The 144,179-nt window shown below is 38.2% G+C and overlaps 1 protein-coding gene across 2 annotated transcripts; it reads left to right on the forward strand.

The window, feature by feature from the left end:
* The first annotated feature begins 5,302 nt into the window (after nucleotides 1-5,302).
* On the forward strand, nucleotides 5,303-119,929 carry nectin1b (nectin cell adhesion molecule 1b). 2 transcript variants are annotated; one of them, XM_028464251.1, is made up of 6 exons: nucleotides 5,303-6,053; nucleotides 79,892-80,263; nucleotides 83,915-84,214; nucleotides 86,156-86,273; nucleotides 94,218-94,369; nucleotides 116,047-119,929. In XM_028464251.1, exons 1-6 carry the CDS (start codon nucleotides 6,002-6,004, stop codon nucleotides 116,547-116,549), a joined length of 1,497 nt encoding a protein of 498 aa, XP_028320052.1. In that variant the 5' UTR covers nucleotides 5,303-6,001; the 3' UTR covers nucleotides 116,550-119,929. The 2 variants fall into 2 exon arrangements, with proteins under 2 accessions (XP_028320052.1, XP_028320053.1); XM_028464252.1 differs by lacking the exon at nucleotides 5,303-6,053 and adding an exon at nucleotides 32,214-32,257.
* The last annotated feature ends 24,250 nt before the right edge of the window (nucleotides 119,930-144,179 follow it).

Raw genomic sequence — 144,179 nt, forward strand, 5'->3', positions numbered from 1 at the left:
TCAATGCAATAGCAATGAAGTGTCGGCCCAAATATAAAGCACTGTAACCAAAGTTTTAACAACTTATTTGAATTGTTTAGCCTTGTGTAGGGAAACAAGTCATAACTCCTCCTCCTACACTTGTAATGCCATTAGACAACAATGTGCTAAATGCATCATTACTATTTAATGGAACCTGAAATGTAAACCATTTGTTAAATCTGAAATATTTATTAGCTTACACTTGTTTTTGGGGGTTCTTATTGAAATGCTTTCCTATGCTGGACAGTGACTAAATCGCCACTGTAGCTCAGGCATTGCCTCAGGCTTCCACACAAGCAGTAATTCAGAGAAAGTGTATCAAATTTCATCAGCTTGCCTGTAAATCAATCACCTCGGCCACTCAATGAAAGGGCACCGGAGTTAATGCACCGCAGGCAAGGGCCAAATCCACAGTTATTTTTTTAGTCATTATCTGTCACAGCAAGTTTAGCCAAAGCAGGAAGCTTTTCGTCAGCATAGCTTAAACTCATGCATTGACACAATACATGTAAGCTCCTGCCTCGTGGATCCAAGAGTAACACAAATGCCTTGCTGAAGGGCACACTTAACATTGTTGTTCAAGAAATAGTTTTGTTGCCTACCAATATTCCCAAACTGGATTTAAACAGCTTTCCTTCACATGGCACCTCAAGGCTGCTGTTGTTGTGCTGACGTTTCAAGGTTTGGGGCAAAATGTCACTAGCTGCACTTTTTTCTAAGACGTGGAAAATTAAGATTTTGAAATCATGACGAGTATTTTATTTGAAAAGAATGCTGTTCTGTAAGAGGAATTCCAGGGATCTTCAGTGTGTACAGAAAGTACTCACAGAAAGCTACAAAATATAACGGTTGACATTGATTTCAGGTATTGCAGCAGTTTTAAAAACTTAATATGTGCTGTTGTTTGAGACATTAGAAACAAATATGGCACTTTTTTTCATGGTATGGTTTTTATTTAGACAGGGACAGTGCACAGTTTAATATTGACCTAATGCTAATTTCCACCATTACGGAAGTTTAAAGTTTGCACAAATAATGTGTATTTGTGGAATACATTAGAAGTAGGTTTAACATGTTATTTCCATGGAGATTTATTAGATAGCATTAGTTGGACCGGGTGGTGGGGTGGGGTAGGGGTGGATTGGTTAATATTGGAAATCCAAAATTTTGTATTGGACAATAGCTGCAAAAGGCCAATAACGAACATCCCTAATTCAATACAATGAAGCTTGAAATCTAGAACATGTCAGAATTACTTTCAAGTTATTATCTGTCAGTCTAGCTTAGACACATTCCACACGACTAATGGGTAACTTTAATGAAGATATATGCAAGCTTTGTTAAAAAAAGGTGGTTAAAAGTCTTTGTAAAGGTGCCACGAGTACATTTCAGCGCTCCGTCGGTCATTAACGTGTTGGGGACATACTTGAGTCTTGATTGAGAAGAACATACCTGTTTGTCAGGTGCTGGTTCTTGAAATTACCAGTGGTGGATTATCGTCACATCTGGCCACCAATGGATGTTACCGATTAGTTCCAGCCCAAGGAATAATAATATTCAGAAAATTACTTTTAAGGTGTATTTTGAATAAACGTTTACATCTTTTGTTAATTGGTAACTCATGAAGCACAATTAATCTTGACTGCCATGCTGTAATCATGACTAGTACAAGTATCCCTTAACAACATGTCTGTTTATCAAGAGTGTTGAGCGATATTTTCCTATTAAAAAACCTTCAAATGTATCAGAACTGCTTTCCAATAGTTATTCTTCCATTATTCAAACCATTTGTTGTCATTAATGACACTTTTAATTCTGAGTCGTGATTTCAGTTTGTGTTCATGTAAGATAATAAACTTCTGTTTTACGTTTAGACTTCACAAAGTTCTTAAACCACAGATAAGGTTTGGGTAATAAAGCAGAAAAACCACAAGCCCTATAATCTGTTGACTATGATTAAAACCATTGCAAGCAGAACCATGAATTTGCCAAATCAAACAGAACCCCAGGGATCCATTTTAATTAGCTGAAGAAGCAATGTCCACAAGAGGGAAGTGTTAACGCACTCATGCTCCCTGTCATTGACGCAATCAATAGCTCCACAGGTTGGATCCTGTTTGGTTGCAGCTGGAGAGAAAAAATGAGGAATCCAATGAGGAAAAACTGGGAAAATAGGAAGGGGTGAGAGATGGAATGTTTATTTTGCTCCGTCGGCTCTCCTCACATGGAAACACAGTCACTGTTGGAAATCTGTTCCATCGCTGTCAACAACTGAAAAATAACTAATGCTGCCTTCTATTTACACACCATTAACTCCCAGTGAGAACATATACAATTATCTATTAGGATTTCAATTTAGGTTTTGCTTTTTGATTAATTTCTTGGGCTTTTGTTCACGGTAGCTATGGCATTGTTTATGCTCAGCATCAATGATCATTACAGTACACCCTTTATGAATTAGTTTAATCATTGCTGAGTTCATGGTAGGGCAGTGTTGTTGATAGGGTTTACAGCGTGCACCCAAACTGACTTTAATGTGAGAGTTTCAACCTGTATTTTACATCAATAGTTTTTGTTTAGACAAAACCCCTATATATGAACTACAGTACATCCTACTGTACTTATCACTACTGTTTACACTGGATGCATCAACATGTTTCTGCATTCATTCAGATGATTACCCATTCTTGATCGTAATTGCAGCACATTATTGTGATTTTTTTTTTTTTTTCTTCGAATAAAGATTTTATGGTATTGAATAATGAATATTCATTTTGAGTATCAAAGTGGGAAAATAGGCTAACTTTAGCAACTTTAACCTTGGTTGTTGCCTCATCTTACTGTTCGGTGGTGGAAGGATGAATTAATTACCTTTGAAGTAATTGGTCAAATTTCTGGTCAAATCTAAGATTCACGGCTCTGACACTATTGGCTTGTTAGATATTATATGAAGGATTTATCATTATTAGGGCCTGAGCACCAGGACCCTATTGTAATGCAAGTCTTTTATTATTATTATTACAAAAAAGTGATCACATTTTTGAAGGCCTAAACACGTGAAACCCATATTAGGACTGGTGAAAAAATTTATATTTTGGGAGAATTGCACATGTGAATGGCAAAATTACTCAATAGTGCCCCCTTGAAAATTGGCCTTTAGTGGAGTTAATACAATTAGATCCATGACATCATCACTGTGGAGGTAGAACTGATTTTAACTGCCATTCATAAATATATGTCTTGCATCCAACACTGCACTGTTAAAATACTTCCCACATTCATATTTTTATTTTAAACCTACAGTACATGGTTATTTGGTTGTGTTATAAAACAATCTTGACAAATAAGTTGGATCTTTATAGATTGAAATATTCCTCTTAGCAGCAAGCTCACTTGGATGATGTGTTTCACTTATGGAAGTTATTAAGAGTTTGTAGAGCTAAGTAGATACTAATTAACTATAGCAGCTTTGATTTTTATGCCAAAAAAAGTGCACAGAACATTGCAGGAAAGTTTGTGATATAATCCTTGAAAATGGTCATCTACTTCTCAACACCTTAAAATTTCTGCCACACCCCGACATGCAACACACCTCAATGTGTGCCAGGTCTCGACATGCGTGTGGTGGGCTCTGGTGGGCTGGATCATGGTCCACGGGTTCCCATACTGGGGGGCGTGTGATTCAATGACAGTGGGTATACAAAAATGGCCTTGCTCAACATCAAAAATCATCAATGGAAAAATATTGTTTCATTGCACTGAAATAAGTTTATTTTTACTGTTAGAATTATGTAAATGCACATTTTGTTATTTTTTTTAAGAAGATGAGTCACAATTTTTTTTTAATTTTACCTTTTTATTTAACATTACATTCACAATTGTTTATTTTTTCTACCTTTTGAAGAAACATAACACACTTTTTAAATATGTTTTGTTGAAATTGTGTTGGGATACAGTATCAACACCCCAATCTTTAAAAGTTCTAATGTCGTGCAGATGCAGTCTTTTATTCCAAGCTCAGCGGGACAATCCAGGCTCCGCCTCCTCAGATGACATCATCTCAGCCGAAGTCAATGCTCTGGCGGGCGGGATCAGGCCCACGGACCTTGAGTTTGACACTTGTTATTTAACGGATAAGTCAGTGGTTCACAAAGATGCTATGACAGGGGGTGGGCAACATTGTCAACTTCCATAGATTTGACTTTATTAGCAGACCTTCAACCTATATCATTATTTTGTATTAGTTTATATTCAAAATTTGAACTTTAATCTAGACATTCGAATTTATTCTTGATTTGCCCAAAATATTTTTTTCCACCAAAATTGGCCCTAATCTGCTTCTGCACTTTTAAAATAAATGTTGTTGTAGTGGTTCCCAAACAGGGGGCATATCCGTTGCCGGGTCGAGGGGGCAGCATCCTTTGCAGGGAGGCCCAGACTTCCCTTTCCTCGGCCACTTCTTCCTGCTCACCTTTCTAATTAGGTTCCCAAGCCACCTCATCTGGCTCTTCTCAATGTGGAGGAGCAGTGGCTCTACTCAGAGCCCCTCCCGGATGACTACGCTTGTATTAGCTGACCTTCGACTTTTATCATTATTTTGTATAAGCTCATTTTTGAAATTTGGATTTTATTCTTGACATTATATTACAACTTTATTTTCGAAATTTCAACTTTAATCTGGACTAGAGATTTTCAACTGGTGGGTCAGGACCCAAAAGTGGGTCGTGGACCTGTACTGGGTGGGTCGTGGACAGTTGGTCGGGAAAAAAAATAAATACTTAATGTCTCTCATGATGGTCTTTTATTTTGATAGAAACCTTTTTTTGGCATGCATGCTGTGAAATGCATGTTGCTCAAGATAATATATAGATTTATGTTTTTAAAAAGATTATATATGTGTGTTTTCAACAGCAATTTTTGAAAAACTAAGGTTGGTTGAATTCTAAAAAAGAAAAAGTGAGTTGCGATTTAATGACCGTGGCAAAATGTGGGTCCCAGGGTGAGACCAGTTGAGAACCCCTGGTCTAGACATTTCTACTTTATTCTTGAAATTTTGACTTTATTTTCGATTTGCCCAAAATTATATTCTCTTCCAAAATTGACCCTACTCTGCTTCTGTACATTTGAATACATTTAAAAAAAAAAAAAAAAAAAAAAAAAAAAGTGTTGATACCCCATTCTTTAAAAGTTGTAAAGTCGTGCAGCTGCAGTCTTTTATTCCAAGCTCAGCGGGACAATCCAGGCTCCGCCTCCCTCGGCCGACGTCACATGATCCCGATCTCTCCCGAAGCGTCAGAGACAGACAGCGGCTCACACGGCGGAGCAGAGCAGCGGGACTGAGCGAACACACGCTCTCTCACACGCATTGTATTATCTATATATTTTTTAAAAAAGAACATAACCTAAAAAGGTTCGCGTTCCATCGACCGTTCCCAGTTCCGACAACTTCCACCCACAGTCGTCCTGACTCGTGCGGGTCCTCCAGCGGGAAGAGAAGAGGCTGCGGACGGGAAAGAAGAAAAAGAGCAGCAGCAGCAGCAGCAGCAGCAGCTAGGGGAACTTACGGAACTAACAAAACAAAACAAACACAAAAATCACCTCCATTCTGCAAAACCTGAGGAAAAGAAGTGTTGGAAACTTCTCAGTTTACGTGTGTGGACGGAGAGAGAGCGGGCTTTGCTGCCTGCGGTGGATGGAGCAACAAAGGCTGGATGTGTGGATGAACGCGGTGTGAAGCACTTGAGTTTAGTTTGAGCTCTGGTACACAGGCTTTGGGAGGAGAAGCAGCTGCAGAGGTAGATGCTTGTGGACTGGAGAGGAGCAGTGGTGACCCTGTAGTTTGGCTCAGAAGTGTGCAGTAGCAGTAACAGCAGCAGTAGAAGAAGAAGAGCGGAGATCGTTGGATTTTTGTTGTTGCAGAAGTTGCATGTTTTACGGTGCAGTGACGCACTGATCGAGCTCTGTCTGTCCTTCAGCTGCCATGGCGATGCGTGTGGGGCTATGGGCGCTCCTGATGGCGCTGCACATCCATGGTAGGTCTATCAAATAATAATAATAATTAAAAAAAAAACAAAAACAAACAATCAACACTTATCGTCTTTTCTCTCTGCATAATGCACGCATGTGATTGCATTGGTTTTACTTGTTTGCAAACAAAATTTCACATTTTTATAAAATTATTATTATTATTATTATTATTATTATTATTATTTATTTTTTCTAATTTAAAGCGCTCTTCTATTCTATTTAAGCCCTTTACTCCCAAACGGATGCAGAGTTATTTCATTTGGCTGACAAGTAAATGAATTTACCCAGTCAGCAGGCAGATGGCGACAAGTGCGAGCCATGCAGGCCATCCATCCAACCCCTCAGGATTTACTCCACTACACTATAATTTAATATCACAACAACTGGGATACAGACTCATCTGCAATTTCTAACAAAAATCCCACGCCTTTGTTATCTAACTTTAGCAAATCACATCAAATAAACTGTATAATCTGTTGTTATTGTCTCCAAACCACATCCATGCAGGGTGTGATGGGTGAGATGCTCAGAATGAGGAGGATACATGAAAACACATTGAATATATTCAAATATACTTTAATATTTTATTTGACACTAGTGTCTATGGATCAGTGGCGATCCATGAGCTTTGAAGGTTACGAGTCTGTAATTACTATGTATTAGAGTTGTGGCATAGGCTGATATTAACAAGTGGGCAATAATAAAATAATCTCAGCATAAAATATGCAATACTTGTGCATAACGGAATAATGTTCCCAAGTCCCCCCAACCATTAAGCCCGTATAGAATAAATAGAGTAAAATAATAGTAGTATAAAAAAGAATAGAAAAACCACTAAAATAGAAATCTGTTAAATTCAACACTCACAGTCCAAAATGCAATACGTTTGGCAGACAATCCATTACTGTCAATTTGCCTAATACTCATTTTGCATGGGGCATATTCATTATTCATCGCAATATTTGCCAACATGCTCATGTAATGTGAAAGCTCTCCACAAGTGGAAGTGTTCCATTCTAGTTTATATTAACATTTCTTTAATGCAATCAATGGTTCATAAAACTTATTTTTCAGATTGTGGCCCCATTTTTATATCAAGAATTTCTGGTGACCATAAAGACATTTTTTTTTTCTAGAATTAGTTTTTGATCACGTTTTTTTATACTGTGTAACGACTCAGATATTTTTACACTGCATTATTTATTATTAAATATATCTATATTTGACAATGCAAAAATATAGAATACAGTTGTTTTTTGTGTTTTAATTTCTAAAGGAACAATAATTTAAAAATTTGATAAATAAAGATTTAATCAGTATTTTAATCCATTTTTTTTTAAGTAATTACTATCAATTTCAGGTGACCCCACATGGTGTCCTGACCTGAAGGTTGAAAAACACTGCTTCAAAGCTAATTTTCCTGAAGTAGGTCAAAAGATGACGTTTTTTTCTTAAACATGTAGATAATCCTTGATGGATTAAGGCGTGCAGATGGCGATACATGTATTGGAATTAATGTGAGGATTATAAAGAGGCCAAATTTCCCATTTTCTTGTGTAAGATGGATCCCTTAATGGTTTGAGAAACTTCTCTCTTTCTTTGTGTATGTGTGTGTGCTTTGTGGGTGTGTGCTTTGTGGGTGTATGTTTGCGTTTCGGGTGAAATCACCATTGATCATTGGCTAAATGGAGTGATACTTTGACATCGATTGTCCAGACTTTACAGCTCTCCAAAATGGGTCTAATTGTTTCAACACGTGGCCGATAAACGTATTTGACGCTCATTGGAAGAACTTGAAGCGTTGGGATTGTGCTTGTATTGACTTCTAATTGGGGAAGATAAACAAGCCAACAGCAGAACACTATGTACGTATTTATTTATACACTGGGGTGTGTGTGATTAGGGAGTGGGAGTTATTCCTTCTTACTGGTGTGGTTTTATCTGAAACTGGTAAACTTCATGCATTTTTCCTTTGTTTTGTGATAGATCAATGATTCTCCAACTTTTTTGTAGCCAGTACCCCCTTTCTCTTATTTCTGAATCCCTGTACAACCTTTGGCCGACTACAACATTTTGCTCAGAACACTATGAATAAACAACTATAAACCACAATGCTGGAATGAATGAATGAGTGATGATAACACACATTTTAAAGAATCTAATTTTGTAAGCAAGTGGGATGAAACAGTATTTAGTGCCTCCTGAATATATGTATTTCTATAGTATTTATCATGTCCTGTCACTCCCTCCTGATGTGGGAACAAGACTGACCCTTGTATTTTTATTTCATGTTCTATCCAAGATAATTTCTATCATAATTTTGTGTATTTATGGTGCCATTTTGTGTATTTTGTTGTTGTTTGTCTGTTTTTTTTAATTATTCAGTATATTTTTGTCTCTTATTTTGTGTGTTTGTTGTCATTTTGCGAGTTGCTGGTAATATTTTGGTATGATTATAATTAACTAAAAACAAACATCATAAAACCCATATTTTTTTTATTTTTTCAGTTGTTAATCCCCCCCCCCCCCCCCCCCCCCTCTCTCTCTCTCTCTCTCAGATACCCTCTGTAGTGCCATTTCTTAACCCTAAGGGTACACATACCCCCATTTGAGAAACACTGATAAATCATTGTGTCCTCATTCAGTCTACAGATTATAAATGTTTACTGGATGTGTGTTAGGAAAGTTTGAGTGAAATGGTCTTGAGTTTATCCACACTGACCTCTATTCTGGTGGCGTTTTAATGCTTGAGAACAACCACACCGTTGACCTTGTTCACGTCGTTGAGGCCTTGGTTGGTTAAGACTGGTTGAATACTTTGATCAAAAAGCACCTGTCTGATTTATATTGAGATGATCCCTTTGGTTGTGGAGAAGATCAGGATTAACTGGTTTCCCTTGGGATTCATAGTGGAAAGCGTTTGAAGCTGTTTAATCAAGGGAGGGTAAAATGTCTCAAAAATTGCGCTGAAACCATCAAGGACGAACCCAACTTTGGGAAAGCGCAGTCTTTTTTTGCACCTCTTTCTTTTCATTGCACAAGTGTAGTTAAAACCAAGGTGATCTCTGACATGTTCACGAGGAAACATTTGTTGGAAGTCATTGCCTTTGACATGCAAAAACAAGAATGTGATCTTTCACCCTGAGGTTAAAAGGTGCCACCATAAATGCCCCCCACTCTTTGATGGCCTTAATTGATTTACAGCATGTCCCATACTCTACCCCCCATTAAATAAGCCCAAGCAAGTGGGAAACATCTCAGAAAGTACAAAAAGAAGCCAATGATGGAAGCCAGAGCGCTGAAATAACTGTTGGTGGAATACGTTGAAAAGTATTTGTTTGTATCAGATTTGGGAGCTTGGAAATCTTATTGCAAAATGTACCACACGTTTGTTATGGTAATGACCATTTGTTGGCCACTGAGATATTCTATTGTGTTCATCACCATATGGATTAGACAGGGGCCACATGTGGCCCCCAAAGTAAAAACACATAAACATATAAAGTGAAAGAAAAATACACTAAATGACAAAAACTACAAATGTACAGAAAAATGACTCCAAAAAACACCAAGTGATGAAAATTATAAAATACAAAATGACTCAAAACACCAAAAAAGACTGAAAACAAATTCACAAAATGACTTCAATAACAAATATGACAAAAAAATACATAAAAATGCATGAAAAGAGAGAAAAATACACAAAACCAGCACAAAAACTTCCAAATTGACAACATCAACACAAAAAATGACAAGGAAACACAAATTGACCTCAAAAATAGGCACATCCCTTCATTGCTGGTCATTATTTTGATTGCTAAAATGAGTGTTAATATTGTAGCTCATGGATTAAGCTTGGGCAATATATCGAGATTCAAGATATATTGAGATTTCTATTTTGGTAATATAGAAAACTAAATGATATGTTTTCATTTCATAGCTTGTTTTGTATTGAAATACTCATTTTATGAGTCACTGCCTTTGCTACTTCTCAGAGCATTATTATGAAAAGCACAGTTAAATGGATTACTGAGTGCTTTCTAACCCAGACCTTCCCCTAAACAAACCACACTACAGAACTCACTCATAATGTGCCTGTGTGACATTTTGCAGCAGCAAATTTAACTCAGAATCATTTTGAGAATAATAGTGAGATATGAGTTTTGGTCCAGCTCTATTATGGATCAGATAACAGTAGCCCACCTCTGATTGAAGGAAGATATTCAATGAGAGTGATGACTCTGTAAATTATGCCTCTATTCCTACATTCCCATATTCACACTGCTTCTCTGCGGACTGGTATTTAATTAGGTAGAAATTGAGTTAGCGACCAGGTGGTTGTTTATGGCTTGGGTCCATCCTGAAGTCCCGGAGCTGTACAAGCCCCCTATAGATAACCCCCTGAGCAGGAGGATAAGGAGATATTCTGGCTCTCACTCCTCAATGTGGTTGGAGAGAAACAAACTTTGGATTGCAGACGAGCCCTGACTTTGGAAACTGTGTTGGTGCATGATAATCTTTGAAGTAACTTGGCAGTGTGTGAGCTCATTGTGTTGTTAGTGCCAGTTGTTCATTTCTGTCTTCGATGTTTAGGAACACTAAGCTTCTCCAGTGAATTTTAAACAAAGCTGCTGCCTCCTTATTATGTGAACGAACCCTTCAGTATTGGCTCTTCTTAGAGCTAAACTAGGGTTACAAAGGGCCGGCACATTTCCAGTTAGTTCCCACTGGAAGTTAAGCTTTGTAATTTTGGTAATATTAAAAAATGAACACTTTTTATTGGTATTAACCAAACGAAATTGAAAGTCATTTTAAGCAACGGTATCATATCCATTCATAATAAGAATAAAACATAACATTTCAACTAGAGTTGCAAAATTCTGGAAAGTTTTTATGGGAATTATCGGGACATTTTCAAAATAGAAAGTTGGTGCTTAACTTGGATGTTAAATGTAGTTGAGGAAAATAGTAAATACTGTACATTTTAGCCTGATCTAAAATACCAGCGTCAGTTATATAAAAGTTACCTTAATATCCCAGTCTGAATATTCCCATTAGAAATTAAGTGGACATTTTCCGCCTGTTTGCAATATTTCTATTGAAACACTCTACTTCCACAGGAATCTTCATTGTTTTCTATTATGTCACCAAAGACTGTGCACAACTTCTTACAAGTGGTCACACGCTGTCGTGTAGCTTTAGTTTTGCACACTCATTTGAAGCCCACTGCCTTTTGTGTTTGAAATGTCATGCACTAGAGCTGGGTCGACTGATTGATTGACTACATAGGGGGTCAGCGGACAAACTCACATTCATGAATAGCGTACAAGTACAGGTGTGATCAGGAAATGGGTTTCTTTAGACTTGTAATCAAAGGCTCACTGCTGATTTTTGAAGCATTTAATTCGCAGTTTGATGTCCTAATTCAGATAGCAGAAACTCAGATTGCCATTAAATGATATTTTCCTTTTAGTTGCGCTGTAATGAAAATGAAAGTGTCACAGTGGGATTGTTGGGTCTTAATGGTTCAAGCGAGAATGCAAATAGCAGCTTTGATCCTTAGGGGAGTTTCCCTCCCGGTCCCCGCTGAGGTGATGGATGGAGGCGAGCCCTACGAGTCCTGGGAGACTTGCTGCAGAAGAGCTGACAGGAGATTAAGCTTCGCTGTTTGCCGTACGATCTAGTGGAGGCACCCGGCCACTCGCTCAGCATTTAGCTTATTGTGGTTTTGCTGTCAGCTTTTTAACAAATCCTTTTTTAAATGCTGCGTTTATTTTTCTGGCTGTGGTGTACGTGGAAGTGGAGCTGCCCTTAAATAAGTCCTGCATCACAGCAACAACTTCTTTTTGGCATTGTATCTACAGTATGTGTTGCTCAATTGGTGTGTATGAAGTCACAATAAATGACAATGAACCTTGAGCTTCACTCGAGGAAAGTTTTAGCCCAAACGGTTGTGTCTCCATAGTTGCTAGTCAACCTAGAATAGAACTACAGATTGATGGGTTTATTTGTGGGATTATAGCTTCAATAGACAATGAGGGAAGCGTCAAGGCCTCAAGACAGAAGCTTGCAGCTTTTGTGTATCTCCATGATTATTTAAATGCCATGGAATCACTCCTTGCTCGATGAAGCTACTTTAAATGGTAAATGAACTTGATTTATCTAGCGCTTTATAACCACAGAGGTAGCTTCACAATATCAGCTCATTCACCCATTCACACTCACATTCAACAACCAATGGGACTGAGAGACCATGGAAGGTGCTAGTTGACCAACGGGAGCAACTCAGGGTTTGGTGGCTTGCACTTCGACATACAGACAGGTTTTGTCTCAGGATCGAACCCCTCCCTTTTGATCAGAAGACAACTCCTCTACCACCTGAGCCACAGTCACCCGTGCTTTAAAGAAACAAGATACCTGTAGTTTGGTCAAGTATCACAAGTAATGTTAGTCTCAGACTCTGACTGTCTTTGACTATAGGATATATTCTTCTGTAAGAACACACAGCTTGATGCAATATGCAGTGTTTGTTGTGTATATTCTGGAGCGTGGAGTCTTCTCCTGCTCTCGTGCTGTCATCACTGCCGACAGTGACCATGTTGAAGGATGGAAAACACATTTATCAGCACCATGCAGCTGCTGCAATGCTATGCTTTCAAATGTTAAACATTTTATTCAGTTTCAAGTTACCCAAATCATGGTATCAGCAAGGCGAAGGGAAAGGAAATCAATAAATGGGATCAAATCTAGCCCCAAGCTCCTCTGGTTTGGCATTAATCTGTCAAGTCATTTTCTTTCTGTTTAGCCCATCCTTGTCATAAGTTTAAATGGTTAAGTTCCTCTTGTGCTCTTCAGAATGAGAATGGATTTGACTTCACTCGTTTGAAGTTTTCTTGTCGTTTTGTCATATTGCTTTTTTTTTTAGTACATGCGCTCCCATATTGAAGATTTTCCTAGTTTTTGTTGACTTGTGATTAAGTGTGGGAACCTCTGGGTACCTCACAATACGATACGCGATACAAAGCCCACGATAACGATTATCTCATGATATGACGATACTGCGATTATCGATAAATTGGTCAGAAATCAATCTGCGATAATCTATGACGTAAAAAGAAAAAAAAAAGATTTAGTGAAAAATCCAATATTTATTTTATATCTCTGAAAGACAATACATTGAAAAAGTGTCTTATGAACAGTGACACCATTATAGTGCAATATTCCAGTAAACAATATATTGGTTCCGTCAACAAACAGTGACACAATTTAGTGAAAAAGCAGAAAAGGTTTTGAAAAAAAAAATAAACAAAAAAAAAAATCGATACTTAGCGCGAGCATAATGATAATCGATCGTGTGAAAAAATATTGCGATATATTGCCGTATCGAGATATTGTCACACACCTACTTGTGATCATTTTGAAGAGTTTTTCATAATTATTCTACCCTCAGTGTTCTGATACTTTTTAGTAGTGATCAGTTATTTCAGGCACAAAAACAATGTTGTGTCCATATGAGCAGTTTCTATGTGTGTATATTAGGCTCAGGTGGACACGCGATACAGCCTCTGTACATCTTATGTAATTGTTTTTACTTTGCTGTCACATCACATTTCCTGCTTCACTGGTTTACAAGAGGAAGCCATATGGATTTACCATCCTTAGCTCATTGTCTCAGGGTTTGCAACTAGGGCATTTACTCACAGTCTTATCTGGGATTGAGAGGGTGGATAAAGCCTGGTCTTCTCACCAAAGTCTTGTGCCTTTGGAGTAAAGCACATCTCATCTGTGTACAAGTGCATTTACAGCACATAGCTAGGCGGATTTGCCTTCAGTAGAGGATAAACCCTGGAATCTAGTCTTGACTATACAGTGGAACACATATACTCTATGGTCATGGCGTATATCCCCACAGAAACGCCCCCTACATTTGAAAATGTTCTGGGGGAGAGAAACACTGCATGTGTTAATCAGTTCTTAAGGTTTTGTTCTGTTTTCGGTGTTCCCATGTTCAACAACTCCTCCAAGCCAAACCCTTCAGCGTATCTCTCACGACGTTACATTGGGAAATTATTTTTGGCTCCCATTTCAAAACTCGATGGACTTGTTGATGATGTTGCCATGTCTTCTCTTGTTTGACTCTGTTGAAGTTAGTGCTGACTTGTGCAGTTTGTTGACAAAGAGCAAGCTCTGCAGCTTGGCCTCTCACTGTCTCAGGTTAACTAATGTATCGGCTGGTTGGTAGTTGGACAAGTGTCCATTCATATTAATTGTGAACTCAAAAACATCCTGAGCTCATATTTTGAATAGTTTTTTCATTAATTTTGGTTATGTAATAGTTTTTAAACGTCATTAGTTTGTAGCTGCCTGCCCACCCATTATTGTTTAGTTATATTTTTGGGGGAATTTAAGATATCTTCTCGCTTTTGAAATAACTTAAGTGCACAAAAAGCTTTGCAGCGCCACTCTTTTGCTAAGTAAATGTTTTTCTTTTATGGTGGGTGCCACTTAACTCAACACATTTAACTTGAGTGCTTGAACAACATGTTTCCAACTTTAAAATTCAGGAAACTGCCTCGACAAATATATCTGAGGCTTGAGAGTTTCACAATTTTATATCAGACGAAATCAAGACGATTACTTATCTTGAGATTCTGTGTTAGTTTTGACTTTTCAGTTTGTTTGGTGCACTTGCTTGACAATTAAACTACATGTTTTATGGGCAAAAATATGGTGCAAATGCTTGATATTGTCCCAAAACTCTTAGGCAAGGGTTTAGTTTGTGTCATATGGTTAATTTCATTTAAGGAAGTTAATTCTGTGATTCTGCAAAACAGATTTGTGAGATTTTGCACAAGATTTTTTTTATTTCTGTCTCTTTGCTAGGCACTGTGTAAATGTGTGATATTGTCCCAAAACATACACGTGGAGGTGTTTTCTTGGTAATATCACCATTTCTGTGTTATTTTGTTTGGATTAATTCAAAACATAACATTTTCGTTTGTGAATTCCACGATTTACGTTAATTTTCCTTAATCACCTAACGTAGGAGGCCCAAGATGAGATTGATACCATTATCATAGATTGTGCCTTTATCCGTTGGACAAATGGGCCAATGTTATGATAGCTATATGTTCTTTATCATATTTAGAAGACAACATATAATTTCTGTCTATGTGTATTTGTAACTTTACAATAGTTTTCTGCTGCTCCCTGTATCACCTTCAATAGGCACTCCACCTACACACACACACTGTGCTTGTAGGCTGTTTACTGAATCTAATGCATGCATACAACTACCCCTCGCCCATTCCACCTATCTAAAAATAACCGTTCAACCTTCAATATCTTCAAAAATCTTTACGTTTTTCTCATCCTGAGTGAATAGTTTAATTTTTCTTCAACTTTCTTGGATGTTCCTTTTTCACCCCCCTTCTTCTCATGTCTCCCGCCCTCCCTCTGTCTCTGTTCCATTTGAGGAGACTGGGTGGCTTGGGTTAGTGCTTAATACAAAAGGGGTTTGTTTCATGAAACGTTCTCTTTTTTAATGAGCGATGGTGTTTTCTCATTTAATATTCTGAACTGATATCGCTCAGGGAGCTGACGGTGCTTCAAAGCAGCAGCATGATTGTAAATCAGAACAGGGAAACGTAGCGGGGGAAGGGGGGTTGGATCGCAGCAGCAACAGTGATGTTGGTATGATGGAGGGCGGGGGTGGCGGGGTGCGACGAAAAGCCAAACACAGGTTTTATTTATTCTCCCTGACATGGAGTTAAGCTCCCTAAGTGCTGCAACTCGCTGCAAAGCTTCTTAGTGGCCCTGTCCTGTGCAGTCAGAATTTCCAAATATGACCAATAACTGGTCAGCACACGTTTATGTTGTCACATATGCCCTCTTATGCTACAATTCATAGATAGCTGCCTGAATTTGAAAGGATTTAGTTTTGTGTTTCAGGCGATATGTTATTTCAACATTGAATTGAGGTTAACCTGACAAGTAGGACAGAAACTTCCCATTGGCCATTTACAGCATGCAGTTCGGCGGTTTTGGCATTAATCTTTTTTTTATATCCTAGCCTGAATGTTGTTTTTTCTGGGTAGGTGGGTAAGGTGATTAATTGAAACAGAACCACTGATTAAGATAAAGGTTTCTCCTTATCTCTAGCTGGAGCTAATCTAGTGTTTGAAACATTGACTGCAGATGTTTTGGCTCAGTTCTATCTAAACCAATAGCACTGTCTCCTGTCGTAAATAAATGGCAGAAAGAAGAGAAAACACAGGTGTAGTGATAAGAGATATTAAGCCAGGGGTGCCCAACCCTGGTCCTCAAGGGCCCCTATCTAGCATGTTTTAGATGTTTCCCTCTTCCAACACACCTGATTGAAATGATCGGGATTGTTATCAGGCTTCTGCAGAGCTTGATGATGAGTTCATCATTTGAATCAGGTGTTTTGGAAGAGGGAAACATCTAAAACATGCTGGATAGGGGCCCTTGAAGACCAGGATTGGGCACCCCTGTATTAAGCCAAATGTAATACACATAACAAACAGATAAAGAGAAATGCCCATTGTACTAAGTACCTGTACTGCTTACCTGGATATCTAGCATTTTTTGGTTGTAATTATCAACTTAAAGTTGTGATTACTTTATTTAACTGTTAACACATTTCCAGATCCTCTTATTTCAATTTATCTCCAATTCCAATTTACAGTATAAAAATTTCTAATTTGTTTCCTTTTCATAAGCTTTCCCTCATTAGAGGCCATTACTGGCTATTACATTTCTGTAAATCATGCTTAATAGGATTAATAAGGTTAATTGACTTGCTTGAACTTAGGGTTACTAATTTCATATTTCTATGCCTCAGATGTGCAAAGGGAACATCCGGCTGAAATCATCAGATTTTTGTGCATTTACAACAGTTACACGATAGTTAGCCACCTGTCCTACAGTGGAAAGGTGGTATCATTCCAAAACATGTCGCTTAAGGGTTAGTGTGTCATTAAAGCTACAGTATTTCTATTTCAGGTGTTGAAGTCTAGTATTAGAAATGATTTAGTATGGTGAGATATTGTGCAAAGTTTGACAATTTGTCTCTTTTGCTCTGCATTCAACAACCGGTTTATGAGATAAACTTGTGTGAAAATGCAAAATATTGCCCCAAAACATGTCTATAAGGGTAAATCTTTTGGGTCATATCACCATTTCTCCCTGATTTAGTTTTTTTAGATAAATGAAAGAAAATTAAATTAAGTGGATGAAAATAAATTGCCATTTGTGTTTTCCGAAGTTCACTCTTTGTTTCCTGTCGGCTTTTTCTATTCTAAAAAATTTGAAGGCATTTCCAGTCTTTTTTTCTTGATGCTAAAAAATTTAGGTCAAATTTAGTCACAAGGTTGAGGTGAAAAGATTTCCAACATTCTTGACTAAACTTTCTAAAAACAGAAATATGAGTCACTCTTCGAGAACTCATTGTCGAGCTCGATCTGACTGGGATTTGGATGAGACATTTTTGTCACTTTTACTTTCACTATTTTGCCTCGAGGTAGATGTTTCTAATGCAGAGTAGCTGATATAAAAAGGATGCCCCAGCTCTCACCCACCTCCATTCTCTCTCTCTCCCTATATATAAATTTGCCAGCAGTTTCTGCGTGAGAGCTCCCACCAGTTAAGAAATCATGCGGAGATATTAAGCAGTTGACAGCAGTTGTCAGCTGAGCCGTGCACGTGCCAAATCAAATGCCGGGCTAGCTAAACCTCAACGGAAAGTTGAAGTGGGCTCACGCGTCCAGTACTTATAAGATGATACGTTATGCTGGAACAAGTTGCCACAAAGACCACCCACTCATTGACTCGGCACCCACGCAGGTTAAAGCCAAACACTGGATTTTCTAGTTTTCATCCGAGTTTAATTTATCAACTCAATATTTGCTTTAGATTCAGGCTTGCAGTTGTTCTGGAAGCTAAAGAGAGGAACTGATATTGCAGTGAAAAGCTGATAAAGAGGCTGTTCGACGAATACCTTGCCCTTCACAGCTTGTTGAGTCTTAACCATTATATTGCTGGGTTATAAATTGTTTTGAAGAATAGGCTCAAGGACGTTTTTGCAAGTGTTGTGGCAAAATGGATGGAGAATGTCTCTTAGTTAAAGACGAAACATTGAGATTTATATGCAAACTCTGTGGGATGGCACTTTTCCCACACTTGTGCTGTTTTGAAGACGTTCTGGGGAGGATTTTCATATGAAATACCGTTCTTGGCAGAATTTGGGTTTTAGCACATTGGTGCTTCTCGCTGTTAAACACAGAACTGTGCACATAAAAGTTCATTGATCCTTTGTGGCTCCGTGCAGGAAGCCATAGGGACCCCCCTTCTGAAAAACTGCAACTCTTACTCTCAATTAAAGCTATCTTCAAACAAATGCCTCATTACATAAGACGACACTTAATGTGAATTCAATTATAAGCCTTAATAATGTGCTAAAGATGATATTGTGCGGTTGATTAGTTAAATTAAAGCCCTCCTTAATTTGGGTAATGAGTAATTCAGTAACTGAATCAGATCTTTCATAACAAGTAGTTCCAAGTCAAGATGAAACACAAATCCATGTTTCAATGTGCGATAAGTAGTCAGAGGATGAAACTGATTGGATTTGCCCCACATTGCCAAGGGCGCGTTTCATCTCCGCTGCTTGTTAAATTTGGTTGACATCGGTAAAAAAAATTAAAAAATTCTCAGAAAAGGTTTTGCCCAACAAAAAGCAAGCTCTGCTGGATGTTATTATTGGACGTGAAAGGGTTAATCCTGTTGATGAGGTTCTGGGATTTGCTCATGTGATTGTGGAGGAAGTTTTCCTGGCCAGATTCAGGGGCGCTGACTGCATTGTAAAGCTCATGCTTAGTGAGTAACGCTGGGGTGGATATTTGTTTTTCCTGCAAATACCCGGAAAGGGATGCACCGATGCATGAACGCACACAGGCACGCGTGTGCAAACGCACGCTGCTGACTGCGCAAACGCATCCACCCGTGCGCAGGCCCGAGGCGTAGGCAGCTCCATGTTGGTCGGCCTTGCTCCCTCCTGATCCTGACCCACTTTTCTGTTCCCCCATGCTCGTTGCTCCCTCTGTAATTGCCACACACGGCAAACTGTGGCCATCTGCTTAACTGAGGCCCGTCTCCATGGCAATGCAGTGGGGCTTTTCGGATTTGCTGCGGGACTGACCGACGGGGAAATGGAGGTCAGGGAATGGGGGTAGGGTGTAGGACTGTCATGGGGCACCACAGCTGTACAGGAGTACCTGTGTCAAACAGCTCAAACTGTTGCACAAAACAAGCCTTTCATTGCTGTGCTTTGCATTTGGAGTGCTACAAATTCTTTTTAAAATGGAGCTTTAAGCTTCCCCAAGTTATCTTGAGACACAAAAAGAAAAGATCAAAATGCATTTTAAATCTTGGAGATTTTAAAGAAGACCGAGAATAGGCTGGAAATTGCACGTTTAACTTTGCTGCAAGGGCGTTTTAAACAAAAGGTTGTTTGTCTGAATTAAGATGATGTGTTGCCTCAGTGAGATGTATATTTAGCGTTGTATTGAGCCAGGTTTTTTAATCCTCACAGCGCTTTTGTTATGTATTTATTTTTTTTCTTAAATTCTTTGCTTATTTCCCTTCCAATGACACAGCTCAGCGAGGAAGGATTTGTGCTGTTTCCAATTAACTCTCAAACGGACTTAATTCAGAGTGCTGGTTTGTACTCGCTCTTCAGGCGACTCGCTGCACTTGCAACAACTTGCTCCTGGTTCAAACATTCAAATATTCAACAACCATTCCCCAAGATCAAGCAGCCAACAACTGATTTTGGATTTTTTTTTTTTTCTGGGAGAATGTTTACATTACCTTAAATACTTCTAATGCAGTCTATAAGTATTGGACTGTTTAAAGCTATGAGTAATACTCTTTATTAACTCCTTCTTTAAAGGTCAAAATTAATTGGTCATCCCAGCAATAGGTCAATCTAGTGGATTTTGACTCAGATATGGAGGTTGTGTCACTGCACTTATCTCAACATAACTTGAAAATACTCAAATTTGTTGTGTTGTGGGTGTTTATGAGCTTTTATCAAGCATTTGTTGAAACATGTAGGGCCTGTGATTTTCCACTTCAAATTTGACAGAATTGCCTTTTTCCCCCCTTAATCAATGACTGAATTAATTAATTACTGACGAACTAGATGTTCAAACAATTTGACCAAAATACTGAATAGGGACGAATTAGGTTCAGTTTTGGTTTTACTTCAGAAGTCGAAACAGTACGCCTAATTCCTGTCAGATCTCGCAACTTCAATTTAGATTTCTTTTTTGAACACATCCAATCACCTGTTAAAAAAAAAAAAAAAAAAAAAATATGTGTGAAATGCAATATACAAATATATTTGCCTTGTCTTGCCTATTAAAGATATGGTTAAAATGCATGATATTAATCCTAAGTAAGGTATATTTCAGCAATTTCCACTTTGATTTCTGCCTGTTTTCCATAATTACACCAAACTACATTTGAAAATTGACTTTCATGAGGTTTCATTTGATGAAGTTTTTCCAGTTCTTCAATGTTGAGAAGAACGACATAGGGCTGATGTCGATACCGGTATCAGGGTTTTTTGAAAAACAGACATCCGATGTATTTGCTGATAATCGGTTTATGAAACAAGAACATTGATATACACAGGATATATACTGCACATGAAATCAATTCTTACAATAACCAAAGTATGATTCAAGACAAAGAGGCAAAACACAAGTAAATTAAAATGGGGAACTTAGTAACACTTTCAAAATAAACGTGACTTCAGCGGCTATAGTTCCTTCAATCACCGGTGATGAGTTGCTTAACATAGTCGCTTCATCTACCCTAGTCACGCGACGACCGTAGGAGTGACGGAGGGATGAACTTATTGCCGATTGGATGTCGCGATATAGCGTTACTTGAACTTTTCAACTTCGAGCAATTTCCAGTGACTCAAATCTCATGAGTTGCGTTGCTTGAAGGAAGGTTATTTGACCTTGTGAGTTCATTTGTTCTCTAAAGGAATAATAAGGTATTCACCCCTGTTTAATAAGAAAGATAACCTTAATGGATGTCTGTTGTGACCTGGCTTTCATATAATGGCATTCAATGAATCTAATTGGCCCTCCTGGGTGGCTGCTGCATGGACTACCTCATAACAAAGTAAGGGAAGCATTCATTACAATCTAAACATTAAGTTCCCCCTTCGACTGCAATTACCGAGGGCTAATGTAGTCAACATGTCGTTGTCTGTCAGACTGTAAACGGCTACACCTTTTCCATGGCGTTATTACTCAATTAGAGTGACTGTTTCTACTCGAATGCAGATCGCCCGCAAAGAACTTTGATGCTGTCAGTTTTTGCATGAATATGTGAGACAGCTTATTTTTCCACCTCCATCACACGTCAGGTGACACTGGCACATAGGAGGCTGTGACAGCAAGAAAAAAAAAAGGTAGCTGTGTCAAATTAGACTCCAGTGAGTGCTTGATCCCCGAGCTGCCCAAATGTACAGTCAGAGCTGAAGTTAACAAGACAATGTAACCAGCGTGAGCCTTCGGAACAGACAATTCACCAGTGTGAAGAGATAGAAAGACTCTCAGCTTTCTCTTCCATCAAGGTCACGACGTTGAGGGCTGACTGTGTTGTATTTTCGGCCGTAACCTTCGTCCTATCGCGGCTTATCCAGCTGCTGCTGTGCAGAGGTGGGGTGAGAACGCCGTGCTCCGTGGGCATTGCACTAGATTATCAGCTCAGAGAAGATTAATCAAATCATTTTGATGTTATGCATTGAAAGAAGGTCCAAGTAAAATGTCATCCAGCTCGTCTCGTCCCACAGAACTTCCTCATGCTCGTTCAAAAAGTAGATGTTTGTGTCCTTGCGGTTGTTTGAGAGAGGGTCAACGCTTTCATAACAGGAACTGACCCAGTAGACGCAAATAAAAGAAACTATCTGAAGGAATTTTATCAAAGTTTAGCTTCCTCCATGTCTTTGTCATGCTGAAATGATTATTGTTTTGTAGGCTGCCCGTCACAAAGGAACACACTTTGGTTTCTTGCGGAGGATTTTCGAATAAACTGCTGCTTCAAGGCCGACTTAAGTGTTGTTCAAAAGAGAATGTTATTCCCTGTTTATGAACAGCATGTGGAAGAACGGTTGTTCACAATTCAACTAAAAGCAAGCCATTTCCTCATCTTAAAGAATTATTTATTTGTCTGCTGCCATTTCAGGCTCGCAGAATCCCTGGAGAGAGAGAAATGCATTAAGCCACTCACTGTATTTACTTGTGTTGGATTGATGCTGATGTGTGAGGTCAGGCCAGGGGATGGAAGACGGGGGGAAATTGATCATTGGTGAATGAGCGTCCGGGGAATCTTGACATCCACAACTGCCTTTCACATGTCGGGAATAAATCAAGCAGAGGCGCCGCCATGAGAATACGACTTACCACGGAGATTAGGAGGCTCGGATGTCACAGGGAAGAACCTCCTCAATGATGGGCTTCATTTGGTGGTGAAATCCTCAGTTTAAGTGTTTTTTAAAGAACTCATAAAGAAACATCAAAGCAATCAGCAGACACCTCTGAGGAAGACTGACAGTTGGCAGTCGAAATATGACAGGAGATCAAAGTAAATTTCCTGAAATTAGTTGTATAAAATGAAACCGTGACATATTCAAAAAAGAAGGCAGAATTATTATTATTATTTACTAGAATTATTAAGTGTTTCTGCTTTTTAATAGTGTCATAGTTGTTATTTTTCCATTTAGGACCCTCAGTGTTTAAATCAGAATCAGGGGTCACCAACTATGCATAACAAGGTCTAAAACCAGATCACAATAATCATTCTTCGTCTCTGTATGGTGTGCTTAAATTTAAAAAACACCAACAACAAATACTTTTTTGAAAAAAAATAACTTGCTTTTCCGAGGTCTTTTAATTTGTTTGAAGACAATCTATTTCACCCTTTTAACATTATAGACAAAAAATTATCTTTTCAGCGTTAACTACAATCAAGATTAATATACTCTTATTGATCAAGTTTAAAAAAAATAATATTATAGTTTACTTTTTTTTGTCAGAGTGTGGGTTGAGATTGTGCCATACATTGAGTCTCTGGTTTCCCGCTTTATATATTCCCATATTCTGTTTATTTTTATTTGCATTTTTGTTTTATTTTCCTTATTCAAATGTAAATACTAACAAATTAAAATTCACAAAAAAAACATGTCCCAAAAATGCCTTTTGGAATTAATTAGGCTAAATTTAGTAAATAGTTTTCTTTTGTTTGGCTTTTGACGTGCAGTACGAAACGGTACGCTTTAATCTCGCCAAATCTTGAGAAATCAAGCTCGACTGAGAGGTCTTGTGCAACGTCATGAGATTCGGAAAATTTTAAGAACACAATACATAAGAAAGACACACAAAACAATTACACAAATACACAAAAATAAAAATACAAGAAAAATAAAAAAAATGTAATTAAAAAAACAACAAAACAACACTCAAACATTGTGGTCCCTACTGTGATTAAAGTTGCTTATATACAGTATGAGGTTTTCCCAGGCTCCTGATCTAAAACAAGTCACTCACATGTGCTGTCCCTAATGAGAGACAAAGCTGAACCAGTTTTGAATCAGTGACTTTAAACTAGAAAAAAATAAATACTGATGAAATGCTACTTCTTTAATCACACATGGAATACTGTACGTGTCCAAAGTTATATTTACTATAACACCTACAGTAAGAAGGAGGATAAAATATTCATCTGATGTGATGTGTGGGTTATACAATATCAAGGTTGTCTTTGTTTTAAAGGCACAGTTATTCCACATGAACACGGTATATCACCTAAAGAAAATGCACCAATAGTGCGCTGTGTAAAAGTACAACAATACCCTCCTCACCTCTGGGCTATGCAAGAGTCAGCCATCAGACATTTGTCGGTGTGACTTTGAAGCTTGCCCACACACACTGAATTTTCTCGTCAAATGTCTGTGGTTTAAGAGGAGGAGAAAGGAAAATTACCATTTGAAAATCCTATTTACTTTTTGAGATAAACGCACACTTTGGGTGCGTCTTTGGATTTAACCAGGTATGAATAAACCCTTTGTTACGACTCATTGCTGATTTTTTTTTTGCGTTGGAAACCAAAATATACAAAATAATAAGAGGGCTCCATCCATGCATTTTCATTTCTCCATCAATTTTAATCGTGAGACACATAATTGTCAAGCTGTATTTACAGGGTTGGAAACTTGCCTCTGCGTGTTTGCCGTGTCGAGTCATTGTTGTTTTTTGACTTCTTCTTTTCACATGAAAACAGCCTTTAGAAGAAATTACAGAGGGGTGTTGAACATTTTGTGCTCTTGTTACTTTTATCTCATCAATTAAAAGTTATTATTATGTTTAGTGCGTCTGAGTCTGACATCGAAGCCTTACGAGAAAAAGACCAGCGAAATTAGATGATTAATTAATTTGAGCTGATGAACACTCTTAACTGGTTTGGTCTTGTAGGATATGATTGAAACTTTGCTCAATTTATTAATGTTTTATTAGACCGAGTGAAGTTGTCAGCTTTGAGAATACCAAGGAAAGTTACTCAAAACCAAGAGCCAGTTGATGTAGAATAAATGAAAAAGGTAAAAAAAAAAAAAATCCCACAAATATAATGAAAAATAATCCAATTCAAAATATTTATAACCTTTAAGTTAGTGAGTGCCCATTTGAATTATTAATAAGTTTCCCTGTGTTGTGTGACATTGGTTGGTGAGTATTTATTAGTTTTTCCTTTGCAATATGTCAGGTTAATGTAGTGGTTTCCAACCTTTTTTTTAGATTTTGACCCAATTTTGATATCAAGAATTTATGGTGGACCCTAAAAACATTTTTTTTTCTAGAATTCGTTTTTTTTTTTTTTTTTTTTTTTTTTTTTTTTTTTTTTTTTTTTTTTTTTTTTTTTTTACCTTGTCTGCACATGCTTTCGAAGGTTAACACTACAAGAAGTGCAATCTTTTGACAGCAATGCATATTTTATTATTGCAATTAAATAAATTTATTTATTTCATTGCATAATTGTGACCGTCACCAGCCCTCCCTAGGGAAGGGTAAGAAATACTTTATTAAAGGGAGGATGTAAAAAAGAGAGGGCAGTGTTACACCAAGGTGAGGGGTTGGAGGGGGGTGGGGAAGTTAGCAGGGAAGAGGGATACAAGATAGGATATGGAATGGGTGAGGAATAGTTTTAAGTGATGCGATGTGAAATTGTGGTTGTGTATATTGTGTTTATTGTTGTGTTGTCAAGCCAGTTTGGTGACCAGTGTGTGGTTTAGGAATAATGGTGGTGGCTGTGAACAGAGGAAGAGGTGAGTGGAAATTCCATAAAACAGGTATTTGGGAACAACGTGTCTAAGGTTGAGCCCAGTATGAGTGTTTTTGATCAAGTTTGTTATACTGTATATTTTTATACTGCATTTTATCATTATTAATATTATTAGTAATAACTAGATTTATATTTGGCAAAGTGAAAGTAGAATACAGATGTTTTTTTTTTGTGTTTTAATTTGTAAAAGAACAATTATTTAAAAATGTCAGAAATAAACATTTAATCAGTAATTTATTTAATAATTCTATCAAATATTAGACATTTTAGGTCACCCCATTTAAGCTTCAGGTGACCCCACCTGGGATCCCGACCCAAAGGTTGAAAAACACCGTGTTAAGGATTCAGTCAGATGGTCCTTAACGCTTTGCCCGGAGCGCCGCAGAGGGGCTGTGTTTGTCGCCAGCTCTAGGAGGGAGGGGGTGCGGGTGTGGGTGAGGGGGGGTGGTCACGTGCTGACCTGATTGTGTACACGAGCACGTAGTCGTTTGTGCGTTCTGCAGCATCAGATTGCAGCTTTCCCTTCACATGACGCCGCTTATAGCTAATTGATTGCTATATCATATACTGCAGAAACATAGAAATTATTTTTTTATCCTGTGGTTGGGGGGGGGGGGTACCCAGTGAGAAATAAATAGTAGATGCTTGCTTTCTTTGAGTAGAGAGATGTAATATATTTATCCCTCAGAAAGGACCTGACACTTTATTACCCTTCGCCTCAGCGACCCCGCCCGTCTCCAAAGCGCTTAAACTCTGCAATGAAAAAAGCAGTTAGGCACTTGGTAAACACAGGGGTTCATTTCCTTTTTGCGAGTGGCTTGCCCCCTTTCGGTTGATACGTAAGCACAAATGTCGACACGCAGTCTTTTCCGACTCTAATGCCTGAGCAGATTCATCTTCTGCTGTTGTATACAAAGCCGTGTCAACCTCATGGAAGTCACATAAAACCCTGGTAGACCTTCAAAGATTGCAGCTGTTCACCGGTACATTAACTCCTGCAGGAGCAGATGCAGTCAGGAGAATACAAAGCAGCGAGGCCAGGGGGTTAATCACACTCATCTAGAGGTCTGTGTCACCATCACCAGGTGTGTCACACTCAAAGTGCGCTTGGATTCCTTGTGTTAAGACCCTTTGACCTCTTGCCTTTCACACCAACTGCAGTTTGTGTGCAATCAAAGGAAAAAACCATTCAATGGTTGAGGAAAAATGTGACATTTCATTACAAGTCCTCTATGAGAGCAATGTAAACGGAAGCACAACTACTTGTGTTGAGAGGACGGGAAGTATTTTGTGGTCAAAACAATGGCCACATTTACATGGGAGCTTTAATTCCTCTTTAAAGCAGAATAAAAGCTAATTCCTCTTTAAACAGACCTTGTAAACACTTCGTTCTGAATACAAATATAATTCCGAATTAAACTTAAATCCAAATTAGGTGGCTGGTTTATTCAAAATTTGTCAACACTTGATTCCGCTTTAAGTTTAAGTCGTTCTGCGCTTGCTCAACTTGTCGCGATGCCGCGCTTGCGATGATGCAATGAAACAGGACATTAAGGAAAATACCAAGTTAGTTTATAATAGTTAGGCTAGTTAAAAATATAGTTTGTATGGTTACATTCTCATTACCAAAACACAAGTTCTCTCTGCTGCAACTGGACTTAAATTGTAGCGGTAAGTGAGAATGGTGTTTCGGAGGATGAGTAGCCATAGCATGTTTTGCTAACAATAGCAAAGCCACAATGACGATGCAAATATTTAGTCAATGAACAAAATTTAAAAACTAACTTAGTATATTTTCAAAGAACATTTTAAAACTAACATTTTTCTTATTGTAGAAATAACGATATCGGTAATGAGAATCAATACTGTGGAATTGCATTGTGACAACAGAATGTTTAACTTTTAAATGGAGAAATATAAGGAGTTTTATTTACCTTGTCGCCATCTTAAACGTACTAGAAGATGTGTTGCTTCATTCAAAATCAAACTTCATTAAAATTATTTGTGTTTGTAAACAGTCCTTCAAAACTGTTGCGGAGGATGAGAACATCAGTCAGAGACACTTATATTTTCCATAATATTTAAATAATTAATATACATAAATATTCAGTTGATACTTTTTTTGTCATTGGGAAACATCTAGATTACATTATTTTTTTCCAGATAATCTGTTTAAATTACAACATAACATGCATTCAGTCAGCTCTGGACAAGTTGCGGTAATGAGAATTTAAGTAGAAAATGCAATAAAATTCAAAAATAATGTATTCTTATTTGGAAATTAATCTTTGTGCAAGATAGAGAAAATTCTTGTCTTTATTATAGTATTAAGTCATATAACTACATTTCACATTCTATATTTACAATCATTACGGACATGGTATTGTATTGGTTTCGTGAGAATGACCCTATTACGCACACGGACATCGGAAAACGGAACTGGCTTCATCGGACGTGTGATACTAAGACCCGGGGGTGGGGAGAGTAAATGCGCGTCCCCGTACTGCATTCACAGGCTGTAATATCAACAAGTTTATCATTGTACCAGTTGTTAGAGCTACTATTTATTACTGGTTATTGTTTTCTGGAGATTTACTGGGCTTTATTTACCAGTGATTTGTTTCTATCTCCCTTCCGCTCCATGGACCAAAGTGTGTTATTGTCACACATTGTTACTGCTGCTTCAAAACTACAATCAAAATAAAGATGAAAACAGTTCTCATGTGTGGTCTTCTATGTTGGAAATAAAAATAAAAGGTTTGTTGTGTGTTTTTCCAGATAGACGTGAATACGTCACATTCGCCTTCCCAACCCCGAGTTGTACAATTTCTCATATCCTCGCATAGAAGCCGTAGCTGACACAAAGTACTTTAAACAATAGAGAAAAACAACAGGACAACAAAATAAGCAAACGTGTTGTTTCATTTTTTCAGATTACTTTTTCCATGAATTTTAGTTTGAAATTTAAAAGTAAGTTTTAAAGTAAATTTCCTGAAACAAGTTATAAATGAAACCTGAACATATTATTTCAAAAAGAAGACAAAATGAACTTGCTGGAATTAATAAAATAAGCAAAGTAAAACAAGAATAAACACACAAAGCAACTATTTTGCAAAACAGTGACTAAAGACAGACCATATCACACTAAAACAAGAGCAGAGTCTCAAAGCTAAGGAATGTAAGGGTTTTAAGACAAGTTTTAAAAATGGACAGTGATGAGTGATAACTAATTATTTGTACAATTTTCTGTAATTAATTGCAATTAATCACATTTTTCTACTTAAGACTGAAGCTTGTAATAGATATTATTTAGTTTTGGTACTATTAATACATAGACAGTATATTTAAATTAAGTCTTTCAACTTTGAATGAACTCAATTTTCAAGCTTAGCAAAAAAAAAAAAAACATGTAAAAACATGTAAAAAGCCATTCAACCATTTATAATGTAATTGTGGAGCTAGGCTTCACAAACTGTGTTTTAAATTTCTGTGTTCAGGATTTAATGGGCGGGTCAGAAATCATAGCTGCGTTACGTAAAGGAGCCATTATTAGCATAAACCCAAACCTGCTGCTGAAGCACACCCAACTTTCGCGGCCTCCAGCGGGCACAATTCGGCCCCCAGCCGAAAACAAACCACATATTCGTACTCAGGAATAAAACGTGTCCACTGGTGCCATATTTTGCATGAAATTAGCACTTTTTATGTTTCGCCTCTAGCGGGCGCATTTCTGACTCTACCCGGAACTTTTCCATTGACACCTTGTTTGGCCCGGTCCGAGCACTTTTGGAAAACCAATGGGAGAAGCACTATCGATGCTGGAGCCGCTTTCAAACTGCTCTCTCCCATAGACGCAGTACACAGAGGCGCCGCTCTTCCCGTGCTGCTAACTGACATGCCCCCAGTGTCCATGGTTTTGAGACCTAATTTTATATACTTTGCAATTTTTTACATCTTTTAAATTTTGCTCAGTGTTCAATGACACATGTTTCTGTGACGTGATAACACAAATTTATTTCTGCTTGACTTGGACTTTAAATGAAAGACAGAGTGACCTATACCACTGCAAATTTGAGTGTGGCTGTAACTTTGACAAGGGTACCAATAACATGCCAACTGTTGAAGATAATAGTGAATATGTACATGATTTTGTAAGAGAGAACAAAGCAAATGTTCCTCAATGCTATAGTGTTGTTGCTTATTGTGTGGCACACTGCCCCCTATTGTAAAGGTCACTACTGCTCTGTTCAGTCATCATTAAACCAAAGCCTCTGTCCCTTTACTCTGTCCACTATCCTGTATCTAAGATGGAAACTTTATTTGTGTTGTCTCCTGGGAGTATTTAGCTGGGGTACAGTGTTTTGCACTTGTCTGAAGAGAAGACATTTTTTCTCCGTGTCTGACAAATGAAAATGAAATCTTCTAAAAAAAAATAATTTGATTTGATACACAGTGAGAAGTATCATCAGTGTTATCTCTGGCCCTTGCATTGTCCCCAAACACAATGAGCGGCATAACAAGCCGCTGTTGCTGAAGTTAAGTTCCTGTTCAGTCTGTTATTCACTCATCACCTTTCTCACTTCTCCGTTATGCATTTTGTGCGACTAAAGTGCCAATTCCCTCCGTTTGAAAGCCTCTCTTAAGATGCGGCTGCCTACTCAGACAGCTAATGCTCGTGTTTGTAAGTGCGCCATGATGGCGTTTGTTCTGTTCACCGTGGGCCTGATCTGTCATAGTGTATAAGGCCAGCTAGTGGCCATGACTCACACACACAATCCCTTTGGGTGCTGAAGCTCACCGACAAGGCACAGTTGTTCAACATTCAGCGCACTGTGCATACAGAGTGGGGGTAAGTGATGGTTGTGGTGTGGAGGAGTGTCGCAGGGCACAAAGTGCTGATTCTAAAGTGCTCCCGACTCATTTCTCATCACGTAAGCAGAAGCTGTGCTGCAGAGCTATTTATACATTAGCAAAACACTTTTTTTTCTTTGTTATTTTCTTTGGTGAACATCACTGAGAAGATTCCGTTTAAAAGTCTATTCCACATTTGCTGTGTGAGTAAACAGAACGTCACATCTGCTGTCCACAACTCTTCTGTGGATGGTGTCGCTGTGGCTGAGCGATGGTCTTTTCTACTTTGTGATCTCAGCCAGAGTGGCTCGAGATATTATTCAGTTCAATTTAGATTAAGTCTTTTCTACTTTTTTAAAATTAAACTGTATGGCTTTACTACAGGGTTGTTTTTGGCAGCCATCTTAGCTTTAGTCTTAGGCTGTGTTGGAAATGGCACACTCCGTACTATACATTACAAACCCAATGAGTATATACTGTCGTTATATACTATATGACTGTTCCCACTGAAGTATATTTCCAAGTTTCTCAAAATACATTTTGAATCTACAACAAAAACCTGAACCACACTGAGGCTAAATATCTCCGTTGATTTGCCATCTTTGAAAGTTCTGAAAGCATTTTAAGCGAGAAACTGACCAAGTAGAATATCAACATGTGCTCATTTAATTCTTAAAACTCGCACAAACACATTTCATGCTGACATTTCGGAGATTTTCGGAGACCAACCACTGGTTAACTTCAAAACAAGAGCTCTATTTACAAAAGCGTTAAAAAAAAAAGTAATGGAAGACAAGAAGAGATGCTTTTGTGTTGAAAAGGGCATGTTTGATTTTTAGCTTGAAGCTGGTCCCAGGACGATTTTACATTACGCTCGCAATGCATCACGGGGCAGTTGAGTATGACTAGTGTGCCTACTGCGCATATTTAAAAAATCTCCTGATATAGTATACATCCGGGTATTTATCGATCTTTTCATACTATCTAATGTGAACGCACTACATACTCATTTTGACCTTAAACTTAGTATGAGTTTTACTCTGACAAGCCACCTACTAATGTCGTTGTCTAGTCTTGCAGTGTCAACGAAAACTGACTCATTTATCATCATGTTTTAGCCATAAAAGAGGCATGTTTAGCTTGTCACTGTCTTGTTACCGTCATGAAAGAAAGGGCGTCACAGTGGTATAATTTTGTCGTCGTCATTCTTGACAAAAACATGAATGCTTTCCTATATGCAAGGCACAGGAGAAGAGCATCAAATATGGCCAATAAAGAGTCCTAAGGACTTGGATTGGGGTGATTTTTAAAGTTAAAAATGTAATTCATAGATTTCGTCCTATTTTTCTTTGATTTTCATCCTTGCTCCTACTCTTGGGCCTTTGCTCTAGAAGCCCTTTTTCAGAATCATATCTGTCAACCGATGTCAGCCGTGACATCTCGCCGTATCCGCTATCTGACGAAAACAGTGGTCGTTGTATAACATCATCTATCATCCTGCAGGGCCTTTGTTCAGCATCCTGTCTCCATCTGAGGGCTAGCAGCCAGTGCGAGGGTGGCATTCTCTCTGACAGGCCAGTGGAGACGCTAAATGACAGTGACACAAAGAGGGTGGAGGGGGCTTCCCACAGGTCCTGACGGGGCTGTTTTCCATAGACAACAAGGCTTGACTTGGTTGAAAGGCCCATCCCCAAATCAGATTACAACACAGTCCTTCACACCTCTTAGGCCCGAGGTTTAACAATCGTAAGTCACCTCCGAAGGAAACAATACTGCTTTGAAATGCTCAGAAAACCCCACAGACTAAAGTTATGTAAAGTTGTGCTTCTAACGATTTATGCCCTCAGTTCTGTTTTTAATTCATGCAGGTGTGAACCTGACTTTGTGGCTTTCCTTTGATCAGTGAAAATAGATCTGAACAGTAAGTAAGATATCTTTTACAGTTCTGCTTCAGTTTACTTGTTTTCTTTTCCTTCCGATGCCCCGAAGCTGAGCTGCAGTTAAAACTCCTTTTAAATAAGACGTGCTTTCATTTCATATCTCTGCTCGTGTCAGTTTTCGGAACATGGATTCTGGGAAAAGTTATCACATTGCACAACTTTTGTCATTAGCAAAAGTTGCATTTCCGGCTCGGTGTGCCTGGGCTGTTCTTTGGCTCTGTATCAGCTGTGTGTTTATGTAAAAACTGTCAGTGCAGGTGAACACAGTCATCTTATTGGATTAGGCATTGTGTTCTCTATGATTGAGGCCAACATTTTCTCACGTTGATTAAAGTTTTACACACATCCCAAACTATTCAGTTGAGTTTACTTTTTTAGCACAAAAGAACCTTGTGCTCATTTATGGTGATCACGAATATGAATTAACTGTCACTGATACGTATCCAGCAGGAAATGAAAAAGAATTACGTGAATTCTTTTCAAAGCCCCCTTTTCTTTGAACCTTTGACGTCCGGTCAGTCTCATTGTGTCGGATCCATTAACGGGAGGAGAAACTTGTCTTGATTTGCCTCTAGTGAAAGAAACATGTGGTATAAATAGATCTGAGGTGGCTTTAAGATATACCTCTTTGAACAGTGATTAGAATACAGATAAAAGCAGAGAGACCCTTGGAAAAAAAGAGTTACGCTCCAGCAAGTAACAAAATGTTTACCTGGAGCCAACACGCTGATACACGTGTGGAGATCTAAAGATGTGGAGTGGCTTTGTTTGTCTGCGAGAAGGTTGTGGTCAAATGATCTTATCATTCTTATCTTTGACTGCTGATACTAAACCTATTAGTTACGTTTACATTTATTTAGTTTCGTCAATATGACTTTCATGTACTTAAAGCTGCTAGGGACTATATATATATACATCCATTTTCATACCCGCTTATTCCCATTTATCAGGGTCGCGGGGGTCTGCCGGCTCTCATAGGGCGCTGGGCGGGGGTACACCCTGGACAGGGCGCCAGTCCTTCACAGGGCAACACAGACAGACAACCAACCAGCATTTTATATATATATATATATATATATATATATATATATTTTAATCGGAAAACTTTGGTGCAGATTCACAAAAGTGTTTTACCTTCATTCCTATTGATTCCAGAAAATTCATTTTGTCTTTTTTTTTAATTAATATTTTAAGGTTATTTTTCTCCGATGATATCTTCTCCAGAGACCCATCGGGCAACAGGGGGCGTGGCGAGCCTGACAGAACTGTCAAGTCGGCCACGCCCAGAAATAACTGACAAGGACACATCAAAGCGATCAGCAAGTACATTTCCTGCAAAACATTGTCTCAATCAATGAAACCTTAACATATTAATCAATTCTTATCAACCCTAGCAGCTTTAATGTAACACGATTGCGTTGTTGAGAAAAATTTTTTTTTATAATTTATGCAAAACATACAAGTATTTGAGCTTTTTCACAAGTTTTTTTTAAATTTTTACAGCAGTTTTCCTCCACAAATGTATGAGTCATGACGTTAGCAAAGATATGGACCTATTTAGCAGCCTTGGCTTTTAAAGTGCTAAAAGAAGGAGCTTCTGTATTACACATATTGCAACAGTGGCTGCCAGATTTATGGCGTATTTGATTGTGGGACTAATGCACAATAGAACTGAGAGTCACAGATGCTGCTACAGAAATGTGAGAAGACTGTTTATTTACAGCTTTTTTAGAGAAAAGTTGACTCATCAAAATCTGACTCAGCTTCCTCCGTAAAGTACAAGGTGTTTTTTGTCTCCCATCTCTGCTTTTTATTTATAGATATAACCCAAGGAGCATAAGTCGCCTCATATTTTGTCAGAAAGTATCACCTGATCCTTTAACTGTAACATCAACCCTCGCTCCGACTCACCATTCTTTGCTGCAGAAAAATACGTAGGAAAATACGCCTTGGTTAACTTATTATTTCACCTGAAAGAAACCCTGAGCAAGCGTAAACTGTGTTTAGAGTAGGGCTGGACAGTATATTGTGATTCAAGATATATCAAGTTTTTCATTTTGGCGATATAGAAAATGACAATATTGCCTAGATTTTAAACTTGTTTTTATTTATACAATCACATCATACAAGTATTAATTATTATTCATAGAGTACAGTCAAACAGTGTCTTTCTTTACAAGTTTTCCAGATTTTTTAGATATACAGTATATCTTATAGCTTATTTTGTATTAAAATACTTGTTTTAGGAGTCACTGCTTTTGTTTCTTCACATAATAACATGAAAATCACAGTTAGGTGATCACTGAGTTTGTCCTAACCCAGACCTTCATCTAATCAAGCCACATTACAGAACTCACTCACACATGCTGTCCCTCAGAGGAGAAAATGCCAAAAGTGGAACATAGTAAAATATCAAGATTTATATCGTATATCGCCAATTTGGGAAAAAAAAATTGAGATATGAGTTTTGGTCCATATCGCACAGCCCTAATTTAGAGAACTAAACCATCTGTGATCCCTAGATAAAACCCTGCACAATGTGTCTGTAAATGAGGATTGTTCTTAATTCCTGGAATAGAGATTTAATGGGCAACAGGTGAGATGCATTGAAAACGCCTGCTGCTGATTGCAAGCTGCTCCCTGTGACAGCTTCATCTGTGAAAACATATTCTCAAAGGTCTCAAAGCCTGCCCAGCGATCACTGGGGCCATTTAAGATTACATGTCTGCTGGCAGAGAGCAGCAGGAAGGTGGAAATAATTGGCTTCGTCCACCCTTAAACCTCCGTCCCCACCTATTTTTACTCCTCGAGATGGCGACAAACCGAATGACAAGGGGTAAGAGGAGCCCCCAACCTCTCAATAACCACCTGAGCTACTCATTCCATCTGCAACAGCTCCTGTGGCATATAATCAAGAGACAGCGCCCCTGTGCCCCCCCCACTGATTGGGTGTAAAAGAGGTTGCAGACCTAGATTCATGCAATTAGTGGTGGAATGCCATGCGCTAATGGAGCACAGAAGTGTTGGCAAAGCATTATGTTGGGATTGTTGAGGCCTTTGTATGTGGAAAACAGAAGACAGGAAGAGTAGCACAGTGCATTGTGTTTAGGGCGAGGGTTTATTAAGGTGTGGGAACGTAAACCTCCTCAGCATAAAATGATAAATAATATTGAAGTAATGCAGATGGTGAGGCACGGGGGAAGGTGTGGGGGGAAGACTATCGTGAATGGGTGTTTCTGTAGCAATTATGATCTAATTTGTGTTGACAGCAGTTGCGACGTTGATGATTTCTCAAGACTCTGGGCCAAATTTGATTGGTGACAGCAGAGGGGAGGAGACCGCTGGTGTTTACAACAAAATAACTGAGTAAGAAAATTGAAAAGTGAAAGTACGGAAAAAACGTAGAGAGAATGAGAAAAAGAAAAGGCCTGAGCACATTTCTAACATGAGTGCAGAAGTGAGAGCAGGCGGGGGAAAATTAGTGCCGATACACTCACATGCAAGTAATTAGTTTTATGTACTTTACATTTTAACAAGGCACCCTGATGAGTGCTCTAGGTAAATGTTCTGGTATCCATTAACCGGATTTGGGTTAATGATAAATGGAAATTGAAAAAAAAAACTGCAGCAATTATTTAGTTCATTAGCATTTTTTTGTGTGTTTAATTGTATTTTCAATCATATATTCATTTTCTCCCAACAATTCAGAGAGTAACTGAACTCCAGGGTAAATGAAACTTAAATGAAGAGCAATGATGAGTTTCTACCTCTAACGGAATAGATTGTACCCTAAAAAATGACACAAACCAATGTTTTTAGATAATTTGTATTCATATTTTGCATTATACATCTTAGTCTAGGGTCCTCAACCACCAGGTTCATGGTCAATTTAGTCCCGGTGTCATGGATTGAGTGTGCATTGTACTGAGATTATATATGCGCATTCAATTCCGCTTTTACGTTCACGTCTCCTTTAGAATAGAATAGAATACAATTTACTTTTATTGTCTTTACACAGTGATGCAATTAAATTGGGTGCAATAAAATGTAAATAATAACGTTAAATAATTACAGATGAGGTTTAAAAACTAAGCGCTATTTACAGAAAAATAAAGACGTACATAAGATAAAGGAACTTAGAGATAAAATTGCAATGTAAGTAGTCAGTTTGTCCATATGTGTGTGAAGAAATCCTTTACTTTACACACGAAAAACAACCCACACACCCAAAAACTTGGTGGGCTATGAAAGTGGTCCGCGGCACACAAAAGGATGGGACCTCCGTCTTACTCTACATTTGAGGTATAAACAAGCCTGCCACGTGCTGGAATTGGTGATGTTTTATTAAAGTGGGGTTCACCTGCAGGAAGTCATCCAATGAGCAGGTGTTACAAGAACAAACAACCGTGCCCCGGGAAAGAATTGGAACACTGCTGGTTCAGCAGCAGTTGGGTTGAGAAATACGACTTGAGCGCTCAGTGGCATTCCTGTTAGCGGACCAATTAGGAGACACATACCACAGATCATATGAAAGTGGCACAGATAAATGTGGAGGTTTTCTCTAAGTGCAGCTTATAATTGTGCTCCGGGAATTGTAATGTCACCAACACGCTGTGAATTTGTAGCGATGAGGGGATCTGAACAATTTCTCCTGCAGCCTGTGCTGTATTCTCCGGCTTTGTTTGCCCTTCCCCCTTCGAGAACGCTAGCCTGCCAAAGTGTAACTGGGGGTTTTAAATAAATAATCACACAATGCATTTATCAGATGACAGCTCTGGCTTCTTTTCAACCAGCTCTATTGCTTGCACTCCTTTTTGAGAGGTTCAGGCTGGAACTCTGACAGGAAGGGCAAGTTTCAGCCTGCGACTACAACGACAAACCAACTGTCTCTTTGCCGCTGATGAAACAATAACCTCTAATACCACAGGCTCAACCCTCTGAATGGGGCTGTTGTTTAGCTGTTGCCATGCAAATCTTCCATGCCTGAGTAGATTCTTGATATCCCTCAGCCTGCACTGTTTACACAGACTTTGCCATTGTAAAGTTACAGGTGATCTCATTGTAGCTGCTGAATTCTTGATCACATGTCTTGATATGTGGTGCAAGAAAAAAGAAAGCCATAAAAAGGTCATAAGCGTCAACAAAACAAACAAAGCAGATGACTGAGTGATAAACATGGAAGGCCTCGTTATCGCCAGTTTTCCTCCCGAGGCTCAGTGTCCTTGATGCAGATATTTAGATTTAATGTGTGGTTATCGAGGCTTTGGAACAAACAACTACATATGGTGAATCAGTACAAGTTGGGCACAAAGTGGCTGTCAAACTGTAAAGCGTGTTTGCACAAAGAAGGCGCGGCTGTCCTTGTACCGTCTGGTTACAAACGTCTCATCTTGGCCATGTCGTGGTTAGTGAAACGTGTAGAAATTACATATGACTCCGGCCAGAGAGTAAGCTGCGGCACAGTCGGCCACACCCAACTCACCCACATGTCTGCACCAAACCAAAAAGAGAGGGAGGAAGAGGAAAACAGAGCGACATCTGTGACATCAACTCTGGACTAAGCTGCTGAACCAGTTGAAGATCACGTTCTAGAAAAAAGCTGTTAAAGTCCCCCTGAGGTGGTTTGGACCAGTTTTCTACATGTGGATAGCTGTTAAAGAGGGAGTGTTTGTATAGTATCTATTGCCATTAAGAATGTGTTTGTTTTTGGGAGGAGTTTATCGAATGCTGTTTCAGCACTGTGGTTACACCTAAACATAGTCCTATTCTTCAGGTGTCTCGCAAAGGCTAATGACCATTTAATAGGGTCATTTTTCAACTGCTTAGCACTATAAAAATGTTTCCTTTTCCCTGTTTGCAAAGTCACCATTTAGAGATCTCTCCCTCCATTTCCTATTTTTTGCATCATGAATGCAAACTAATGCTACGTTCACACTGCATGCCTTATTGCTCCATTCCAATTTTTTGCTCGATTCAATTTTTTGTTTGTCCGTTCACATTACCATTGAAAATGTGACCTGTATCAGACTCCAGTGTGAAATGTTTGCAGCTCCAAACTGACCTGCATGCACACTGTTGCGTTTGTCTCAAAGTTTTTGTGCAGTGGGAGTCAGAGAATGAATGAGCAGGTAGAGGAGGACGGGGAGAAAGAAGAAGAGAGGCAAATATTTTGTTTTGGCTTTTTGTGGTGCCGTTTTGCCTTTAAACACAGACCATTTATGATACGAACCTTCAAGCTTTGAAACAAACCTGACAGAGCAAAACGAAACCAACAGGTTGGACAGACGTTAGGTATTTATATTCGTGCCCGACCCGAAACTGACAATTGAAACCAAATTTTTCTTCATACAAACTACATTACTGTCAACATCAGATCAGTGCACATCAAACACACACAGGTGCGCAGTGCGCGCATGAGACAGTGGATCTATTTACATAATCCAGGTATCAAATATAAGGAGAATCCATGTTCTTGTGCAGAAAAAGGATTGATTCAACAGTGGATACGTCAAGCCTGTCCCAGCTCCAGCTGTTAATAATGACGTCAACGTATCAAACACGCATTAAATCCGCCTTGGCCGAGGTTGCATTGAAAAAGCCCAATCTGTATCTGATTCAGGACCACATATGAAAGAAATCTGATATGGGTCAGATTTAAGTGTTCACACTGCTTTTAAAAAATCAGATCTGGTCACTTAACCCCCCAAAAAATGTCATTTGGTGTGAACGCAGCCTAAAACTGCTTTGTCATTTGGGTCATGTTGATTCTGGTAGCTTAGTTGTGGATTTGAAGTCATTTCCCTCTGAGTACAGACTAGTCAGGAGTCTAGGTTGCATGATGTATTTAGCCCAAATTATACCCTCCCAACTAGTCCGTTTCAGAATTGAAGAAACTTCTTGTCTTGTATGAGAGGAAAGCGAAACTCAAAGGAATGTTGCCTCAATTAAGCACATCGCCCTGCAACTTCCACACCAGTATCAAAGTTAATGTCAACAATGTAAAATTAATATTTCCACTCTAGTGCCTCTTCTACACATCTGTCTAAACTATTTATATTAAGATTCTTGTTCATTACTCACCAACAGCTCAACCTTAGCTGTGAATGTTGTCATTTCTAATCCACTTTATCTTTGCCACACCTGCTCAGCTTCTCAAACTACTCTACCTTGTGCACATAGATCATTATCATTAAAGGTTTTTTTTTTTTTTTGGTCACAGTTTTCATTATTACTGTTTTATTACCAAACATAAACTAACCTGATGATGGCTAGCGTAATGGCTAACTTTGGTTAACAATTTAAAAACATAGCAAAAATTGCTTTTAAAGACTCTTCACATCTAACAATCAAATGCTTATTTTGCAGTTGGTCAATTCAATATTTAAAGGCGGGAGATGCAATTTTGACTAAAACTGAAAATTGGTTCTCACTTTGGTCAACAAATTAAAAAAGAGACAAAAATGCTTTTAGAGACACTTCACATCTTAACTTGTCCAATTGAATGCTTATTTTGTAATTGGGCAATTTTACATTTAAAGAGAACTTTAAACTAAAAATTGCTTTCCCCAAACAGCCTAGAAACTCACCACATTTGTTCAATGCTTTACACCCCAGGGAAAGAATGACCATTTTTTCTTTGTCCATCCATTCCATTAGTGTTTATTGTTGCACATTGCTACCCTAAAGATGTTCCTGCTTTTCAAGCTTCAAAAGTGTAGCTGTATTGTCTTAACCCTAAACAAAAGCCTGTCCCGTGTGGACTATTAAAAAAAAGACAAACTCTCCGGCAAGTAAACAAGTGTAGGTGCTTTCCTTGTCACTCTTGGCCGTAAGAGTTATAGAACAGGGTTATGTAAGCAGCCTGAATGCCATTCAATACATGTGATGTATTTTCTGCCTGTGGATATTGTATTCCTGTCGGTCCATTTGCTTGAGCTTTATTTTGCGACACTCACTTTGCAGTGCTGTTCTCTTCTGCGGTACATCTGCTAAACTGCATCTTTGAAACAGGTGCCAAGACTGGATAGCAGGTGTGCTGGGGAACATGACCCTAGTATTACACAGAAAGCCCTCTGTTGTTGGCTTGCCGTTGACTGTAAACACGTTTTTTTTGTTTGTGCCTGCTTTGTTAATCAACATTATTTTTTATAAAGCAACATATTTTGTAAAAGTCCTTGCCATTGTGGGCATCCAAATGCCTCAATTACTTTTGCACAGCCCTAACAATAAAAGCAGCCCTGAAAGTTGTAGCACTGGGGCACATTTTGAGCATTGCACAGTTATGTTTTATATAGATGCTTTGTATTGTGGCTTCGTCTGTGACAGCCTAGTCACAACAGGCTCAGCGTGATCAAACTCGAGGCCAATTCCGTATCTCAGCGTGTGTTTTTACACAGATAACAAAGACAAAACCAAACCCTGGTCTCTTCTTTATGGAATATATGGCGATGAAAGCAAGTTTTGTTTAAAGCGAATGGCCCTCACAGTCCGTACACAATGGTTTGTTTTTGGAGATGTTTGAAGAATCCGTAACCAGTGCCTGATCTACACTGTAGAAGAGCTCTCAGCTCAAACTTAGCACTCTTCATCAAGGGCATAATCATTAAGCTTCACGCTCATTCATTCCTAATACACATACGTACACGAGAAAGCTGTAGGTGTAAATTGCAAAGAATACTGTGGCACCTTATAGATAAATGGCGTATCATTTTTTAAAAATAAATACACGTTTTGCCTGATGGTCCTTCACTATCCTTTAATTAGCTTAATTCAATCATTCAAATTTGCTCTCTTCGCAGTCTATAAATAAGCCGCGTTTGTATTCAGCTGCTCCTCAAGGATATTTTCCGCAGCTTTGGTTCCGTAATGCAGTTCTAAGCTGTGCACTGATGCTCGTATGAAAATTTCATGCGCTACATGCTCGGTTCTCCTCTATTGCTGCGCAGGAGCCAAACAAGCTTCTCCCTCCTCTATTTCCCATTTGATCCAGCTTTCTCCTCACTCTCCATCAACCTCATTCGTAGGCTCTATTTTGTTCTTTTCTGCCGCAAATATCATTAATATCAGGTTTATTGGTGCATCTCTAACACACTCAGTCAACAAAAAGAGCAAGTGAGAAGTTTCAGTCTCGTTTTTATGAAAAATTCACCCGAGAATGACCTTTTCGGTTGTAGGGCTCACACAAGCACTGGAGCATCAATTCATGCAGCTTTTAGGAAAGCACCGGGGAAATCTGCCTGCCTCGCTGCCCGGCATGCACTTAGCGTGCCATTGTAGTCATATTTTAAAAATTGTTTTTTAGCCGAAAATTGAAAAAATAACAGATAGTATTGCACTGAATATAATCCTGCTAAGGCATGTTCTGGGGATGCTTTATCTGAAAGCTGTTTTAAAGCTTCAAAAGTTTCCCTCTCGCTTTTTTTAAAAAAAAAAAGAAAAAATCATTTAGCAGCTATTTTTTTCATCCCAGTGTGCACTGTTTGTCAGCGTTGGTGTAGCACTCACACTGCAGAGAGCCACATCTGGCTAAAAATACACACAGAAGCACGGCAAATGGTATTATGTTATAGAACAATCCTCGGAGGGACGGGGGAGTACTCATCTGTCTCTCTCTCTCACCTCGCTGTCTCATAATCGAGTAAATGCCCAAGTTCATGCCACTGCAGCATCGCTTTAATGGAAAATAGCAATTGGCTGCTTTTACCACGCGGTTCTCAAAGCGGGGAGCTTAGTCCAGTTGATTTAATTTTGAATCTAAAGCATTTAAATAAAATTTAAATAAAGAGTTGACGTATTGAGATAGTGATACGAAGTGAAGAAATTAAATTTTCTTTGAGGGTAGTGAGGAAACAAGTATGGGATGTAAGAGAAAACGAGAACAAGCAGAAAAACATTAAATATAACATTGTAGGTGACACTAATTAAGCTATTTTGCCTGGAGTTTGTGGGCGTGGCTTAGCAGAAGGCATGAATTGTGCTGTAATTGTGAACTAATGATATTTTTAAAATGGGCTCTTCTTTCAACATGGTTGATGAAATGCGTGTTTTCTGATTATCTCTGCTAACTCTATCAGATGTTACTGGATCACTGAGACCGGGGACCCCCACTGTACCTGAAGGTGGTTGAACACAGACATGAACACTGAAGAACAGTCATGTGGAGATAGGGTCTATAAGGTGGGATAAAGGGGAAAGCTTTTTGGGGTCCGTCCATAAAGTCAGCAAAATGATAGTTCATCACTCAATTAATCTGTGATAACCACATTTATTTATTGATCTGAATAATATTCAAATTACAGTGGACAAAAACAGAAAGTGTTAAAAAAAAAAAAAAAGGTTCAAAGTGTCAATATTGGCCTAAAAGTGGCAGAAATGAGGAGTTGGGTAATGTAATTTAAAAATTAGGAACACTTACTTTAAACCGGCTAAATTGAATGGTGAAAAGAGGTTAAAATATGCGACATTGGGTGGGGACAGTGATAGAAATGGTTTCAAAGTGCCTAAAATGCCTTAAAAGTGGGAAAAATGCATTGAAATTTGATGGAGAAGTGGCAAAATGGGAGTATTGTAGCAAAAGTGCATTAAAAGGAGCAAAAATATGGTAAGAAAAAAGTATGTTCTATCAGACTCTCATACCAGTAGTTCCAGTAAGGGTTGAGTTTTAGTTAAAGTGAGTTAGCTAACATTTAGCATAAGCTACACTTACCTCCAGCTATTACGTAGGCACATAATTTGTCCAAAGATATAAAACAGACCTGCTCTGCTCAGTCAGGGTTTAAAAGGCTTTCTTTCTTTCCATATTTATTCCACTACCTACAGTATTTGCACGGTTTTCTACCTCTCTGGCTCCTCAGAGGATCTGCAACACAACTCCCCGAACCACCCAAAGCGGGGTATATGCACTCAGGGTAAACATGTCAGTGGAAATGGCTCGGGGGTGATTACCTCAGCAAGGTCAGTCAAGGACAACACGGTCCCAAGGACGTCGTCCACACACACACCTGATGAAATCCTGCTGAGCTGCGGTTTTACCCGCTTCCAAACCTTATCGAACGCTAAGATATGATGATGAGATGTTAATGAGGTTGTTTTTATTCATCGGGATCAGATCGTGTTAAAACGGGGTCAGGGAAATTTGAAACAATGAGGCTTTTATTTTTTTTTAATTTACATTTTTAAATGGAATCTATCTGGACTCTTGTTTATATTTGTGTGTTTTCCAAAAGTCTGGAGTTATATTATATTCCGCTGAAACCTAAGGGTGTTCAATCATCTAAACTGGATTCAAGCAGAGTCAGTCGAGGCCGTCTCTGTTCTGTTCTCCATAAAAACAAAGATCACAGTTCACAGTTTGTGGCACTCACTGCGATGGTGGGAGACGCATTCTGTAGCGTTGAGTGAGTGCTCGACAGCAACTTGTCTAATTACTTTAACTGTCAGCCTTCCTAAAATAAAAATGTCAGCTTAGTCTGTGTCAATTTGTTTCCTCAGATTTAGGGGTAAGCGCGCCAAACACTGAAGCTTTATGTAATTGATAGCACCGTCTGAGGGTTTGTGATTACTTAAAGTGACATCCATGGAGCTGAGCTGAGCCCAATGCTGCACGGAATATCCCAGAGTTCACTTGTTAGATCGCTCAAGTGCTTCGACTTTAAAAATCTCCTCACGCTTGTCTCCATAGCTGAATGTTCCTCAAAGTCAGGGACAGGAACAAGGCCTGATTGAGCAGATAGAACTGTTACTATCATTGCCATTGTATTAAACCACATTTGGAAAAATTCCATAGTCTACCATTTTGGAATGTACATCATCAACCATGCATTGGCACCAGGGTTGGGGTCAAATATAATTGTAATCGCGTAATTGATGATTAATTACAACTAGAATATTTGCATTTCCTGAAGAAAATGCAATTAAGGAGGCAGGTGCTGCCCCGCCCGCATTGCATTAGCTTTGCATTAATCTAACGTTAGCATTAACCTAGCGTTAACATTAGCTTAATGTTAATGTTAGCATTAGCCTAGCATTAGCCTAGCGCTAGCAATAGCCTAGCAATAGCATTAGCCTAGTATTAGTAATAGCCTAGCATTGGTGTTACCCTAGCATTAGCACTAACCTAGCAATAGCTGAACATTTGCATTAAGCATGAAAGAGGTGGAATTGGGTTTAAAAAAGTTGAAATGGGTAGCAGATAGAACCGTCGCTATCATTGGAATTACAGTCAATTCAGAAATATTCCACAGTCGACCATTTTGGAATATAAATCATCAGCCATGCATTGGCACCAGGGTTGAGTTCAATTATAATTGTAATCGTGTAATTGATAATTAATTAGAATTATGGCATAATTATAATTGTAACTGTAATTTAAAAAAAAATCTGTTACTGTCATAATCATAATTAAATTTTAATTGAGTTTATATAATTAACTTTGTAATTGTAATTGCCATGAAAATTCTATAAAAAATGTCAGTTATAATTTAACACTAAACTGGGGAACGATATTACAGTTCTATTGTGCAGTTCTACACATATGTAGGTAACAGTTATTAAGATGTGTTTCAAATCAAGCTTTCCCACATTTTACCATTTAGAAAAGTGTATAAATGGAGGGCTCTACTGACACAAATAAGACTCAGACACCCACAGCAAGAATATTAAAACCTATATTTGTTTTTAGTGTATTTTACAGTAATTAGTGTATTTACTGATTTAGGAGCCATTATAATAAGAAAGCTAACACAAGAGGAAGGTTACATTTTATTAGGTTATTTATTTCAGGCTCAGTAATTGTGATTAATTGTAACTGAACTTTAGTAATTGAGAACGTAAATGTAGTTAACTTGTAGAGTAAAAATAATTGTAATTTGAAAAAATGTGGGTCACTGTAATTGTAATTGGATAGTAATTGAACATGGGTAATTGTAAACGTAATTGTAACTGAAAACGCTGATTGGCATGACTGCTTTGGTTTCTTGTTTTATTTTTTGTAATATAGAAAAACTGACAATCAAAAACTTCACAACCTCACACATTTTTAGTTGATTTTGATCAACAACAGGCATTTTCTAACAATTAGGCGTGATAACAGCATTTACAGATGAGGCCGTGATTGGCTAATTAGAGCACTGTTGTGTTTTACGTTGATAAGCAGAGCACAGCTGAAGCCAGCTGTTTGTTACAAAGCTAAGATGCAATAAAAGAAAAATAAAGAGCACTTGTTTTATCTTGTTCACACTAATGTGGCTCTTGACATTTGACTCTCGGGGCAGATTTAAACAAAGGGGGGTAAATTGTGTGTTCATGTAAATAGAAATTTGTAAATTGGTCACCTGTTGCGTGTTATTAAGTATTGGAGGTATTAGTAGAAGACGAGCATTAACATGTGTCTGTGAGAAAGTCAATGCTGTGGGGAAAACAAGGAGAACAGCAGCTACAGTCAAGAAAAGTTGAATGGATGATATTTTTCTATTTATTTTGATTCATTCCTACCAGAAATGTTGACTCAGTCCGTCTCGTGTGCGTTTGTCAACGTCTCCCAATAAACAATAACTGCAGCCATCTGTGAGTAAAGCTGTGGCAGTTTGCACCTGCCAGTGAAATGTGCTAAATAAATGTGGAATAACCAACTGCAATCAGCTCCATATTTGTTACATCACATTGCGTCTGCTAAATTGATCTATTTGTATCTTCTTCTTCCTCCAATATCTTGCACATTTATTATATATTATGGGGCAAACACACTAAATAGTTGGTGGTTTAAATTTGGCCGTTTGACAGAAGCAATTCTCTTAAAAAAATTTCATTATGAACGCTAAGGCAATGTAGAAAATGTTTTCTTGCATTTTTGTGATGCTGTGGTGGTTTTTAAAGAATGACACAAAAAACCCACTACATTTTTTTAATATAGTCACAAAAAAGTACAAGATGGACAAAATGTAATTAAATACGTATTGCATTCAGAATTTTTTATTACAAATATGGGTGTTATGGCGTTACAGTATTAAGAAACACATTTATTGCAATTGATCAAGTATTGCATTATTATACAGACATTGTGGGTTACTGAGTCACCTTGGATATGCTCCAATGATTCCTGCAACCTCATCCAGGACGAGCCCCCACTGTCCCCCCACAGAGGTGTATTTTTCTGTGTTTTTACATCGATGGCGTCAGCCCAACTGTTTCCCAATCCAGTTAAAGTGTCATCCCCCGTGCAGCTAATCAAAGATTTGATTCTTTTATGGTGCCTCATCCTGTAATTGGTTTATAAAGTCGAATCAACAAACACATTTTGAGCAGTAATCCTCTGAAAGCCACAAACACACAAACGCACACAAAGCCTGCCAAACCTTCCCCCAACAAGTGGAACATTTTTTAAGAAATCTAACTTTTCAAGAAGATAAAATTAACAGATTAAGACCTGTTGTACAGTGTTTCAAGAGAGTTAGCTTAAACAGAAGGATGATGTGGAGACAAGCAGTAAATTATGTAGAATTGTGCAAAGGATTTTGCTATCCTACAGGAAAACAGTCGCTCTTTCTGTCCTTTTGTGTAAACATATGGGAGATAAACTGATAAACCGTCGTCAGCCGAGTCTCCGTGAACTACATTTAACCCTTGAAACACCTTCGGAGACACCTTCCAGTGTTTGAGTTTGGCCTGTTTTACTGTGTAATTAGTGTGTAGGCGTGAACCAGGTGTAAGTACAAGGTGTTTTAAATTTGAATTAGCACAACAAAGGTATTTTAAGGCTTTTATTGTTCTTGGACAAAACATTCTGAGACAGGATAGAACACTTCTATGCATCCGTCTAAGTGACTCCACATCCCGCAATGCAATGCACAAAACCTTTCCACCAATGTCAATACACACTTGTTCAGGGTGAAGAACACAAACTTTCCGGTGGCAATCTCAACTTTTTTTGACCTTTATTTGTGCAAATAATCTCTGATTTCTTGAACTATGTGGCCTACGCTTTGTCATTATCTGATCAAATATTTTCATCTCTCGTTGTGTAATAAATGTTCACCCATTTTCTGCAGATCTTTAAATATGGCTCTTGGATTCTACCTGAACAATGAGTCTCTGGACTTTCTTTGACTTGTACTCTTCTGCGAGAGTCGCACAAACTAACAACCTGGGCGATACACAGGGTTGTTTGTAATGCCTCTCGGAGGAGATGGGAGAATTATCACAAACCTCGAAGCAGAAGGCGGCACGACAAGCTTTGGGACCCTTAAATGGTGGAGTCTCTCTAGCTGAGATAGAAATAGCGAGAAGTGATCTGAATAGTGATTTGAAAGCAGTGACGGTTTTCTCCCCATACAGATCTGTCTTACTCAGAAGTCCCAGATTAGATTGATTTGTGGGCAAAGTGTAATGAGCGTGACTGCATCATTGTCTTAGCACAGGCTATAGAAGGTAAAAATCCAACTAACCCCCCCCCAAAAAAATAAAAAAACCTTTTCTGCCAAAAACTAATGTATTTGGGTATGAAATAGAGTTGTTGATTGTTTCTTGTCCAACTCTTGACATTTTAGTCCAAGTATTTTAATTTGACACATTTTGTTGTGAAGATGTAAGAGTGACTGCCCTCTATGGGCTGAAACTAGGCTATTAAAATCTAGTTTTGCTATTGGCTGAGAATGATGGCTTATGACGTTTTGTTGGCTTTTTACATCACAAACCAGCACTGTTGGCCTCGCCCCTTATATAAAAACTATAATCTGTAGATAAGTACTGTTCTATACTAAGTACTAGAAGTATGGACTATAAGATGATAACCGTTCCCACTGAAGTATACTTCCAAGTTTTCCAAGATGCATTCAAACCTACAACGACAAAAAACGGAATCACGCTGAGGCTAAATATCTTGATTCTCCACCTTTGAAAGTTCTGAAAACATTTTAAGTGTGAAAGTGACCAAGTAGAATATCAACATGTGGTCATTTGAGCCATAAAACTCAAAGACACACATTTCATGCCGGCATTTCATAGATTTTTGGGGACCCGCCATTGTGCTACTGACAAAACTTTTGGTTGACTTCAAAACAAGAGCCCTATTTACAAAAGTGTTTAAAAACTAATGGAAGACACAAAGAGATGCTTTTGTTTTGAAAAGGGGATGTTTGATTTTTAGCTTGAAACCGGTCCCAGAAGGATTTAGCGTTCCGCTCTCAATGCATCATGGGGCGGTTGAGTATGACTAATGTGCCCAATGTGCATACTTCAAAAATGTCCCGATATAGTATACACCTGTGTATTTCTTGCATACTCAATCTTATCATACTGTCTAATGTGAACGTACTACATACTAATTTTGACGCTAGACTTATATTTCGAATACACCCTAGCACTGGTTGACTGCAATCTGTGGCGAAGAAGCTCAGATCAAGAGAATTGTCAATAGTGGAAGTATACTGAGTATTGAGTGGGTAGTTAACATAGTATAGATTGTTCTTTGGAGATTTATTGTATCAACTAGGCGTGATTTAACTGCTCCTTGAGCCACGCCCATAATCAAGGCATTTTTTTTGAATTTCCAGTCAAAACTTGGTGGTTTAGTTACTCTTTAACTCATGGCAGGTTCTAAAGATGTTTTCACTGCTCTTTTTGTATGGAAACAAAGCAGCTGGCTGTAAGTGCTGCTGTTCTTGCATCTTGACAGCAGGGATGCTTTACATGTTCACTGGAGTGTGTCGGATGCACAGCCCGGGCCAGATGATATGAAGGTTGAGAACCATCAGCCAATCCCCGACTCCTTCTGACCAGCTTGTCTGTTTGGAGAAAAAAAAAACAAAAAAACGTCTCAAACAACCTTGAAGTTGTGTCTCGTCACAGTTCAGCAGCCAAGCAAAGTCAGGCAGGCTGAGCTGGGAAAGAGGGGAGCGTCACCTCAGCCTGTCACGGCTTGTTCACCCTTCAGGGATGTGGCAGCGCATTAACAGAAAAAGCGCCCACGTCTTGGGCCTCCTGAGCCGGAGTCGGCCGGCCTTCGTCCTTCAGCCACCTAATCAGCCTAGGAGGACATGGACCGGGCTGGCCTTGGCTGGGTGCAAACAAACTGTCAATAAAGGCGCCTTGTGCAGAATATCATGCTAGATGGGGCTCGTTCTGCATGGCTGGTCTCAGGAATAGTGGGCGGGCGTGGCCTTGTCATGTGGCATTTTTCCTAACTAGGTCACAACAAGTTCCATTTTAGTGCAGCCGAGCGAGATCTGCTCGTAACCAGGAAATAATCATATAAATATTTAACAGTTTTGTTTTTTTCTTACTTGAGCTTTTTCATCCCATAACAACAGGGATTAAAGAAGGACACATTTTTGTATTTATATACTAAATTGTGTTTCATAACTAACCCAACAGTGCAGGGTGTGATAATTGCTGAATAAGTTAATGTTTGGGGAATATGAAGACAATGCAGTGTTTAATTGCTGCACGCCCAGCGATGTTGTTACCTCTCAGGGAACACATGTCTTTGATCACTGCCAGGATAAAAAACATCTAAATGCATCAGCTATTAACTAGTTTGTTGGTTAATCTGCTTTCATTAACAACAATAGGATGATACATGGATAAACACATGTTGGTGTGCCCCCAAGTGCAAATGAAAGTGTCGGCTTATTTTTTATTTATTTATTTTTTTGTTGCACTTGGCATTTCTGCTTCAAACGGCCGATTCATCTAATAAACACCGTGAAAGTCTATTCAAATAAATATGCTTTTGAAATGGCGTTAATATCTGAATAAATCAACAAATAATGAATGGGGGAAAAAAAATACTTTTAAAAAAAATAATGATCTTTTTCTTTTGTTGCTGACTTTACCATTCCATTTGGAAAATAAATTAAAAAAGAATTAAAAACCTATTTTTCTGCTAATAATGGGCAAACCAATAATCTAATAAAACCTGAGCCTATTCAAATAAATGTTTTTTGCGGTGTGGTATTCAAAAAAAAATATTAATAAGTTGAGTATATTTTTCTTTTTTTTACTCTTTTTTTCCCTTTTAATTTTTTTTTCTTGATTTCCCCCCCCCATTTTTTTTCTTTCATAATGAAAATAATTATTATCAAAAAACAACGAACAGATAAATGAATAAATTGACTAGTTGAAAAACAACTCTATATTCTAATACCAATAGAAAAATATAAATAATAAATAAATAATCTAATTTACAATACTTCAGTTTGAGATTAGCATATGCTTGCATGGGGTTTTCCCCCACATCAAATATGACAATATAATAATAATAATTATATTCATGTAGTATCATTTCACACATAACATCCAACCCAGACCCGTTACGCAGGTGTCGCACAAAATATTTACATTACAGTTACCCAAATCAGTGGATTTAGATTCCCCTGCAGCCATTACATGATGGATGTAAACAGCGATGCAGGAGAGGACACTGATAAGAAAAGAGAAAAAAAGCCTCCAAGCTTGTTACTTGTGAGATGAAACCCTTTTCTCAGTGTGTGCGTGTGCCCTTCACCAACCCCTTTGCCTCCAGCATTTCCAGCTCCACGGACACGAACGCATCTATTATGTATGAGGGGTCGGCTGTGTCGCCGTGCAGCACGTGAGCAGGCAACGCAGTTAAACTCACCAGATAAAAGGAGCGTGGACCATAAATAGGCTTCAGCATAGAACTGGCCTTCATCAGTCACTGATATGATGCACTTTTCCCCAACACGGAGACAGTGTGTAAATTGAGTATTTCCCCCATCTTATGCCTTTTTATCTAATGTGAAATCTTGTTTTTTATTCTGGAATCCACAGTGTGGAAGGAAAGCAAATGTTTGTAGTGCTTTTAATGGTCAACGATTTCTGCCACAGGTGTTGGGCTCAGATGTGGACTGGCCATCTTGCATACCGGGCATCGTCCCAGTGGGCTATCGACCAAATGTAGTCCACTATGTTTTGTTTTTTTCACGAGCGAGTGGAGGCAGACATGGTACCAGGTGAATGGTCCAAAAGTGGCAAAAACGTGGCAAGAACAGAGTCAAAAGTGACTAAAATGGGCCAAAAGCTGTCAAGATTGGTCCAAAAATGGGCAAATAAAGAGGAATCAGGTGGTATGTAATGGAAAAAGGTAGCTTTAATGGGCAAAATGTGGCAACCAACAGTGAAAAAGGGCAAAATGTGGAACAAAAATGTAGGGATAAAGGAAAGAAGTGGAATTTATTTGTATTTATAGCTTATTTTCATGAAAAGTGGCCAAAAATAATTAAAGAAAGGACACAAATTTGATGTGTTATTGGCAAAATGAAGCTCAAGTTTATAAAAAGTGTCAGAACTTTTTTGAATAGGTAAAAAGGGGTTTAAAAAGTGGCTAAATGTAGAAGGAAAATGAATCAAATGATATGTATTAGTATGTATAGCTTATTTGGATGAACAGTGTCCAAAAAAATGAAAGAAATGACAAACATTGGATAAAAGTGTCAAAAAGAACTTGCAAAAATTAGAAAAAAAAGAATAGGATTAAAATATATATTTATTGGCATAAGGAAGCTAAAATCTGAAAAAAGTGTTGGGGATAAAGGAAGTTGAAAATGGCCAAAGGTAAAATGTTGTTAAAAACTTTCCTTGTTTAGGTTTTCTGGGGAAATAATTAATAAAATTAAAACATAAAGAGCCACATGTTGAGTATCACTGACCTAATAACAGCTTCTTCATGGTGTCGGTGATAATATAGTGGCTGGTCTGGACACAAAATGCCAGAGCTGAATTTTCATCCCAGTCCACCGCTGGTTGGAGCTTTGTGATGGACCAGTAAGCTGTTCAGGGTGTGCACCCTTAGTAAAGATATAGGACGGGCTCCAGTGGTCTGTGATAGATGGATGATAAAAAATAGATAACTCCAGTCATTTTTTTTTTATTAAATCATCACAGCCCTGATTGCACACACTGTCTTTCCACATTGTCGTCACGGATAACTCGTCGAACCCCAGAGAAAAAATGATTAATGGTGTTTTCTTCTTTTATCCTAAACATATCAATCACTACAGTGTTAATAGCAGCTGTAATTAACAAAGTGATATGCATGGTTGAGTAATGTGTGGTAGTAGTAACTTCAAACAGGATTTTTCCAAAAGGGATTTACCTGTTAAACCTCAGTGCCCTTTATTTCACTCTGACCTGCTTTTGTTCTCAGGGTTACCTTCATATTGTGACACACTGAGTGAACAGAACAGAAGTTGTTCACCCTGAACAGAAGTCCAGAACCGAGTGGATGTGCAGAATTTTGGCACTTCTGAGAGACACAGTCATGTGTGCATGGCTATCAATATGGAAGCGTTAATAACCAAAATGCATTAGTAACGACACAATCTCTTTTTAGGTAACAAATCAGGTTGAGACAAAGGGCTTTTGATTATTTAATATTCTGGAATTACAAAACTATCACCTACCAATGGTATAAGAAAAAAATCGATTGTGATATTTCACCAGCACACGATTTTTGTATCGATCCAAAAGATGGCCAAATCGATTTCAACAAAAACACAATTTACCGGTAATTGTGCTAACATTTGCATAGCACGTAAACACCCGGTCACTGGGTGTTAGTGAACCACATCAGACCTTGATTTCACTTTATATTCATAACACATACTGGACACTTTTATAGTTGTATGTGGTTACTTTTTTTTTTTTTAAAGAATTTAACAGAACCAGAATCTGTTGTATCTGTTTTTGATAAATGTATTTTGACGGTTCGATAACCATAGCACTTGTTTTTTGATATTTGTACTTGAATTACAGTTAGTTACCATTGACTTGTTCTCGCAAGTTAAAAAACAATAAATAAATTGTAATTCTTACCATTTTGTAGTGTACTTGTAAACGGGAAATTTGTAATTATTGATATATTGTATTGTTTAGTATCAGGATGCATCGTATCGTGACATGCAAATTGTGAATTGTATCATATCTTCAGATTCATGGCAATGCACACCCCTATCATCTACATGTTTTGCAACAATATCACAATTTTTTTGTTTTGTAAGATGTTAACAGACTTGTCCAGTATCACACAAAATTGGTTTCGGATCGATATTCCTGTTTGACTTCTGAAGCTTAATTTTTTTGTATTTATTTTTTACAATATTTAATTTGATGAATCCCAATTAAGCATTTCTATCATGTTTTTGAGAAGTTTTAGCTAATGGAAAACTAATAACATGGACATTTGTAAAACCCTGAAATGAAATTTGGGGGAAATTTGAACATGGAACCTAAATACAGTCTTAATAAAAAATTGTAGACTAAAGGAAGGAAAACATTGATTAAGATACTTGTTGCTCTTTCGGTGATAATTCTTCCCAACATTAATGTGAGGATATTAAAGGCTGAGTGTATATGTTTATATATTAACAATAAAGCACTATTTCATCTCAATGAGAACCAAGTAATGCAGTTATTTTCCTTTTTTTTTTTTTGTTATTTGTTGGCCTCAGGAAACAGAAACTTTAAAAAACATAAAAATCCTTGTGTAAAGAAAACAAGTTCATTTTTGGTGAAAAATAAAATGTGTTTCCATTCCAGGCTAGGAACACGCTAGTTATAGCCACTGACAACCTTATTCCTATCTCTTTACGCTTGTCTGTTCCTTACATGTGGTTCACATGCTGCCTATTCCTACAACGACCAGGTGCCACGATTGTGATGTCAGTGTATACACATTCTAATGTCATTTTGTTTTGACTGCACTTGTAGGTCAGATGATGTGTGTATATTTATTTTAGGTGGATCTCATGACAAGTAAATTGCAGAGATCTAAAACGGACTCCTTGTACCGTTGGGTCAATATCCGAGCTGTCTCTCGTTCTTTGTTGCATCGATGCACTACTGCACATATCCACCCCGGCCTTTCTTTTACCTGCACTCGCAAACCAGGCTCTATGAAAGAAATATGACTGCCAAACATCCATTAGAAAGAAGCTGAAAAACTGCCATGAATGGAGCTGTGACTGTGTTTTGCCACCCTTTCGTCTCACAAAAAGCACATTTCACATCCACTTGAAAAGTCTGTTTGAAAAGAAACTCGCTCTTTAACTTTCTGTGCCGCGTTCGATCGTCATGAAGTGTCGAAATGGGAAAACACGCGGAGACGAAGCTCTTCCATGGGCTCTTTGATGCCAGTCGGTGTAAACCAGTCTGTAACCAGAATGTTCAGTCTGCTGTCGCTGTTTGATGTCAACAATGGTGATATTTACCTTTCCTCATCTGCCTGTCGTCTCTCACGTTTAACAGTTCACTAGTAACCACATCAGGCTATGAAATAAAGAACATATTATGGGGGTAATTTAGGCATTTATTTTCATTCATAATGAAATTATTATTTTTTTTAAAAAAGCACATGGAAAGCAAAAATATATTTAACAGTAAGTTACATTGTGAATGGCACTCCGCAAAAAGATGGTTAATAATAAGTTCATGACCAAAAAAGTGGTGGCAATTTTGGCCTGTGGAACACGGTTTTTGGGGGCATTCTAGGCTAAATTAAGGGGTAAATGGCCCATGCTATTTTCTGACACTGAACCACATTGACTTTTTTAAATAAATGACTTATCGTTGAATATATAGTGAGGTGGGAACAAGTCACCGATTCTCAAGTCTCAAGTAATTCTCAAATCATCTCACTAAAGTCCAAGTCAAGTCAAAAATCATCAACAAGTCATGAATACAGTTTATTCAACTGATTTAAACAATGAATTACTTGAACACAGAACATGTTTGTCAAATAAGAGTGATATAATCTGGCATAATGCTTTAATAAACAAATAAATCCAACATCTTTTTAGATTTTAACATTTTCACAGTTCCTCTATTATAACGAAACAAACCAGTATTGTATCAGGATGTAGGACGAGGTGTAATTTTTGTCAATCAAAGTCTAGTTTGGAATGATACGAGGGAGAATCTCAATCACACGCAGAGGTTCCCAGTCCCAACACCTAATCGGAACCTGGAAAACATCAACAATGACACATTGATAGTTGATAAGGTCAACTTTATTGCCTTCATTTGCTATATAGTGAATGTTGCATTGCAACAGAAGAAGAAAAGTGATCAAATTAAGACAGTTGTGGAAGCAGCAGTTGAGATATGAGGAATTAATGAAATATTAGCAGAACTTATTAATAAATCGTTAAACTCTTGCAATGATGATGGACTTATGCGTACTAATTGAGGTACGCTAAGTACCACCATAAGTACTTAGCTTTTTTTTGTACATGGCACCATGATTTACACACTAGTACAGTAGGTTGCAACACGCCATAAACCAAGTAACAACAACAACAACAAAGTCCTATTTGCTTTCGGATGGTGGCGTCCTGCAAGGATTGAGCAGATTTATTGCTCCTAATAATAATAATTGCATTTTATAAAATATTTTGTCATTCAAGGGAAAGAAGTCAAATCTTCCCAAGTCAATAGAGTCAAGTCACAAGTCATTTGTCTAAGTCGAGTTATAAGTCCTTCGTGATTTTGTCAAGTCGAGTCTAAAGACATCAAATTTGTAACTCAAGTCCACACCTCTGGATATATATAAAGTCATGCAGTAAAAGTCTATAAAATGAGCCCTAGAACTCTAACTAGGATTTGTTGTCCTGCTTTTCTGTCACGATAAAGCACAACAGCACTAATGTGGCGACACCTGAAGCACAATGTCTGTCCGCGCTCACTGAATCGTATCAAGAAAGACCAACCAGGTGAAGGAATGGGGGAACCAAAGGAAATAAAGTGCATTCAGCAGATAAAAGCACTGATGAGTGGTGTTAAGGACACGGTTTGGAGATATCTCGTGGTAAAAGTCACCCGACGTTTGCGCTCTTATCTCATGGCTAAAGCTGAGGTATCGGGTTTCATTCAATCGAATACCGTGAGACACAAATGTCAAAAGAAGAATATTTTCTACTTCTTTTGAGGTGGAAAAGCCTTCCAGACGGGATGAATTTTGTGAGGTATCCACAGCTGCAGGTATCTTAATTCACTATCATCTGGACTCGGGCTAGAGTAAATTGAAATGTCCATCCTTTGGATTACGACTCCAGGGACCGTGACCAGCTGTTCCAGTTCGTCAGTTCCTTTTTTTTTTTGCTTGAGATATCTGGCGACAGTGAGACAGAAACTGCTCGTCCCAGACGCTGTAAATTTTGTAATCTGACTAACTTATTTGGAGAGACTTCAAGTGAACTTCAAACATCCCTTTAATGATCTCTAATCCTTTGGCAAGCCTTTCACAGATATTATTCACTCGGATGTGGAAATTTGTGATGAAATAAAAGTCAAAAGATGGAGAAAAACACATTCAGTAAAGGGACCGCTTGGTGTTTAAGATTAAAACTGAGACGCGTTGAGAAAAAAAAAAATCAAAGGATAACTTGTTTTACAAAGTGTCTCAGTAATGCCAAACGCGGATACGTGTAGATAAAGAAATACTGCTGCCCTCAAACGTTGATTTAATGTTATTTCATTAGTACCAATCTAGTGTTTTTGCTTCAGAGTAGGTATTTAGCTGCACAGTAAATTGAAGCTTTAGAAATCCTTACAAAATAATGAAAAACTTAATGAGTTAAAAAATAAATGCATCAAAATGGCCTTTAATTTATTACTTTAGCAAAAATATTTTAAACAAACACTTTCACCCATATTTATTCCACTTCATACGATGGCTAAACTCATCCCAACAGTGGAACTGCACATAATCAACCTACAGTGTCAAGGGAATGCCCCAAAACTCAAATTTAGCCAAACTTTCGTTTCAGGGTATTCCAATTAGCCTTTTTTAAAAATATTATTCTGGCTTTCCGTAACTTGGTATAATTACTGACATACTAAATGTTCTAAATTCATACCAAAATTTCTTAACAGGATACATTGTATTATTTATTTCTATGCTTGGGACAAAACGGTACACTCAAATCCTGTTTGCGCCAAGTAATTTATGTTACCGTTTTCTGTCATCACGGAAATTCAGAGGCCCTAAAAACAATAAACCTAAAGGAAACATTGAACATGGATAAATGTATCCGTTATTAAGACAGAAATAGAATATACAGTAAATCTAATATTTCTTATTTCATTTAAGAGCATATTCAGTGTTATTTATTATGGTTTATCCTAGTTGAGGCTCACATTTTCCGAGAAATAAAGAAATTTCACAAATTTTCCTTGATCAGATGTCATGACTTACTTTTAAGCTTCATACTTTGTATGAGTTAACTATTGGTAATAATTTCATATTTATCCGATGCATGCATGCGAATGCATGCGCTGAAATCACGCAAGATTTTGCGAGAGATTTGACGTCTGTCCATTTGCGAAAGTTGCTCCACATTAGGCCACGTGTTTTATGGTAAAACATTAAAAAGGTGATGTTGTCCCAAAATATGTCAGTAAATGTCAAGTAGCTGTTTTCATTTTAGAAGGTTTGTAACATTGCGTCACATAGTGCAAGCGTTTACACACCATTTAACAATTTTATCTCTTTTTGGCTGTTTACATTGAAAAATGGCCTGTTAATGCATGCTATTGTGCATGTGGGGGTATTTTTCCTGTCTTATTGACATTTTTGCTTGATTTTGTTGAGAATAAATTCTAAGAATAATCAAAGAAAAAATAGACATTATTGCCATTCCTGTTTCAGAAAATAAATCCATTTTTTGCGAATATGGAAAATAAGAGCCCCGATACTACCTTGGATTCCCCAAAGTAACTTTAAGGAGTTGCAAGGGCAACCCTCTTCTTGATAGTAAAGTGTTGTGTAAAAATAAGAAGTATGAGGCAGTTGAAAGGTGTTTTAGCAACACAACAAACCAAGTCTGCACCGAGTCCTAATGGAGTCATCGATTCCGCTCCCACGCGGGACACGCCCAACAGGGGACCGGCTCACAGCGAGCAGACAGGTGTTCGCTCGATATCCGCCCCACTTCTATGACCTTAAAGCTTTTAATCAGCTCTGCCAGGGAGCTTGTCAATCCTGTCAAACAATGAGTAGCCCACTGTATATACACAGTCAGGGAGGGCGACTCCAGGGTTAGAGTTTCTAAATAATAGTCCTGCTGCCTGGAGGAGAAAAAAAAGCAGTGCTTGCCCAATGCCTTGTACAGTTATTTTGCCTGAGTTCCCACAGGACAAGCCCTGATTTCTTATAGTCAGCTATAAGGCCGTGCCCAGGTCTGTGTCAGCATATTTAGAGGCTTGTAATCTCAATGCTCACCAGAGTTGATTTTGACAGCTAATTTTGATATAGTTTTAGTCAGACTTTTTACAAAAATACATCTTAGTTTTAGTCAAAAATTTCAGTTATAGTCTAGATTTAGTCAACTAAATAACATTAAAGTGCAAGTACGCCCTAAAACTACTTTTTTCTGCTGAATACAAATACGATTAGGTTTGAAGTAATGTATAAAGTATTAAAGTATTTAAAGTCAGCTTTTTTAGTTAGAAAATATCAGTGACTGCCCTCTATGGGTTGAACCCCAGCTATTGCATTTGAATTTTGCTATTAGATTAGATCAGTGACATCACTAACCGTCACTGTTGGCCTCCTATAAAACAAAAGCATCTCTTCTTGTCTTCCATTAGTTTTGTAAATAGGGCTCTTGTTTTGAAGTTAACCCGAAGTGTTTCAGTAGCACAATTATTAGTCTCCGAAATGTTGGAATGAAATGTGTTTTCGTGAGTTTTATCGATCAAATGAGCACATGTTGATGTTCTACTTTCTTGCTTCAAATGTTTTCAGAACTTTCAAAGGTGGAGAATCAACAGAGATATTTAGCCTCAGTGTGCTTCAGGTTTTTGTCATTGTACGTTCCAAATGCATCTTGGGAAACTTGGATGTATACTTCAGTGGGAACTTCATCATCCTGATCATACTTATAGTATATAGTAGACAGTATATACTCATTGAGTTTGTAGCGTATAGTCAAACACAGCCATAGTCTTGTTATTGTCACTTTAAAACATTTAGTCGACGAAAATCTTTTAGTGAATAAAATTAACACTGATGCTCAGGCTTTGTTAGCGCTTTTAGCTTTAATCAAAGCCTCCAGTTGACTACCATAACATCAGCTCGACGGATGCTGGCTCGATGCTGTATGGGGCTATTGTTTGTCGATGATTATAGTCTTTCATTGGTTGAGTGGCAGCGGCTTGAGCATGACTTAAGTACGTTTCCAAATCTCCTTATTCTTGCCTGCTTGACTTTTTTTCCCCCGCTCTTGATCAGCAGTAAAACCATATTGAGATTTGTCAGCCACACTTTTAACGTCTTTGTTTTGTCAGAGCGAGCCCCGGCCACTTTTACTTTCCAGCATTTGCAGATTCAAATTGGCACGACAAGGAGTTTTAACTGCAGAGCGTCATTTAACACGCGGGATAATTACAGCGCTGCTTAGATTGCTGCACGGACTGGCCGCGCTATTAACTGCAGTCACACAAAAGTCGCACAGTTACAATTTGGCCGCATTGAAAATCGCAGCGAACCACGCAATTATCCTCCGTCAGACGCAGCTTGATTCACTTTTCTTAATTTCTACTCCTACTTGAAGTTAAATTGTTGTTCCTTGAGAGTTGTATTGAGTGAGTATTAATCCCGTAAAGTGAGAAGTCACACATCTCAGCAGATACACACCAAATGTATATTCTTTTTGACAGCCCTGTGCCCACAGCCCACACACACTGGACTCTGTTTGATTCTTCTTCTTCTTTGATTGATTACTGTTACCAGATTTTTCTCTTTCGAGTCTTAACGTTAGATCTGCCTCTCCTCTGTTCCCCGCTGTGTTCATCTTTGAGAATGTACAGCGTGTTTTTTCGTACCGCGGGTCTCTGTGTCAATAGACGTTGTTAGACATCCAACTGAAGTAGGGAAGGGGTGTGGGTGGTGGGGGGGACTGGAGTAACTCAAACCGCTCGGCTCAGTTTTCAGGCTGCTTTCCCCTTGCTGTGGCTTTGTGGGCGCCCGCTGTTGAGTCCATGCCAGTTCTTTTGCAAGGCTATAGCCACAAACTGTGCAGACATTAGGAGCTCAAAAAACTCCCATCAAAAAATGAAAAAGATGGCTAAAAATAACCTTCCTAATGAACGCTTACCTGTAAACGTAGTTCAGATTTGATTATTTTATGATGGATGTGGTGTCACAGTGATGGAGGAGCCGGTAAGCGCTCCAAAAGATGGATATTTAGGACCGGCAGATAAGACAATACGCTTTTTACAGCTGGAAAGCACATGCAGCAGAATATGAACACGTTCTGCAAGATGCGGTGAGCATTCCGATGTTTGTATGTATGTGGAACATGGAGCCGGGGCTCGCTTTGGAGCAACAAGGCTGTGGTCGTGGTTTAGGAAATGGTTCAACTGGTTCTCAAGAGTTCTGCTGCAAAACCACCACCATGTCTCATGGGAGGTTTTTGATCAAAACACGCTTTGGAAAAAAAGGAGGAATATGGGCAGTTTCAGGCATGATTCCAGCGGTAATGAAGGAACCTTGAGTGTTCCCATGTAGGGATGTGACAATACAGTCAGCCCACGGTTCAATACGGACCTTGGTTTTTTGGTCACGGTTTACAGTTGGTTCTGATGACCTGGGACGTTTAAGTGTTTCCAGTGGAAATTCATACACATTCCTATGTGTGGTGTATTTTATGATATGAAATAAACGAAACTTAATAATACATATAAAGTAAAATGACACTTTCAAAGGACAAGTGCTTAACTCTGGAGCCCATTGACAAACTTGGGAAATATTCATTTAAAAATAAACCAAACAAAAATTTTTTTCAATAAATAAACCTGTAATAAACTTAAAATGGCCATTTATTTTGTGACGTGGATCCAGCATATTTAACAGATGACCGAAGCCCACATCTCCAACCACTAAAAATGGCTGCAAATCTCTGGCCTCAATGCTTCAATTATGTGTTTTTGTTTTGCATTTTTAGTCTTACATCCTTCTGTCAATGATGCGTGAGAGGAGTCAGGACTGAATCATCCTCCACAATATTTCAAAAATCCCAAACATGCTGTAAAGGTCATAGTGAAGATGCAACATTAGAGGAACGCTGATTAAAATGCAAATGGTTGTGAAAAAATAACACAAAATCCAAGATAAGATATTGAGTTCAAGGATAATGAAGATTTGCTATATATCTGACTTCATCAGCCAAAGTAAACGCACTTGATCATTCCTCCTGTGGTGAAATCAAGGATGCTAATCCATTGCTAAATGTTCTGACTGCCAGGCAAAGCATATAATCATATCTATTTGCACTTAATTCCTTGTACTCATGCTTGGAGACAGCTGTTTTTAATGCAGGATTAGATCAGGAATACTAGGGGGCTGATGTTATTGCTCTTAGGTATGAACGTTCCGGAATCAGGCGAAAGAATAGCCGGTGTGATGATGGTTGTTTGGTGAAAATGCACATCGGTTTCCTGGTCCCATGGTGATTATGACTCAGAGACATACTAAGTGTGCATGTTAATTGGTAGTGACTGGAGCTTCAGCCTACTGCCCACTCCAGCTGGAGTGTGAATTCCCTCTCCTATATGTTAATGGGTCTGTTGTATTAATGGCCCGTCCTTGCAAACACACGGGGGGAAAAATAGCTCGGCGTGCAGGGATTTTCTGTTTATCTTCCAACGACAATTAGAGATGTGCTTTAATGATAACTACATTTTTTCTCTTCACGTCCTTGAAAAATGTGTCGAATGCACAGCTTTGGTTCTGTGGAAATATCTACAAAGGCCACCTCAGTGCAGCTCAGCGTGAAAATATTAGCAATAATTCCATATTGGCCCAATTCACATATTGATTTGACATACTTTGTTTCTAGCGGCAAAACAATGCTCAACCCAATGTACAAAAGCATGTTAGAGCCCGATGTGTAACAATGGCCCAAAATGTTATTAAAAAAAAAGTAATATCTTTCATTCATTCATTCATTCATTCATTCATTCATTCATTCATTCATTTATTCATTCATTTCTTTATTCCTTTCATGAAAATGCATAGTTGTACAAGCCACATACGGTTCACATACGACCCAAATTGTTATTTTAAAAAAAATTTAATAAAACCCGAAATGTAATAACTGGTTAATAATGTAACAAAAGTGCTGGGCCCGAACTGTAATAAAAAATGTATTAAAACCAAAAATGTTATAACTGGTCAAAAAAGTAACAAGATGCTGAGCCCGAAATGTAACAACTTGTTACATTATGGGGCAGACAATATATTTTTCCTCTAATAGTGTTATAATTTGATCACATCATATATATATATATATATATATATATATATACATATATATATATATCACATTTTATCATGTTGTATATACACAAATGTGCATGCGTAAATGTGTGTGTGTGTGTGTGTGTGTGCGTATAAAATATTGTCTTCAAATTGGCCAAAGAATCAATATCATATTGTGTTATCATGAAACTGGTCATTTACAAAACTGATTAAAAAGAATAGTCAGAGATGTAAATCCTTGTTTTATTCAGGAATAAAATGGGTTCAAAGTGAACAAAAATGGCAGAAAAGGTGGTTAAAAAAACAGACATTGGTTAAAAGTTGTAAATTAGAGTGGCCAAAAACAGACAAAAAAAGTGGTAAAAAAGTGTTCAAAGTAGGAACAATTAGTTTAAACTGACAAATAATGGGCATGACAAATTGCAAATGTGGTAAAATTGGCAAAAATAAGCATGAAATACGGTTAAAAGAGGTTAAAATTGACAATAATGGGTCAACATATGCAACATTTGGTGGGGAAAGCAGTGGAAAGGGTTTATAAGTACTCTAAATGTCTTAAAAGTGGGAAAAAAATATGCAGAAAAGGCATTGAAATTTAATGGAGAAGTGGCAGAAATGTAACGTAGCAAAATTGCATTAAAAGGAACAAAAATTTGGCAAGAAAAAGTAATGAAAACAAAAATGGGCTCAAATTGTTAAAAAAATATATATATTCTTAGTTTCTTGAAGGTATCTGGCGACACCCTCCCAGTGTCTCGTAACCTTACATTGGGTCCTGACCCCACGGTTGAGAACCCTGGTCTATTGGAGTGGAAATACATAGCGTAATCCTGACATAGATCAATGTTATTCGCAAACACTTATTGGCTGAAATCTCCAATATGGCTATGCCCACATATATAAAGGAACGTTACGTGTTTCAGGCTTTAAGTTTATATATTATGATTATGACTCCAAAGACATTCTTTCTCACACAAATTAGTAAAAATAGTGTTATTTTCCACTTTTAAACTTCATCTGAAATGCTTTGATGTGATCGCATGGCTTTAAAAAGCCACTAATGATGCTCTCACTGCAGTTTAACAGGGCAAATGTATAACTTTAGTAGCTGTTGGTCCAAAAGATAAAGGGAAATACTCTGAGTAAAGGTCAGCACCGGTGAGATGCCAAAAAAAGATCATTTGGACTTTCACTGGGTATTTCTAAAGGTCACTTTGCATGACGGATATAGATTTACTCTCCAGAAAATGTTTTACTTTGTTTTTTTTCCCTCTTCAGTCACAGCTCATACTCACTTTCTTTCCTGTGCAAAAAAAAAGCAATTATTGATCATTTCATTTCAGCTCAGTGTTTGATTTTAAAATCAAGTGCCTCACGTAATAGCACTGAAGTGTTCAATGTTTGTAGTTTATGCAAGACTTATCGTTACTGGTGGACAAAGGAACAGATGGCGTGAGAGAAGGATTTGTCATGCAAGGATGTCCAGGGCCAGATTCTTTCTCAGCACTTTTTGGCAAGAATTTTAGTGCATTTCATGGCTGTATATTTGCTGACTGCTTAGCAGCACAGAAGCTCTGAGCGCCGCTGATCCGACGCAGGATGCACAAGCTTACAGAATTCACCCTGATTCCAAAAACTGTTCCCAACGATGACCTTCTGCACTTTAACGCATCTTTACTAGTGATGTTTCTGCATGGAAATGGTGTTTACAACTAGGGCTGGGCCATATATCAAGATTCAAGATTTATCGAGTTTTCCGTTTTGGTGATATGGAAAATTACAAGTAACAGATTACAAGTACTCACATTACTGTAATTGAGTTGTTTTTATGGGGTACTGTTTCTAAATCAGTAATTGTACTTCAGTACATTTTAAAAGAAGTAAAGTAATTCATTGCATTTCTACACCCAACCGTTACTGAGTAAATTATTGTTGTTTTGTTTTAAAATGATCAACGGACATTGTGAAACTACAAAAAAAAGAAATGAAATGACCAGACAACAATCAAATGCATCACATCATAGCCGAGCAATCACATTAAACATAATGCACGGCGCCAAAACAGACACAAAACTCTAAAACATCTGTATTAGAGTTCATAAATGTAGCTGTACTTGGAGCCTAAGAATTATTTGTATTTTGAATATAATTAATTGGTGGTATTTTATTAAAAAGATCATTTTACATTTTGGCAAACCTTTTATTTTATACAGATGCCTTTGTGGAAAACAAATAAAATTCCAATTGTGCAAGATTTAGTCTCTTCCTTCTTAAGTTTATACATGAGATGTTTACTGTATGCAAAGTAACAGTATTTCTACTTGAGTAGAATACATCAGTACTCTTTACAACTAGTTTTAGGAGAAGAGCACAAAAAAAGCACATTTAAATGGATTTCCAAGTGTGTCCTAAGTTCGAACCCATACCTTCAGAATTCACTCACACGTGCTGTCTCTTATAGTAGTCTGGTCTGTTAGGGGAAGAATTGTAGTTTTTGACCTGTGGAATTCAAATTTAGTGGGAGTCGGAGTTAATTCTCAACATGGTCGCCATATTGGCCAATTCAAAATGGCAGCCACCCAAAAAAAAAAAAAGGTTTTTTCTGTTACAAGCCAACCAAAAGTCACATAATTAAAATTAAAAAAAAAAAAAAAGCACTTCTAAGATTTTGGACCTCAGGGATTCTAAATATGATGCCTATTTGACAGTAACCTTGACTTGCATGGCCGTATTAGAAAATCCAACATGGCCACCTGTGAATATTTAACATTGAACATTTACGATCAAAAATGTCTTTATTTTACAACAGAAGCCCGACATCCTAGATCAATGTATCCTTAATCGATCAACTAAATCAACTGTTTGTTAATAAATGTGCCTTTGTGTCATTTTGCATCAGCAAATTCAATCCTGACTTGTCTTAACTAAAATTATCGAGATTCATATTGTAAATTGCCAGTTTGAGCAAATATCTAGAGATATGAGCTTTGGTCCATATCGCCCAGCCCTATTTACAGAAAAAAAAAAACATTAGAAGAAAAACAAGTTGCTTACAGATGAGCTAAATGCTAAAGTTTAGTATCCACTAACTGCAACAGTGATATTTCGATGCACAAAGGGAAGCCGTAGCCTTTAATTAGCGAACACCAGTGCTCAAATCTCAAAGGTATTCACTGTTCTTCCCAATTTCCTTGATTCTGTGCTTATCTTTTCGTAATTAGTGTCCGTTATTCCTTTCCATTAATCAGAATGTCAGGCCGAAGCCAGGAAAGCTGGTGAAGGTAAACATCGCAAACAGAAAAGTGTGAGGGAAGAAGTCTTTTGAGGTCACCGAGTTTGTGTTTTATGTTCTGCTTCGGAGTTACACATTTTTACTACAATAAAGAACAAAAGAAGCAATAAAGTGAGCTTTTCCCATCAACACCATGTGTGTAGGCACAGATTAGATGGTCAATGGTAAAAATATCACAAAAAACACACGAGATGTTGCTGCTTATTGAAGAAAATACTTTTTTTATCAAAGCCTTAATTAGAGCCTGGTTGGAATTAATTGCTTTTGCAAGTAAATGTTTAGGATAACATTTTTTATTTGCTTTATTTTTGTATTGTCTTGCTGGACGTCTAACACCAAAAACAAACCTCTGGATTGTTGCGTGTTTTAAAGAAAATAAAGCACTAAACTCTTGTTTTGTTATACTTTCCTTTTATCTTGAATGAAACTTTATAACTGTGTTGTTTACAACTGTTTTAACTCAAGATTTTATAATGGATTTTCCTATTTCCTTAGAGTTTGAATGAAGTAACAAAACAAGCCAATCACAAGATAATATCTAGAGTAAATTGGCTGGATAGAGTCTCTGATTCTTTGATGATGACAGAAAATGGACGGAAATTACTGAATTAACTTGGCGTGCGTAACCTCACTTCAATGTTTTGAGAGAATGTGACACGTTTTCATCATATGTTGGTGAAAATGCTTGATTAAATGTGTATCAAGTGTTGGGAAGACATAAACCAATGGACTTTTCATCATGGGCACATTTGGGATGTTGATAATCATGGAATTTAAAGGTTGCAGTAGCTCACTTGTTTTTCCATGTTAGCTGTGTTGTATGACCAGTATAGCAGCAATGATTAATTATTTCTCATTTTTTTGTTTAACATGGGGTTGAATGATGAAGGACTTTCCACTCCGTTACCTATTTGTGGTAATGGAAAAGATGAAAGTTGGTCACAGCCGTCACACACTGAGCTACAACTCAATGGTTTCTGTTGTAATACCTAATGTCTTTCATTGCCTTTTTGGAAATTAATGTCAAAAAGTTGTTCTCAGGTTTCCGTGGTTACGGTGGATGATAACGGAGTGGAAAGGAAAAGGAAACAAACTAAAAGACCATCAATCAAACCTGCATTACAAAAAAGTAGCAGAACGAGAAAGCTAGAATTTTTCCTAAAAACATGTTAAAAAGTTTGGGGCCAGAACATTATTTTTTTCCTAATGTGCCCCTAATTAAAATTTTGCTTATATATTATATCACGCTCAATCCCCTGAGATTTGGCAAGATTTGATTTCAACTTCTGAATGATCAAAATATACAAGTATTTACAAGATTTAATTTTATCAACCCCCTTTAAGCATGGTTTTGGGATACTTAGTTTGTGTGTTGTGGTGGTTTGGATGAGTGAAGTATTCAAAAAGTAGGAACAATTAGTTTAAATGAGCAAATAATGGGCATGACAAATTGCGAATGTGGTAAATTGGCAAAAATAGGCATGAAATACGGCGAAAAGAGGTGTAAAGGGACAATGATGGGTCAATAATGCAACATTAGGTGGAAATTGTCTTGAAATTGGAAAAAAAATGTGAGTAAAGTAGTAAAAAAAAGCATAAAAAGGTGCAATAATATGGCTAGAAAAAGTGATGAAAATAGGTTGATAAATGGCAAGTTTTGGTGTAGTTGCAGAAAAAGGGTAAAAAATTAACTCAAATTGTTCAAAAATGATTCTTAGTTTCTTGATGGCATGTGGCGACCCCCGCCAAGTGTCTAGCAACGCCCATTGCGGTCCTGACCTCAAGGTTGAGAACCACCTATGTCAATGACTTTTCCACCTTATGCACCACCACTATAGCCAGTAGATACAGACCCATTCTATTGATGTTGTCCGGTTTTGGGATAAAAGTTAAAAGCTGATAAAACATTTATCATACTGTGGTAGTATTAGCAAACAGGTTAAAGTGAGTGAATAATAGTTTCCCTAGTGATCAAAGGCTTATTGAATCATAAACATTGATTAAAATAAGCAGCCATCAGCTAACACTTAAAACCTTGGTCCACTGTGAAATATTGCTATTAGGTGGCATGTAAAGTAAACCCAAGGGTACATTAGTTTCTGACATTAATTTAGCTCTTGGAAGATGAATTCTCCTCTCTTACAGGACTGCAGTTAAAGTACTCACATTACTGTAATTGAGATGCCTTCATGGGTACCTGTACTTTTTTGAGTGTATTTCTAAATCAGTAATTTTACTTGTACTTAAGTACGTTTTAAAAGTAGTAAGGTAATTAGATTTTTACACCTAACCGTAACTGAGTAATTATTATTCTTTGTTTTGATATGATCAACTAACATTGGAAAACAATGGAAAATGAAATGACCAGACAACAATCTATCAACATTTTATTTTATACAGATGCCTTTGTGTGTGAAATATAAATTAAGTTCTGGTCTCTTCTTTTTTAAGTCTATACATGAGTTGTTTACTGTATGCAAGGGAAGCGTGGCAAGATTTATTACCAAAAAGTAAACATGGGTGGGGGTGAAAGTAACTAGTAACTTTTACTTTGAGTACTATTTAATTGAGCTACTTTTTCCTTGTACTTGAATATTTTATGTATGATTTACTTGTACTTATACTTGAGAACAATTTCAATCAAGTAACAGTACTTTTACTTGAGTAGGATATGTCAGTACTCTTTACACCGCTGCTAGTTTAGGAGTCACTACTTTCTCTACTTCTCAGAAGAGGATAAAATCAAGAACGACTTAGTACTTCTACTTGAGTAGAATACATCAGTACTTTTAAACCTCTGTCAGTATCCAAACTAAATGTGAACACAGCTTCTTTGTTTAAAATTTCCAAAGCACATGTGACGCGACCACCAGTCCCGTTCCCTCCTCCACTCCTCTTTAATATCCTGAGTGCTGTAATGTGCTCACCGCGTCTGACCCACTCTGTTACTCTCGCAACTCCCCTACCCTGTAATCTCCCCCCCTCCACCCTTCCCAAATTCCTCTACATCACATTACCCTTCAATCCAATACCTGCCTGCCTGCCAGCCCGAAACCACAATGCATCGCTTCGCCTCGCCTCGCGCCCCCTTTTCATTTATTGATCACTCCTTTGCTATTAAGTCATCCACCAGCTGTCCGTGTTTGAAAGCCGAGGGGAAACTTTTGCATTATTGAAAAAATATCTGGCACACTCCGTCATTCTGTGCTCTGAAGCCACTCTGAGGATGAGATGCTTTGTTGACTAATTATCTGCTCTTTGTAAAAAGCTCCCCAGGTGTCATTGCTTCAGATGCGTCTGATAAAGTTGGTTATCATCGTGGTCGTTATCGCTCTCGCAACCGCTGCATTTTTATTCCTGATACTGCCCTCCGAGCACCTGAGTGTTTTCCCAAGCGTTGCCCTCCCCGAGTTTCAGCAGCTGCCCCCAGTCAATCATTTACCAGGAGAGGGGCTATCCTTCCCCTTTTGTTTGCTGACACTCGCTGGCTATCAGGTATCAGTGGGTGATGTCATCTCAACATTTGGTCGAGTAGCGTCAGCGATTGTTTATTTTGTGTCGTAGGACCGAAACCCTGCTGGGCCTGTTTGGCCCAGTGAGGGGGGAGAGGGTGTTAGTGGTTTCAGATACTGTTTACATTTACTCTCTCTTTTTCACCTGCTCTTTTCAGCCTTTACTTTGTTTGTCATTGCCACAAACACAAGAACAATAAGAATAATGGGTTACTTTGATCTTTTCTAATCAAAGGAAAGAAAAAAAAATCTTCCTCTCTACTTGACGCTCAGGTTTTATGATGTAATTATAATGTTACAAACACCAATTTGTGTCTTAATGTGTGAAATACAACTATATTATCCCGATTTGATATTGAATTGTAAAAACAATACATACATTTATTTGTTGTATTTTTTCTGTACTCTGTTTTGTTTTTTTCATTCTATTCAATTGTAGAATATCTGTGGTTATTTTTCCCTTTAAAATGGTTTTTTTTTTAATTTATTGGATTTACTGAGGTTATTTTTCAGTGTTTTCTAATTCATTTAATACAATTGTAGAATATTTGTGGTTATTTATTCCCTAAAATTAATTATTGGGTTTATTGAGGTTATTTTTCAGGGTGTTCTAATTAATTTTGTAGTTATTTTATTCAATGGTAGAATATGCTTATGTTAAAGGTTAAAGTTTATGTAACCCATTGGATGATGTTAACTGGGTCAGTTTTTTTTTTTTACATTACACACAAAACAAGCGATAAAAGCATGTATGATTTTTGCTGGAAACGTATCGGATCGGTATCAGCTATGGCAACAATATCGGTATTGTATCAGAAGTGAAAAAGTTGGATTACGACACACCCCTATATATTATTAATGTGTATTCCCTCATGAATAAAAAGTGCAAAAGAATTGAGGCATTGAAAACATATTTAAACTTGAGAAATCAATGCTTCTTTTTTGTTGCGGAATAATGTTCGAACTATTTCAAAATGGCTCTTTGATAGTCGAGCGCTCGCTGTGTGTTTCAAAGACGATGGCAAATTGATGACAGAGAGGGCAAAAACACTCTTCACAGTGACATCAACATTTTGTTTCTTTTGATATCGTCGCACAACGAAAACAAGTAGCGTATTCTAGTGTTTCATTGTCGAGCGAATCATTACCCAGTAGAAATAAGATGAAAGGCTCTGTTCCAGGCGAACGAATGCATCCCCTTGACATTTGAAGCATGTTTAAGCTGCTCGAGGGGTGTGTATGTTCGTGTGTGTGTGTGTGTGTGTGTGTGTGTGTGTGTGTGTGTGTGTGTCCAGAGGGGAAGCTTGTTCGCTGAACCTCACATCTGCGAAACAAGCGATGCAGCTACATTAGGTGAGAATTTGTGCATATAGTCGAGTAGCTAATCTTGCGCGCTGCCAACCTGAAAACTGTCATTTTCACAGCCCTGGAGGAAAATGCAACACCTTCTGCGGCCATTACGCGACTCTGTCTCACTCAAACAAACAGCAAATACAAATAGCTCAAATGAAACACACATTTTTGTCTCTCATGGAGCCAGACCCAGAACAGGAAGTCACGATAAACATTAACGTTTACAGCCCAGCAGATGTTGTATTGTCCTGAATGAATGAACGCCTGTTGTACTAAAGAGCGTTTTTATGTTCGCAGCAGATAAAAACCCAGTAACGGGTCCACTAACCATCTGTTCCACAAAGGTCTCACTTACATCTGCAGTAGAAGGTTTGCTTGTCAAGGCAGAGACCTTTGGCAGGTTCACACCTGTTTACAGGGTGACATGGTTGAGCGTAATTAAAGGGGGAACAGTTGTCATGTGGACAACTAACTTCCTGAAACAGAAATGGTGATCATTTATTTGTCAATAAATAAATATACTTATGTATAGTTGACTGATCTAAGGTACACATTATCGACGATTATTGTCAGTGTTTAAAATAACGACCAATATGAGCATTAACACTGGAAATGTATTGTTATTACTGCTGCTTTCTGTGCTTTTTGAGTGATTTTGTGTATTTTTGTTGTAATTTTGTGTTTTTGTATATTTACAGTTGTTTTAGTATATATTTGTAGATAATTTGTGTTTTTAGAGTACATTTTGTTTTTTTTGTGCATTTTTCTGTGATCTTGTGTAATTTTGGTATTTTTGTGTTTATTTGTAGCTGTGTTGTGTTTTTATAGTAAATTTGTCTTTTTTTGTTGAATTTTTATACATTGTTCTGTGATTTTGTATATTTTTTGGCATCACTGTGTATTTTTGGCATCATTTTGTATATTTTTCAGCTGTGTTTTTGTACATTTGTAGCCGTCTTGTTTCTTTAGAGTAAATTTATCTATTTTTGTTTTCCTTTTATGCATTGTTTGATGAGTTTTTAAATGTTTTTTGTCGTCATTTGGTGTATTTTTGTTGTTCTTTTGTGCATTTTTCTGTGATTTTGTGTATTTTTTGTGATTTTATTTTTGGTGTCTTTTTGTATATTCTTCAGCCTTTTAGAGTTCATTTATATATTTGTGTTGTCCTTTTGTGTATTTTTCTATGATTTTTTTTGTGTTTTTATTGTTGTCATTTTGTGTATTTTTGTTGTTTTGTGTTTTTTTGTTGTTGTCATTCTGTCTGTTTACTTCAAGGCTTGCACAATACGAGACCGAGGACCTTATGTGGCCCCTGAGCTGACAGTTGCCTTTGTTTGCTCCACAATTATCCCAACAGCATAAAACAATGTATTTATCAATCATTTTAAAATCACTATTTGTATGAAAACAATGAGCAAAAAGCTAGAGCATGAGATTTAAACCCAACTTGGGGAAACATGAGCAGCAACCAGTTGGTGTTGATCTGTACTCCCCATAACACACCCTGTGTGTGGTCGTGAATAGGGGAGCACAGACGCCTGTGCCAGTGCCGTGGGAACTAGGACTCCATTAAACAGTCATTATCCCAAGTGGCTCAAGCCATGTTTTATCTATCAGCATCCCACTTAAGCGAATGTGCAGTAACCAAACTATAATAACCAATTGCCTCCATGAGAAAAGCTTTAAAGTTGCCCTCTAAAAAGAAATCTTTTTTTTTTTTTTTGCCAAAACGCCTCAGGTGTGAAGCTGGAGTCAGACTGTTTTATTTTTTTAAAGTTCCTCATCTCCACTGGCACAAAGTCCCCAGAGCTCAACATTTATCCATCCAGGAAGACTGACTTTAGATTACCAACTCTGGGTTGGAAGGGTTTAAGTCTTTTTAGCTTCAAAAGACAACATTTCACCACCATTTGGGACTGACGTGAGTGCCAAGTTTCCCACTGCAGCTTTAAAAAGAAGACATTAATGAGTTCATCGTCTAAAATATGCATTCGGTCCCGTTTCATCTTCACCACATTTCACTGCACTTTGAGATGATTTATTCCGAGCTTTATTTAACTCGGGGAACAAACGAATAGCACAGCTAAAATGTCGAATGAGTCACTAATTGTCTTGTGTAAATTGTCAGTTGTTTGGCTAGTTGGCCATATAAAGACACAATAGCATGACACGTTGAGTGGAAGATAAGTTGCATTGTCTGTAGGAAATGGAGAGTTGCATTGTGTAGTTTTTGTTTTTCCTCAAGCATTTGCATCATAATGCAAATGAGGACAATGAGCGATAAATAGTCTTCACAAACAAAGCACGTCTTCAAGTAGTTTGAAATAGCTTTAAATATTACATAACATCATTATGCTATTACCAGACGCTTTTAGAGATTCAGTGGGAAAAAAGTGGCTGAAGTTTTTATAACCACTGATCAGATTAGTCCAACAGAGAAGGAAAAACATGTTAAGATGTGTGGTTTTGTGTACGTTCATGACGTGTTTAATAGTGGGTGTCAAAACATCATTTTTGGCAGCTATTTTAGACATCTTCCTAAATGTTGTCTTAAAAACAAAATTTCATCTTGGTTTTAGGCACATTTTGGTTTTAGAATACTTCTTGTGGACTAAAACTACATGTTTTTTAGTTAAAACGTTGGTAAGTTCAGTCAAATTTGTGTAATAAATATTTTTGAACAAAAAAAGAGTTCCCAAAATGTAAATCAAGTAAATTCAGTCCCTGGTTTTGGTTTATGTTCTCCAGTCCGGAATCTTGCGGATACTCCACCGTCTAACGTCACTGTTTTTAATTAACAATTGCAGGCAGCACAACAGTTTATTTTAAACACTGCAGCAATACAGTAGCTCATATCCGTGGTCTGTCTGCACCAGTCACTCATTTGGACGCCCCAAATGCGGTTCCGTCACAGCGCGAGTGAAATAATTGACGGATTTGTGGCGAACATTTTTACCAGCTGGAAGTTGGGTGATTTTCCTGTCACCAGTCGCTTTCTTTTTCCCTTTTGTTTTCATTTACCTTTAGCAATTCGCAGAAGTCCATTATGAGTAATGTTTGATTGTGTGACTGGTAACAAAAACAAATATTTTCCTTACGTTTTTATACCAAAAGTCTATTTTTACCTTGTAGAAAAAGGTTGTTGAGCACCATATTTCACTGATAAAGATAACGCTCAGGATTTCACAGTAGAAAAAAGCTTTCTTCAATTAATGATTAATAATGAAACCTTCTGTCCACTCATAGTAGTGGACACCAATTAGAATGTATCGTAGAATCTCCAATGGCATTTTGTTTTTGAAGAATTCAATGCAACAATTCGAGCAAGTTCTTGCCAAGCAATATATCAAAGAAATAAGTCATAGGATGCGTTCATACCGACGGACCCCCTAGAGCGTTTTTAACCTTGCTCAGATAGTCTGCCTCGTTTGTGTGGTGTGAACACGCAAACAATGTCTAGAGCCGATCAAAAGAGAAGAATTCTAGAGCGATTGTTTCGGTTGGTCTTGGAGTGTTTCCAATCGAAGACTAGAGAAATTTAGGAGCGCCCATGAACAACAACCGAGATGACGTAGAGGGCTCAGTATTGTGGGTTGTCAGTAGAGCCATCGCTGTGTACAAAACAGGGCTTTAAAACCACCAAAAGCACAGCAACTTATTGCTGCTGCATTGTGAATGTTGTTAAGAACAAAACGTAGAAGGAATACGTTTTTTGAGCACTCTTAAACACTCGCTTTAACCCCAAGCCTCTTCTTCAGGTTTCTATTTCTTTGTCTAGAGAAGTCTTTACTCCAGTAATGGGACCCTCAAGTGGTTAACTCATGTAACTGCACCAGAAGCTGTTTGGAGCAGAACAGAAGTTGCGCTTTGAACGTAAAACAGAGGCCAAACCAAGTTGATAAAATTATTCAAATGTCCTTCGCCCATTCGGACCGAAGTCCTGGACTAAAACGGTGTGAAAGCATCCTTAGTTTTAGGTCTTGAGTCATTTTGATACCAATAATAAACCAAATAATCCTTTTTCCTGATTGCATTTGCTTCTGAAAGTCCAAAAATACTTCATTAAAAACATATTTCCTTCACTTCCTATTAATGTAACTTCAAACACAATAAAAGTCCAGTCATTACTTTGTATAGTTTTTGTATTATTTTATTTGTTTGGAAGGAAATTGATTGTTGAAGTTGTTAGACTGAGGCTTGATTGTGTTGCAGCTTCTCTTGCCTCAGACGCCAATGCAAAACAAAACAAAGCACACGTTTCTTCCCAGATCATTTTACAGGTGAATGTTGTGCGCACGGCTTCTTTACGATGCCTTGGGGAGTTTTTCCCTATCAGTGCCGAAGACAGACGGTTGCTGTGCAGCTTGTTTTTAATGGTGCGCCTCGTGCCCTCCCCATTCACCTGGTGCGAATCAAAACCTCTCTTCTTTATGGCCTGCCAGTTTGGACAAACTTCCTGCTTTGTTTGTTTATCCTGTCCCAATTTACGTTGGCAACTCTTGCACATGCATCAAGCCTCAGGTGTATTTTAGCATGACTGTCCCGCAGTCAGCCCTCTTGTCAGTGTGAGAACAAAGCAACAGCAGCACAAGCAGCGTTGGCAGCCCAGCTTTTACGATTAAACATTTCAAAGCCCCACCTTACTTTACCCTCCCCCTACCCTCCCCCAAACCTTCTTCCCTAATTTCCTCCATGTACATGAATCTTCATGGCTCTAGCACTCTGTCTTGCAGTCTGTAATTACAGCTCTACTGTGTGCTCAGCCAGAGGGCTCATCCAGTCCTTGAGTGAAAGGGGTCCCAGAACCCGCAGAGGGGATTTGGGCTGTGTAGCTGTATAATTAACCCGATTCTCCTGGTTTTCATTTGCTCCTGTTTATTTGGTTTGATCCGACTTGAGAACATAACGCTCAGAGAAAAGCCGAGCAGGGAGGGGAGAAGAGAGCAACGGCTCCCCACGCACAACTGCCCTCTATTGTTTCCTCCACCAAGGAGCTTAATATTTCACATTTAGCAAGATTATGTCAAAAGTACTTTTTGAACTTACGCCATGGAAGATTCCATTAAACTTTGGTGGGGGTCTGGATCAATATACTGATTCTAGATCAGTTTCAAAAATCTAAAAAATCATTCTAAAAGACATTTTTAACAGTTCATATCTCGGTTCGTAATTGATCAATTTTAGTTAGATTTGGGTTGGTTCCTCAATAAACCCAATGAGACTCATTAGGATCAGATCTGGATTGAGCATCATGGTTTTTCTAATTAAAAAAAAAATGGGGGCACCCGTTACATTTGGAACTATATATATTTGGTCAATATAGAGATAGAGAATAGAAATAGAGATTTCTATTCCTATTTTTTAGCTCATTAAATACTTATAATACTCATTTTAGGAGTTGCTGCTTTTGCTACTTCTCAGATGAGCATGAAAAACTCACTCACACATGCTGTCCCTTAAGGAAAGTAAGGCCAAAAGTGGCACATGCTGTGCAGCTGTTTGTTAATAAATGGTCTGCATCAGCAAATTTAACCCCAGAATTGTCTTTGTGGTAAGACTTTATTGAGTTATAATATCAAGATTCATATTGTATATCGCCATTTTGAGAAAAAAACATTGAGATATGAGTTTTGGTCCATGTCACCCAAAATTTCTTAGAATCCTTAGAATCTTATCTGATCCAGATAACTGCCTATATATCTGAAAAAAGACGAGAATCGGTGCTTGGCGATGGTCTTATCACCGATATGGATTCTCTTCAGGTACAAACACTTTTCTTGCTTCTTGAACGAACTTTAACCGCCGTCGCCACACAGTAAATTGTGTTTTGCTTTCTCCCAAGCATTTCACACTATAGCTGCCCTAGCTGTAATCAAAGCTGTGATAAAGGGGAGTGTGAAGCGCTTTGCCCTGAGGTGCACAAGGACACAGGTGCTCCTCCAGGTACACATGACAAGGTTGCCAGTCTTCTCTGTCAAACTGTATTAGTAAATCCAATCTGTCATCTTCAAATCCCTGAAGTTTAAATCTCCACTCAGAGGGGGTCCTGGGAGGAAATGAAAGATGATTGGCACTCAGTAACTTCAAAGGTTGTCACATTGTGTTTTTTTTTTTATGATTTGATGTAGGCAGCAAGGCAGCGTTGAGTGGAAGTGTATTACAATAGATTGAAAATGGCCTTTCACGCCAAAATGCACCGCTTTCTTTTCTAGCATAAGTCATTCCAGGCAAAGGATGTGAAAGATGGAAAGAAATCTTTTGTAGCCCTAATGGTCTCCGTCTCACGGCGTGCATCATTTCCTCTGCTTGGTGCATGTATTGTACATTGAGTTTAGTTTTTTTTTTACAAGGAACACTTTCTATTGGCCTATAACAGTTTGACTGTCTCCACCTCCACCTTGAATTCTGCGTTAGATGTAAAACAACCTCTGTCGTAGATGCATACGCTACGTAAAGCGCCGCGTGGAAAGTTTATCACAGATGGAAGTGATTATCCTTCAGTGTGAGGTCGTGCTTCTGTGTTTGTGGTGCCTGTGTTTGGGCCCCCGTTACTCCGCTTGAAGCCACATTTCCTACCTCTTTATGAGTGATTCGGCTGGTGGCTTTATGACTCCACTGTGAGTAATGGAGAGCTTCCCCGCTGTTTTTCCTGAAGGTCTTTAGCTATCCATGGGTAATAATTTTTAGCTCTGGCTAGTTGTAAATACGTGCTCGGTCAGGGGTTGTCAGACCAGGAAGTGGAACATCATCAGACATCACCTGGACAGGAACATTAATTAGAGCGCACGATAACAATGAGGTGTTGGCAACAACAAGAACCAGATGGCACGCCTTAAATTTAAAGACTCAGAGGCAGCCATTTCTTGATTATGGGGGCTACTTCCTGTGTGATAAATGCATAGAAATAATGTAATACAGACCTCATCCAAGCACCAAATATCCTGGAACAATGATTCTGATCATGGTACCATGATCGTTCACACGTTAAAGGCTTGTACGACATTTCTACCCCCATTAATAACCATACAGTAGGTCTAAATGTATTAGCACCCCCATTTCTTTGGGAAAATCTGTGATGAATGCACAATCTGGATCCAATCCAGATTCAATTTGGTGGGTCATTATTGAGTCAAATTTTATTAAGATTGGCCAATTACAAACTGTGGTAGGAACTTTTGAAATGTTGCAAATGATAAGAAATAAGATTTTTGGAATTTTAAATGTTTCAAACTGATCCAGAGCCAGTATATTGATCTGGATCCTATCAACATGTAATGGAATCTTCCATGGCGTAAGGCCTATCTTTGGATAAAACTTTGTTAAAATGTGTTAAGTACTTTTGACGTAATCCTGGTAACAAACAAATATATAAACATTGGTAAAAGCTTTATCTCCTTTGGCGAAGGTAATACAGTACATACTTTTTTTGGCAGTGACAATGATCAGAATGGATTTAACCTCATTTCATGGGCACATCCACTTTACACATTATTTAAATCCAAAACTTAAACTCATTCATTCCAACAATCAAACACTCTAAACCATGGGTGTCAAACTCATTTTAATTGAAGGGGTCACATACGACCTCGTTTGACCTCAAATAGGCCAGACCAGAAAAATCCATGTTTTTGTGAAGGAAAAGGCACAGATTCAAATTCAATCCTGAATGTTGAGCAATTGTTAAACATTTGTTGAATTTTCCATTTGCCAGAATAATGTGGGACAATTTGCGAGAATTTTCCCAGGTTTTTCAAAATAATTGTGATTTATTATTAATGTAAATAATGTAGTACTGCAACCTCCATCATGTTGTATGTACAATGTATATGACCATTTACAAAAAGTCCTGTTGTTGCTTTAATTTTTACCTAAAACAAAATTTCCCTGTGAGCCGGACTAGACGCTCTGACAGGCCAAACTTGGCCCTCGGGCCTTGAGTTTGACACGTGTTCTAAACCAGTGGTTCTCAAACTTTTTTGGCTGAAGTACCCCATTTCTCTTATTTCTGAATCCATGTACCCCCTTCAAATTTTGCTTAGGAAACTATTTAAAAACAACTATAGAGCATAATGATGGAATGAATGAGTGATAACACACATTTTAAATGATCTCATTTTGTAAATAAGTGGAAAGAAACAGTATTTAGTTCAGTGGTTCACAACCTTTTTTGGATCTTGACCCCATTCTGATATCAAGAATTTCTGCCAACCCCAAATACATTTTTTTCTAGAATTACCATAGTTTTTGATTATTTTTGGCCTCAGATATTGTTTTTATTACATTTTAGTTGAACTATTTATCATTCACAAAGTTGTTTAGGATTGTGTGTTGTTTGGATTTAAAAAAGAATACAATGGGTTAGGGTTAGGGTTAAAAATGGGGTCCCTACCCCACGGTTGAAAAACACTGATTTAGTGGCTCCTGAATAGATTTATTTCTGTATTTCTGTAGTGGGGAAGGACCAAGACTTTATTTGTTAATTTTCTACTCTCTCTCTCTCTCTCTCTCTCTCTCAAGTACCATTGTGTACTGTAGTGCCATCGCGTACCCCTAAGAGTACACGTACCCCCATTTGAGAAACAGAGATACTTTAATGCATCTGATTATGACTGTACCCTGAAAGGATGAAAGAAACAGGCTTTTCTCTTCCTAATGTAGTGAATGTGTGTGTTCAGAGGGTTTTAAGTGCTTACGTTACTCAACATGTATGTTTTAATAGGAGCTCCAGGCTGACTTTGAGGTGTTTGTTAATAAGCAGGAACTGAAATTAATGTGGGCAGCCCAGCGTGTTGCTGGGAAGATGGAGGAGAGCTCAGCAGTCATTGCCCTCTCTCGTACTCAATTATTAGTGATGCATTGGTTCTTCTGCGACCCTCTTATCTCATCAGAAACGCTACTTTCTCATGGAAGGACAGGGCTGTATGAATGTGTGCATTATGTTGATATCGTCTCGTCCCTCACCCCTCCACACACACCTTCTTCCCCAGCCTTGCACACAAGGAACGGCCTATTCTATTGATGCAAAGAAAGCGCTTGTATCTGCAGTGTGTGCATGTGCATGAATTACCACAAGGCTGAATTGCTTCTTAAAGTGTGTGTATCTTGAATTGAGTGATGTGCTTGGCCTTGGACACTTGTTACTCACGCTTATTCTTCTTCTTCTCCTCCTCCCTCCCTCCCTCAGCTGCCAAAGGACAAATGGTACAGATGGACTCAGTCAAGTCTGGCTTTGTTGGTTCACAAGTGGAGCTCCGCTGCATTTTCATCAACAGTAACCCCCCAGTGAAGATCTCGCAGGTCACCTGGCAGAAGCTCCTGAACGGCACCAAGCAGAACGTGGCCATAGCCAACCCGGCTCTGGGCGTGTCCGTCCTGTCACCCTTCAGGGAGCGCGTCACTTTCAAGCAGGCGGCGGTTCGCCACAGCACGCCCTCCCTGGAAGACACCACCATCATGTTCTCCAACCTACAGCTGTCCGACGAAGCCGCCTACATCTGCGAGTACACCACGTTTCCCGCAGGCAACCGGGAGAACATGGTCAACCTTACCGTGTATGGTAAGAGACGTTCGACAGCTTTCACTCACTTCAAGTTAATGTAGTCGCAGGAAAATGACAAAGACTTCTCAACTGAAAGACTGTTCTCTACAAGCTTTGCTAGTAAGAAAGAGAGGTTAACAAATAGCTGTACAATATGTGTCACTTTTGGCTTTTTTACCCTATAAGGGACAGCACATGTGAGTGAGTTCTGTAGTGTGGTTTGTTTAAGTGATGTTCTGGGATAGGACACAATCAGCAATCCATCCAACTGTGCTTTTTAATGTTGTTCTGAATAGTAGTGAAGCAGCAACTCCTAAAATTAGTATTTTAATACAAAATAAGCTATAAAAACACTAATTGTAAAGAACACTTTTTGACTCTACTCTATCAATAATATTAAATACTTGTATGATGTGATTTGTACTTTGTGATTGTATGAATAAAAACAAGTAAAATAGAATATATCTTGATATAGGCAATATTGTCATTTTCTATATCGTCAAAATAAAAAACTCAATATATCTTGAATATCTATATATTGCCCAGCCCTAGTTGCCATGGTAGCGTAGACTTCTCCATTCTAACCCTCCTATTATCTTCAAATATTGCCAATACATTTCACCCTTGGGGTCAATCTGACCACAGGGATATTTGCCTCCGAAAAATTATTTTCATTAAATTTTACTAGGTTTTTGTGTCAGACACTTTGTTTATTTGTTGAATACATAAATAACCCATTGATAATGAAACCATGACCTGTTTTTTAGCGCCTCTATCAGGCCAAACTCTTAAATTAGAATAAATTCATCTTGAATAGTTTTTAGCCTAATCTCCTTTAATGTACTGACAACATTATATATATAATGTTGTCAGTCATCATGATAATTTTATGCTTAATCAATTCTACCCACCAAATTAGGAAAAGTTATGAAAGATGAAGAAAAAAAAAAAAAAACAAAGTAATTTTTTTTTTTTAATGATAAACATTGAATGTGGTCAAATTGACCCTATGGATAAGAAGAGGGCTAAAGTTTCTTCCTTGTTCAGCTGGAAAACTCAAACCAACATAATGTCATACATGTGAAAGCTGTTGTATGATTTATTCATGAATACAGTATAAAAAAGAATAAAATCAGGCTTCTAGAAATAAAAAATGAATCTCTACTGATAAAACAGATGTTATCTTAACTTTACAGAGTAAATTTTTCGTCCTAGATTTAAAGATGACTGTAAACTTTTTATTAAACAGAAGGTAAATGTCTTCAGGGCTTGAGATCTAAGCAGTAAATTAAAAACATTTCTGATGTTTAAACAAGTCACAGTTAAAGCTTTTTAAGTCTACTTACAAATTACATTTGAGTTTTGCTTTGCTTAGCCTCTGTTTGACTGCTCTCACGCAACTGTGGCTACAGATGTAGGATACCTCCATCATTAGGACTGTGATGGCAATTATGACTCATCGAGTTTCTATTAAAGTCGTTATTATCTTCGAGTTGCGTGACGTTTTCTTAACGTTAACAACTATTATTTTTAGATCCTTACGTTTGATCAACACTTTTTCAAGCCTTTGTGCAGAATCACAACACTAGCAAATGTTGTGCCACACTCCACTCCTACAAAGGTATGCGTACGGGTTGTTGGGTAATTCGTTGTTTTCAAGACTCAACATGTTACAGAACATTGATATTGCCACAGTGTTATGTTGTTGTAGGGAGACATAGCCTGAGCAAACACACTGTATATCAATGATGGGCAACTTTTATCACAAAAATGTGATTTTCTGACCTGAGAACCACATGTTGCAGATTTTCTTGTCATTCGTGTGTCTTTTTTCTTGTGTATTTCTGTTGTTTTTTTTGTGTAGTTTTGTATCTGTAATTTTGAATATTTTTGAATATATATTTTTGGTGTCCTTTTGTGTATTTTTGTTCTCTTGTGTATTTTTCTGTAATTATTGTGTTTGTTGTCTTTCTGTGTACCGGGTATAAATTATTTGTTGTCCTTTTGTGTATTTTTGGCCCTTTGTGTATATTTCTGCTTTTATTTTTGTGTGTATGTTTGTCCTTTTTTGTACGTATTGTTTTCTTATGTATTTGCGTCGTCCTTTTTTTTCTTCATATTTTTGTCTTTTAGTGTATATTTCTGCATTTGTTTTTGTGTTTGTGTTGTCCTCTTGTGTATTTTTCTGTAATTATGTATGTTTTTGTAGTCATTTTGTGTATTTTTACTGTTTTGTGAGTTTACTTTGGGGGCCCATGTCTGCACTATTTAGTAAAACAATGCAATAACACAAATTATTGTACATCGTTGTAAACGTTTAAATGTCGGAACAGAAAGTGTTTGAAGTGTTACAAACCTGTCGGTAATATTTATTTTGGGAAGACAAAAAGAACATCTTTCTGATTGGAGCTAAAGGGCGAACTGTGTTGTTTTAAAAGCCTTTCAAAGCTTTGCCTGTGAGCGCTAAGTTACCACTGGCTTTGTTCTTAAAAAAGTCCCTTTGAAATGCTTTCATTCAGAGACTTCTCCTCCTTCGCTGCATTTATCAAACACATTTCACTGTTTCAAGGCCGAAATAAGTAGATACATGATGTGCAAATAATTTTTATGATGTTCTGTTACACATTATCGGGTCTAAATTGACCTCATTGAATTGATTAAACAGTAAGTCAATGGAGGAAAAAGTCATTAAAAATGACAGGTGAGATGGAAATCAATAAAGCGTGCTCAGCGTGTGTAATTTGGCTTTAAAACACTCGCCCCGTAGAGTAAAGAAGTGCTCAGGGTGAAGTGCGTCTTGGAAAGAGCCTGCATTTCAAAAGGTTGTGTGCTGACTTTGATTAGGTCGCTAATTAGAAATTATGTGTGTGTGTGCTTTCTATTAAGTTCCCGTGAAAAAATAACCCCCAAAAAACCCTACTTGGCTTAAGTAGTTCCTTAAGCTTTCATTTCAGCTCCGTATCCACCTTATTCTGGGCTTTTCCAGGCCTCGGCCGCTCAGCGATCCCGTCAGAACATAATCAAGCATCTGCGTTCAAAGAGGCCTCTTCATGCCCAATCTCTTTCACTCGTGCATTTTGCTCAAGCCTGCCTTTTGATCTGCACAGAGGAGATTGTTAACTGGCAATTCACAAAAACATTCAAGAGTGTGCCTTTGGTTAGACGAGAGGGTTCTACATCTAAAAAGCTCTGACAACTGCCTCAGCTGTGTGTGTGTGTGTGTGTGTGTGTGTGTGTGTGTGTGTGTTTCTCCACCTGATGTCCAATCTCATCACCTTGATGGAGTTCAGAGAATCATCAAAAAAGCTCTGAGAACAAGATTAAATCATTCCTGTTTTCACATAGGGCTGAGCGATATAGACTAAAACTCATATCTCCATATTTTTTTCGCAAAATAGCAATACAGTATATGATAAACATCTAGTTTCAGTTAAATTTGTTGATCAACATGCCACACAGGCACATTTATTAACAAACAGCTGCACAATATGTGACACTTTAGTCTTTTTCTCCTATAAGGGACAGCACGTGTGAGTGAGTTCTGTAGTGTAACTTGTTTAGGTGAAGGTCTGGGTTTGGACGCAATCAGAAATCCATCCGACTGTGCTTTTTCATGCTGTTCGCCCAGGCCTACTCTCACGTCATTCTTCCCTCTCTTCTTCTCCACAGCACGTCCCATGACCCGCATGAATCTGACCACTCCCACCATCGTTGCCAGGGCCACGAAACGCAAGATGACCGTGGCCACGTGTGTGTCGCTGAACGGCAAGCCGCCCAGCTTGATCCGATGGGACACCAGGCTGAAGGGAGAGGCCACTTTCCAGGAAACCCGCAACCAGAACGGGACAGTGACGGTGCGGAGCAACTACGTGGTGATACCGAGCCGCGAGACCCACAGACAGAAGCTGACCTGCATCGTGACGTACCGGAACGAGAAGTTCCAGGAGAGCGTTGTGCTCAATGTGCAGTGTAAGCAAAACTCTCTCTTTTGAGCAGTGGTTCTTAACCTTTTCTAGCCCGCAACCCCCCAAAATAAAGGTTCTAGAGATCGGGGACCCCTACTGTGCCTGAAGGTGGTTGAACATAGACATGAACATTGAAGAACAGTCATAAAGTCACCAAAATGATGGTCCATTGTTCTATGAATCTGTGATAACCACATTTAGTTATTTATCTGAATAATATCCATTTTTTGAGCCATAGTTTATAGTCATCTTAAATATGTAAATCCTTGTTTTAATCAGAAATGAAATGGGTTAAATTTTATCAGAAGTGGTTAATAAAAAGGGGTTGAAATGGGTTTAAAAAAACAAAACAGAAATTGGTTAAAAGTTGCAAGTTAGAGTGGCCAAACAGAAGAAAAAGTGGTAGAAAGGGTTCAAAGTGTCAATATTGGCTTAAAAGTTGCAGAAATGGGGTAGAGCATTGGAGTTATGTAATATAAAAAGTAGGAACAATTAGTTTAAATTGGAATATAATGGGCATGACAACTTGTGAAAGTGGTTAAATTGGCCAAAATAAGAATGAAATATGGTGAAATCTGGTGATAAGTGAGAATAATGGGTGAACATTTGTGACATTAGGTGGTAAATAAGGTTTAAAAGTTCCGGAAATGTCTTGAAAGTGAAAAATTGAGAAGTGGCAGAAATGGGAGTAATTATAGAAAAAGTGATGAAAAAAGATGAAAATATATAAGTTTTGGTGTAGTTGCAAAAGAAGGTGGAAAAATAAGCAAAAATGGCCTCAAATATTCTGTTTCTTAAAGGCATCTGGCAACCCTCCCCCAGTGTCTCGCAATCATGAATGGGATCCTGACCCCCAGGTTGAGAACCCCTGCTTTAGATAACCCCGGTTTGATCTCAGGTCCCAAACTGGCTAATTTATCCATCCCAGAAATCGGCTGTCACGTTTGTGTGACGACTTGTATTGGTTGTCCCGTGCTTTCACAGATTCTTCTAGTCAAAAGTGACCAAAAATGGTGGAAAGGGTCGTGAAATGGGATTTAAAAAAAAAAAAAAAAACAGAAATTGGTTAAAAGTTGCAAGTTAGAGTGGCCAAACAGAAAGAAAACATGGTAGAAAGAGTTCAAAGTGTCAAACTGGCAAATAATAGGCATAACTCGTGAATGTGGTTAAATTGGCCAAAATAAGCATAAAATATGGTGAAAAGAGGTTAAAAGTGACAATAATGGGTCAACATATGCAACATTAGGTGGGAAAAGTGGTGGAAAGGGTTTAAAAGTGCTAAAAATGTCTTGAAAGTGGAAAAAAATGTGCAGAAAAGGTACTGAAATTTGTGGAGAAGTGGCAAAAAAAAGCATTTAAAAGGAGAAGAACATGGAAAGAAGGATTTATATCGGAGCCCAGATGCCAAAAAAAAAAAAAAAATAACCTTAGATTTTGTAAAAAAAAAAAAAAAAAAAAAATTTCCACTTTGCTTACGGTGGTTTAATGACAAAGTGGGAGGAAATCCCTGATGGAGTTGGACTTGTCGGATGATATAACCTTGTATTCTAATGATGGCTGTACATGTATTTTTGTTGTTCGCTTGTTTGCTTGAAATTCCATCTTTTTCAACACGCAGGATGTTTTTTTTTTTTTTTGTTTGTTTTATTTGTGTTCCTTTCGCTCACCGACATAATTTGTGTTGCAAGGTGACTCCAATTACTGTGTGGACAGTAACAAGGTTGCAAACAGCACAAAAAATGTAAATGAGCTTCTGCAGTCATCATGTTCAATGACATTGATAACCCCTCTGCACGAGATGACATGACTATAACACACAATATAACACAATGGAAAACAGGCTACATGTATTACATTCAATGATATTAATTCATGGGAAAAGTGTAATAATGATAGATTTTCTCTATGTTTCTGTGGACTAACATCGTGTACTCTCTCTCTGTAGATGAGCCCGTAGTGAAAATCGAAGGCTTTGATGGGAACTGGTACTTAAATCGTCAAAATGTGCAGCTGACCTGCAACGCTGATGCCAACCCGCCCGTCACGGTCTACGATTGGAAGCTGTAAGTCCAACCAAACTATGATCAAAACTCTTCTACGAAGCTGTATGACCTCTTATCACGTTAACTTCCAGGATTTAATCAGTGTGTGCTGTCCTACGAAGCTCGCTAACATCTTACACAGCTAAATCACCATGGTAACTTAGGCTGAATGACCAACCTGGTCGGGACCACGTTTTGTTCTGGCTAGGATCTGAGCGAGTGCTAAAGCCCCACCTCCTGACCAATCAGTTCTCTTAGAAAACGACTTGCCCAGTGTAGGTAGATGCTGATTGGTGCAGATCTGACAACTGCGTTTAGGAAAGAAAGATTATTGATGGATAAATGCAATCCTTTCATTTATTGTTGACATCCATAGATATATATCTGATCTACAGACAGCTGATAAAGCCTGTGTCTCTGTATGCGTGGCCAGGTAATTCATTCATTCATTCACTCATTCATTTGTTATAGTGATGCTGACAGCATCAGCAGGAACATACTACAGTGAATCAATGTGCTCTCATCCCAGTGTGTGTGTGATAAATAAAGGTCTACCTGAATAGAAACACGTGTGCTGTAATAAAGTTTAACTGATCAGAGCGCTGTCCGTTTATCATCCATTAAATTAATATCATTAATAATCTCAGGCTTTTACGCTTCAACAGTGTTGTTTTTGGTCTGAATTATGGATTTTAATTATTCATAATTTAAAACTTAAGCAATACCTATCCTGGTCTGGACCAGGTTATGAAGTGGATCAGATCTGAGTGAGTATAAAAGCTCCGCCTCCTAATCAATTCCTCCTGGTGCGCTGCACTAACACTGTTGCTCTTTGCTGTCATCATGGTTTTCAATTAATTATACTGTATTTGTTTTAGATCATAAGCTGTTCCTCCATTGTAAAAAAGGTGGCTCTGCCAGGTTTCTCCATAGGGATTGGTCAGACGCTACAATCTCCCCCCCATTTATGTGAGCGCTCACATACCACGGCTGAAATCACTTGGCTTAAATTAGCGTGTTGTTATCAATCTTCGTAGGACAGCTTCTCTCTGACAGGGAATGTTTGGTTAGGTGAAGCCCGCTAACGGATATAAATCCAGGATATTATTATCTAGCTTCATAGCATAGGGCCTTAATATCTCATACTATATTTTAATCAGTGATTTCTATATTTTTCTATATTGTAATTTTTTGTGTGTATTTTGTTGTTTTTGTACATTTTTCAGTAATATATTTCAAGTCATCTTGTGTGTCTGGAGTAGTTTTGTGTGTTTTGTTGTGTATTTTTGCTGTTTTATAAGTATTTTTGCTCTTTCATGTGTGTTTGTTGTATTTTTGTGTTTCTTTGCTGTTTTTTCGCATTAATTGTTGTAGTTTTGGAGTCTATTTTTCTGCATTCACTGTCATTTTTGTATATTTTTCAGTGATATATTTCAAGTCATCTTGTGTGTCTGGAGTAGTTTTGTGTGTTTTGTTGTGTATGTTTGCTGTTTTATTTATGTTTTTTTTTTTTTGCAGTTTTTTGTGTATTTTTGCTGTTTTGCATGTATTTTAGTGCTGTATTCCATGGTTTTGGAGTCTATTTGTACATTCACTTTGCAGAAAATTCAGCCGACGGCCGCATGTGGCCCCCACACCACCAGTTGCCCATGTATGTATAAGAGGATAAAACTATTAGCTTGTATGTGCAATCCTTCACTAATTATAGAAACAAACATTTAGCTGGCTGACTGATATAATGTTAATGTATAATATTTTCCCTGATTTTATCGAGTAGGAGCCCCAGCTTCAGGTGGTGTTCCAGGTCGGAAAATCCTGAGTTCCGAGTTACTGGGAACGCAGCATTAGATCATAGATTTCTGTGTTAATGCATTGGTTTCTTTGTCTTCTGATAAAAACAGTAATATATAAAAACAAGGTCCAAACCAAAGAAAAAGCATCATGGTCATGTTTTCCTCTGTAGGTCACAGTGTTGGAATGGGCGGGGTGACATTTTGGGGCTTTTTGCCTCAGACGGTGTGACCACAAAGGCACCAGCACCAGCAGCTAGGGATGGAAATGTGAATTTTAGGCCTCAGATGATGTTTAATCCCCCCAGGTTTGATACGCTCAGATGAATGTCATGAAATTTAGTCACGCAAAAATGAAAAAAAAGCATGAGCTATAAGGAGTTTTTTGGTGCAGCGTGGTGTTGTTTTAGCCACTGAACTCGTGGCTCACGTCAGGGGAGCCGTTTGAAGATAAAGCAAAGTTTATCGGCTTAAAGCATAACTATGGTTTGGTCAAATTGAGAGATGTTGCCGGCAATTTGTTCCTTAATTCCTCAGCGAGAGCGAGAGGTTGTGAAATATGTCGCCAGACTTTGAGCCGACGTGGATTAATGGACTTTTGTGCTGTGCTTGTATCTGATCCACAAACCGCTGTTGCACTTTAATGAGGCTCGGGGACCTTTTTATCTTGTCTTTTGTGCATATAATCAGCTTTTCAGGCACAGCCACTTATATATGCTATATACAGAAAAAAGAACAGTATTTTAGGAAATGTTTTTTGCGCGTTAGAAGCATAAAAAAAGATGTGTGCTCAGAGAAGAGAGGGGGAAAGAAGATGTGATGAGGGAAGACGAGAGCACTGTGCTGATGGATAAGAGAAGACGGCCTGTGCTGCAGTGAAAACGAGAAGCTAAATCTGTTGTGATGGTTCCCCGAGGCTCCATGTGGAGGTCAGTTAACACAAGGCTGTGACGGAGCTGTATTTTTACATCTCCGGTGTCGCCCCGTTCAATAGATAAAAACCGCTCTGTGATGAAAAATCCAAAACAGACTATTTAGCGTTCACATGTGTACTAATTAAAGGAGAATCATCTTTTTTTTCTGCTTTGCATAAGGTCAAAACCATTCATCACTGGGAGCTAAAACGCTCCTTCTGAGATGAATGGCAGCCATTGAATGGTGTTTTTATTAGGTTTTCAGTCGCGCTGCATCGTTGACTTCATGTGCTCATTTTTCATCCTGTTTTAAAGGCAAAACTTTAATATCACAAGCAATGGATGATATAAGCACAATATTCCACCTTCAATAGTGTTAACTATTCGCAAGGGTCGATTTCCAGCTTTTCAGATACTTCTTTTCTACTATTTTACTTTAAAAAAAATATGTTTCATGTTTTTTTTAAACCCTATTCTAATCAGCTAGGTTTATTGCTTATTTATTTTTTTTACAATTTATTGCTTATTTTTACCTTTTTTTCTGCAACGACACAAAATTTGCCGTGTTTTAACCTTTTTTTTTTTATCACTTTTTCTTGCCATATTTTTGCTCCTTTTAATGCATTTTTGCTGCATTACTCCCACTTTTCCATCAAATTTAAATGCCTTTTCTACTTTATAGGGGGAAAATAGTGTTTATGTGCGTTACTTTTTTCTAAAACATGCATGTGAAAGTAATTTCAATGTCCTGTTACCAAATTTGCCTGCTTTTGTTTCAATAAATAAAAATAAAAAATACATCAAAATGGCCATTTCTGTTTGAGGAGGAGAATTCCACTATTTCCGTCAGTTTTCTGTAATCCCCTAAAATCAGACACCTTAACTAAGTGTCTGCACTTTGCAAGACATTGATACCTATTGTTCCAAATGACAAGTGAAAGTGCTGATAAAGCATTTGGATAACATTAAAACTCAATAGCCCCAATAGCTTTAACAAAACAGATTAGAAAAGAAAACTAGCATGTATTCCATCGTCATGACAAGTGGTGTAGATTTGCATTAAGCAACACCACATGTTAGAGAGTTAAAAACAGGTCCCCTTTTTGTTTTTAGTGCATAACGCTAAGAGAGAAGCTATCACAGCACGCTACAGCACCATTCAGTGATCGGTTCCGTTGGAAGCTTCTCTCTAATGCTGAATTCAACAACACCCAATTGATTTTCTACAGAAACGAGAAGCTGGCAAACTGCGATTTGCCACAGATTCAGCCACGACTGGAGATTGTCTGGAGACATTTCCATGTGCCGTGTGTGTGTGTATATGTTTGTGTTGGAGGGTGGGAGCGAGCGATTTGTGATCGGAGCCTAAGGAAATAAAAAAACAGCAAACAGCTTTGGAGTAAATGCAGTTTATGTGAAGACCGGCTGGGCTGTTTGTGTGTGTGTGTGTGTGTGTGTCTGTGTGTGTGTGTGTGTGTGTCTGTCTGTGTGTGTGTGTGTGTGTGTGTGTGTGGAGATTAGCTCATAATATCGCCCAATTTTGTTGAAAATGACCTCAAACTTGACCGACCTCAAGCCTCTTTGATATAGCAGTGCTATAATGGTTAGCACTTCACGGCATGCGTCACTGGCTTCTTCCACTATTCAATTTTTTCATTTTTTTTAAATTTTATATACTTTATTGATCTCACACTGGAGAAATTCACTAACCATCCCTGGGGAACAGTTGGCAGCCATTTTGCTGCGCCTGTGGAGCTCAGAATCATGAACCATGGTCATGGTCATCCTGTTATAGCAACACACTCGGCCCAAAGGCTCCAGGTCAGAGATGGACAAGTTTTATCATGGAAAATATCACAAAAGTATAATCATAAATGTAATTCATTTAGAGGAAAGAACAAAGGTTTTTCTTCTCTTTCTGTATATTTCCTGTCATTTTATTCAATTTTTATAATCTGTTAATATTTTGTGTGTTTTTGGAGTGATATCATTTATTTTGTTTTTATTCTCTGTGCTTTTGTAGTTATAATGTGTCCATTTTTTGTGATTTCGTAGCCGTCTTGTGTGTTTTTGGTGTCATTTTGTGTGTTAAAAAAAAAAAAGGCACTGGTTTCTTCCACTATAAATCATGAACGCTACTGCCATGGTATTTATTTATTGTTATCCTCTGTTAATATTGTGGGTGTTTTTGGAGTCATATCATTCATTTTGTTGTCACTTTCTGTGCTTTTGTAGTTATTTTGTGTATTTTTGTTGTCGTTTTTTGGTGCTTTCCTTGTCATTTTCTATATTTGTCTGTTTTTTTTGTGTTTTTGTATATGTCTTATGTGTTTTTGTTGTAATTTAGTCTGGTTTTATTGTGATCTTGTGTACTTTTCTGTGGTTTTGGGGCACTTTTGTGTGTTCATTTTGTTGTGACTGGGCCTTTGTAGTTATTTTGTGTATTTGTCTTGTCATTTTATGTGTCAAAAGTATATTTTTGATGGTTTTGTTGTCATTTTCTATATTTTTTTGGGGGGGTTTGTGTTTTTGTAGCCATCTTGTGTGTTTTTGGTGTAATTTTGTGTAGTTTAGTTGTCTTTGCTGTATTTTTATGTGGTTTTGGGGCAGTTCCGTGTGTTCATTTTGGAGGCCACACAAAACTAGGCAACAGTTGCCCTTCCTTTTTCTTGCTCAACCCACGACCCGGTACTTTGACTTGTACAAACAGAAACAGTAGTTGTGTTTCAAAGAGGAAATGGATTACTTCTACCACACGAGGAAAGTTGTGGGTGCAACGTGATGGATGGATGGATGGATGGATGGAGGCTACAAAAGCAGCGACATTAACTAAATAAATGTTGGTTGAACTTATGCGCTCACCTCTGACCTTTCCGAGTTTTAGATGAACTTCTCAAAGGTTAATCAAGTTATTTGTAAGTTTTAGCCAAAGCAAAGTGATCAAATTGGTAACTTGTTTTGCTGTGACCTTTTATTGACAGTGATTGATAGAATAACCTTTTCTCAATATGGACAACAGAGCAGTGAATCATCCACGGCCTCTGATTCATTTCAATTACAATGATTATTTTTGCAATACAGATTAGCGCCGATGCTAATCATTCCCTCTTGTTTGTACTTGTTAGCCTTTTATTGACATATAAACATATGAGCAACTTTATTTGTTTCTTTGCCCCCTTTATTATCAGTTTGTATGCGTAGATATACATAAAATATACATATGGGTGAAATGTTCATCATAATAAACACTCCGTAACGCACTTCCTTAATCCAGTGATTATCTAACTTTTCAGCCCGCGACCCCAAAAATAAATGTCCCAGAGGGACCATCTATAAGGGGAATAAAGGGGAGAGATTTTTGGGGTCCATCCATAAAGTCAGCAAAATGATGGTGCATTTGTTCTATAATCTGTGATAACCACATGTATGTATTTATCTGAATAATATCCACTGATATCCAGGAAGTTGATTATTATTTACTCCATAGTACAGTCTCTTAAAGATGTAAATCCTTGTTTCATTCAGAAATAAAATAGGTTTAAAAGTGACAATTATGGCGGAAAAGGTGGTGAAATGGAGTTTTAAAAACCACAGAAATTGGTTAAAAGTTGCAAACTAGAGTGGCCAAAAACAGACCACAAAATTAAAAAAAAGTTTTACCCCTCAGCCCCATTATGGTTTGCTGGGTGCCCAGTAAAGACGGTTGTCAGCTTTTTTCAGAGAACCTAATGAAGCTGATCAACAGGAAAGCAACACTAAAGGACTAATAGTCATGAAACCTGAAACCATGTGTTGTCACTCTCCATTTAAGGAAGTGCAGATAATAGAAGTAAAGAGTTGGAGTGTTAGTCATCCATGAGCTAAGAGTACCAGTACCAGTTTGATCAAAGAGACCAGAGCCAGTCCCAACATGCTAGAGATATGGGAGCACAAAGGCCAGACCACAGTTCCCAGTGACAGCCTGATGTGTCAGGTCCTGCACGAATCACTCGATCAGCTGCTGCCCTTGATACTTCCTCTAAAGCACACGTGTCAAACTCAAGGCCCGGGGGCCAAATCCGGCCCTTGAGAGCATCCAATTCGACCCACAGCAGAAAGTGAAAAAGTCAGAAACTATGAATCATTGTGTAAATTACCAACTAATTCAGGTCAAGATATATCAGTGAGATATCTCCAAAATAATACACAAACTCCACAATATTAACAGGACTCACATTTCCCTTGCTTATATCACGTGATGGAAGTCATTTTAAAAATAAAAAAAAATTATCTCAAATTGTTAAAAGAACTCAATTTCTCCCAATTCCTGCAATTTTCTTAGAATTATTCCACAGAATTTCCCCAAATTATATAGAAATGGGTCACAAAATTATATTAATTGAAAGTGAAGATCCTGCAGGGACTGATATCTGATATCGGTGACGTACATGTTTTATAATTTATTCATACGCGGATATGCAAACTAGAGCATAATAATGATTAAATTACTAATTTTCCCGCATAAAATCTTAAAATAAACCCCTCCGTATTTGGCCCCTGAACTAAAAGGAGTTTGACACCCGTGCTCTAAAGGTTTATGTTTTGTATTCCACATGCCTTAAAAGCTTGATTCTACCTGTTTGAACTTGCTGGGGTAGCCTCTCCTTATGATGCGGTTTGAACTTGATAGATGACAGCTTAGATGTAGCACTGTCAAGTATTCTTGGTATTTAACCCCCCACCCCACCCCACCCCACCCCTACCACATAGAAACTATATTTCTCATGTTTTTTTGTCATGCTTATCTATTTTGGTCTGTTGTTTTTCAGCCCCTTGACAGTGTTTTAGGGCTGAACCATACGGATCAAAACTCATGTCTCAATATTTTTCTCTCAAAATAGTGATATATGATATGAATCTCTTATTTCCAATAAAGTCTCACCAGAAAGACAACGCTAGGTTAAATTTGCTGATGCGAAATGCCACACAGGCACTTTTATTAACAAACAGCTGCACAATATGTGTCATTTCAGTCTTTTTCTCCTCTAAAGGACAGCACGTGTGAGTGAGTTCAGTAGTGTGGCTGAGTTTGGACCCACTCAGTAATTCATCTAACTGTGCTGTTCATGCTGTTCTGAGAAGTAGTGAAAACAGCGACTCCTAAAACAAGCGATATTGTAATTTACTGTATCGCCAAAATAGAAAACTCGATATATCTTGAATCCCGATATATCGTCCAGCTTTACAGTGTTTGTATTAACGCTTCTTCCTTCTTTCCACAGCTTGAATGGATCTCTGCCCAGCAATGCAGAAATCAACAACAACACCCTGTTCTTCAAGGGCCCGGTGAGCTACAACCTGGCTGGAATGTACGTCTGTAAAGCAAGTAATGGCATTGGGACTCGGACTGGCAGCGTGGACGTCAACATCACTGGTAAGAATGGGGTCATATCCACCTCTCTTTCTCTGCAGTGACTCTGGCATGGCTTTTGTCGGTACAGTACCCCCCTTAAAGGTGTTTTTTAAACATATTAGACCCCTTTTCCACTCAGATATACACAGATCTCAGTGTGCAGGCTAAGCCTTCTTGCTTCTTGCATGGAGCTTGCTAACCTTGGCTGTGCTGCACCCTGCTGCTCCCAACAGCAGGTTAGATGAGAAAGGAAACAGTGCACACACACACACACACACACACACCAAGCGCCCCCTGTCATCCTGTCTTGCTACGCTCCGAGCATGTGTGTGGGAGCAGTACAAAGCAGGTCTATTAGCAGGGCCTGGAGAAAAAAATTGGATGTTTGAGGTGAGGGTACTGTATTGATCATGGTTTTGTTGGCATCATGCTTGCATTTCTTTGAACGGCTCGTGTCTTTTTTTGCTGTTGCTCCATCGTTTGTCTCTTCTCGGGGAAATAAATGCATCCAGTTTGTGATCCATATAATTGATGGCGCACACACACATGTTGGTTCAGTCCAGTCCATATCATGCACTGAAAGCCTCCTGCTGCAATATCGACCTCAAACATGCTACTAACGTGGGGATCTGTCTTTATTGGTCCCAGCTGTGTGTGTGTGTGTGTGTGTGTGTGTGTGTGTGTGTGTGTGCGTGTGTGTGTGTGTGTGTGTGTGAGACTGTCACAGTTTTGCTTTGTCTCAGCTGAAGACTTTTCCTCTGTTTGGTTTCTGGGAAGCCGTGGTGTTTGGTGTTTGAACTTGCACTGCTTTGCATGTTGACTCATGTTGTGTCCGCGGAAGCGACGTGCTCGGTTTCACGACTCAACAGCTGTGCCCTACAGTATCGTTGCATACCTTTAATTCCCTTGTTTCCTCTCACTCACTGTGTTTTTTTCTTAAATGTAGCTTCATCAGATGGAATGTTAACGCTTCCATTGTGGGGTTGTGGGGGTGCAGGAGGGGGGGAAATGAAACGAAGACGGAGCTGTAGAGTGATACGGGAAGTTTTGTGAACATTTTACTTTGAGTTGTATACATAAGGCTGACAGTGCACTGTCATTATTATGACATGAAACCTGTCATTAGCATGAATAGGGTGTCATGAAGGCTGTCATTAAGTGTTGTTCGTTAACCTAACCCTTTGTTACCCTAACCTTTCGTAACCCTATGGAGTTTTAACCCCTAACCCTACCTAACCAATACCCTAACCCTTTGTTACCCTATCTCAACCTAACCCCTAACCCTTACCCTAAACCTAACCCTTCGTTACCCTCCTGTTGCCCGCGCCATACTGCTAGGTACCTATCCTACCTAACCCTAACCCTTCGTTACCCCAACACTAACCCTATCGAACCCCTAACCCCTTCCTTTTGTTACCCTAACCCTAAAACCTAACCCTAACCCTTCATTACCCCCAACCCCTTTTATTTATATATTTTATTTATTAAGTTTTATTTTCCACTTTAATGATATACATACTAAGAGAATACTAAGTGAAATTAAAGTTGTTGTTTTTTTTATAGTAAAAATGTCCTGTTGCCCGTGCCATCTTACCCTAACCCTTTGTTATCCTAGCCCCTAACTCTTTTTACCCCAATCCCTAACCCTACCTAACTCCACTTGACTCCTCCACTTAACCCCAAAAATAAAGTTGGTCCCAGAACGACTCTCATTCCACTCGCAATGCATCATGGGGCGTTTGAGTATGACTAGTGTGCCCACCGTGCATACTTAAAACCTGTCCTGATATAATATACATCTGGGTATTACTTGCATACTGTCTCGTGTGAACGCACTGCATACTAACTTTGACGTCAGACTTAGTATGAGCAGTACGTTAATATGCGATTTTGAACACAGCCCAGGTCTTCGGTTCATTCTGGTCTCAGTGTGGTCTTCCCTACATCACTATTAAACTGTTGAGATACAAACGTAGGAGCAGAGGTTTGCTACACTGGTATTCATACTTGTTCTGTTGCCAATCCTCTCAGCAGCAGGTTGCTGCACTTTGTTACAAGATTCATAAAAATATATACATATACAATAATTGATTCTCTGGTCAGATAGTGTGGTCTTTACTCTGAGTACATCACTATTAGGCTGTTGAGATAAACACATAGGAGCAGAGGTTTGTTTCTCTGGTACTTCCACTTGTAGTGCTGCCAATCCTCTCAGCATCAGGTTGCTGCACATTGTTACGAGGTACATAAAGAAAATGATCATTTAGTCATAAAGAAAAGTGCTTAATTATCTCAACATAATAATTTGATCGTAATTGTGTTGCTTTCAGTGGAAGATTTACACCTCCCTGTGAGTTGCATTAATCACCATCATGCTGAAGCACATCCTGCATTCTTCACTGCTCAGGCCTTCCAATGGCCGCATGCAAAGCTGTTTATGTCACTCGACAATGTTTGACTGCAAATTCCCCCGATTTTTGTGAGGAATGCAAACTGAGGCATGGTCTCACAAGCCTTGTTTCTAGTTTCCATAGTAACAATGGAAAAGTTAAAAGGAGCGGTGGCAGCTTCTTTTTCCTGAAGCACAGTTCAGAGTTCACCCCCCCCCCATCGAATATGGAGAGCAGCTTTGAAAGAGCACGGACTGGATACACTGACTTAATGTAGCGTTGGGATTTATTATATTTTGGTCACACATGCTCTTAAGTAACTCTTTTGTAGCTCGGCAGCATTCATCATCATAGAGTCTTTCACTGTCACCAGATGAAAAAGGTAACCCCTGTGGTCACCTCTTTCCTAAGGAACATCTTAACACTGTCACAATTATGGTAAAAAGATTAAGGGATATTTTCATTTTAGCAAATTTAAGGAATAAGTGGCTCTCAAACAAATGACCATATGAACATTTTCCAAACTCTGCTTCTTCAAGGTATACCTGAAACAGAGAATATTAAGGTTTTTTTTTCTTTATTATTTCACTTTTAGATGTAATTACTGAGCGACTAAACATTCCATAAATATTCCAAAAATCCAGATTAAATAGCAAAACGAAACAGTGCATTTTTTTTTTTACATTGTAAAAAACACTTTGAGCTGCATCTTTTTTGTATGAAGTGCTTTTTTAGATTGATTTGACTTGATTATCAAGTCCATCTTGAACACATTTCATCTCTTCTGTTAAAGGGAACTAAAAGGATACTAAAAAGTCAAAAATATTAACTTATATTAGTATTTTGACTGATTCTGATATTTTAAATGACACTAAAATCTATTTTGATGGTCAACCTTTGATATTACTCCCAAAATTCCAGTTAATTCCAATAAATAATTTCCATGAAAAGTTTATATTTTTTATTTTTCCCAAAATTCCTGAGCTCAAGTTCCCGTAAAATTTATCAGAGATTGTCCTTCCCTTTGCAACCCGACTTCCATACACATTTACTCACCCATTTCATGGGGAAAATTGGATGAAGTTATACTCCTGAAATATGTGGGTAAGGAGATATTTCATGTCATAGAACTATTTCTGTTTTAGAAAGCTGAATTTGGGTTTTATATTTGGTTAATGTTTGAGTCACAGGATATGTGTGTAATGAAAAAAGTCAATGGCTGTGTTTGAAATGTCACACTCCGTATTATACACTATAAAGTTAATATAGTATATACTGTCTACCATATACCATACCAAGTATGATTAGGATGATGAGCGTTCCCACTGAAGTGTACTTCCACATTTCCTAAGATTTATGTCAAACCTACAACAAAAACCTGGATCACACTGAGGCTAAATATCTCTATTAATTCGTCACCTTTGAAAGTTCTGAAAACATTTTAAGCGATAAAATGACCAAGTAGAATATCAACATGTGCTCATTTGATCCATGAAATTTAGTGTACACATTTCATGCCGACATTTCAGAAAATTTTTGGAGACCCTTCATTGTGCTACTGACAAAACTTCCTGTTTACTTCAAAACAAGAGCCCTATTAATGAAAGGGTTTTAAAACTAATGGAGACAAGAAGAGATGCTTTTGTTTTGAAAAGAGGATGTTGATTTTTAGTGTGAAGCCAGTCCCAGGACGATTTTATATTCCGCTCGCAAGGCATCATGGGGCGATTTAGTATGTGCCCTTTGAAAATGTCCCACTATAATATACACCCAAGAATTTCTCGTGTACTCAATTTTTTCATACTATCTAATGTGAACAGACTACATACTAATTTTGACACCAGACTTAGAATGAGTAGTATGGTAGAATGACATTTCCAACACAGCCCATGTACAAATTTTAAGATAAATTCACACCGCATGATTGTGCTACCTACTGCCACCTAGTGGTCTGGAGGACTATTTCATCCTGCTGCCCATGAGTTTTAAAGCCAGTCGTATTATTTGCAATAACACATGTATTAATTCAATTAGGGAAATCAAACAGTTTAATAGTATATCATTAAAGTGTCTCATGGTATAATAGTTTACCCTAGCGCAAAAGTTGAAAATTCCTGGTGGAGAAGAACAAATGGCTTGCTGCAAATGTTATTATTAAGATTTGCTCGTGTGTTTTTGAAGCTGAATGTGTTGGAAGTTTGCTCTGTGAAGTTGGCACAAAGAAGCTCTTCTGGGACTCGTATAACGATACATTGATCTGTGAGGCCTTGGCGCAGCACGTAAATAATGACATAGCAGCACTCAGATGCTGCATTAGCCTCAAAGATCATATTTTTGTTCCGCAAATTGCTTTGGACAAATCTATCAGGGGCAGTGAGTCTGAGTTTATGTTCAAGGCTGCAACAAAAGATGTTGATAATACAAAACAGTATTGTTCTTCCTATTAAAAAAAAAGACGTAAAGGTGTTTAGAGTAGGAGTCTGTCATGGGAGGCAGCCTGAGTCAAGAACTCAATCATTAAAGTAGATCTCCTCTGTTTGAAGCTAAGCTAAGCTGCATCACTGCAGTGACTAATATTAAGCCACTAAATGCAATGCACCATTCAGGTTTTTCTACATCCAAACCATGATTGATCTAATGCACTAGTTGCATTATACATGAACCTGGCAGGAGTGCTTTTTTGTCTTCATTTTGATGTAAATTTGTGGACTGACGCACAGATATCCACCTGCGGGAGAGACGATGGTTGATGCTCCCGGTGTAGGGAAGATAAAATGCCCTGTGGCAACTTGTTTGTGTCAGAGAGAAGCTATTTTCTCACGCCGGGATGCCACACTGATGAAGCACTTAAGGAAAGCGTATTTTAATCAAGCACCCCCTGCTTTTATGGATGGATTGCGGCAGAGGTATGACTGTCACCTAGAGGCCCAGAGCACTGCTTTCCAATTAGTTTAGGGATAGCTCACGGTGGAGTCTGAGCTACAAGAGTGGAAATGGCTTTTTTTTCCCCAAAGATGTGTGTTCTGCACACATGGAGTCACCTATCAAACAATACTGAACCACATTCCTGCTTTAATCAACCATGAATGTGAAGGTATGAGAAAGAGAAAGTGGAATTGGGGGAACATTGGTGTTCCTGATTTGATTGTGATGAGATTTTCCTTTGTTGTATCTTTTAGATATACAGGTGCTGGGTATAAAATTAGAATATCATGAAAAAGTTGATTTATTTCAGGAATTCCATTAAAAAAGTGAAACTTGTAAATTAGAATATTACTTAAGACCGATACAAAAAAAGATTTCTAGAAATGTTGGCCAACTGAAAAGTATGAACATGAAAAGTATGAGCATGTACAGCACTCAATACTTAGTTAAGGCTCCTTTTGCCTGAATTACTGCAGCAATGCGGCGTGGCATGGAGTCTATCAGTCTGTGGTACTGCTCAGGTGTTATGAGAGCCCAGGTTGCTCTGATAGTGGCCTTCAGCTCTTCTGCATTGTTGGTTCTGGCGTCTCATAATCTTCCTTCTTCACAATACCCCAAATATTTACTATGAGGTTAAAGGTCAGGCAAGTTTGCTGACCAATCAAGAACAGGGATACCATAGTCGTTCAACCAGGTACTGGTAGCTTTGGCACTGTGTGCAGGTGCCAATTCCTGTTGGAAAATGAAATCTGCATCTTCATAAAGTTGGTCAGCAGCAGGAAGCATGATGTGCTCTAAAACTTCCTGGTAGATGGCTGCATTGACCTTGGACCTATGGAAACACAGTGGACCAACACCAGCACATGACATGGCACCCCAAACCATCACTGACTGTGGAAACTTTACACTCAACCTCAAGCAACGTGGATTCTGTGCCTCTCCTCTCTTCCTCCAGACTCTGGGACCTTGATTTCCAAAGGACATGCGAAATGTATTTTGATCAGAGAACATAACTTTGGACCACTCAGCAGCAGTCCAGTCCTTTTTGTCTTTAGCCCAGACGAGACGCTTCTGACGCTGTCTCTTGTTCAAGAGTGGCTTAATACAAGGAATGTGACAGCTGAAAGCCATGTCTTGCATGCATCGGTGCGTGGTGGTTCTTGAAGCACTGACTCCAGCTACAGTCCATTCTTTGTGAATCTCCCCCACATTTTTGAATGGGTTTTGATTCACAAACTTCTCCAGGGCACGGTTATCGGTATTGCTTGTACACTTTTTTCTACCACATCTTTTCCTTCCTTTCACCTCTCTATTCATGTGCTTGGGACACAGAGCTCTGTGAACAGCTAGCCTCTTTAGCCATGACCTTTTGTGTTTTGTGCAAAGTGTCCATGGTTGTCTTTGGACAACTGTCAGGTCAGCAGTCTTCCCTATGATTGCGTAGCCTACAGAAACTAGAGGGAGACCATTTTAAAGGCCTTTGCAGGTGTTTTGAGTTAATAGCCAAGTAGAGTGGGGCACCAGGTATCTTCAATATTGATGTCTCCACAATATTCTAAATTTCTGAGATACTCAATTTGGGGTTTTAATTAGTTGTCAGTTATAATCATCAACACTAACAGAACTAAACACTTTAAAATATGTCAGTCTGTGTGAAATGAATGCATTCATTATACAAGTTTCACTTTTTGATATACTAGTTTTATGACCAGCACCTTTAGATTATTTTTTTTTTTAAAGGTGGTACAATATATCATCATGTTTTGTCAAGGGTGTTTGTATCTTGAGGAGGGGACAGATAAAAAGAACAAACCATCTACTACACACCAGATTTGTATTATTTGTATATCCCTATTGAGTTTAAAAGTTCATACCCAGAATAAGTTACTGAATTATGTCTAAAGTTAAGGCTCAAACATACTTGGGCTTCGATACGATTCACAATTTGCATGTCACGATATGTTGTATCACAATACTAAACAATTCGATATACATCATGTTATATCACAATATCAATAATTACAAATTTCACCTTTACAAGTACAAAATGGTATGAAATACAAGTATTTTCTGATTCTGTGAAATTCTTTAAAAAAAATAACCACATTCATCTATAAAAGTGAAATCATCTTCCTAGCTAAAATACTTTGAGTAGTGAGGTAGTTAACAAGGTCTGATGTGGTTCACTGACACCTAGCAACCTGGCGTTCACGTGCTATGTAATGTTGGCACAATTAAAGTTAATTAAGTTAAAAAATATTCAGAAAATTAATTTGGACATTTTTTAGATCAATACGATAATCGTCTGGTGAAATATTGTATCAAATTGTTTTCTTACACCCTTACATGGTTGACATTATTTCATCCGCATTATGTGTTTAAGGTATCATTATGGGAACTTTGTCAGTATTTTCATGAAGTAAGGGTGTTAAGACCCCTTAGGTCTAGGAGCAATGGAGTGCAACACAACCAGTTGTAAAAAAATCAAACTATTTATTCAGAATGGAGCAATTCAGATCAAATAAACAAGTGGAAACAGTCAAACGCATTGGCAAAAACCTAATTAAGAACAACACTGTGTGGTTCAAACCAAATGAACAACTAAGGAAATCACAAAGGACTATGTAAAAGTGTTCAAACAAAAGCAAGTGGATCACAGAGTTTCTAACAATCAAAAACCCTATCTTTAGCGCTTAGCAAACACACATGACTCTCAGCCGGTAACAGCAAACTGCTAGTGAGCCGCCTTGAGTGAAGGTGAAAGAGGTCCTTTTAAACGGCTGGGGCTGATCGAGGCTGATTGGTTGAAGGCTGTCGGATTTCCAGTTGGTGAATGGCAGCCACTGATTGGCGAGTAGGGGTCGTGGGTAGAAGGACAAGGACCAATTGTGGATCAAAGGTGACACAGTCAGTTTTGCATGTGGGTGGAGTCTTTAAGGAAGCGAGGATCAAGCAGGTGTGCACTGACACAGTCTGTTTAGATAACATACAACACACACACACACACACACAGGGCAGGGAGGAACAAACGGCATCGCCGTAACTAAGGTAAAGTCGGTAAAAGCAATAATAATGCTGAAATGGGTATCCCATTGAATGGAATATTTGAAATAGAAAATCAGAGGCCCTATCTGTGTGTTTCTGTGGATTTTCCCCCAGAGCTTGGTCCCTCTTAACAATGGGCCAACCAATGATGAGGCATTTCCTGAAATTTAGTCAAACCCAGGAGGCAATGATCTGATTTGGTTATTAAAACAAGTATTTATGTAATAAAAGAGGAACAGAGGAATTCTCAGTCCTGTGAAACATTGCATTGCAGAAATCCATTGAAAAAGGACTAAAGAACATAGCTAAACCACTCTTTCATTAAGCTAATCAGCTTTTCCTGCATCACACTGTTTATTCTTGAAACAAATCAACATGGCCATCTTTAAATTCTTTGCCGAGCACAATCGGAGCTGATGAATGGTGGTTTTGTTCCGACGGCCTTATGATTAAACCATTATCACATTCAAAAGGCGCTGTGTGTTTTCTTTTCTCGCGGTCATACGACACGTGGGAACCTTTTCTTTGGTGAATCAGCTCATTCACTACAAAACACCGTTTGTTTACCCACTTTGACCTTGACTCCCACATGGCGTTGCTCCCCTTAGTAAGACAGAGGGGACAGACTGAGCCAAACACAATGCATTATTCCTGTTGTATTACCAGGATCCATTGTGAGCAATGATATCAGATCAGCAGGTGTTTGAACCTTTGGATGATTCTGCTTTTCATCCTGTTTTCAGCTCTGCAGCAGGAGTTGCTTTGCAGTGCAAAGGTGGGGCCCAGCTTTGCTTTACGGGGGGCTTTGGTACTCAAGGTTAAACCAGATGGAGCGAGAGCGTTCTCTAGATTAACAGTGGTTCTCAAAATTTTGAATCCAATCTGACTACCACATTTTGCTCAGAATTCAATGAAAAAACAACTATAAAGCATAATGATAGACTGAATGAGTGATAACACACATTTTCAATAATTTCATTTTGTAAATAAGTGGAATGAAACTGTATTTATTGCTTCATAAATAGATTTATTTCTATATTTTTTATTTATTTATTTATTTTTTTTCTTTTATAATTTATGGTCATCTTCTCCCTCCTGGTGGGACTAAGACTGACTTTTGTATTTTCAGTTCATGTTCTAATCAAGATCATTTATATCATAATTAGTTTGTGTGTTTTTTGTGTCATTTTGTGTATTTGTTGTTTGTTTGTCTGTTCTTTTATTATTCAGTATATTTTTCTCTCATTTTGTGTTTTTTTTGTGTTGTTTGGTTGTTTCTGTGTATTTTGTTGTGATCTTGTGTGTCTTTCTCTCATTTAGTGAGTCTTTGCTGTCGTTTTTGTGTGTTTCTCTTTTAGTTCATCTGTTTCTGGTTTTATTTTGTGGATTTTTTTGTTGTTTGTTTTTTATTATTCATTATATTTTTCCCTTGTTTTGTGTGTTTTTGTGTGTTTTCTGTATTATTTAAATTATTATCTGTATGTGTGTGTGTTTTTGGTATCGTTTGGTTGTTTTTTATGTCGTGTTGCATGTGTCTGTTATTTTTGTGTATTTTGGAGTAATCTTGTGTATTTTTAGTGTGTCTTAGTTGTTGTTTTGTGTGTTGCTGGTAATAGTAAGTATTTTTATCTTTTTGTGTGTGTTTTTGGTGTCATTTTGTGTATTTTCTTGTTGTTTTTAATTATTTCATTTGTTAATTTTCCTCTCTCTCAAGTACCCCCGTAGTGCCTTTGCTTACCCCTACTTGTACACGTACCCCCATTTGAGAAACACTGCCCTACAATGTAGCAAAGAGGCTTGAGGTGAATGTTTCTGTAAGGACATGCACTGCAGCCATTGTCAACATTTGTTCACGCTCGTCTGAGCAGGCAGCGGTTCGTTTCCACGTGAGAAAAGGAAGTTCAAAGGGGGAAAAGCTGCAGGGCGGGGTCGTCGGTCACATGGCGACAGTGAGAGATTTGCTAGATGTAAATAAATAAAGGTATCTATGTGAGCGAAAGAGATGCTCTACTGGGCTGGATATTTGGATGAATGTTGTAGAAATGAGCTTCAGGGCATCCGGGTGTGGTGCAGAGATAAAGGTGGAAAGGAGGGGAGACGGTTCACTGGCTGTGACTTTATTATTTATCATCCGAGTCCTAAAGCACCGTACATATGAGGAGAGTTTGGACTTTTGTTTGCCAGTTTGTCATTAAAATTCAAGATTCTCAGATTATTAATTTTAGGGATCAACCAAAATGAAAAATACGGAAAACCTGAAGAAATGATTATGCCAATTATTTAGTACCATTGCATGTACAACTATAAATATGTACAAACTAATTAAATGAGAATAAAAGCACAAAATGTTTGTTTTAATATATTCACAAGGTCTCGACTCACCAATTGATAAGATTAATTAAATGTAATGGAAGTATTAGATAACTGCTTAAAAAAAACCAAACAAAATAATTAAATCTGGTAAATACTCCCAAAAGTCTATTTGTATGAGCTAAATATTAACTTTTCCCACCTCCTATTTGTCCCTCAGTGCAGGGTAAACAGAAGCAGGCAGTGATGAAGCGGACATGTGAGAGCATCTGTCTTCTGTACACCATAGCATCACTGTGTAATAAAAGCTGCAACAGTGCAACACCGGCGTCCTTGTCATAAACCAATGCGGCCCTCATATATTAGTGACATGCTACGGCGGCTTGGCTCCTTGCACCCGTTAGTCTCCGCCTTTTCCTTGACAGAGACACGAGTTTTGATAATGTCAGCTTTGCAAAGGCTCCCCCGGCAATGTGAAATTTGTTTGTCGTCGCCTGTCACCGTGAAGTCTATCTTCATCTGCTCTATAGTGCTTGTTTCGCCCTCCCACGTCACCGCCGCCTGCATTATTCATAGGTCCAAAGCTCACGAGTGTGCCTTGTATGTTATTCCACTCAGGTAGAATGGTGCTGTCGGACGGGATGTTAAGCGTGTTCACTGTCATTTTCTAGAGGATGTAAAGGTTGAAAGATTCAGCTGTGGTAGTAGATGGTGTCCCTGTGTCCTCTCTACAGGGGGGCGGGGCTCTGCAGGAGATTACACCTCATTATCCAAAAGCGACATTAGCATGATAACGCTCCCTTTAGGCGCGGTACGCACGGAAGGATTTTCTCAATCTGAAGAGATGTTTTATCTGCTACAGACCCCACGCATGAAGATAAAAAATCAGGCATAGAACGGTTTTGATCATAGGGGTGTGTGCGTGTGTGTGCGTGCATGTGTGATCTGATCATCTAAACACACCCACACACACACACTCTGTGCAACCACTGACCTTCCTCCAAGACAAAAATCCTGCGTGATCAAACAAGATCTAACAATGTGATCCAATGCTGCGTTCCAAGTAACTCAGAAATTGAATTTTTCTGACCTCCTACTTAAAAAAGTGACTCGGAACTCATGGTCATTTTTTTTGGAAAAACTAGATTGACTAATTAAAAAAAAAAAATAAAAAAAAAAAAAAAAAAAACTCTATTAGAATCTATTTATAGGTTTGTCGACAAAAAAAAAAAAAAACTATTTAAGTTTGTCTCATGGGACAAAATCTAATCATAATATTTACAAACAGTAATAACCAATATCAGGTTGATCAATAGTAATTTAATCTTATCCTGTATATTTTAGTCGACTATATCTGTAACCGATTTAGTCGACTAGGTTCTTAATGTCTTTTAGATGAATAAAACTAGAAAAAAAAGATTTAAATACTTCACTCTAACATTAGACTATGACTAAAATAGTCCTTATGACTACATTTTGACTAAAACTAAATCAAAAATTGCTGTCATAATTAACACTGCTTGGAACGCCACCTGAAGTCAGAGCTCCTACTCGATAAAGTTGTGGCAAAAAATCCAAATATCACAGCGGTCAGACGTGTTTCAGATATTTTGATGTGCTGCCCCTGAACTCGGTTGAACTCAGAGATCGCGTTGAACACATCATTACGTGTTTCTCAGTCAGCTCGCTTTTTCATTGGCTAGATTCCATTCCCCGTCACAAATCACGGGTCATGATTAGATCAGCCCCGTTTCAGAGTCAAATTTACTCCTAACACGCCTCAGACCACAGGATCATTTTATAGGAGACTATTAAAACAAAAGATAATCTGGTGTTTTCTGTCTTTGGTTGGTATAGGCGGAAAGTTGGGACAAAAACAGCACGATTATCTTGATGTGTGTACCTGGCCAGGGGTGTCCAAACGCGGTCCTGCAGGGCCAGTAGTCCACCATCATTTTGATGTCTCCCTGCACCAACACTCCTGAAACGGCTTGGTAGAAAGTCTGCTAACGAGCCCCTCAGCGGTGTTTCACCAGGGATACATTAAAAACCTGGTGGACTACGGGCCCCCCCTGTACCCTGTGTAAGGGTGCGTTCACACGGACGGATCCTAGAACAGTTAAAGCGCTCTAGGATTCCTTTGCTTGGACAGTCCTCCTTGTTTGGGTGGTGTGGGCATGCAAACAAAGTCTAGAGCAGATCAAACAGGCAAATTCTAGAGTGATTGTTTCTGTTGGTCTCTGAGCATTTCCAATCAAAGTCTAGAACGATTAGCAGTGCTATGAACACAAGCACCCTCAGAAAAGATCAAACACAGGAAGTATCAGTGAAACAGAGCTCTCAAACCACCAAAAGCGGAGAAACTTGTTGCTGCTACATTGTTGAATGTTGTGAAAGAACAAACGGAGAAGGAAGACGTTTCTGAGCACTCTTTAGCGCTTGCTTTGACCAACTGTTGAGCCTCTTCTTCTGGTTTCTGTTTCTCTGTCTCGAGACGTCTCTGCACTAGTAATGTAGCTTATGCAATTGCACCAGAGGCTGTTCGGAGCGGATCAGAAGTTGCGCTCTGAACACAAACCGACCCAAACCAAGGTGATAAATATATCACCTGTCCTCTGCTCATTTGGACCAAGTTCAGGACTAAACCAGTGTGAAAGTAGAACCCGAAAGGCTCAAACATACTCGTGCAGACACCCGCAAAACGGAGGCCGCGAGGAGTCCGCCAGGCTAATTTAATGCAAAGCTTAGATTTTACAACTGCGAGGACTTCTCCGCGTAGTTGGTGTCACAGAAAACACTGCTCAGCATTGTATCGACCCACATTAAATGTAACATCGACCTGCATTTCACCCTCCCGGTGAAACAGAGCTGGAGAGATGAACACAAGCTTAGAGGAGAGACTGGCAGACGAGCTACAACAATACCGACACCTTTAAAACACACCCCAGGAGTACAAGGACTACTGAGAAGCACTCAGAATCATAGGACATGTAGGATTTTAATGGAAACTATGTCGTGGCGGTGCGCCCATGTATATAGCTCTGAGAAGAGCGGACAGTCCGCGCTGAGTCTGTTTTGTGCGGGGTCAGCCCGTGTATGTTTGAGCCTTACTTGCACAGAAAAGCTTCGGCTCTGATCAACTCTGCCGCTGAGGAGGAGGGAGACATTGTAGCTGCAGCTCTGGTCCATAAAATGGAGTCTATGGGTGATGAGTGATGAGTGACCATGTGTGAGGAGTGTATTTTATTTGCAGTTGAGGAGATAGCCCAGATGGGGGAGTAAAATGCTAATGTCACTGTGGGTAGAAAGGTGAGATGGGAGTGATTTATCTTAGCATTTATTTCTGCATGGCTCACCATTTCTGCTCTCCAAAGGATTTATAGGGCAGAGGGACATGGCAGACAGATGGAGCGCAGGGATTGGCTGAGCCCTCTTCCTCCTCCTCATCCTCCTCGCTGTCCACTCGTGTGGTATTGGATCTGTCATGAGTTCCCTGGAGCCCAATGAAGTAGGTCAGACGCTGTCTCAGGGTCTGACCACAGGCTTCAACAGCTGCTGACGATGATGATGATGATGATGATGCTGTGTGGTGATTCACACATTAGACATTCTGCTTCCAAAGCTGGAAGAGAAAAAGTGAAATAAATAATGAGTGAATAGCTGAGGGGAGGGAGGGGAAACAAACACACAGTGCTGTGACCTCGCCTGGCTTAGCATAGCAGATTTATTTGCTGTTTGTCTGCTGACCCAATAATGCATCCTCACTGCACATTCACTCTGTATTACTGCCAACACGGAGGCTATCATGGAAATGCATCAAAGATATTTTTAGTCAACGTGATTATCCGTTGATGCTTTGTTTCACTGTGCATTTTTATTTCTAGTAAAGGTTCAATGAATGGATTCTCCTGCAGCCTAAATGTACAAAAACATAACATCTCTTTGAGGGCAAGTGGCAGTTGTATGAAAACATACAATTCTTGGCAGATTCTGGGTTAGGGTTGGATCAGATGTATGTGGTTATTTATTTATTTATTTATTTATTTTAACTTACCAGAATCAGAATCTGTTGTAGAAGCAAAAGTTCAACTTTTTTGAAAAATGTAATTTGACAGTTTGATAAACATACCACTTGTTTTTCATATTGGTACTTGAATTACAGTTAGTTGCCATTTACTTGCTCTTGCAAGTTTAAAAAAAAAAAAAAAATTGTATTTAATACAATTTTGTTCTTGTCAAATTTAATCGGCTTTCCCTAATCAGACTTGATTACAGGCTACTAAACGTCCCGACATCATGCGAAACATGATTAATGGTTAATAGATTTAACTACTGTCATTAATTTCATCTTTGCACATAGCGGGAATGCGCTAAAACAAGCACAGCTTGAGATCACGGGAGATTTCTGCACTTGCTAAAGCTACACATTAGACCAAAAAGTATTGTGCAAATACATGATTTTTTTTTCCCCAAACATGCATTTCAAAGAGTATCCAGTGTCAGATTGGAATTTGTGTTTGATTTGACAAAAAAAGCAAATATATTTTTTGAAAAATTGCAAAAAAAATCTTCCATTTGAATGAAGGTTGAGGTAATAGAGGAACCAACTCAACATAACTGAGTGAAAGTTTTCAAAGATCAGTTATTTATGAAACAAGAGATGAATTTTGTTAAGTTGGCCAATGGTGATAAATAGGGATGTTTTTATTTTTAAAACTGATCCATAACAGTATACAGTATTGATCCAGATCATCTCTAAAATGTATTGGAATCATCCATGGTGCAAAGGGAATCTTGGTTAAAATGTTGTCTGACATAATCCTGCTAATAAACAAACAAAGAATGAAATAACCACGGGTGGAAACAAGAATATTACCATTTCTGTTTCCAGAAGTAAATTCCAAATTTTCCGTCCCTTTTCTGCGATCTTGGAAAATCGGAGGCCCTACTTTTGATAAAAACAATATGACTTTAGTGGCATTTACCTGCATACTAGTGGAGGTTTTGTCAACACAATATGTGTGTGTGTGTGTGTGTGTGTGCGTGTGTGTGTGTGTGTGTTGACAAACAGAATAAAATATGCAGCACGACGATGAAAAGCAGATTTGCCTCAGCTGCGGCTCCCCAGGCAGTGCGTTACATCCCTGTCACTGATGAGCTTTTATTCATAATGGCAGCATTACATTTCCATGACTTCACAACCACTGGCTAAATCAGACGGGGAGTTAATGAGGATCTTTGAAATCTCTGTATTAATGCGTCGTCTGATCGTCCCCCCGTCCTCACGTGCTCATTACGCCGTTCTTTTTCCCGCCCGTCCCTTCCAACACTCTTTTATTCCTCCGCCCCATCTCTTTAGCTTCACCTCTTATTTTCTCATCATCATGGATTACAAGTACTCCCTTTACTGTAATAGAGTTGCTTTAATGGGTACTTGTACTTTTTTGAGAATATATTTCTAAATCAGTAATTTTACTTGTACGCAAGTATGTTTTAAAAGAAGTAATTGATTACATTTTCTACACTTTACTTAACATTACTGCCAATACAGAGGATATCAAGGAAATGCATCAAAGACATTTTTAGTAAACGCAATTATCCAAGAGTAACAATGCTGACTTTTTGGCTTTTCTGTGCATTTTCATGTCGATTAAAGGTTCAATGACAGGATTCTCCTGCAGCCCAAACAAACGTTGAATATCTTGAGAGAAAGTGGCAGTTGTAGGAAAACATGCAGTCCAAGTCTGTTTCCGGGTTTTTTTGCAACAAAAATGTGGAGAAAGTTTACTGCATGTTCACACAAATGATGTCATTAGTAAGGGTGTAAGAAAAAATCGATTTGGCGATATATCTGAATCCGCACAAAACACACAAAAACAAAAATAGACAAAATGACTCCAAAACATCTACAAAATAACAGAAAATACACAAAACAACAATAAAAATATACAAAAAGACAACACGAACACAGAATTACAGAAAAATTGTGTGTTTTTCTGTAATTATGTATATTTTTTTCTGTTTTGTGTATTTGTCGTCCTTTTGTGTATTTTTGTTCTACTTTTGTGTAATTTTGTAGTCCTTTTGTGTTTTTGCGATATTCCACCGCGCAATTATCGTATCGATCCAAAAAATGTCCAGAACAATTTTTTTTAATTATGTTTATTAATGAAAACAACATTTATTTGCGCTAACATATGCATAGCACGTAGCACTAGGTGTCAATGTGAACCACATCAGATCTTGTTAAACTACCTCACTCCTTGGTGAATTTTAGATTGGAAGTTGATGGCACTTTATTTTCATAGCACATACTGGGCACTTTTATAGATGTATGTGGTTACTAAAAAAATCAGAATCAGTTGTTGATATACTGTATATATGCACTTTTTTGATATTGGTGCTTGAATTATAGGTAGTTACTACCTGGCCCTTCCAAAGTTCTTCTATTCCTCCACCCCATGTTGCGTCTCTTTAGCTTCCATATTATTTCCTCATCATGCCCTGTTGTCAGTTGCTTGTTCTTCCATGAGTCATATTTAAGATAGCACGCCTGGTTGTTGTCTTTGAAATCCTCCATCGGTCTTCTTGCCCCTGTCATAACCTGATTTTGTGGTAACGTCAGGAATGTTGGTACCTGTCTTTCTTTCATGTGTGGACTTGACTGGAGCACACCCAAGAACTGCTGTAGCTACAGTTGTGAAACAGATTCTACTCAAAGGCTTCTTTGCTGGAAAAAAATCTTTACATTTGCAAAACTTGACACTCATATTATTTATCATCTTCAAAAGGCTTGAATACATGCTTTCCGTCACCTTATAAAGACTAACTGTTTCACTCATCAACCGATTTAGTCGCCAAGGCAGTAAATCACCTAATCGATCACGTCTGACGCCGGGGGTCGGGGCTCCTATGATTAATCTCAAACAAAACAGGCAATTTCACTTTTTTTTAAGAAATGCTGCGGCATTTCACCTTCTTCATTTCCCCGCTGGAATCTGTCATACATCTGCTTGAGATATAGCCTTTCACTGCCGATCTAGCCGACGATTAATCTCAATGGGGTATTGCAGTCATCGCACCTACCGCCTAGCTCGGTATCTGCATATGTGATGCAAACAGACGTTGTGTTGTGCTGCGTCTGATAGAGTAAAGCTCGCCGTGGTGTTGCTGGGAGTATTTTTTTAACCATCTGTTGGCAGGCGTTACCTTTAACTGCTGGAACGTTTTCCCCGGTGCTGTCAAACAAGCTTCTAGCATGTCCTATACGTCGTCTATCTTTATTACAACTGCTTGCATAATGCGATTAGTTTGCACAGTAACCACTCTAATTCCACATTTATTCTCGTGTGAGAACGGGGGAAAGAGAAAGCAGCTATGCTTCTATTTTTTTCTTCTCCCTTCACCACCTCACGATGTCAGTGATGTGACTGTGTGGCTGCTTTCCTTCGTCCTTGTCGACACACCTTCTTTGTGTGTTTCAACAAAAAGGCGGCGCCCCCTTCTCTTCACAGAACAATCTAACAAGAAGTCCCTCCTTGTTAATTACTGGCCTCCAACTGTCAGTAGACATCAGCCCTTTCTTTCATTTTCTCTCCTGACAAACTCCGACAGAAAAACTCACGTGTTGCACTTGCAAAGGTTTCTTGTGGTGTGACTGCACCAGCTGCAGAATCCCACAATAACACCTGAGTGTCCACAACTGCTTTCATGTTTTGGGTTTACACAAGCAAAGGCCTGTTTCCCAAGTTTTAGTGTTGATCTATAGATACAGGTGTCACTTGATACTTCATAAAAACAGAGATGACAGGGAGGCCCTCGGCCTCGTCTTTCACTGACTCTGTTTTTTGGTTTAAATGCTGTGGCCGGGTGTTTTTAAGCCTGTAAATGGTTGTAGCTACAGAGTTGTGGCATGCTTTCCACATTGAATATTAAAGCAGATGTGAACAGCAGAAGATCACAGCAGAATGTTTCTTTCCACATCTTAAATCCTCTGGATTTCCTCCCATCTTTGGCCCTCAGTGGGAGGATGGCCCTCTCCAGCAGGGGTGTCCTGGCTCTGCCCGCTCATTGATGTGTGCAATGAAGGCCTGTGTCGGAATAATCCCATTAGGTGGTCAGATTAAAAACCTGAGCTTACATTTGAGACTGTGCCTGCCCGGCACTGATTTTGGAAAATGGAGAGCTTTGCTGCCGGCCCTGAAAAAATAAGAGTGTGGAGGAAGAAGCGAGAGTGTTCGGGAGGTCTCTCCTTCAGACAGTTTGTCGGTTTCATTTAAAAATAAAGGGAAGCCTCTCGAGTCTCTCTGTTCTGAGACTCATTTCCAATTAGAGAGAGTTCTAATCACGTGAAATATTTTAGTTCAACAGTCGGAGGCAATAATTTCATAAAGTCCTTATGTGGGAAATTCTCTTTTTTTGCAAAATGATTGCAAGGCGGTTTCTCTTCCCTGTTTTCCATTTTTTTAGGAACTCAAATCATTTCTTGAGGCTCTTTGTTGTCTTATTCATCAGTTTAGCAGACTTTAAAGAAACCTAAAGCAAAGCTTCATGTTTTGTTCACTTTTGTGTTATGCTGGTTCGACACATTGATAGTTTGATCTTCTCAGGTTTCAGTCACCGTTTATCTCTATTGTAAACACAAGTGAGTTGCCTGAAGGAAGCGCAGAGGGAATAAAAGACTATGAAAATAATGTTAGAACAACAATAGGGAGTTATATTTGGAGTCATTCCATGTCATTTTAACAAATGTTTTACACTGTACATTTTTAGTGTAATCGGATGAATGCTTTCTTAGATATGTCCAATTTACTTAAGGGGTTATGTGTCGATTTCAGTTTATTTTTCTTCCATGTTCAGCTGTCAATATCTCAATAACTACATTGTACGGGAAACTGAAATGTGCTATAGTAATACAGTTCCACCTACTCTCTTAAAACATACAAAAGATCTACTATACGTCCTATCTGGTGGACATGCCAGCTCCTCAAATTTTGAAAGAAGTTTGTCCGGGTTTTGGGCTGGAATTTGTTTAGGCGTTCAGTAAACAATTTAGCTTTCTGGGCCCTCCCCTCGGGGGGTTGGGTACGGGGGTGTGGGTGGGGGTGATGGCAGAGGGCCTTGGGGTTGGGGTTGGTGGCGGGGTGCGCTGGGTCCTCGGCTCCTTGGGGCTTTCTCGGATGTGTATATGGTGGCTGCCTCTCGGCTTGGGATCTTGGGGGCGTCGGTGGGGTTGCTCGACCGTGGGGTGGTGGCCTGGGGCTCCTTGGCCCCCACTCTTTCTGCAGGCCTGGCTGCATCTTCGGGTCCGGGGCAGCGCTTGGGTTTGCAGTAGTGGTTTTTGCACATACATTGGTCTACGATGCACTGACATGCCTTGGGCTGTGGGATAAAAAAGAAAGAAAAAAAAAGTTAGCATATGCCTCAGTTCCCTATAATTTGATCAGCTTTGAGCTATGTACATAGACTGTTCACATCACTAATGATTAGACACATACTGTATATGCAATGGTTTTTGAGTGACAGTCTCTTGAAATCTGAAAAAAATACTTTTTTTTTTACTATTTTCATTGGACCATAACTACATGTGGGAATTTCAGAAAAAAATCTGATTTCTGTTTTAATTTATGGTATCAAAATTACTTTAATTTTTTCATTTTTATTTTGGACCCCAACTTTGGGTTATTTCGCCACACTCCAACATTGAAAATCCTTTCCATGAGGCCATTGTAGCCAACAATGCCATGCTCTATTTGGGCCATTGCAGACATGGCACAGTTGCACCCACTCGTAAAACAATCTGGCCTTGAGGTGTCAAATTTGCCAACGCCTGGCACGGGTTACCAGTGTGAGTGTGTCCTGAAATAAGAGGGTTGCAGATCGATTCCAAGCGATACTTGTTTCGTTGACTAACTGTTCTTGGGCAAGACTATTGAACCTCATTTTTCTCCTGGGTAAATTATTATTTAATGATGCATTTTGCCTTTTTTACTATGGCTTATGATTTTGTCAACAGTCATTTTCATTTGTTTCATTTTGCATTTAATAACTGGTACTAACTGCCTCACGAGGAGATTGGCCAAGCCCCCAAATCTGACATCAGCCACTTGTCTAATTTATCTTTCTATTTACGGTTACCATGTTTAAGGCTGAATGGTTCAAACCTAAAGGAACTTGCAGTCAATTTCAGATGAAAGTTCTCTACAAGGTGTACATCTCTTACTGAAGCAGCAGCTGTGCTTCAGTAGTTGATAGTTCATGGACTGAATGTGACGGCTCTGCCTTTTGCCATTTAACTTGTCGCTGGTGAAAGATTGCATTTCTAGGAGATATCCTAGAATTTAGTATCCCGGCGGCTGTCGCTAACAGACCATTTAGCCGTTTTCACTGCGCTGGTGATAAGAGCACATCTGTGGCTTGCTGGGTACTTTTCTCTCATCTCTCTGATTATTGGACGATTTTCTCTTGGAAGTTCTCACTGGTTTCTGCTATGTCTTTTTGCTGGCTGAATGAAGGCGCTTCATGTTTATTGGCTCTCTGGATACACTCTGTTTGGCTGCTGATAATCACCCTGGCAATTTTCATTCCATTACGGCTGCAATGATAATGAATATGTCTTGTTAAACTAATGTATGTGTCATTGAGTGTTTTCTCTGGCTTAACTGTTTTGCAAGATAACTCGAATAATCATTTCGATCTGATTCACTCATTTCTTTCGTCTTACAGTCTTTGCATGCCCTCAGGTCTTCACCTTCACTTTCATATTTTCAGTTTTACTCTTTTATGGAGTGGAATAAATGCATGCAAGTGTTAGAAAGTAAGCCCTGCCACACACTGGGGTACGGGCTGCCGTGTGGGTTAGAGGGAGGGGTTTGCTGTGGGACCATCTTTTCCCAGTTGCTTTTCCGTCCTCGTCTTCCTTACTTCATCTTTCCTAAAAAAAAAAAAAAAAAGACTGCACCTGCACAATTGCACCTCCTCCCACCAGAGCACTGACACACTCCCTTCCATCTGTCTTTTCCTACCCAGAAATCCCTAACAACCCGCCACACAACCAAGGGACCTCGCAGGACCTGAACAATACAGGTGCCGCCATCGGGGGTGCTGTGGGCGGTGTTGCCCTGTTGGGCGTGGCATCCGTCCTGCTCTACGTATTCCTGCGCCGTCGCCAGCGCACCTTCAAAGGAGACTACAACACCAAGAAGCATGTGTTCGGGAACGGGTACAGCAAGGCCGGCGCCTTGACGGCACACCCACCCATGCCCAAGAACCTCCAGTACCCCGACGACTCAGACGACGAGAAGAAACCCGCTCAGATCGGCAGCACCGGAGGCTTTGAGGCCAGTGAGCGTGATTTCGATCCCGAGGCGGAGGACCTGAAGAGGCCCTATTTCACTGTGGACGAAGGCGAGAGCCGAGATTATGATGAGCGGACCCTGGCTTTCCAGTACGACCCCGAAACGGAAATAGCTGATGATATGATCTCTCAAACCGATGGTTCTGTCATTTCTAAGAAAGAGTGGTACGTGTAGCGCCATTGCAGCGAGCAAACCAAACCAAACCCTTTTGTCCTCCACCTGCATTCCACTGCACCCCTCACCTCCATCACGACCCCCCCCTCCATCCCACGTGCACCGTCACAGTCTCCCTCCCCCTATTGGTCAGCCGTGTTCCTGCTCCCTCCTTGACTCCTCCTCCCACATCAAACCCCATCCAGCTTATCTCAATTATAAAAACCCAAGAGTTGAATTCAAGTGCTAGAAACATCCGCCTCTCAACACGACAGCTCACCAGGTGAACAGGCAAAGAATACAGACTAAAGGTATGTAAATGGACTGACCACGAGTACCGGGAGGGGATTGGTCATGTGATGCTGATGTGTTGTTTTGTTTTGTTTTATCTTCCTTTGTGTAATTTTTACTGTTATAAATGTATGAAATGCATCAAAAGAGACCCCGGGTTGAGATTTTGCTGTGCACATTTGTGAATGTCCTACACTGGATGTACGATTTATTTTTAATTTTTTCATTTGCATTGCCGTTTTATGATTTCCATGCTTTTTTTTTGTATGATTTTTAAACAACAGAAGATAGATATTTGAAACAGAAACAGCTGGAGTTATACACGTTATTGGTTACGTGGTCAAGTATTTCAGAGAAGAAAAAAAAACGACAACAAATGGACAAGAAACTGCCACGTTTGTCGATGGGTGTCCATGAAATCACACATTTTTGTACGTTGAGATCACCGACAGCTGTTAAGACGCTGTTTTCAAATGACGTTCTTGGCATTCCTTGATGATCCTTATGTGTTTAGAGGTTTGTTTTGGCTCCGATTGCCACCACGGAGTCCTTAACCAATCCTGACATTTACAAATACGCATCCAGTGTTTTCAGTTCATTTCTCTTCAATTTAACTAGCGCCCTCATCAACGCGACAGAGAAGGGCTGCGGTGGTATTAAACGTGACTTTTTATTGATGCATCACAATCATGTTCACAGAAACCATCACCAGTGTCTCCTAACTCGTTGATGAACTTGTAACTGAACATGTTGATCTTGTGGACACGAGCGTCTTACCACTACAAGGAAAAAGGTGGCATTAACAATTATTAGTGTGACTCTGCTCCACGTTTATTTAAAGAATCAGCTTTTCATCCAATGGACCAATCAGGATGTGGACACTTTTATTTGTATCTCCAAAAAACAACAATGTTTGAACATGTAAAAGGGAATTGAAATTATAATGGTGGCCATGCTGGAGCGGAGTAAGTCACCTGCTGCTTTTCATTATGTCATTGTCTTTTTTTTTTTTTGGTGGCTCTATGGGTGTTTTGTACAGAAGTGTATTGCATTTACTTGAAGAAGAAAAAAATACGTTTTTTTTCTGAATAATTTATTTTTTTGGTTTGTTTTTGGACTAATTTTTTTTTAACTATAGCTTAGATGGCATTTGAAATAACAGATGCAGTTATTTCTTTATTGAGAGAAAACATGGCCAGTTTGTTTAATTTGATAAAAAAAAAATACTTTTAACTTGGTTTAAGACACAGAGATAATTCTCTAAAGCCATATTAATGCCATCACAATTAGTCTATCGACAATACGCAGGCACCTGAGGACTTTGTGGTTGTTCAGAAGGAAAGCCCATTCAGATCTGCAGGACTTAGCCACGTTTCTCCAGGATCAATTGGAAAGATATGGCATGTTCCATGGATATAAAATGATGCATTTAAAGCGGATTTAAGCTGGCTACGTTGGTCACTCAAGATACGATCAGTAGAACTACTAAAAATACTGGCTCTGCACGGTGTGCAGCTGAGGCAGAATGGGTAGAGAGTTGAAAATTGCATGAAAAACAGAAAATATTACTCAGAAAAACTAAAATTACTCCAAAAAACAAACCAAAAAATAAATTATTCAGAAAAAACTTTTGTTTTGTTTTTCCAAGTGAATGCATTGCGCTTCTGAAGTTTTGGACTTTTAAAAGTGTCTTTATTTCCAGGTTTGCATTTGTTTGCTAACAGGGATGCTGTGACCCTGCCTGCAGACATTATTATGTACAAATATTTGTTTTTTTATTATTACTGTCAGTAAGTGCCAGTGGATGCTAGCATAGACAACGACTCGTTTCCCGCTGCGCTGAGGTCCGATTACGCAATGCGCAAAAATACAATTATTTACCGTATTTCAAACACATGAAAAACGTTCCATCAGAGCGTCTCCATGCCAACGCGCCACATATCTGACTGCGTCTTATAATAAATACTGTCTCAAGCCTTATTTTATGCATGTGTTGGGAGTGGAAGTGCAGATGCGACTCTTCCTTTTCTGCCATGCGTTTGTCTCCAGCTGCAGATTAAGGTACAACAACGACACTGCAGTTAACAAACAATACTTAAATACATTTATTGTTATGTATACATGTATGAATAAAGATGTTTTTTTAATTAAAAAAGAAAAAAAAAAGATGACATCTGTGTGAGAGCAGAGCTCTGCCATCTGAAGATGGGAATGTTTTACAGTCAATGCTTGTCTATTGTACGTTTATAGATGAGCATGTCAATCATGAGCCTCAAACTGTATTTTTCGACACAAAATTAGCATCGCAAAGTTAAACAGTGGGGATTGTATTGTCTGTTTCAGTCTCTGCTGCCTTATTTTGTCACTGGGATCGGGGTTGGAACTAAAACACGGTACTTTCCAGAAGAAGAAGATCACTATTATAGTCTTAAATGTTCCTGTGCACTGGCTGAGGAGATATTTTACATTTTTGATTATTACCACGTCTCCAGCTTTCAGTGCCTATCAAACCCTGATCTAGAATTTGAATTAATGTGATGATTTTTAAGAACTTTTTTTTAACTTCTGCACCAAATCTCCAGCATCACGCCACTAAATCTTTCACGATATTTACGTCACTTCAACACCTGAAACCTGCTTGTGTCGCCATGTTACTACGGTAATTGTTCCCTATGAGATTAAACATTTAGTGGCACATCCCTGAACTTTTAAGCACAATTTTAATGCAAATCCTACAAGAAAAAAATGGATCAATGTGTTTTAGGTGAAACTAAAGAAACCGTAATAAAGCACAAATTAAAAAGTTGCGTTAAACCACTGCCACATTTGAGAGAAAAACACGTTTGGTTCTTCTTACATAATCAAACTGCACGATGTAAACATGTTTATGGTTTTTTTGGGGGGATTTTAGGGGGGGGGGTGTGTTCTAAGTTTTTATTTTGTAATAATACTGAGTGTAACTCCATTCCATCCGTGTCTACTTTTTTGTATTCAGTGTGTGCAACATTCCTCTGTACATATTGTACATAAATAAGGTGAAGGTGATGTGTGTCGGGACCCCGTTCTGTAAAAAAAAAAAAAAAACCCGATTTTGACTGCAAGCGTGGAAACTATGGTCGGTATGGGATGTAAAAGAGTAGCTCGGTTCCAAAGTGTCATCTGAAAAATGCTCCTCTAGAACTTTTGTTTTGTTTTTGTTGTTTTTTTTGTTTTTTTTAAATTGCCGGTAGTGGCTTCACTGTCAAACAAACGGGTGACGCATCCAAGTTAGTCAACATAATAATGTCTCTGAAAGAAAAAAAAAGGGGTGGAGAAATTGAAATTGTCTGTACGCAGCCATGTGAATGTATATTTCTGAGGGTGTTACAAATATCCAAAAAATCTCTTGTTCAATCGTGATGACCCAGTGGAGTAACTTGTATTTGTTTTAAACATTAAATAAGTTCAATAGTCAACTGACGTGTTTGCAGTAATAATTTTTGTTTTCTTACTCACAGCAGCATCTTTTTTTAATCTGTGATGTTTCCCTATTTGTTCATTTATATTATATTAACTCTGCAGAATTGGTTTTATTACAAACTCAAAGTTTCCCTCTGGACGCTCCAGTCTTCTTTTATCACAGCGTGGGCCACATTATTAACATTCATGTTAGCTTTTTAGGGCACGTGTGTTAAAGTAGAGGCCCGCGGGTCAAATCCAACCCTTTTGGAGAAGAATCCAATTCAAACGACTAAGAATAAACAGTTCAGAGTTCATTCAACTCAATATTTGCAGGGTTTTCAGTTTTCCCATGATTATATTACATGATGGCAGTCATTTATTTTATTTTTTTTAACCTTGTCTGCTATCCAAAGTCAACATTATACGTAGTGCAATATTTTCGCAACAGCAATGCATGTTATATTACTGCAATTAAATAAATAAATGTATTTTATTGCATAATAAGGAAAGGTAAGAAACACTTTATTAAAGGTGCAGTCTGTAACTTTCAGATCCCTCCCTCCCCCTCCCTCTCTGCCGCTGTCTTGCCCTGCCTCCAAAGTCCCTCCCTCAGAGGAGCTAACAAGCTAACGTTAGCCTGACAGCAACATCACAGTTATATAACATGCTCTGTTAAAAGCAAATTACTGCAGCGCTTCTCTCTCTCAATGTGCACACACCAATCTATCAGCAGCAACACAGTGTCACTCACAGCAGCCCACACAGAGGCTGCAGTGATGGCAGTGCGCACACGAACAAACGACACATGCACTACGGAGTTCTAGTGTAACAATTACAAATCAAACATGATGTTAATCAAGCAGCAGTAATTACCTTTCAAGCAGAAAAGTCGCTAATTCCACTGTAAAAAATACGACGATGCTATGAGCATCGCTGTGCTTTGGCCACGGCGGAAAGGGGCGGGGGCTGTGAGCATCAGCTGTCAGACAGTTCATCAAACACAATCCTGGCTCTGATTGGTTCTTTTTGCTCGGTCGCGGTGCATTCTGGCAATCTGGCAGGAGCAGCAGGGGGGACTCAATGACTACTAGTTTCATGTAAGGCTGTACATACAGTACATAGTGACAGCTTTAGCAAATATGACAAAAAAAATCACTTTTATAAGAGTTACGGACTGCATCTTTAATGGGAGAATATAAAAAGAGAGGGCAGTGTTACACCTTGGTGAGGGGGAAGGGAACATGGGAGAGGGAGTCAGGGTAGGAATGGCAGTCATTTTTAATTCTCAAATTAATAAAAGAACTTATTATTTCCTGAATCCTTCAATTTTCCTCAAACTATTCAAAAGCATTTTTCTTAATGTTTTTATTAGATTAAAACTCATGTGTGTGTGTCATAGGGTAAAAAATCCAACATGATAATAAAAAAGTAATGCATTTTTATCCTTTTTATTGTGATTTATTGTCATTTTTCCACCACATAAGGAAGAAAGTAATTTGCTTGACACCGTTATTGTTCCAGTTTGTTTTCAGGTTCCCCATGATATCAGAATATCACTTCCATTCACTGTGATTAACAATAATTCGGTACCGCCAACCGTCGTAATATTTGACTCGCAAATAAATGACAAATCAACTTTGTCGGCTATTTCGTATTTTTTTTTCAAGACGAAAAAATCAAATCAAAAATCAAATCAAAATCAGAAATCGGGCTGCGAGCGTCGATGCGAACACATCCATAGAACTTAGCTACCAAATGTTAGCCCGATTCGTTAACGAATAACAGAGGAGTAGCGATGTTAGCTAGTGTACACAACAAGAAACACAAGAAGAAGAAAAACAAAGTGAGAGCGTTTCACGTTTGGTCGCCCGGCCTAAAAAGAGAGAGAACTAAGAAAAGGTAAATGAATCGCAAAAATTCCCGGATACAAACAGTTGTTCTTAAATGGCTTCTTGCGTGAGACGCTTCACTGATGATGACTATGGTCTACTTTGCAGAGTGACGTTTCTGAGCAGATGTTAATCTCGAGTTTGAGGCTTAATGAAGCTGCAGTGATGTGATGAGAGAGTCCCAGTCTGTGGAACTGGAGAGCACTGCACACATTAGAAACAGCTCCGTTTCTGCAGCTGCTACCATCCATTTGCTAAAAGAGCCCAGTGTAGCCCAGTGTAGCCCAGTAGAACCCAGGGGCCTTTGATCGCACTCAGCCTTTTAACATGCACCGCCTGCCAGTCCACACGGAGGGAAAAAAAAACAAGACTTTTCCACCATTAAAGCACATCTAGGAGGAAATGTTGGAGTTTTTTTACTGTAAAAATATGTTCCTCATGTGAAGTCAATGCCATCATGATGTCACTGGATTAACAGGCCACGCCCACCCACCCAAAGGAGGAAGGAAGGAGGAAAAAAGGAGCGTCTCCTTTCATGAATTATGTGAACGATATAAATCCACCTTTTGTGAGTTCAGGCTTTTCCAGAAACTGCAAGTCATTTCATGGTTATGATGAGTCAGCGTTCTCACAGCCAATCATTATACAGATCATTTAAATGCTCATAAGGTAAGTTTTTTATTTATTGGTAAAACTTCAATTAAAAAAAAATCACTTAAATATAAAAAAAAAAAAAAACAACTTTTCAATCAAAAATAAATATTTTCAATCAAAGAAAGAAATATTTAAGACCCAAATAACTGCATTTGCATTTGAACACTTTTGTTAATAATAATAATAATAATAATAATAATAATAATAATAATAAAGACACAAATCTACCTTCATAGAAACTCACTTTGGAACATGTTGGGTCATTATTCGATTTGGATTTATTTATGTTGAACATGTAAATAAAATATCATAAGGAACAAAAAATAAATAAAACTACTCAACACAATTTCACAATTCAGTTTTTCAGTTTACATTTCTGAAAAGGAGTGAGAAGAATTACAGGTGTATTTAATCCCACCACCTTTCATAAATCATTCTTTTTTTTTAGTTTTGTTAATTAACCAGCTTCTCATTATAATAATTAACAGCATAAATTATTCGTTTAACCTAAATGTACAGAGTAAATAAATAGAACTATTGAAAATAATTTCTTTATTCTTTATTTTTTTTGTAATTGCTTCATGAATTATTAGTTCACAATATGAACTAATAATTCAAATGTACATCAGAGACGGGAAACGTCTGTCACAGCGAGGGCCACAAACATGTGATTGTCTGATCTGATTATTAACATTAATGACAATATTTAGAATAATTATGGGTTTGGTTCATTTTTGCATATTATTTTCCAATGATTTCTGTTTTTGTCATTTTGTATATTTGTGTGTTATTTTTGAATGTAGTAGTCATTTTGTGTGGGTTTTTATTCGTAAGTTACAGCTTTTTTTGTTGTAATTTTAGTTATTTTGTGTATTTTTGTTGTTTTCAAAATCTAAGGAGTCATTTTGTGTGTTTTCAGAGTTATTGTATTGACATTTTATGAGTTTTTTGCGTATTTCTGTTTCCTTGAATGCTTTAAACGGGTCATTGTGTGTGTTTTTGCAATCATTTTGAGTTACTTTGTTGTGGTTTTGTGTGTTTTGGATTCCTCTTGTGTGTTTTTGTTGTTTTAGAAGTTTTAGAGTCAGTTTTTGTTCATTTTGTCTTCTTTTTAAATAATATGGGAAGGTTTCATTTATTCAGACAACTTTTTTTTCCCAGGAAATTTACTTTCTTAAAGTAAATAATAAAAACTTCAACAAGATCAGCAGACACCTCTGAGGAAGACTGACAATTGACAGTCTAAACATGTGAAGAGATCAAAGTGGGGGAAAAAAAGTCTGAATGAATGAAACCATAAGAAACTGGAGTATTTTTATTGTTTTTGGAGTAATTTTGTTCATTTTCAGCTTTCAGCTGTGTTTTTATCCATGTTAAAGTTATTCAGCTCACATTTAAACCCTCAGTTCTTCCTGTTTGTGCAGTTTTATCTGCGTTGGAACAATCAGGTGAATCAGTGCGTCATGGCCGACGCTGGGTTCACTGAGTCAGTACGACTCTACGATCCCGTCACACACACATTCAGACGTGTGTTTCTTCAGTGACTCAACCAACACATGTTTCTCAGTGATATGGTTCAGAGCAGGAAGTGCACGGACTCTTAGAGAGCAGAGACGAGTATAATAAACCTGAGGATGTACCCTTATACTACAGCTCTATATCTTATTCCCAGGGTCGCTACTTTGGAAATAACAGCTCAGTAATTATGAGACTTCTCTGGTGATAAAATGATGAAAGGCAAAGATAGAAAAAGGTTCTGTGGGTTAAAAACAGCTGGGATTATACTTCTAGCCTTTCAAAATAAAATCCCTAGGAAGATTAATTAAAGTCTTTGTTACCAGACAAGAATATTGTAAAAAGAAAAAAAAAAAAAGTCAGTTTGATCTCAAGGGGGCCGCAGATTTTTGGTTAAAATATTTGTGATCGAGTTTTCCATATCAGTCCCGGCAGGATTTTGACTTAAAAAATTATTGAAATGTGTTTTTGGGGTCACATGAGACATCAAAGCCACTTTTGGAAGAAAGGGCCTAATTTAAAAATGTTATTTATGTGTTTAAGCAGCTTTAAGTGAAGTGAGGACATAAAGCACGTAAACAAATAATGCATTTACCCAACACAGTGTGCTTAGAGAGGCATTACCGGATTATTAATTTCACAAATTCTCTACCTAATTCCTTCACTTTTATTGGAGAACTAAAGGAAGAATTTATAGATGGATGATTTTATGTGGCCCCCAAAACAAAAACAACAAAATAAATCCAAAAACACATAAAATGACAACAAAAATACACAAATTGACTCTCGAAACACATTAAACCATCACAAAATAACTCCAACAGAAAAAGACAATCAAAAATGACAAGAAAATACACAAAACTCTTTGTTCTTTGCTCAATGAGCAATTTCACATCAAGCTTGATACATACAGTATGTTCTTCAGTTTTTTTAATTATTTTGAGAACGAAAGGAAGTGGGATATTCAATAGGATATAATAATAAGATATTATGACGAAAACTCTCTCTATTTAATTTCCTACTCAGGGAGTTTCCAGAGTATCGACGCAGAAAGTGGATTTACTGCTTTTTCTTGTTTTTTTTTTTTTTTACCTAAATCATGACGTACAGCTCGACGACACACTCACTTTCTCAGTCATGATAAAAGACAAACGCCTGCAGAGCACAATTTTATCGCTTTTATTACTCTTTATGCAGCTGTTTATGCTGCCATTAAGGTTTTATTAGTCATTAAATGTAACCTAAACTCATTTTTGTGTGACAGTCAAGGAATTCACACATAAATCAATACACATTGTTCAAGTTCACACGTGTACATTAGCACGTAACAAGTGGAACAGCCAAGTTATTAGTAATGCAACCTGCCAGGGATTATTACTATAAATCAGAATACATTAAATGTATGATATAGTGGTAATTTTGTGTAGCCTCCAACAATCACATTCAAAATACACAAGTTTACTGCCAAACCTTTACACACAGAACAACAACAAAAACACACAATAATATAACAGAATATACAAAACAATAACCAACATACACAAATATTAGACAGATTATACACAATTACAAAATAATACACAAAACAATGACCATAACCAAAATAATAACAACAAATATTTACAAAACATTTAGAAAAAAATACAAAATGCCTCCATAAACACACAAAACCCCAACAGTAATATACAGTAAAATACACCAAACAAAAGCAAAACTACACACATTTACTGACAAAACAACAGCAAAAAACATGCAAGAATAACAGAATATATGCAAAGCCATGACTGCAAATACACAAAATTACAGAAAAACATAGAAAATAATAAAAATGCAGATTACTCCAAAAAAATATCCAAAAAATATATAAAATTACTCCTAAAATTTTACACAAGAAAAATAAAATATACATTTTCTGCTAAAATAAGAAAAACACGCAAGAATAACAGAATACATACAAAGCGATGACTGCAAAAACACAAAATTACAGAAAAACTAAACAAAAACATCCAAAAAAAATCTCCTAAAATTATACAGAAGAAAAAAATATACACATTTTCTGCCAAAACAACAAAAACAATATACAAAATGATAACGGGACACACAAATATGACTCTAAAAACCAACAACGATACAAAAAAAACCTCACATCGATAACAAAATTACACACGACTACAATAAAAATATCAGAATACATGACATGATAAAAATGACTCCTAAAATTATACACAATTACAAAAGAATTCAAAAAACAACTACCAAAATCAATAAAAACAACATGAATAGGTACAAGATGATTACTACAAAAATATCAGAAAAATGTATGAAATGATACAGAATTTCAAAAACATACATACACACAACTACCACAATAAATAAAAAGTACAAAAAACATAAAGTGAGAGAAAAATATATAAAATGATTAAAAAAATAAAATAAAAACCAAACCCTTTGTGCTTTCCTATTAATGTTCAGTTTATTTTTTAATCTTAGCCCAGAAACACATCAACGTCCAAATAATCACTAATAAACTACAAGTCTTTAAGGATAAACAATGGATTTTTATGTATTTTCATGTGATCACTTTAAAACTGAGTCATCACAGACTCTCTTTTGTCGTCGTCGTGTTTTTGTCAAAGTGAAGAAACCGATGGAGACGTGAACAGTGAAAGGTGGGATGACTCGCCCTGACACGCTCTCTCCTGTCCTTCCAACATGTTCAACACGTGCGTCAGACATTTTTTTTTCAGCAGCAAAACAAAGCAGTGAAATAAATGCAAAGAGACGTTGTCACATTTTTTAAAAACGCTGTGTTTTTTCCATGTTTGTTGCTCAATGCTGCAGCACATTGATCATATCAATCACTAACTGTGCTGGGAAATAAATGATACCAATACTTTGGTTCCGGTGGGAGCGTTGGAGTGTTTACATTCCTTTACATCTGTTCAGCTATTTTCTATGGACATAAAGGACATAGTTGTGTAATGTAGTTGATTGAAGGCTGCGTTTCTTTAGCTTTTTTCCTACAGTATATGTAGTGCTGTGCATCGCTGCCTTTGCTAATCTTTTCCTGAGCCTGACACTCACGAGGTCTCTGCTCACATTATGGCTGCTTAGAGTGAAGAATTTACACAGGACAGAATGATTTATATCATCCAAGCTCACCGAGTGGAGCCCAGAAACGGAGGACCTGATCAGAAGCCATCACATCATTTCCCTCCTCCTCCTCCTCCTCCTCCTCCTCCTCCTCCTCCTCTTTTGCAAATGCCTGCCCTCGACCTATTTTTGTGCCGCCTCAAAAGGAAAAACACTAAATAACTCCCAAAACACCTAAAATGACACCAAAAATACACAAAATGATTTAAAAAAACACACAAAACCATCACAAAAAACTCCAAAACACAGAAAAAGACAAAATGACCAGAAAAAAAAAAACAAAAACATTAGACAAATTTGACTCCAAAAACACACATGACAACATAACTACACAAAACAACTCCCAAAAAACACACAAAACCACAGAAAAATACACTGAAGCACAGAAGTTACCCAAAATAACTCCAAAAACACAAATGTCCACTACATTTAGTTTTAATGTGTTACGAATATATTTTAGCCAGGATTAGTGCACAAAGATATTTTTATAAAGCATTTTATTTGAATTACAATTGTTATGGACAGGGTTTAAGTATAGAATACAGTTGTTTGATATTCATTGTGTGTAATGTGTGAATTTGAAAAATAATACATTGTAAAATATAATTTTTGATCAGTGTTTTTTATATTTTTTTAACCAACAAGTTATTTCAGGCGACCCCACATTGGTTCATGAACCCAAGGTTGAAAAACACTGATGTAAACAAAGGGAAAGCAAGCTATTATTAGCACGAATGAATTATTTTCATTCATCAATTGGTTTCTATCTTTCACTATAAATTTCTTATGAGATGACATTAATGATGCCCCAAATAAAAAGGATTATTTATTAAACAAAATAGAAAAAACAGCTTTTTTTTTTTTTTTTTTTTTAAAGGAAACCACATTCATAATACAATATTTCTGAATAATAATCTTTGATATTTCAGTAAACCTGCAAAAGCTTTGGTTCAGGACTTCATCGAGTGTCAGTTACAATAAAACGAAGGACGTTTATGAACCTGCAGATAGAGAAAAATGAGAAGTCATTCTTTGAGTTGTCATTGTCTGTGAAATGTGGAATCCTGCAGAAAAGAGCTCCGACCGTACAGACTGATCCTGCAGATACACCATCGCCGCCGCCATCGCTGCTGCTGCTGCTGCTGCTGCTGCTGCTGCAGCTTGGATTGGTTCAAGTAGAAGGTTGCCAGGTCTGAAAAACACCCAAAATGACTCAAGAAACACAAATTTACAACAAAAACACAAAAAACTCACAATAAGACTCCAAAAACACACATACCCACAACAAACGTTCATAAATTGACTCCTAAAACACACAAAACATTACAAAATAACTTCAAAACAAAAAACACACACAATACAACAACAGAAGGATACAAAATGACTACAAAAAGACACAAATCCACAACAGAAATACACAAAATGACCCCCAAAACACCCAAAATTATAACAACAATACCCAAAATTATAACAACAATACACAAAATGACTCCCTAAACACACAAAACCATTACTAAATCACTTCAAAACAGAGAAAAATATACAAGATGATTCCAAAAACACATAAAAAGACAACAAAACCACTCAAAATGACATGAAAAATACACATAATGTTGTTAAACGTTGTTTTCTCATATAATGCATGCATTTAGATAAATTAGACCATGATGGTAAACGGTTCCGTTCTTTGGTTGATGTGTGTCTACAATCCAACAACTGACGCATTGTTGCAGTGCATCAGAATTATTTATGGATGGATGACATTCAGAAATACAGAGACAAACTGTAAAAAAGCATTAATGCATGTCAGATACAAACAAGTCTACAAACAACTTCCTCTCCATTGGCTGTCAATATTTTGTTGCCAAATACCACGGCACAACTTCAGATAAATGATCGGCAGGGGATCGTAAAGTTTGTGTATTTCCGTACTTATCACTAAGTTTACAATACAAAGCACACTTTTCTCTTAAGGTGTGAAAATGAAAATGAAAATGACGGAGAAAAAGAAAAGTGTGTTTTACCCTTTGTTTATCGACTGCAGCCAAATACACAATGTGAAACTAAAGTCTTTGTTTGTCAGAAGTTTGTGTTTGAGACCAAAAACAGTTGAACTCATTGTTCTTCTCATCTGTCAGAACAACACGGGACGGAGAACAAAGTGTTTAAATGTGTTCCACAGTTTGTGGAACACATTTAAACACAAATCAAAATGTTTTTTTCTCATTCTCTCACTGTTCTTTAACTACGTTTTCTTTGGCATCGAATCACGTCACGTTTTGATTCCAGTGGTCAGTTTTAGGCTTGACTCAGTTAAATAGTGACTTAAATAGTCCTGTGGGTGGAGCCAATGAAACAACCAGGCTTCTCTTGATTGGGGATAGGACAGGTGTGCCCAAAACCCAAAAGTGCTTTTTCGGTTTTCGGCAGAAACACTTTCCTCACCGAAAAAACAGGATGTTGTAATGACGCACGCACGCTTGTTTGGAAACAGGCCAACTTGACCGTGCCACCCACGGCCCACCCATTTTAATCAAGGCCCACCCAGGTGCTGTTCATCCAATAAAAAGCCCATGGAAAGCTTTGAGTGAAAATTGGTTTTCAGCCAATCGGTGGCTTGGACTCTTAAGCCCGCCCACAGGCTGAATCATCACCAGGAAGTCCGTGTCCTCATGCTGCGTTCAATGCAACTCTGAACTCTTAGTTTATCGACCGGAGGGGGTCACCACCTGGAGTCGAACCTTCAACACCAGGCCCAGGATGTCAAACTCATTATAGTTCAGGGGCCAAAAACAGAGCAGTTTATCTTAAGTGGGCCACAGATTTTAAGCAGGAAATGAGTAATTTAATCATTATTGTGCTCGAGTTTGCAATTCCACATATACATAAATTCTAAAATATGTAAGGCACTGATAATATCAAAACATTCAGTGACATATATACAGTATAAGTCCCATTTTTATGTCATTTGGGGACATTTTGTGGAATAATTAGAAGAAAATTGCAGGATTTGGGAAAAATTGAGAGTACTTTTAACAATTTAAGATCAAAAATTACTGCCAACATTTGATATAAGCATAGGGAAAATGTGAGCCCTGCTAATATTGAGGTGTTTAATTGAAATTGCGTATTAATTTAGAGATATCTACAACTGAATTATTTGGTAAATTACACAAAGATTCATGGGTTCGCTGACTTTTTGGCTGCGTGCTAAATTGGATGCTCTAAACGTCCTGATTCGGCCCCCGGGCCTTGGGTTTGACATGTGTGTCCTCCACGGTTAAGTCGAACTTCCTCTCAAAACCATTTGTCTGACATCTTATAACAATGATGGCACCGTACAGAGCCATGTGTTTGTGGTAAAACAGTTTATTGCCAAAAAGTTCAGGAAATAATAGACAATATTCACTATGTTCACAAATGACTTACCACTGTTGTGGAACACAGTGATGCAGGTTTTGTTGCTCTTATCAACCTGGACTACAAATATCCTCCTCTCTCTATTTCTGTATCTCAGGGCTTGATCACCCTGTAGCTGGCCACCTTTGATGACGATGCCAAAGGCCAAAACAGGCCCTGATTCAAAGAAACACCCTTGATGATGCGTCCCAAAATGTACATTCTTCCCATATCTGAGACACAGCTCCCACACCACTCAAATGGTAAACCTAATGTGATTACCATATTTTGGCACAAAGGACAATTTAACATCGCGTCCCGTGTTTAATGATTCTGATTCTAGCCGTGCTGAATCTCTGAACTCGTTTTGCTTAGTTTTGGGCTGAAGGCGTCTCACTCGTCATCTGATCTATTGACCACGTGTCAGACGCCCTGTGCTTGATGGACGCGATGAGTCATTTTGATTTCCAGAAAATGTGAAATCATAATGGATTTGGCAATTATTTGGATTAACCTTCGATCAATCTGCTGGAAATGCCTATTGTTTTATTATTTTCCAAATGAGACGCCTCACAAACAATTTGCTCGGATCCCATGAATAAATTTGTTGGCACCTTAAGGGATGCCAGCAGTGGCTGAACACACACACACACAGCTCTGCTTTCACGCCCTGCTATTTTCAGAGCTAGTCATGGCACGAAGCGCTGCTGCTATCCAGCTGTGCTTCAGCCTCGTCCAATTAAACCCTGCCTAGCCCTCCCTGCCGTCCCTGTCATCCCAGAGCAGAACCAAAGGCCTGAAGCCTCTGCTGAGCAAAGTGCTGACAAGGCTCATATTCCACATCCTGCTGGGAATCCAGTGTCCCTGCTACCATTTAGCCAGTGTCAAACGTGTGTGTGCGTGTGCGTATGTGTGCGTGTGTGTGTAGGAACTCACGTGTAAACCGTCATTCCTTTGTTGACCACTGCTTCCCCTTTTTAAATAATCTACACTTTTGTGCATTTGTAGGAATAATTGGTGGCATGCGCTGCTGCTGCTGCTGTCGCTGCTGCTGCTGGTAGAAAAACCCTAAAGTATAAAAGATAAAAAGATAAAAGTCTGTTGACATTTCCTCTGATTGATGACATGCAAAAGTCTTCTTTAGACACAAGTTTATATAAAAAAGAATTTCTTGAAAATCCCTGAAGGCAAACGATAATAAAAGAGTCAGTTTTACTGGAATCCTTGGATACATTTGGACAAAGAGTGTGTGTGTGTGTGGGGGGGGGGGTTAACTCCACTGTCAGGAGCAAATCTTCACCCAACATTTATTAAACTGATCAAGCACAAATTCCCCCATGTCAAACATTGTGTAAGAGTTCTTTACTTTGAAAAAAAAAATAGGCCCAGTGCAGAATTTTACTATTACATTACATTATTACATTTTTTGTTAAGTTTAATAATGGATTTTTTTTTTTTTTTTTTTCAAAAAATATTTTTCTCTAGGGTTTGGTTAGAAAAAATAACACAATACATTAAATGCATGTTATGTTAATTTTGACAATAACTTACAAAATGACCAAAATACACCAATTTCCTGCCAAAACAACAAAAACACAGAATATACAAAACGATAACCAACATCCAAAAACATACAAAATTACAGAAAAACACACACACAAAAAAAACTGAAATGCACACAACTACTACAAAAATATCAGAACAACTTAGAAAATGAATATCAATTTCTAAAAATCATAGAATTTGTCATTTAATTTGTTCTGTAAACCGTGTGTAAAACATGCTGTGGGCTCAATTCGTAATGTAAAGGTGAATATTTTTAGTTAGTTGGTTTTACTATTTACAGCATTATTATCATTTTTTTTTTTTTTTTTAAATATCTTCCTTATTCGAGTAAACTGGCAACTGGGACCGAAATATTCTTCACCAAATTGAAAATATAATTGAATCGGGTTCTTGTGAATCGAATCAATTTGGGAATTCTGAATCGGTTCACAGCTTTGGTTTACGCTATTGAATCAAACATCAGTAATTTACATTTCTGAATTTGATTCTTTAATAACGGGGTCAAAAATATGGCCTTAGCACTACAATCTCTAAGTTAGTATTTAAAGAACCCTATTTTTCAGACTATAAGGCGCACTTAAAATCCTTTAATTTTCTCAAAAATCGACAGTGCACCTTATGTATGAAATTAACTACTGTGCTTCAACGTACTGAACTGAAAAAGTGAGTGTATTGTTCTGTATTTTATGTGTTAAACCTGAACAATGTTGAGTTATTGTTATTGAGTTGAATAAAGTTTGACTTATCTGACTATTTTATTTCACTTAATGCGTCTTAATAATAATAATAATAATAATAATAATAATAATAATAATAATAATAATAATAATAATAATAATAATAACAATAATAATAATAATAACAATAATAATAATAATAATAACAACAACAAACTGGTGCGCCTTATAGTCCGAAAAATACGGTCGAGGTTTGTGCAGCTCTGTTAGCAACAGAAAAGAGCTGTGATGTGCAGAATACTTTATTTGTTAATCTTGTCGTCCTTCGCTGTGGAAAGACAAAAAAAAAAAAAAAGAGTTTGGATGCTTTACATTTGTTGCTGTGGTTTACTTACATTAGCAATCAATAAATAACTAAAATTGTATTGTACCAGATTTTAATGACATAAATAAATGTATCACTACAACACTTTACAAAAGTTATTTAAAGCATAAACAACCAAGACTATTATTGAGTAGTAACTTTGTCTACGATGACTTTGATTTATTTTCCATTTTATGGCCCAATAATAATATCAAACATGGCCGTTCACTGATGAAGCGTTTTGTTAACAAATTCAAGGCAATTTATTATATCAGTTCTTCATTCATGAGCTTTCCTCTTCAAATTAACAACTCAACATGTACATTTTTTTTTTCATCACAAAAGCTTTGTTGGCTCTTCATTCTTAACAATAGGCCGAGTGCATCAGTGGATGAGTCGCATCCCTCAGCATCATTATATGTCAGCTCAGATGAACGTTTCTCATCTCCTCCAGATATTTGCTTTTTCCATGAAATCAACCTTTTACACGACAGGAATCAGTGCGTTTGTAAGAGGAGCTCCACCGTCTTTACACAGAATGATTCATCAACCCATCAACCCACCCAGTTCCAGCGTCTGACAAATGGGACAAATGGGGTAAATTAAGAACCCACTGTCTCTCCCACCCCCACGCGCTCGTCCCTGTCTATTGACTCTCACAGCTTTATCAGCGTACATTAGCGTCAGTGCCAGTCTACATTTAGACTAAGTGTGCCAGAGGAGGCAGCCCATCAACGCACACAAGCACGTCTGTCGTCATGCGGGGCCGACGACCCCTTTTGTCAGAAACGATCCTCATCAGCATCGGCAGAGCAAAGCAGGGCCTCGTTTGTGTAATCCAGATGTTAGAAGGTGCGGAGCATCCTTCACGCTAGAACCAAGCAGTAAACAGGGATGAAGCTGTAAAATGGCCCAAGGCAGGAATCAAGTGGGGGAGGAGGATGGAAATAATCTCACCAGAGGTTGCATGTGGTACATATGCGTACATACACGTATACATTCTCAAACACACACATGAAATGTATTTATAGATATAGCAATTGGCTTCTTCCAATGTATACTTTAGCTTTTTATTAAATGTTTATTAAATCAATAGATATAAAAATATGATATGAATGTTGCTGAGATGGACTGGCATCCTGTCCAGGGTGTACCCCCGCCTAACGCCCTTGAGAGCTGGAGATAGGCACCAGCAGACCCCCCGTGACCCTGAAAACAGGAACAAGCAGGTCAGAAAATAGATGGATGGATGATCTGAATATAAAAAAGGAAACTTTGTTATCCAGATGTGTAGACGTAACAATCTCACAGGGAAACGTGCTGCACGACACGACTTTCAAACTGTTTGTTTCGTTTGGATTTGTGCAAAAGCCTTAGCGCAATGTTTCATTCAGGGTTTGGGTTATGTTTAGGATAACCCCAAATATCCATTACATGCGCTACTGCTGCGCAGCCGCTGCATCATGACAGCAATATTGTTTAATCCAGGGTCGAATCACAATGATCTTCACAAAAGTGGAAGATCTACAAGGCAGGACCGAGGGGATTTCCTTCAGCTCCTCATGAAGGACACAATGAACTGTTTGTATGGTTTTGTGGTTCTCTTTATAGTGACTACAACTCGTTATACTGCGTGATTACGCTTGAATTAGAAACATTTCCTGTCGAGCGGAGCCGCAACAGTTATTGTACGCATCAAAGACGGAGCAGGTGGAGATTGACGGACAGTGAAGCATCCGGTAGAAATCCGGTGTAGTTGTGATTTTCCACACCACACAGCGTCACACAAGAACATTCAAAAATCGTGTTAAAACCCAATAGAAGCTGTTAAAACAGGGGTGTCAAACTCATTTTAGTTCAGGGGTTAATACAGAACAGTTTGATCTCAAGTGGGCCACAGATTTTAGGCAGGGAAATGTGGAATTAGATCATTATTGTGCCCTAGTTTGTACTTATACTAAATATGTAAGAAACCAACCATATCCAAGCAGTAATCGACAGATATCAGTCCCTCTTTGAATTTACTAGAATTTGTGACCAATTTCTATTTAATAAAGGGTGATATTATGTTATAGTTTGAGGAAAATTGAAGGATTATGTAATAAATTTGAGTTTTTTCTGATGTTTAACACTAAAAATGACCGCAATCATGCGATATAAGCACCAGAAAAAAACTGTGAGACCCTGTACATATTGTTCAGTTTCATTTAAACAATGATTCTTGTTTTCGCTGTCATTTTTTATTTTCTCCTGCGGGCCAAATTGGATACTCCAAAAGGCCGGATTCGGCCCCCGGGCCTTGGCTTTGACACGTGCATTTAAGGCTTCAGCCTTTAAATTGTACATTCATTCTGCATGTGTGCGTTCAGACCACTTCTGATCGATCTGTCGATTTCTCAGCTTAGTGGGCGATAGATCCAATGCTTCATCAATTTTGCTTTGCAATGATAAAAATAGGTGCGAGATAGAAAAGCAAAGTTGCTATAAAATGTAAGAAGTGAACTGACATAAAAACAGGGATGGATAGATGTGGAAATGTGTTGTGAACTTTACACACTCTTGCAAAGAATACTCACACTAACGCATTAAGTCCCTAAAAGTGTGGATTTTGGCAATAATATGCAAATGAGCTGAGTTGTTTTTAAGAGCAGCAGGCTTTAGAGTGTGCGCCTCCTCTCCTGCAGCTGAAAATGGAACAGACAGGATTTCTGCAGACGTGCAGCGGATACAAAGAAGCATCAGGCCTTGACTAAATGGAAGGCGGGACAAAGGCAGGTAGTGCTACAGCCGCCCAGTACTTAGTACTTACCCACTCAATTATCAGCGGGCACCACAGGTCATCAGTGAACACTTAATTGAGTCCAAAGTTCTACATCTTACACCGCCTCACGTCTCACGTTTGTAATTTGGCCTCGTGGGATTTGACTGTTTAAACTTTAATCAAATATTTGATGAAAAAAGCCTCACATTTTGCTGCGAAAGGTTTTGGTGGAGCCGAACATTGTTTGGATGACAGTGTAATTTGAAACACCCCTCTTTGAAAAGCTGATTAAGTCAATTCAAGCATCCCCCCCCCCCCCCCCCCCCCCTTCGTAGTCAAAGGTTTTCATTACACTTTTCCCAAATGTATAAAAACAATGCATTTCTTAAAATAAAAATAAAATAGTTTTCTTCTGCTTGGATTCTAACACATTCCTTTTAGTTTCATGTGACAGATGTTAGTTCAACCTTGTGTAGTAGAATATTTTGGTAAAATGGTCCTAAACTTTTGAGACTTTAGGTTGGTTCTTCTTCTGTTCTTCTACATTGTGTAAATGGTGAAGCGACACTGCACCCAGTAGTTCATGTATGGTACTGCAGCAAAAACGGCCCCCGGCCTGATTTTATCATGAATTTACAACATTAAACGACGCCTCGACGCAAACATTTGGAGTCAATATTATCAGTTATGATATTAATCATTTTTGTGCTGTTGTATATTTTATGCATATTGTGGTTGGTGCAAATCTCGGGAGGGTCTATATATGGGTCTATATATTTAATTTTATTTTTTCTTTTGCCCCCCTGGCCAGAATCTCAAACTCCGCCTATGACAGGGAGAGCTAAAATCTTGCACAATTTGAGCTTAATTATTTTTTTAACAAAATAACAGATTCATTCAAGTCAAAATGAAAAAAAATTATCAGGCTTCAAATATAGCTACATTTATGAACTCAAACTGAGAAATTAACCTCCATATAATGCTGTTTTGGCACCATGCATTACATTTAATCTGATTGGTCGGATATGATGTGATGCATTTGACTGTTGTCTGGTCATGTCAATTTTGTAGTTTCACAATGTCCGTTGGTCATTTTAAAACTAAAAAAAATAATAATTTACTCAATAACAGTTGGACGTAGGAATGTAATGAAATACTTAAAAATGTACTTAAAGAGTAACTAAACCCCCAGAATACAAATATGTTTGTTTATGAACTAGTGCTGTTAATTGATCCTGGTCCAACTCTCAACATTTTTGTCAAAGTATTTAAATTTTTAAATTTTAGTTGTAAAATGTCAGTGACTGCCCTCTATAGGTTGAAACCTGGCTATTACAATTGATTTTTGCAATTGGTTGAGAACGCGATCATGTGACGTTTTGGGACCATCTCGCGTCACAAACAAGCATTGTTAGCCCCGCCCCTTTTATAAAAACTAGCACCTGTGGTGAATAGGTTGGATTGAGTACAAGTTCCCATAAAAGCAACTCCATAAGAGTAACGTGAGTACTTGTAATCCGTGACGTTCACCTCTGGGCATAAGAACCAATGAATATTTACAATGCAGTGAGTAGCAGCTAATGCTAATTCCCCTCCTTGTCTATGTGGCTGGTTGCCATGGCGAGTCACAAACAATTAGTTGCCCGGGGACAATCGGCTTTTCTCAAGCAGCAGGTTTCAATACACAACCAGAGGTCAGCCAATGAGCTCACGTAGGCAGAGCTTTGTGTTTGTGAGCTGATCTGCAGCATTGATACAGTCCCACTTTAGTGGAATAAGGTTATTTAAGGACTGGGTAGAAACACCAGAAATCCATCGAAGTATGTGTGGAATCAAATGTATTAGAGCGCTCGTCATCTCTGCACATATGGCAGCCTATTAGTTAGACATCAGCGCCAATAAATCACGGTGGAAGTCCTAAGTAGGTGTAGGTGCACCATTTGTTCCAAAAGCATTTGAAGGTGATTCAGACGACGCATGCAGAACCATCTTAACGCCTGGACAGGATCCAGATTAAGCGACTCCTGGAAATGGACCAAAGCAAAGTGTTTTTTTTTTTTTTTTTTTTTGACTGGGATGTAAACGTGGCATCAATTTGTTACCAATCTTTCTCCATTTATTTTCCCTAGAAGCAGTCGTTTAAAGCTGTTGGAGACATTTTTTTTTTTCAACAAATGAAAACATAGTGAAGATCATTTGTGTTGTGGCGGTTTGGATTAGTGAGAATAAGTCAAGCTTTACCCAGGATTTCCACCGGTTTTGCTGCGTATCCGTTGCAACAAGGACTCAGATGATCCTGCTGATTCACGTGTAATCGCGCAATATATACATGTGATTCAACCATGGATATGTGCAATGTTTATATGTGAAATACAATTTTAAAAATTGCTCGGATCAGGCCAACCATGGTATCAATGGAAAGGTCTGGTCCCCCCGCATATATGCTTTGGGTAGAGTTGGAATTGCGCCCCCTTGAGCTGAAACGCACAATTTTCGATCAATATTATCAGTTATGCTATTAATCATTTTTGTGTTGTATATTTTACGAACATTGTGGTTGGCGCAAATCTCAGGAGGGTCTATATATGGGTCTATATATTTAATTCTAAAAAGTGCCAATTTTGTCAAAAATGTGGTATCAGCGGACAGGATTATATATAACTTGCTCGGTTTTTGGCTGGAGTCCAAAATGGGCCCACTGGAAACCCCTGAAAGTCGTAACCTCGGTCAATGGATGGAATTATGATCCTCCTTAAACACTGAGTATTTTATTTTGAAAACTAGAAAAGCTCTCGGAGAGCGCAGACCTCCACCAAATGATTCATTAAACCACTTCACTACGTATTTTATTCAAATGGTGTAAAGAGTACAGCATGAGTACCGGGCGGGACATACACACAATGCACTACCACTACTACATTACCCATAAGCCACCGCGCTTGAAGGAGAAGGGTCAGGCTCTCATCCCCCAATATTGTGATTTCCACGAGTGGCATTTTCTCATTTTTGGTAATCCAGAACATCACCAAAAATGCTATCACTTGTTCCTTGTCCCATTATCAACATTTTATGAAAACACAGGGTAAATCATAACCTTCCGCTTCACGCTTGACGCAGGTAATAATCCTGATATTTTACTATGTGTCTATGCACTACTTCCTGTCCATGAGCTTTTCTTTATTAAATTGGAGCAGCACCGTCCAGCGTCTAATAGAAGATATTTCATTTTCAATACATGAAGTTTAGAAGTTTTTGTTTCATGTCTAGGGCTCATCGCGAGGAAAGGAGATCTGGCGCGCTCGGTCGGTGCGCCTGGGGGCCGGGGGGGCAACTTGCCGCATCCTCTTGGTGCCCTCGGCGACTATGGGCGTGGTCGTCGTCCCTGGGGGCGCTGCTCTCGGTGCTGCTTTAGTTCCGGGTCCTTCTGGCCTGGGGTCCGGTCCCTGCTGGCTCTGGGCCCACCGGCTGCCCATTCGGTGTGGCTCTGGCCGTCTGCTGGGCGTGGGCCTTGGCTCCTCTGCTGGGGTCTTGGGCGCGGGGCTCTCTGGGCCCTCCCCTCGGGGGGTTGGGTGCCTCGGTGTAGGTGGGTTTTTGTTTCAGATTTTCTATGATTTTTAAATGTGTTTTTGTGTAAAAGCCTGTATTTAGCATTCTCACAGCTTTCTCATCTGCATCAAACTCTTTTATGAGGCCCCATGTGGACCATTGGTAGCTGCATGTTTTCGCTTTAGCATCTGGATGTGCAGATTTATGGGCTGTTGTGTTTTGTTTTTATTGTAAGGTGCATTGTGAGTTTTACAGTTTAGATGTAAACTTGGGTTGTGCCAGTTTAAGCAGCAGATGTGCTATGCTGTCAGATCAAAACCACTATTGAAGAATAAAGAAAAAATTGTCTTATTTTGTCACTGTTTGATGTACTTTTGTACAATTTGCAGTTTAATGCTTTGTGAGATGATAAAGATGCTTTAACAGACTTAGATAAGCTTTCATGTCGCCATCCAAGTCAGAGAATCATTGTCCTAATGTGAAACTTGACAACATGTTTATTTATGTCTCTCTGAGAAAAGCAGCAAGCTGATAGAAATCAGAGGCTCCGTTCCATAAGGAGCTTCATCATCATCATCTTGTTTTTCTAACAAGTGGCAGAAGTCGAAGCCTTCGGAGCTACTTCAGCTGAATTTACCCATCCGTGAATTTGTATTTACTTCTTGGAACATTGTTATTTGCCTCTGACTGAGAACTCCATCATTAACGCTTGATGTATTGATTATAAAGCGATTGAGATGCAAAAGGTTTGAAAGTCATTTTTTATCACTGATGATTAGTTTAGCTATTGTTTTTTGTTTTTTTTTTTTTTCTTGTTTTGCGCGACACTGGAGCACACACACCCTAATACAGACTTTATCAACCGTGGGGTCGGGACCCCATGTGGGGTCGCCAGGAGTTTAAATGGTGTCTCCTCAAATAAAAATAATAAAAAAAAAACATCTAAAATGACACAAAAGATGTTTTGAAAAACACACAAATCCACAACAAAAATACACAAAATGACTCCAAAAACTCACATAACCACAACAAATGTGCACAAAATGATTTCCAACACACACAAAACATCACAGAATAACTTCAAAACACAAAAGACACATAAAACCACAACAAAACTACACAAGATGTCCAGCAAAACACACAACCACAACAAAAATGCACAAACTAACTCCATAAACACACAACCACAACAAAAGTACACAAAATGACCAAAACAACATAACTCCAAAACGCCAAGAAAAATACACAAAACAACAACAAAAATACAAAAAAAAAAAACAAAGTAACATGGATCTGTTACTTTTCTGCTGACAATGTTAATGCATAAAAGACTGAGATTATTAATGATATTAATCTATTGGATGATAAACGGACAGCGCTCTGATCAGTTTAACATCATTACAGCACACACATGTTTCTATTCAGGTAGACCTTTATTTATCACACACACACAGGGATGAGAGCGCATTGTTTCACTGTAGTATGTTCCTGCTGATTCTGTCAGCCTCACTATAGTGTATGAATGAGTGAATTAATGAATGAATGAATTATTGACTTCACCCATCCACGCATAGAAATACACAGGTTTCATCAGCTGACTATAGATCAGTCCATCAGATATACTGTAAGTCTATATCTTTCTGAGTCATCAGTAAATCACATATTACCTTTTATTGGACAGCTCACTTTCTAAGAAAACTAATTGGTGAGGAGGCGGCGCTTTAGCACTTGCACAGATCCTAGCCAGAACAAAACCTGGCCCCGACCAGGCTAGTCGTTCAGCCTAAGTTACCATGGTGATTTAGCTCCGTAGGACGTTAGCCAGCTTCATAGTCCAGCACACACTGATTAAATCCCGGAAGTTAACGCGATAAGAGGTAATCTCGCTTCGTAGCACACTCCCAAAATGACTCCAATGACAAAATAAGAAAAATAAAGACACAAAATTTGGTTTTACGCTGTCAGATCAAACCACCTTTGACGGATAAAAAAAGATTTGTACACAAACAATCGTAAATTTTGTCAAATATTAATATAGTGATTAATAATAAAATGCAGTATACAAATATCTGAGCTGGCACAACTTGTCACTAATTCTAGCAACTCCGTATTTGTAATACATTATAAAAAACTTGATCAAAAACTAATTCTGGGAAAAAATGTATAAATATATCTCAGTCGTATAGATCAATGATGCAGACTCCTAAATAAACAGATGGAGTGGTTTGCTTTCACGTGTGTCGGTATCCACTGAATAACTTCCTGCTATGAGCAGCGTTGGTCAAAGGGAAACCTGAGACAGTGTTGTTGATCGAGCAGCTTTTCCTTTTCTTCTAATGAATAGCGTAGCGAGGTAAAAGCTTCCTGTTTGAAGAGAGGTGACGTAAAGGGACGCTGAGTGGATGCGGCTTGTTTATCTTTCAAATAATGGCTCGTCTGACAATACGACGGAACATAAAGCATCACGTCCGCGTTCAGACTGCTTTTTTTCTGTCTTTGATGTTCTTAAGGTGATAAATAATTAGTAAGTAAGAAAAAGAGCAATTTCAACATTAATGTGCTCTAGTTTGCACTTCCAGGTATAAATTACATAAAAAGTATGAGACTGACAATATCCAAACATTAAGCAACCTTAAATTTAAATTAATATATAATTTCTTGATGTTATGAACAATTGATTAATTTAGTTAAATAATTTGATGAAATTTTGAAATAAAATTGAAGTTTTCCCATTAAATACATATTAAAAAAAATGGCTGCCATCATGTGATAAAAGCATGGGAAATTTGTAAATGTGTATCAATACATATTTGGAAGTGCTGAGATATCTACACTTGAATTATTTTATAATTTACACAATGATGCATTTTTTTTTTGTTTTTTTCCTGTCATTTTTAATTTCTCCTGCGGGTCCAATTAGATGATCTAAAGGGCCGGATTTGGCCCCTGGGCCTTGAGTTTGACACGTGACACATACAGATTTCTTTATGTGAACGATGTAACAATCACTGGATGCCGTGTGACGTCATCCTGAAACGGCAAACAGGGGAGTTTGTTCTGTTGCCATGCCAACGGCACATGCCCTTTATTTATTTGACAACCTCTGCATACAGCATCCTCACTTCAATTTTCTCTGTAAATGCAGTTTGTCTTGTCTTGTCTGAACTTGTCTATCTACTACACGAGCTCCTCAAACAGCTTTTTAGGAAAAATGAGCGATGAATGTTTGATTGTATTCCATTTTTAATCCAAAGTAAAGTAGATGCAAAATTACAAACAAATTAGCAATGCATTTAATTTAGTCTCGTACACTTGAACAAAGCCATGAAATTGGGATGAAGTAAGCAACATTGTTGTTGTTGTTGTAAATTATTATTGAATAAATGATAATAAAAGGGATTATTTGCTAAGGTTAAAGCTAGTTATTGGAAATATGTGAGATCATGGATTCATTTAAGGTTTTATTTAAGGTAAGGGAACCTTAGTTGAGCCCTCATGCTGAGAGGAAAAGTGTTTTCTGTTGATGCTTTTACTTTGGAAGGTTCCGAAAAATGAGGTTTGACTCTCAACGAAGAAACCAAATGGAATATTCCCATTATCAAGTAGCAAAGTTATGCAAAGTGGATTGGGACAAATATTCTACACCGTGTAGAAGCTGTTATTTTTTTTTACATATTCCCTTTAGCCATTTTGCAACTTCCTTTGTCCAATTTCTGACACTTTTTTCAGACTGTAGCTACCTTTTGCTGATAAATATCCATCCATTCATCCATTTTCAGACCCACTTATTCCTGGTTGTCAGGGTCGTGGGGGTCTGCCGGTGCCAATCTCTGGCTCTCATTGGGTGCCAGGCGGGGGTACACCCTGGACAAGGCGCCAGTCCATCGTAGGGCAACACAGACAGACAACCACTCACTCTCATTCACTGCTGATAAATATCTCTTTTCTCTATTTTTTTTGGTCCATTTTTCTTTCAAAGTTATTTTTGTCCTTTCTTTAATTTTTTTGGCCACCTTTAATCCAAATAACTTAACTCATGCCCAATAAATACCACTTGTTTCCTTGTTTCCCTACATTTTGCCCCTTTTCACTATTGTTTGCCACATTTTACTCATTTAATTTACACTTTGCCATTACATACCACCTGGTTCCTCTTTATTTGCCCATGTTTTGGCCACTTTTTTACTGCTTTTGGCCCATTTTAGTCACTTTTCACTTTTTTCTTGCCAAGTTTTTGCCACTTTTGGACCATTTTTGGCCACCAGTTACCATGTCTGCCTCCACTCACTCGGCTAAAAAAGAAAAGATAGCGGACTGGACCGGCCCCACTTTGTTTGACGGCTCACCAGGGCGTTGCCCGGTATGCCAGATGGCCAGTTCACCCCTGTATATATA

This window comes from Gouania willdenowi, chromosome 13 (genome assembly GCF_900634775.1).
Source record: "Gouania willdenowi chromosome 13, fGouWil2.1, whole genome shotgun sequence".
NCBI lineage: Eukaryota > Metazoa > Chordata > Actinopteri > Blenniiformes > Gobiesocidae > Gouania > Gouania willdenowi.

Excerpts from the sequence above, each read along its gene's own strand:
- nectin1b (XM_028464251.1), top strand. The coding sequence starts at position 6,002 with ATGGCGATGCGTGTGGGGCTATGGGCGCTCCTGATGGCGCTGCACATC. Across the intron at positions 80,264-83,914 it reads GGTCAACCTTACCGTGTATG|CACGTCCCATGACCCGCATG; the intron begins GTAAGAGACGTT and ends TCTTCTCCACAG. Across the intron at positions 84,215-86,155 it reads CGTTGTGCTCAATGTGCAGT|ATGAGCCCGTAGTGAAAATC; the intron begins GTAAGCAAAACT and ends CTCTCTCTGTAG.